At 45.5% G+C, this 122,088-nt stretch overlaps 3 protein-coding genes across 3 annotated transcripts; 2 read left to right on the top strand and 1 right to left on the bottom strand.

Annotated features, from left to right (window-relative positions):
• Window positions 1-4,818: 4,818 nt before the first annotated feature.
• On the bottom strand, window positions 4,819-101,707 carry PI4KA (phosphatidylinositol 4-kinase alpha). Its single transcript, XM_016204326.2, has 55 exons — window positions 101,549-101,707; window positions 86,452-86,568; window positions 83,766-83,859; window positions 81,335-81,423; window positions 80,080-80,152; window positions 79,209-79,468; window positions 78,614-78,680; window positions 75,429-75,577; window positions 73,774-73,839; window positions 71,199-71,295; window positions 68,925-69,116; window positions 68,210-68,310; window positions 67,421-67,550; window positions 66,448-66,580; window positions 65,667-65,762; window positions 65,109-65,292; window positions 64,558-64,661; window positions 62,199-62,367; window positions 61,608-61,658; window positions 42,480-42,588; window positions 41,995-42,131; window positions 41,685-41,818; window positions 39,013-39,095; window positions 36,860-36,930; window positions 36,651-36,775; window positions 35,981-36,062; window positions 35,660-35,743; window positions 34,540-34,629; window positions 32,287-32,406; window positions 29,874-29,966; window positions 28,588-28,744; window positions 28,207-28,334; window positions 26,074-26,232; window positions 25,617-25,768; window positions 23,667-23,774; window positions 22,934-23,061; window positions 21,344-21,463; window positions 21,112-21,191; window positions 20,812-21,005; window positions 19,758-19,848; window positions 19,236-19,403; window positions 18,454-18,507; window positions 13,928-14,048; window positions 13,027-13,156; window positions 12,520-12,590; window positions 10,874-10,946; window positions 10,725-10,795; window positions 9,649-9,758; window positions 9,135-9,239; window positions 8,918-9,043; window positions 8,478-8,598; window positions 7,886-8,045; window positions 7,049-7,138; window positions 6,414-6,497; window positions 4,819-5,287 (listed from the first exon to the last, which is right to left on the bottom strand). The coding sequence occupies exons 1-55, from the start codon at window positions 101,690-101,692 to the stop codon at window positions 5,236-5,238; spliced, it is 6,297 nt and encodes a 2,098-aa protein (XP_016059812.2). The 5' UTR covers window positions 101,693-101,707; the 3' UTR covers window positions 4,819-5,235.
• On the top strand, window positions 48,590-56,422 carry SERPIND1 (serpin family D member 1). The gene is made up of 4 exons (XM_016204218.2): window positions 48,590-49,652; window positions 52,946-53,219; window positions 55,382-55,526; window positions 56,231-56,422. The coding sequence occupies exons 1-4, from the start codon at window positions 48,638-48,640 to the stop codon at window positions 56,420-56,422; spliced, it is 1,626 nt and encodes a 541-aa protein (XP_016059704.2). The 5' UTR covers window positions 48,590-48,637.
• A 274-nt stretch (window positions 101,708-101,981) lies between the features above and the next one.
• SNAP29 (synaptosome associated protein 29) lies at window positions 101,982-121,754 on the top strand. The gene is made up of 5 exons (XM_016204327.2): window positions 101,982-102,406; window positions 111,445-111,641; window positions 113,366-113,451; window positions 115,497-115,595; window positions 118,078-121,754. Exons 1-5 carry the CDS (start codon window positions 102,170-102,172, stop codon window positions 118,233-118,235), a joined length of 777 nt encoding a protein of 258 aa, XP_016059813.1. The 5' UTR covers window positions 101,982-102,169; the 3' UTR covers window positions 118,236-121,754.
• Window positions 121,755-122,088: the final 334 nt, after the last annotated feature.

Genomic DNA, 122,088 nt, shown 5'->3' with positions numbered 1-122,088 from the left:
GCTATGCGGCCTTCGTAAAAAATGAATTTATTTTCTGAGAGTAACATTGGCATTATTTCTTCCCGAGATGTTTATTTTTTATATTTTTTAAAACTAACAACTTTATTTAATTTAATCCTCACCCAAGGACATGTTTTTATTGAGTTTTTTGGAGAGAGAGGAAGGGAGAGAGAGAGAGAGCGAGAGAAACATTGATGTGAGAGCAAAACATCCATTGGTTGCCTCCTGTACACACCCCAGCTAGGGATCAAACCTGCAGCCTGGGTATGTGCCCTGTCCAGGAATCGAACCCGAGACCTTTGGGTATATGGGATGACGCTCCAAGCAACTGAGCCACACCAGCCAGGGCTTCCTTAGATGTTTAGGCCAGTGGTTTTCAACCTTTCATCTCACGATACATGTAAACTAATTACTAAAATTCTGTAGCACACCAAAAACACATTTTTTTGCTGATCTGACAAAAAAAAAATAGGTATAATTTTGATTTATTCACATCAGACGGCAATTGTGTTGGCTGCTGTCATTTTTTTCTCCCCCCAAATTTTAAATTGATTTTTAGATAGGAAGGGAGAGGGAGAGAAACACCAATTGGCTGCCTCCTGCGGGCCCCCTGCTGTGGTTCAGCCTGTGACCTGGGCATGTGCCCTGACCAGGAATTGAAACAACCACCTTTTGGCGCTCAGGGCGATGCCCAACCTACTGAGCTACACCGGGCAGGGCTGGCTGTTGTCAGTTTTTTATTTGACAATCTAAGAAAAAAGAGGTCAGTGCCCCGACTAGTCAGTTATTGTGTTTTAAAAATTCTTGCAGCACACCGGTTGAAAATCGCTGGTTTAGACTCATCTTGGCTTTATGATGAGAATTATAATTATATATCATATAATACATAATGATATATTAGTATAGTAATAATTATACCTTAATAGTTTTTCCTTTAAAGCAGAAAACTGTATGAATTATAATATCTTCCCAGGTCTGTGGCATGCCTTTCTTTTATATAGTCCAAATTAATCCCTCCCCTTTTTTTGGTTCTATTTAAGAAATCTTTGTGTGTTCTGAGGTTAAGACATTCTCTTCTGTACTTTCTTTTAAAAGCCTTTAGAGTTTACCTTTAGCATACAGCTCTCCAGTGTACCTGAAGTGATTATGTCAGATAGGAGGTAGGTGGTCAAGATTTTTTTTTCTGTACCAGTGTCCAGTTGACACAATACTGTTATTGAAAAGCCCACCTTTCCCCTATTGCCCCGCATGTTTCTGTCTGTGGGTAGGTTCCTGGACTTCATCTCTTTATTATTTATTCATCTTTCCTGGCACCAATAAGCATCATTCTCCTGATTACTGTAGCTTTAGGGTAAGTGTTGGTATCAAGGTTTGCTGGTCCTCAAGATCGAAATAGCCATATTTTTACCTCTGCATTCCTATGTAAATTTTAGGCTTGCCCACTCCACTCCACAACTTCCTGGGATTTAAAAAAAAAAAGTTTTTATTTCAGAGAGAGGAAGGGAGAGGGAGAGACAGAAACACAAATGATGAGAGTCATCATTTTGATTGGCATTTGAAGTGAAACTACAGGTCAGTATATCTGTGTAATGTTGAGTCTTCCATCCATGAAAATTTTACTCTTTTTAGATCTTTCAATATTTGTAGCTTTCAATACTTTGTGTGAATATTTCATTATATTTATTTCTTGGTATTTGATGTTTTGATATGCAGTTGTAAATGGTACTATTTTCATTTCAATTTCTTTTTTGTCACCCACACCTACCCACACCCACTTTTATATATTGACCTGTATTCTATAACCTTGAATATACATCACATTTATAGATTACTTTGGATTTTTATGTACATACACAAATGCCATTTCTCAGTTTTATTTTTCCTTTCTAGATTCTTTTTTTTTTTCTTTTAAAATATATCTTTATTGATTTCAGAGAGACGAAGGGAGAGGGGAAAGATAGAAACACAATGATGAGAGAGTCATTGATTGGCTGCCTCCTTCACGCCCCCGACTGGCGATCGAGCCCGCAACCCGGGCATGTGCCCTGACCGGGAATCGAACTGTGATCGCCTGGATCCTAGGTCGATGCTCAACTGCTGAGCCACGCCCAGCTGGGCCTTTCTAGATTCTTAAACTGTTTCTTTTTATCGCCTGACTGGCTAGGGCTTCCAGGACTGAATGTTGAGGAAGAGTGAAGCAGGCGCAGATTTCAACATTTCGCCTGTAAGCCTGATGCATTTTCTTGCAGGTGCTCACATCAAGGAAGTTCTGGGCTTTTGGGCTTGGCTTTATTTCCATTACACCCTATCCTGAGTGCAGTCCAAGCTTCCCTAACAAACTCAAAGGCATTAGGCTCATGGGTTGGTCTTCTGTCTCCCACGTCATCAAAATAGAAAATAGATTAAGATTTTTAATTTTTTTTTGTCTCTAAAGATACCTTTTCTTGTAAGTTCATGGATTTAGATTTTCTGTTCAGTATTGTAAGTAGCATTTCAAAATTTTCAAGATAAATAATTTGTCATATTGCCAGAATCGTGTACATAGCATTTTATTTTCTTTTAAAGCCAATTTGGCAAGCTTCCTTGTTAAGTATTGTGGTTTGAAATAATTTCTACTATGCTTGAATGTATTTCTACTATTTTATAATGTTTATCCTGCTTTTTCTATGCTCTTCCCCCTGCCTTATCTCCTGTTTGATCTTTCTGGAAGTCACACCCTATACAGTATGGTATCCTTTCTACTTGAACTTGGCTCAGCTTTACCATCCTCCCCAAACACTACCTTAAAGCATTTTAACGCTGATATTCCCTCAGATCTTTCTTTTTAAACCCTCACCCGGGGATATTTTTCCATTGCTTTTCAGAGATAGTGCAAGGGGGTGGGGGGGAACAGAGAGAGAAACATCGATGCAAGAGAGGCACATTGATTGGTTGCTCCCACATGCACCCCAGTCAGGGCCGGGATTGAGCCTGCAACTGAGGTACGTGCCCTCGGTCAGAACTGAACGCAGGACCCTTCAGTCTGCGGCCCGACGCCCTAACCACTGAGCCACACCGGCCAGGGCACTGATATTCCCTCATATCTTACATGTATTTTGTCTAGTATTTTAGTTCCACTCTTAACTTCTCAATATTTAGGGTTCTTCCAGATATCTTATCGATTCCTAACTTAACTCCATGTGATCAGAGGATGTACCCTGCACGATTCTGAGACCTGTTTTGTGGCCCCGCGTATAGCCTGTGACGGGAACGCTGTGTTGCCGATGCTGATGGCGTGTTTTATAAATGCCCATCAGGTCAAGGTGGGTGATGCAGCTGTTCAGGTCTCCTGCGGTTCGCTGACTTTCTGCTAGTTCTGTTGTGGAGAGTGGTGTTAAAATCCCCAACTCCGACAGCAGATTTACTTCTCCCCTGAATTCTGTCACATTTTGCTTCATAAACAGCCACACACGATTATGGATGATGCATTTTTTTTCCTGTTTACTTCCGCCTTAGGTCCATGTCTTTATATTTAAAGTGCATTGGTTTCACATTTTGATCCATGTTTCTAATCTCTGCCTTTTAATTGGAGTAGTTAGTCCATTGATATTTAACATAATGATGCAGTTGTGTTTCTCTGTCCCATCTGTTATTCTTTTCTTCCTTTCCTGACTTCTTTTGGATTAATGTAATATTTTTAATTGCATTTACTGGGGTGATACTGGTTAATAAAATAATATAGGTCTCAAGTGCCCAGTTCTATATACATCGTTTGTATGTTGCATTGCGCCTTTACCACCGAAGTCAGATCTCCCATCGCCATTATCTGACCCCTTTACTGCTCCCCCGGCTCTTCCCTCATAACCACCATACTGTTGTCTGTGTCTGAGCTGTTTGCTCATTTGTTGCTTTCAGTTTTGTATCACACACGAGTGAAATCATATGGTTCTTGGCTTTTGTCTGACTTACTTAATGTAATATTTTAAAAAGCTTTTTAACTTACATATTGGCTTATTTCTACTTTAATTTATGCTGCTCAGGGTCCAACTGCGCCTTCTGAAGCTGAGCATTTGTTTTTCACCAACTCTGGAATCCCATCAGAAGCTGACTGGAGCTTCTCATTCAACTTCCTTTCCTTTCTGCTTCACTTTTTAAAATTTCATTGTCTATCATTGATTAGTTTTCTCCTCGCCTATATCTTATCTGCTATTTAACTGACAGTTGGCATTTTTAATTTTAGTGCCTTATTTCTAGATGTTCTGTGTCTTTTTTTTTTTTAAGTTTCAAGTCTTTACTTAGCTGCTTAAAATAGTCAGAGGGTCACAGTGGGTGGGAACAGACGGCTGCTGCTAGGGCCTAGTGGCACAAAGATTTTGGAGTCCCAGAACAGAGCACTTGAACATGAACAACAGGAATAGGAAAAGACTAGAGACTACGGGACGCTGAGTGATATCTGCTCTGAGGAGCGACGTGGACAGGCCAGCCAGGTGGCCTCCACGGGAGCCTAGTGGAGACAGCTTTGGAGTGGGAGAGCCGTTAGGGAAATGCAGTTACTTCCACACAGCTGCACCGTGGTGAGTCATCTGTGGGAAGCTCATAACCAGAGCGCCTGGTGCTGACGCCTGCAGCTCACGCAGTCTGACCTTCCCCTACAGGGCGCAGCCCCAGCGGGGGGGCCCTGGAAGCCTGTGCGTGCAGGCTCCACAGCGGGCTCGCCCTTACTCACCCCCTTGTTTCAGGACTCTGAGGAAACACTGTCCTGCTCTCTTTCCAGCACATCCAGGAATCACCTTTCAGCTGAATGTGCACTTGGGACCAAACAATAAACCTGATATTCAATTCAAACAGCACTTCTGTTGGTTTTTATTTTCTTCACGTTGGTTAAATCTTAAGTTGAATATAATTTTTTAATACACAAGAAAATACTTCATGTACCTATGAAATAAGACAGGTAGGGAATGTGTTCAGTGCAAACAAAGTATTCCACCCATGCAGAGACAGCGCCATCAGATGATTGTCGTTTTGGTCTCATATGCCACACGTGGTCCACACCAAAGGAAGGAGTGGTGGCCAGGCTCTGCAGGGGTGCACGTTTGTCATATAAAAATAACTCCATTGGATGAAATGACAGGGCCACTGGCAGTTCACCCCCTTTGACCTCGCACAGCAGTGGGGCAAGGAAGGGCTCAGAGGGCTCCATGATTGCGAATGTCTTGGGTGAGGGGGCCCACGATAGCTGGTGCTCAGTCACCATCCTCAGTAGGGGATGTCATTTTGATAGTACTGGATCATGTCGTAGGTCCGGCTCCTGGAAGGCCAAGAGTTAAAGGAGGCTGTAAGGAGTCCGTGCCAGTCTGGTGCCTCTCTCCCCTCTGAGCCCTCCATGTCTTCACAGCTACACTTTGGAGTCCCCCTACTTCCCTTCCTGGAGGTGCAAATGCAAATTGCAGACCCTCTGGCCTCCTGCCAGCCCCTCCTGTGCATGGGACATTCCTTCCCTGACCAGTAGCCATGGCTGTGCCAGCCACATTGTGCCCCCATCTCCTGCTTAGCCTCTAAGACCACCTCTTGCTCAATGGGCCCAAAATGTGGGCTCAAGTGGATGGCCCTTCCTCAGCCAAAAGCCTGCCCTTGGTTCCTGGGCCCAGCCACTGGACCCAGGGGATCTGTCTATAGGAGCTTCCCCTGTGCCAGGTGCCACTCTAGACCTTTCCTGGCATGTAGCACCCAAACAAGTGATACTGTGCTTAGCCACCTACCTCATTTCACCACTAAAACAATTATTAGAAGAGACTTTCCTCACAGTGCCTTCCAAAGCTTTCTTGCTGACTCAGATGTCATGTTCCCCACACCCATCCAGAACTACCTCCTGTTTCTCTGCTTCCTTGTCAGCAGAACCACATGGCGCAGCTCCTGTGCTGTCACAACCCAGACTGTACCCACCTGGCCCTTTTCTGGGAAGTTCTTGTTAGGACCCACTCAGCACCAGTTCTCCGTCTTCTCACATTCCAGCAGTCTCTGCACCTCTCTGGGGCTCTGCCCATCTCTTCTCACAACTCCACCATTTATCACAGCATTGGCTGAATGGCCTGTCCCCACCCTCCCCCTCCCCCTCCTGCCATTGCTCCTCACCCTGCCCTGCTGGGCCCTGCACACCTCCCTTGAGGCCCTTTTCATCTGTGGCTCCCACAGCCTCACAGGCTCGGCCCCAGGTGGGCATGGTTTCTGGCCTTCACGCCTCTGCTGGGTGTTCCCCTCAGCACGTCCCAGCCCCTCTCAACCGGCACCCTGTTACCCTGAGAGAGCTCACTTCGGGGTGTTCAGGACAGTCTCCCAGAACATCAGCTTGCTTGTCACCTGGCCCAGACACAGTCCCAAAGAGCACTGAGGTGTGGTGGGTAACACAGGAGGGAGGGCAGGAGGGGATGACTTGCCTGTTACTGAGGAAGCAGTTCTGAATAACCTTCATGATGAAATTCGCAGCCTCTCGCTCAGTCATGTTGGGGCTGAACCTGTGCCTGGCAGAGAGGCTGTGTCAGGGCTGTTGTCGCCAGAGTCGCTCCCTCTAGGCTGCCCTCCCCACAGGATGTGCTCTTGCCCAGAGGCTAAACTTAGCACTTGCAGGGATTTGTTGGGCTGAGGGTCAGGCCCCAGGAATGCTTCCTCCTGGGGATAGTGTTTTAAGGGCCAGGCCTGGCCTAATGTGGGGAGACTTCCCAGCTGGCCTAGAGGGCTCTGTTCTCTTCCCCAGCACCTCCTGGGCTAAGCGGCCCCATGGCTGGGGGAGGACTAGCATGGGGGCCAAGCCTCTGCACCCCCAGGGCTCTGGGATGGCAGAGCCTCCTTGATCAAGGAAGGGGCAGCTGGGTGTGTCCTCAGCTGTGGCTAAAAGAAGCCAGGGCATTTTACACAGTCTGGTAATAATGCCTCACCCTGGAACCCTGTCTGCTCTGGGGTTCCAAGGAGAGCACTCAGCCTTGATAAGAATCACATTTACCCCCACTCAAAAGGCTCCCATCTTGGGGCACAAGTGCTCCCCAAATGGCCTACATGTCTGCCCAGGACCTACTTTAAGAGCTTGATTGTCTGACCACGGAAGCAGGGCAGGCCCGTGTCCAACATAAGGGTGACCAGAGAGACGACTGCATCCATGTAGGGCCTGGGGAAAGGCAGGGAGGGAGGTAGACAGAGGCCGGTGAGTGAAGTGGTCCTGCTCACCGCCTGTGCTCACTTGCTGGCTCCCCCCCATCCCTCTGCCACCTTTCATGTCTCACCAGGGCAGGCTCTGAAGCATCCAGGCTGGGTCTTACACACACCCCTGAACTGAGCAGTCACACTCTGGTCTCCCCATCTGAGACCCCCAGCCATAGTTTCTGTGCCCAGCTGAGGCAGTGTAGGCTGCGGCACAAAGGTGCCCTGACCCTTTTCTTCTGGGGCGGTGCGCAACAAGGGTTGTGATGTAGGCTCTGAGAGACTCCAGGTTGGAGTCCAACTGTCACTACTCACTGCTGTGGGGCCTTGGCCACATGACACTCTGAAACCAGGACAGTGAATCTCTGGCATGCAGGCTAGGGTGGGAGGTGCTCAGGCTTGCTGAGTGAGGTGCTTACAGGGGGACCTCCAGGCACTGACAAGTGAAGCCAAGCCCAGGAGGCTGCAGGACATGGCTGGACTAATGCCCAGAGCAGAAGACACTGGCACAGGTGGACAGATATTGGCAACAAGAAAGCAAGGCCCTGGGCTGCCAGGTGGCCTCCCGCACCTCCCTTGCTCTCTTTGAATCTGAGTCCCTCCATCCATAAAGGAACATAAGAAGGCCCCATGGGAACTTTTCAGGTCTGGCCCTACTGGATGAGTGGTGCCCAGGACTGGTGCCAGGCTGCCCACACTGCTCCCCAGGGCTCACCGCACGGCCAGGTAGCCTCGGACACACATCTCCATGAACCACTTGAAAGGTGTGGCCTCCATCTTGCCTCCCATGATCATCACCATCTCATCTGTTAGCTTGATGTCCGGTTCCCAGCCAAGGTTGCCACCTGGTGAGCTTTCAAACATGAAGCCAAAGTCTGCAAAACACCAAAAAATCATTTGTAATAGGATTCAGATGGCAGGGCAGACATGTGGGAGTGCTTCAGCTAGGGTTGGGAGCCACTAGCTCCCCATTCCCCAGGAGCTGGCCACAGGTCATGTTTTCTTAGGGACAGCAGGGAAGCAGCAGGCAGAAGAGAGTAAGTGGAGGCGGGGAGCCAGGCCAGAGCAGAGAGGCCAGTGCCAAGGCTGGATGAGCTTGGCTCCAGCTTCCAACCCCAGAGCTCTCCATGACCCATGGCCCCAGCTGCTCCTCTCACCCCCCACTGCCTTCCTGGTAGCCAACAGCTCAGCTCTCAAAACTGGTCTTGAACCCTGATCCTGATGCTTCCCAATGGGGGCTCCAGCATGCTGGCACCTCGCAGGCTCCAGGGGTGAAGGGAGAGGAGGGAGGCACTAGGTTGGCTGACCGATATGGATGATATGGCCCTTCTTGTCCAGCATGATGTTGCCATTGTGCCTGTCCTTGATCTGCAGCAGGAACAGCAGGAGGCTGTAGGCGGCCATGCTTCGGATGAAGTTGTAACGCGCCTGTGTGAGGAGAGCCAGGTGCTGATGATGGTCCCCAAGGACTGTGTCTCCCAGGGCCTGCAGGTTCTCTCCTGGCTCCGTGCCTGGGACCTTGTAGCAGGGGCAGTCGGCCCCTCCCCTTATGCCCATGAATTAGCTTTCTCCTGGGGATTCCATCTCAAGGGTTCTTTTAAATTCCAAGGAAGGTTGCCAGGTGCTCTGGTTTTACCCCCAAATGTAGGAGGACTCAGAAAAGCAGAGACGGGGGAAGCAGGGTCACCCTGAGGGGCAGGGTAGAGAGCACAAAGCAGCCCAGTCTGGGAGCTGTCCTGCTGGTCACCTTTTGGAAGGCCAAAGTGGACTCGTCCCCATACTGGCGTGTGAAGTAGTCATACATGCCGAAGTCCGTCTGGCGGCCCAGCTGGTCCCGAGAGGTGCAGTCGGGGATGCACTCGATCACTCCGCACTAGGGGGGGAAGGCCAAGTACCAGGCCTGTGAGCTGGCCACTCTTGGCGGAGGACTGACGGGCAGCTGCCTGGGCTCTGTGGGCACTTACCCCGGGGGCGGTGGCCACCACTCGGTAGGGGAAGACAAAAAGGTCCAGGCCAACCAGCTGGAAAATGTTTTTGAAGAGGTCGATGATCTGCAGGGCCAGCATGTCCTGGGAACCACAGAGACACAGGGTTGGGGACCCGCCTCTTCCTGCTCAGATGGCCCCTGAGGGCCCTGCCCAGGGAGAGAGGGATGAGGGCCACAGGGAGCAGGAAATTGGAGGGCCTGGCCTCACTGACCACCAGGTGCTGAGCTGAGCCATCCTGCCTGGAGTGGGATAAAAGAGGCCCCCAACCTCCAGGGAAGCTCCCTCTGGGCAGCTAGTGGGTACAGAGCAAGAGTGGTCCCTAGACAGGACCCTGGGTTTGGAGAAAGCCCTGATTTACTCTGCAGCCCCTGAACCAAACAGAAGCAAAGATTAGTGTTTCTGCGCATGAGGTTTGACTGTGAGGCGTGCCCAGAGACCTGGAGAGAGATGGGCCCGCCTCCCCAAGCCTGACCTGGGCCTGGCCCCTTACCTGTCGGCAGTCATCTCCTACTTTGAAGATGGCCGCCTGCCAGGAGATCTTTTGGCCATCGGACTCCTGTGTGCCGCTCTGGTCCTCGGAGTCTGAGCGGCACCGCAGACCTACAGGTGGTGGGTGGAGAGGCTGCCTGTTAGCCCAAGGGCAGTGAGAGGCCCTCTGAGGGTATCAGGGCAAACTCTGCTCATGTGCCTGGAAGGAGCCCTGGGAACCTTGGGGATTGTTACTGTGAAGCCCTGGGGAGGTCAGTGAGGGCCCAGCAAATGTCTGGGGTCAGCTGGTGGAGTCACAGGGCCCAGGGGCTTTTCCTAGAAAAAGTTACACTTAAATGGAACTGAAGACAGAGCCCACTTTTCATTAGAAGTGAGGCCATAAGTGTGCCCGGGGTCAGTGGTGGGCACTGTGAGCTGAGGGGGAGGGGCAAGGGACTGTGTCTATACCCTGGGCTGCCTGGGAGGACCTGGTGGCCAGTGTTCAGGTAAGGCCATGGAATCCACATCTCTGCACTGGCTGAGGCCACACCCCCTGTACTGGGTTGACTATCATCCCCCCAAATTCATGACCACCTGAAACCAAAGAATGTGACTTATTTGGCAAAAGGGTCTTTGCACATGTAAACAAGTGCCTGAGGCCACAAGGAATTAGGGTTGGCTTTTTACCAGAAGGGGAGACTTTGGTTATGGCACACAGGGAGAAGGCCAGGTGAGGACAGAGACAGAGGTTGGAGCGATGCAGTTATGAGTCAAAGAACTGAGAGAATTAATTTACACTGTTGAAGCCACCTAGTCTGTGGTCATCTGCATGGCAGCCCGAGCAGATGAGTACACTTCCCAAAGCCCTGGCTACTCGGTCTCAAGAAGAGGTCTCTTGGACTGACTTTGGGGCCAACCTTTAGGGGTCTCTGTCACTGCACACAAGGTCTGTGCTGTCCCCAAATGAGGGACCACACTAAGAGTGGATGGATGACCATCATCTCTCATGGGGAGCTGGTAACAAACGTGCCAAAAGAAAGTGGCATTAGCAAGGGGAGACACTTAGATTCCCAACTACATCAGAAATTCGCCACTGACCTTCTTTTTCAAGTTCACTAACTCCACATCGTTTCACCTTAAATTTAGCCAGATATGGAGCTTTTGCAGCACTGCAAAACAGAAAGAAGTCCACAAGTGATACAGCTAACAGGAAGTCCATGTAGGAGCGGCTAAGGGGCGGCCTTCACCTCTGCATGGGAGTCCCCGACTTGTAGTCAATGTCTAGCACGATGGCCTCAGGGTTGCTGGGCAGGTAGCAGCCTGTGCAGGAAGAGAGGACAAGTCACAGGGAGCCTAAGTGTGACAAGAGCGAGGACACAACCCACCTTCAACACAGAATTCTCCTTGCAGAGTCCACCCTGCAGATGGGGTGGTGCATGGGGGCCTCTAGGCCCTCATCTGTGGCACTGATAACTATTCCGTGGCCATGAAAGGTCCTCCCTGATTCTGTGATCTCTCCCTGGGTCCTTCCTGATATCTAATAAAGGAGCCACCACCTCTGGGAGGTGTTTCTCTGAGGATGCACTGAGCCCTCAGCTTAGACCCAGCATGCTGCTCCTGGGGCCCTGATGGCTGCCCAGTGCTGGCGTGGGGTGGCCCGCTCTCACAGGACCATGCAGGGGCTTCCTGCTCTGTTCTGCTCTGCTCACCTGAACACCTTCAGTTTTTGGACTCAGCCCACTAAATGCAGCTCCCTACTCTCAGCACATGTGTCAAGTAGGAAGACAAGAGAAACCCTTTTCTTGGCCAAGGAACTGACAGTTGCCCTGGGGGAGTGTGCTCCTTAAGCCCCTGGGAGGTGGAACAGCTCTGGGAAGTGGGCTTCAAGGAGGTGCCCTGAAACAGGAAGGACTGGGTCTTCTGGGGAGAAAAGTGCGGCCTTGCTGTGGGGTGCAAATGGGCTGTCGTACCAGGGGAAAGGGGCAAACCAGGACCACATGGTCTCGTCCCCTCCCTCTCACCCTCCTTTACCTGCCAGCTCTAGCCTCTCTCACGGATGCAATCTCTACTCCTCTCCTCTAGAGCCCCAGCTGGCTCCCCAGTGCCTCCAGGACAAGCCCCAGGAGCACAGTGTGCGAAGAGCTGGGGGCTCACTGATGAGGGAAATAGAGGCCCCTTGTGGACGTCAAGCCTTCTCTTGAGAAGCTGAGCTACTGTATGTGCTGAGCAGGGCAGGGATCTCAACAGAACAAGTCAAGGAAAGGTCTAAACTGAGGCCCCATCCTGGCAACCTTGCTGAGGCCAGCTGGTGTGACATTTGCACAGGGTGCTCAGGATTTTGAAAAAACAAGTTTGTACCAATGGTTAAAAATAAGAGAGCTGTGCAGTAAAGCCTGGATTTGCACCTTGACTTGAAAAAGCACAGATCTGACCACAATGGATTCAAATTCCAGCATGGAAACAGCTACAGGCACCAGGGAGCAACTTTCCACCCAGGGGACATGGGTACCCTCATCTTGACAGATCCTAAGCACACCTGTGATGCCCCTAGTCCAACCCTATGTCTACTGTCTGTGTGGCCTACACTGCTCCTGTTATACTAGAATCTAGGAACCTTCTAGAATAATGGCTACTAAGACAGTGTCTTGGCCTTTAGAAAAACTGTAGGCAACAAAGAAGAGAAAGAGTACCCACTAAGAAGCAACTCCCAGGTCCCCAGGGGCAGATTTTGGAGAGAGGCACTCTCTGGGCACCCAGGGCCCAAGCTCGAGTAGGGCTAGCCCTCCACTGGTCTCCATGCCTGCCCCACACTCCTTGGGAAGGGCAGTGCCCAATCCCTGCCTGCCTGTAGAAAGAGACCCATCTCCTTAGCCTCTTGAAGCCACCTACTCACCAGGCTGTACTTTCACTTCAGATAGCGCCGAAAGACAAGCCTTCTTCCTCTCATCTCCTTTAGGGTAGGGCCTGTGAAACAAGACAGAAATGCCATGTCTTCTGGGGGAACTGGCCGGTAGGACTTCTAGGGGACATCCCAGGTCCCCCCGTCTGACTGCCCTCAGTTTGTCTCTTTCTAGCTCTAGCTCCTCCTGGAGGCCCTGCCAGGCTCAATTCCTCTAGGAGCACAGCAGTTCCTTCCCTGTATTCCTCGTGAGAGGTAAGTTTAACAGTGGGAGCTGTAAGGGAGTCTGGTTTTCCAAACTAGGCTCCTTCAGAACTTGGAGACAGCAGAGTGGCCTCAAGTAGGACAATAACTGGAATGAAACTAAGATATGTTTTCTGAAGCTCGCATGGCCGTGCATTTTGCTGTACTTTCAAGAGAGCAGACATTCCTACCCCTGACTGTTCATTAGCACTCCCCAGGCAATTCCTACGAGACAGGACTGGCAGGAATGCCACTTACTTGATGATGGCTGACACGTTGGTGATCTTGTTAAAGAAATCAAATTCTCGCTGGTAGAAGTCCTTCGCTGGGCCTGACAAAGAGCCTGTGATCTCCTCCACTAATTGTTCGAGGAGGTCACCAATGTCGGCTGACAGAGAAATCAAGAGGGTGAGTCTGCAGCTGAGCCACAAAAAGGTGTCCCGGAGGAACCCCACGTTTGCTGGACATAGTCTGGATATTCCTCGGCACCTAGACCAGCTGTCATCAGTGTGTGGTCTGGAGACCTGGGGATTCCTGGGAAGCTCTCAGTGAACCCCAATCAAAAGCACACCAAGAGGTTATTTGCCCACTTCAGTGTGTTGACTCTTGTGAGGCTGTGCACAATCAGTGGGGCCACAGGTGTGCGTGGTCAGTGGAGCCTCATGGCTCTGCTCTGATGGCTCTCCTCTAACATTAGTTAATAGTGTGGGCTAAAGCCCATATAAACCAAAGTTCTGTGAGGGTCCCAGTAGTTTTTAAGGGTACGGGGATGATTAAGAAGTCTCTGTGACAGTGAGAACCACTTCCCTGGGTGGCTGCCTTGTTCCCACATGGGGTCACTGGGTCAAGCACATAGACTACTGCTTGGGAGAAGCAGCTTGGCTCGAGCAGGAGGGTCTCACAAGTGGGGAGCTGCAGAATGGGGCCAGCAGAGGCACAGGGCAGGCAGGGAATCTGGAGGGTGGGCTAGCAAAGGCTTTGTTATGGGTGGGGTCCTGCTTCCACTGTGGGTTAAAGGTGAGGTGTTGCAGCCAGAGGGAACTACAGGCTGGGGCAGAGTGGGCCACAGAGGGCTCTGGAGGTTGAGGAGGGCTCTGGGCAGCTGCGGAAGGTGTTCAAGATGGGGACTGAGACCTGAGGGAAGATGACAAATACTCACGGTCTTTCTGGTGCCCCTCTTCATCTAGATAGATGTTCGTTTTCATGTTCCAGATAAACTGGTGTGCCAGAAGCTGGGATTTGGATGCTGCCCACAGAATATACTCCCGCACATAGCCCATCTGTAGGACAGCAAAGTCACCGTCAGCCCAGGGCTTGGGGCCCCTCTCCAAGACAGACTTTCTAACACAGGGCAGGAGCTGACTCTCAGCACTTGCAGACCCCGCAAGAAGTGAGGCCCAGAGGTTTCTGGCAGTGAGCAAGTTCTCTTCTTGGGTCTGCAGTGAGTACAGCCCAAGTGCCAGGTCAGGTTCTAGCAGGCTGGCCAGTGGGGTGGACGGGGCCCCCAAGTGGTGGGGTCTGCAATACAGGCATGAGTTAGCTTTTGTCTCCTCTGTTCCTTCCTTTGGATTCTAAGAACTGTGACTCTTCCACTAATTTCTGCTGTTGTCAAGTATGAGGAGTGAATAGTCTGGGTACTAAAACTCATCTGTAAGCTGGCTGCTTAGAACCATGGTCCACAGTGACGTAGGGGTTCCCAAAAAACTCTTACCTAATGCACAGATACTACATGAGTTGACTGACCGTGGCGACCATCATAAGGGACCACTCCTCCTCCTCCTCAATCATTTCCCACCACTCAGAATACTAGTTTTAATTACCATGTCCTAGGTTAAAAAAGTGGTTGGCCTTTCTGGAATACTCCTGCAGGAGCAGCCTCTCCCCTCCTGTGGTAGTTTGTGGCCCCCCCACCTGGTAAGGTCTTACTTGGACAGATGTCCTCAACTTGGGTAGCTGGGCTTACCAAACAGGTCAAATTTCAAACAAGTCGACACTATGAGTTTCCCAATTCTAACCCAGCAAATGGATCTAAAGATAAACTATGAATATTCAACCTGTGTTGTGTTTAAGTATAAGTTTGCAGAGTTTCTGGGTTGGTGAATGTGTGGAGGTACCTGAGAAAAGTGTGCTTGGAGAGCAGGGAGTTGTGCATGCTTCCCACACACCCCTCGCCCTACGCATCTCCTCCATCTGGCTGTTCCTAAGTTATATCCTTTTATCATAAACCTGGTAATATAATCAATTTTTCTAAGACCATGAAAGGGGACTCAATGAAGTAACAAACTGAAGATGGTAAAAAAAAGGAAACTGAGGCAGCACAGTATGAATAAGGAGAAGTTGTCATCAGTCACTCTGGACCTTAGAGGCTTTCAGCTTTGGGAAAGGTTACAGCATTTTATTCCTGGGTTTCTTAATCCATATAATATATGCCTTGCTAGTCAATTTGGCTGAAAAACTATATATAAGTTTGCTATAATTATGGGTAGGGTGACACAGTTCCAAAGCCACATTTTACTAAGCATGGTCACTTCCACCATTTGCTCCCTCTCTGGCTAGTATTAGTTTTGGTTTACACTTCTTTTTTAAAAATCAAGCAAACACATCTATACATTTGTATCCTCTTAAGCTTAGGCTTAAACATAATTCCTAAAAAAGGAAAGCAAGAAATTCTTGAAACCAATGAAGCTGAGTCCTGAATGATATAACCACCCAGAGAAAAATAATTTCACATGACTTTAAAGTAGTCTAATCTGACTGTATGTCTCTAATGTAAAATATACCAAGGACAAAAAGGCAAAAAAAATCTGACCCAGTTTTCAGTAATCACATCATGAATAATAATGTTGGTATTGTTAATTTGAAACTATTAAAGTAGAATAAAGCAAAATTTTAGTGTTAAAAGAGTCAAATATAAAATGAAATAAAAGTAAGTAAGCTTTGTAATCCCACATTTCAATTGAATATATCAGTATAAAATTTTTTTAAAAGCTCTGTCTACCCTGGCCAGTGTGGCTCAGCAAGCGGTTGAGCACTGACCTAGGATCCAGGAGATCGCAGTTTGATTCCCAGTCAGGGCACATGCCCAGGTTGCGGGCTGGATCCCTAGTGGGGGGTGTGCAGGAGGCAGCCGGTCAATGACTCTCTCTTATCACTGATGTTTCTCTCTCTCTCTTCCTCTCCCTTTCCTCTCTCTGAAATCAATAAAGATATATTAAAAAAATAATAATAAAAAAAAAATGTCTACCTACCAGAAAGGCCTAAAAACAATGACAACTGAATGGCTGTGAGCATGCTTAGCATTCAGGTAACAGTGTCACAAACCATTTCTCATGAAGTGAACCAGAGCTCCTTGGAAAACGGATGACACCAATTCTGAGGCAGGAAAAGAACAAGAAGAGCCTAGAGTGTCCTGTCATTCAGGAAAGCAAGGAGACTTTCCAAGACGAAATAAAGATCAAAGTCCAGCCACAATCAGGAGTTCCCAGTCATCAGAAAGATGGGCCTCAGATAACTGCAGTAGCCCTGTTTGGGTAGCTCAGTTGGTTAGAACATCGTCCCGATACGCCAAGGTTGGGGGTTCAATCCCAGTCAGGGCACATACAAGAATCAACCAACAAATGCATAAATAAGTGGAACAACAAATTGATGTCTCTCTCTCCCTCCCTTCCTCTTTCCAAAATCAAACAATAAAACAAACAAACAATAACTGTAGTAGACTGGTGCACATCAAACACATAAAAATCCACGAGTTTATGATATTTGGAGGAAAAAAGAGAAAAGCTTATTGGTCATCTTTGGATAACGTTAAGGAATTAATTCATTATTTTGAAAACTAGAAAAAAAATAAAGAAAAAAATTGGGAAATTTTTGAAAAGCAGTTTATGTACATAACCAGATAAACCACAGCCCACCTGCATCTCCACATCTCCACACGCTAGCCGCTATAGGCTACCCATAGCCCACTGTGGCCTGCCCCTGCTAAGCGCTGAGACTGAACACAGAGCCCACCCAGGGGCACAGCGTTCTCTGGTGGACACCACTGTGCTCTCACATGGAAACCCTTGGGGTCCACTCCTACTCCCTCCTCCTCTGGATCAGGCCCTTTTGCTAGGCCCATATAGAAGCAAACACACTGGAGGGGAGAGAGGGGAAAGGAAGACGCTACCTGGAGGAAAGGTGCATCACGACAGTACACAGTGCTGGGACCTGTGTAAGAGCCCTGGCTTGGCGAACGTGGTCCTACATGGTATCAGAAACACCTGCTCAGTCCTAGCCAGTTTGGCTCAGTGGTTGGAGTGTCGGCCTGTGGACTAAAGGGTCCCGGGTTCGATTCTGGCCAAGGGCACATGCCTCGGTTGCAGGCTTGATCCCCGGCCCCGGTTGGGGCGTGTGTGGGAGGCAACCGATTGATGTGTCTCTCATATCCATATTTCTCTCCTCCTTTCTCCCTCCCAGTCTCTCTGAAGAGCAATGGAGAGAATATCCTCAGGTGAGGATAAAAAAACCCCAAAAACACCTGCTCAGAGTTGGGAGGTTTTTAACAGCCACCTAGCTAGGGAAAGACTTCATCTATCAAGAAAGGTTGGCTGTGATTCTAGAAGCACTCTGGTCTTTGAAATGTGATGGTCTACGGCCATACCACCCTGAACGCGCCTGATCTCGTCTGAAATGTGATGAAGCATCCTGCCAATCTACGGAGAAGTCAGCCTCGGACAGCCAGCCACTGTGCTCGTAGCTGCTATGGAGACAGGAGCAGTGGGAGGTGGCCCACGGTGGGCTGGTGCCACAGGGCTCAGCCAGGATGCAGTGGGAATAAGGCTCTGGGTGTGGTCAGCCCCATGGCTGCTTTCTGTGCCAGGCCACTGCTAGACATCTTACGTACGTGTGTGCTGCTAGGGGCTGAACTGTATCCCCCCAATTCATATGTTCAAGTCCTATGCCCCAGTGCTCCAGAATGTGACTGTATTTGAAAATGGGTCTTTAAGGAGGTAATTAAGTTAAAATAAGGTGATTAGGATAGGCCCTAATCCAATCTGACTGGTGTCTTTATAAGAAGAGACACAGGGGGGACAACCATGTGAGGACAAAGGGAGAAGACGGCCTTCTACAAGCCAAGGAGAGAGGCTTCAGGAGAAACAATGCTGGCTGATACCTCGATCTCAGGCTTCCAGCCTCCAGAATTGTGAGGAAATAATACACTTCTGTTGTTATAGACCCCCAGTCTGTGGTACTTGGCTATGGCAGCCCTTGCAAAATAACATCATGTGATCTAATCTTCCTCACCACTTCCCACTGAAGAGACGAGGGTGCTGAATTCAGGGAGTCAGGAAACTTGCTGAGACCCCCATCCAATGAGTGGGGAGCCTGGGCCAGGCTGCCCAACCTGAGCACATGGCTGAGAACACTTCTAGAACTTGCTTACTCTGCAGAGTGAGAGTGGGCCGCAGGGTGAGTGGGGGCCTCCTGGCCATGGACACTGTTGACAACCATGGCGGGGATGGGTGTGAGAGGAGCTCAGGGACAATGGTCACAGGTTGGTGACCCTGCTTCCAAGGCAGCACACCTGATCAGCAGGCTGGGTATGAGGGCTAGACAGCATGTCCTTGTTGCTAAGGGCTCCCTCCCCAGCGCCCAGCATAGCTCTCAGAGTGAAGTGAAGGACGGCATGCATAGGCACAGCCTTACCTTGTCATACCTGAGGGCCTGCACGATCTGCGGGATGTAGAACAGGATGGCGTCCTGCAAATGAAGAGGAGAAGTGACTATGACCCCAGAGAGGGAGGAAAATTCCTTACCTCTAGAAAAGGTGAGAACTCAACATGGATGGATGCCCCAGGTTCCCTCCCACCCAACCTGGGACTGGCCCTGCTGTCACTCAGTCTACAGAAATACTGTCCTCAATGGAGACCACAGAAGGACTGAGAACCTGGGAAAGACCAGAGGACAGCAAGGAAAATGACCAATGGCTCAAAAACATGTGATCAGTGAGAAAAAGCAAAAGGAACAAGGCTCTCATGCCTACAAGGAGAGCGAGAAGGGCCCACCTGTGTTCACTGCTGCAGGACTGCTTGGAAACAAGGGCTGAGGCTACAGCAGACCTGTGGGTGGGCTGGAGCTGCAGTAATTCAGACTCTGGAACATTCTACCAAACCCCTGTCACTGTGCCTGTCATGTGGGGTCACTGGGCCATGAGCCCACATGGCTGTAACTGGAACCAAACTCAAAGTAAATTTCATTTTTAACTCAGACACTTAAAAAGAAATATAGGTAGGAAACACATCTGAATTAGAACTAAATCTATTTTCTATGACTACTTGAAGAGAAATAAGGAATGAAGATGGTGCTAAGATGGACCAGTGTTTAATCAGGCCTACATCAGGGTTTGAGATAAAGCCCGTCTTTCATCTCTCCACCTAAACACTGTTGAGTAGTCCCACTGAGGCCAACTCCAGCAGGACAGGGCTTACCGGTGGGAAGGACCTCAAGACTTTCACCCCATACTGTGCCGTGAGAGGATGCGGTGGGTACATGCTGGAGAAGTAGGAGAGACCCGTGGGCGGGTCTGCAGGAGCCCAGCACAGCACATGGCTGAGCTCAGGTGCATCGGCGTCAATGGTGTGCCAGGTGACCAGGAACTGGGAAGGAAGCAAGGAGATGGTCTGCCTCAGGCAGTCCCAGGGGCCTCTCGGGAAATAGTTGACCTCATCCCACATCACAAGGATGGTCCCGAAAGGTGATAGTTATAAAGTATTTAAAACAAAGTGGAAAAGGCTTCTGACAGTTATGTAAAACAGCATAATTTCAACTACGGTGAAGCACACTCAATAACATAATAAATCTCCATACGAGTGGAAAACACAGGAAATTAGAAAAATCACTGTACCACTGAGGTCACTAGGTTTTTGTTACATTTCTAGTTTCCAGGCATTTCTGGAGGCCATTCTGCTTTTGTGCATTTTGAACCCAGGCCCTGGTGCACACTATATTACCTTGATAGCTTCAGGAATGTCACTAACGGCTCCTGGGTCCAATCGAACCAGACGGGTCACTTCACTGCCAATGGCTTCTGTGTTCTTAAACCTACAGCCACAGAGGGAATGGGTGAAATGGCCTCACCAGCAGAAGGGGAGCCAGAGGGAGCCCTGAACTGGAGGGATGCAGATCAATCTCCAGCAATATCTATTGACACATTGGTAACTACAAACACAAGTGTTTACAATAAAGAACATTATGATCAGCTATGATGAAATGCCAGAATTCTCTCAAACAGGAATTATCCTATCTCACCATTCAAAGGACGCCTCCCTTTATAGTCCCTGCCTTCAGAATACCCCCTTGCCCTGACCCCCAAAGGGGCCCATCCATGGGCCAGAAGGCACCTTAGCAAGTAGGAGGGCAGGTATAAGTTTTCAGGTGTTACTGGCCCAGGCTAATACAGATAGACTTTCTATAAACACTGTCAGGCTGATCCAGAGAACTGAATTAGAAGCAGGAGGAGGAAGCTGTCAGTAAGAAAGTATGGGATGACGGGAAAGAAAGGTCCAACCTTGCAAGCATCCACGTGGGGGGAACACAATCCCTCTGGAGGGGTTGAATGAGAGGGCTTGGAAGTCTGCTACCATTAGTCTAAGAGTTCTGTCCCTGTAAGAGCTTCCTTGGGAGAGTTCACAGTACCCTCAGCTGCTGGCTGTCTCCTCTGAGTAGCCTGCCACTGAAAGATGACATCCAGGAACAAACCCCAACCCTCTCTAGGTCGACTCCCTGAATTGACAGCCTCCATGTACTTTCTTTCCTCCTCAAATAAGACTGGGGCCTGAATGTGCTGATGTGACTTCCTTGGGCTCCAGGGTACTGGGGTACCTAGACAGGAGTCTACGCTGTGTGACCATTGCACAGGAAGACTGGGCGAATGTCCAGGGTGGAGGACCAGCCCACTAATACTGTTTCCCCAATTGTCCTTGATGATGACACGTCACATTCCTCTCCACTAAGGCTCCCTTCCTCTGGCAAAGCCCTTGTCAGGCAGGTGTGAGTTGGGCCCACCTGGCTGGCAGCTGCACGGCCAGGTAAGGAGAGATGCTCCAGGCAAGGTTCACATTATCTTTCCACTGCTTCTCACTCAGGCTGGTGTACTTGGACCTCCAGTTGGCCACACTGTTCTCCCCAGCCTGGTCCAGCTCCAGCTCTGGGGCCGACAGTGGGTTGTACCATGTGTTGAGACGCTCAATCTCAGTGGCCTGGCGAGATGAGAAAGATGCTGATGTCCCTTCTGCACATGCCCACATGCTGCTCTGCTCCCCTCTCCTCCCTGGTGCTGTGGGAACATGGTGGGTGGGGCCTTACCAGCAGGGACAGCAGCAGCGTTCTGCGTTTCATGTAGTATTTGTGCAGCTGGGACCCCCGGTTGGTTTTCTTGGACATGCCTGGGGAGGAAAGAGGAGCCACATGTGTGTTCCTTGGAGGTCACTGGCCCACCCTTTTGTTTCTAGAAACCCAGGGGAAGCTGTCTTTCAGCGCTCTGTCCACCATCTGAGCTGCCAGGATGTGACTCAGACCTGAGGGACCTTCAACTGACCTGACTTCTTAGAGATGGTGGACATGCCGCTAGACAGGGGGTAGGTGTTGATCCAGCCTTGTGTGGCCTGCTGGCGAGAGCCGACAGCTATATCCAGATTGCTCCGGGTGTCTTGGTTATCTGTGGGCAAACACATTGTTGCTTCTAGAATGAGGTGTCTGAATTTTCACCAGAGATAAGGCAATCAGTGGAAGAGCAGGGGGCATGGCTGATGACGGCTTTGTAGAACTAATCCAGACATCTGAGAAGTTCTGTATTTAATCATTCTAGATGAAAATCTTACTAAAATTTGTATCTTCCTCCTAACCTTTAAGATAGAACAAAACAAATATGGTAGTCATCTTGAGAAATGACGGCAGTTTTCTTCAGCATTGTGTTGTCTTTTTTTTAAATATATCTTTATTGATTCCAGAGAGAGGAAAGGAGAGGGAGAGAGAGATAGAAACATCAATGATGAGAGAGTCATTGATCAGCTGCCTAGCCAGCAACCTGGGCATGTTCCCTGACCGGGAATCCAACCCCGATCACCTGGGTCCTAGGTCGACGCTCAACCGCTGAGCCACGCCCGGCCGGGCTCGTGTTGTCTTTTAATATAGCAATAACTCGAGGACCTGTGGGGCAGATGATTTACCCTGTTCTACATGGAGCCAGGAAGCTAACTTAGGAAATCACTGTGCCTGCTTTTTCATTTTTCTTTCCTTTTCCTGGCAGTCAGGTTGTCAGCTGTGGGTCTGGCTGCAGAAACTCCACTCCTCATCTCTAATTTATGGTGTGTAATTGGCTCCATGCTTAGAGAAACAAGAACATGGTTTCCTTTTGGAGGTCTGCTGCTTGTTTATACAGCGGTACCTCAGTTTTCGAACGTTTCTATTGACAAACACTTCCATTTACTAACACCATAAACCCAGAAGTCAATGCTTCGGTATTTGAACATGCCTCGGAAGTCGAACATGTCACACGGCTTCCACTGAGTGCAAGATCCTGAGGCCTAGCTGTAGGCTGTTGATCCCTCGGTTTTCAAATGTTTCAGAACTCGGGCTTCTGGAACAGATTACATTTGAAAACCGAGGTACTAATGTACTTCAGCGCCTTTTCCGTATCCCTCACCCTCACCCACCCTGGCTAGCTCCTATTCATTCTCAGAAACTTGGCTCACATGTTACCTCTTCCAGAAAACTGTCCCTGGCTCCCCAACTCCAGTGGGCCAAGTGCCTCTCCTTGAGGGGTGCTCCCACAATCCTCTCCTGCTGGAATTACCTGTCAATTTGACTGTCTCCTATCAATACAGGCTGTCAGATATGCAGCAGACACTTTTAAATCAAGCTGGTGCTGGGAGGAGCTACCCTGATGACATCTGCTCAGAGCCTCTTGTGCTCATTCATGCTCCTCAGCTGGGACTGGAGAACTGCTGGCCAGGCAGGCTTTGGGCCTTTGGTAACTGTGCAGCATGGCCAAGGCCAGGACTCAGCTGGGACCTACGTGCTCCTCTGACTTGGCTCCTTCAGGGCTGCCCACTGCACACCTCTGTCCTGCACCCCCGCCCCCTCAGCCCCACCACCCAGAAGCAGGTGCACTGCTCAGAACCCTCACCTGGAGGAACAAGTTGGCTGGCAGTCAGGTACTTCTTATCTGAGAACATAGCAGTCCAAAATTTAATCATTGTGCTTATGTCTTCACGCAGCCTCTTTTCTCCTTGAGTAGGGAACTTCGGAGGACAACTTCAAACAACCACAAGAGGACAAGAGTTGAGTGCCTGGAGCCAGGGACTAGACAGCAGCACATTATAAAGCAGTGAGGGGTGACACCTGTGCTATCTGAATGATGAGAAGTTAGCCCACAGCAACTATCTTAATCTGCGTGAGAAAGTGTGACGTTCTCAAGCCCTCTTCTGACCACCTCCACCACTATGCTCAGCAAGTCTCTAGCCCTCAGCAGAATGGTATGCTTGTGGCAGGTCAAGCAACCTGTTGTCTCCATGTAACACCACCACCCATACTTGCAAAGCCCCAGGAGGCAGATATTTGAAATTCTTTGCGCAATAGCCATTCATATTAATTGGAAAGTTAAAAGGATGCACTTAATCTCTAAAGTCAATTGAATTGAATTGTTCATCTCATAGGGAGGCTAGCTAAGTAAAACATGGAAATACAACATAGAGCTGAAGATATTCAAATCCAGGGGTGTCAAGGTTGCTGTATGAGGTTGGTGGCATAAACCAGGCAAACTGTTTCCTCCTGTGAGTGACTTTCAGGGGCCCAGGACAACCAGAGCCACTGTCTGGGGAGGGCTATCACTGGACAGCACAGCACAGTGGGGGGAGTACCTGAAGTAGTCAAAGGCGGTTGAATAGATCTTCTCACGCAACACGTTGCGAATGGTTGCATTTGGAACCACGTCAGCATGCAGGAGGGACAGCCCCAGGGTCAGCAGTCTAAGAGAGAACCAGGGGCCGAGTCAAAGGCATGGAGCCTGGATCAAACCTCTGTGTGGTCTACCAGGTCTACCCTTCAAACTACTGGACCCTTGAGATCAGGGCACATCTCCAAATGACAGAGCTCTGGGCTGCCAGGACTGCAGCATCAGCCAGGTGATTACAGTTCACAGACTTACTGTACCTGAAATATCTCAGGAAAGGTTCTTCATATTAAACCTTCACTTTTGTTGGAGTAAAATGAATAATGTGTGTGTTAATCTGCCTTGGCATAAGCTTCAGTTAAACAAACTATCTGCAAACTACTCCCTGAGCCCTTGCTGGATGTCTCAGTTGGTTGGAGCGTTGTCCTGTATACCAAAAGGTTGTGGGCTCGATTCCCAGTCAGTGCACATACATAGGTTGTGGGTTCAATACCTGGTCAGGGAAGGTACAGAAGGAAACCAATCGATGTTTCTCACACCGATGTTTCTCTCTCTCTAAAATCAATAAACAAATCTTTAGGTGAGGATTAAAAAACAATAAAAACAACCTACTCCCTGAGATGCATTCACCTACAGGTGCTCTGAAGGTAGAACATTTAATTCAAGTTAAAAAAAGGAAATTTACCAAGGACCTTGTTCTGCTAGCTCAGGGCTCCTGACTGAGTATCTATAGACAGTGCTGGTCTATGACGAGATTAAGTACGGGAACAGAGAGGAAGCACCTAATCATTTCTACAGCAATTCCACACTGCTATGTGGATCCTTTTATAGTAATTCATTCTCATTGCATTTTATAAAGGTATAGGTCGGTAACAGATTTAAAGTTATGGAAAAAAGAACTAGCTCTTCCTTGCAGTGGTTTGAGAAGCACAGCCCAAGCGGTGCCCAGTGGGCTGCAGGAATACAGGTCTGGAGTTCATGGGTGGGGCCAACAGAGCTAGCATCACTGGTAGGCAGCAGGAAGGGGTACAGGCAGAAGAAGTGGTATACCCCATTGTGGGGCTCTGCACCTTCCCTCCATCTGACCACCTAGGTACCTGCAGGTCCAGCTAAGAACACTCCTCCCATCAGGCTGGCCCTCCCTGCTAGGTCCAGAGCATCCCTGGTGCTCTGGCTTGAGGCCCCCCCACCAGGCCATATGTCCCAAAGGGAATTATGTGCCCTCTCCTCGTGTGTCCGGTGTTTTGCACAGGATTTGGCCTGCAGTCGGCATGATCAGAAGTTTTCTGTAGACATCTCAGAGGGATAAAGTGACGTGACCAAAGTCACCGCTTGTCTCCCAGCCTAACCTTGTCATACCACCTGCTATTTTTTTAAAAAATAGTTTTTAAATTTGATTTTTAGCGAGAGGAGTGGGGAGGGAGAGAAAACATTGATGTGAAAATGAAACATCGATCAGTTGCCTCCTGCATGCCCCCTAACAGGGATTGAGCCTGCAACCTGGGTATGTGCCCTGACCGGAAATTGAACCAGCAACATTTTGGTGTATGGGACACGTCCAACCAACTGAGCCACAAAGACCAGGGCATCACCTGATATTTTTCACTCACCACTATTTCATTAGAATGGTGACACCATTTTGCTGCCACCCACCCCCAACCAATTTAGAAAGGCTGCCCAACATTTGGCTGCCCCAGGTCTATGTGTAGATCAGTTCCCTGGATACTCCCCTGCTGTGAAGAGAACAATGCCTGACTTCCCCATCCCTGAAGGGTGTGGTGAGCTAGGTCATTTGCACAGATACTGAGGGCTTGGTCAGTTTCTGGTGAATAAATGACCAACCATGGGAAACCCCCTTGGAGAAGGCCCACAGCACCAACAACTCAGCCCCCCTTACAAGAGGAGGAGAGCCCCTCACTTGAAGCGGGGCCCAATGGCCGCCACGTGCCGGTTCATGCTCCCCTTGGCCCCGCCGATGTTCAGGGACATGGAGCGCTGCAGCAGGCTGGAGAAGATTTCTACTTGGTCAGAACTGCAGTACTTGGCGATCTCAAACCGTTGCACCAGGAACTGAGAGGGGAGGACAATATGCTGCCATGCTGGGGCCTGGCTGGCTCATCCCCAGAACCAGCTTGGCCAGCTGGGGAGGGGCTCTGTGCTCAGGAGGGTGGGTGGTGGTCTGAGGGAAGCAAAGAGAGGCCGACAGGGGCCTGGGGAGAAAGATGGAATAGCCATTGCACCCCCCCGGTAAGATAATCGTAACCTGGAGCCCCATGCTCACTAAGCCATGGGCCCCAGGGGGAGTCCCCACCCCTGTAGCTAGAGTGAGTGGAGCACAGCTGAGCCTGGAGAGGCAGTGGGGCACAGGCACATACGTCAATCCAGATGTAGTGAGGGGTCACTTCGGGGGCACAGGGTTTGGGCTGACTGGCTTCTGATGCTGCCAGGGGGTCCGCTTCCTTTATCTCCACAGAAAAAAGGCCAAACTTCTGCTCCACTGTCATCTGCCAGGCCCCTGCCATCTCCCGCAAAAACTGCAAGTACACAACAACTTAAGAAGCTCAGTGAATCCCAACAAGATAATACACAGAAAACCACACCTAGGCACATCATAGTCAAACTACTAAAAATCAAAAATAAAGGGGAACATCCTAAAATTAGCTAAAATGGGTGGGGGGAACCCCAATAGCACATACTGAGAAACAATAAGAATACTGCTGACTTCTTCCCAGAAACAATGCAAGCCAATAGACAATAGAAGATGCAGTTACCACGCTAAAAGCAACCAAACTCCCCTCCCAATAACTGTCAACCTAGGATCCTAGATCCAGGAACAACATTCATTTGCATAAAAAAATGAAGGTGAACTACAGCTAGGAGAATTTATTTCCTGTAGACCTATACTATAGGAAATACTAAAGGAAATTTTTTTTTAAAATATATCTTTATTGATTTCAGAGAGAGGAAAGGAGAGGAGAGGGAGAGAGATAGAAACATCAATGATGAGAGAGTCATTGACCAAGCCCGCAACCTGGGCATGTGCCCTGACTGGGAATTGAACCCCGACTGCCTGGATCCTAGGTCGACGCTCAACCGCTGAGCCACGCCCGGCCGGGCACTAAAGGAAATTCTTTAGTCTAAAGAGAACAACTGTAAATTTGGATATATAGAAGAGCGTGAGAAATCGAAAATATGTGAATAAACACATAAAGCTTTTAAAAAATCCTTTTCTTAATTTCTTTGAAATGTTTTTGACTTTTAAAAGCAACATTATAAGGTGCATAACATATGTAGTAGTAAAATAGAGGAAAACAGAACACACAGGATGACAGGGAGAAAATGGGTACATGTGGCAATGCTATACAGCTGTCACTGAGGAACTGTTTTCCTGACAGTAACAATAGCCACCCGTACAACAGCAGTTAGCGTTTACTGATAGCTTATTACACGCTGGGCACCGTTCCTGGCTGGTGACGTGAGTTAGTCCTGTAATTTTCACAACAACTTCATGCTGAAAGTGCCCTTGTTATTATTCTCATTATACAGGTGACAAGCATTGCTCTGGAGTCAGAACCCTTCAGGGTGCAGCGTGATTCCCTTAAGCCCTTCTGCACACTCTCTGATGAGAGTAGAGCAGGCCAGGCTGAGAACACAGTGCCCACATTAGTTCCTGCTAGGAAGAATCCAGGAGCCACTGGTTAGCCCAAGGCACCAGCTAACTTCTTCTGAGAGGCAGGGACAAGTGCCTCTTCCTGTCTAGGCAACTCCCACAAAAGCCAACTGAACCAAAACATTTCCTCAAACTCTGAATGGTGTGCCTGACACAAACTCCATACAGTTATAAAATAATGTGAAGTATTATGATTACCTCCACTACCACCCTGCCTAGAACATTCTAATTCCATATTTGGAAATACTCCAATTTCCCTCAAGGGACAAGAAAAACAAAACACCCCTTTTGACCACTTTACTGATCTTAAGAAACAAAAAAAAAACCCCACATCAAATTCACTGTTAACATGAAAATTAATAAGATCTTTGAAAAATAAAACTCTTCTTAGGTGTTCATTCAATCCGCTGAAAGGGAATACATGGCCTTCCCTGTGGGCTCCCTCTCATAGCCACTTCAGAAATACAGACACAAGGAAAGCTGCTCCTCCCAAAATTAGCAGGCCAAGAGAAGTATCCTTGTGGACAAACACAAAAATTCCCATTCCCATTCGATACTGATAGGCATTCCAATCTCAGGGAAATGGCTCCCCCTACTGAGTTTTGGAAAAATAACAGCTTCTAGGGGCCACTGGGATATTTTTAACATAATATGCCCCTCTGGTCACCACAAAACCCTGTGGTCAGGCATTAATATCACACTCTTACACATAAGGAGACCGAGGCCCCAGAGGGTGAGGGCCTGGCCTGGGGTCTCCAAGCTCACCAGCTGTGGATAAGCTCTCTCCATCTCTTGCCCTGCCCCACCCTTTAAGAGCAGACTACCACCAGTGTCCTACCGGCACTTCCACTCCATTCTTGCCAGCCAGCAGCCACTCCCAGCAGGCCAGGGCAGTCTCCATGCCATGCTCATTGAACATCCGGAGGGGACCCCAACACAAATGATGGAGAAGCTGTGGGTCACAATCTGGAACCAAACATACACTGTTCAGAGGCCTCAAACATGGGCTGAACACATAGCCTCCCCAGGTGAGCAAGATAGCACCAGTTGGGCCAGTGATGGCCCTTTTATTTCCTTCCACCCACCAGAGAGGCAACAGGGATCTCTACTGGGGGAGCTCCAGTTCTTTCTTCAGCCAGAACTCCAGTTCACTAAGGATGATGAAGGCCAACAATTTGTTTACAAATGAGCCCAGAGGTCCACAGTGCTGGTCCCTTACCTTTGCTGCTGATGAGCATCGCTGTCAGCTTGAACATGGCCTGTGTGTAGTGCTGACGATTACTGAGGTCAAGTGCTGTGTTCAGCTCCTGAACCATCATTTTGTTTAGGTCAGATATCTGGCCTGTGGCATCGGAGAACCGAATCATTCCATACACCTACAAGAAGCACACCATTTCAGCAGAGGTGTACGTAATTAAGGCACATGGGTGAGGCCCTGGCAGCCACATAACGACAAGGTAGCACAGAAGAATGCTTCGCTGTCCCAAACTAGAGCTTATGCACGCAGAGAGTGACAGGCTTATGTCAACAATTCTACCACTGCTCACAGCTTTTTGGGAACTTCTCTTTTAGAAATGTGTGTTAGTGTTCCCACCATTGTAGATGGTCGGTCCTTGGGGGCAGGGACCTGATCTTGTCATCTTTGTATTCCAGCACTGAGCCTGGAGTCTGACTCCCATAGGGACACATGAATGTGGGTTGATAAAGTTCCTTCAGAATCAATCAGTGACTTAACAAAATCAGCCTCACTATTTTAAAAGTGATACATACCCACCCGCACACCAAGTACAGACTTCCCACCACTGGGAATTCAAAACATGTGGAACAGGCCCTCAGAGCAATTCCCAGTGACTAGGAATATCAAGTTGGTGGCAGCTGAGCGGAGCATGGGTCCCACTGCTGGGGCTGATGGGAAGAGCGTCTGCTAGAATAAGCAAGTTGCAGAGCTTTCGGGGCAGGTGAATCCCTTACTTAGACCAGGCCACCTACAGACTTTCAGGGACCTCTGAAATGGGGAAGGCTAGCTTCTATGTTTTATGGGTGAGGGAACTGGGGCAGAGAGATAGGTAAGTGACTTGTCAGACTGAGATAAACTGTGTTGTGGTGGACAAAAGCCCTCATGGTAGTCAGATGTGGTTCCCAATCCTGCTTGCCTGTGTGACTTTGGGAAGTTACTTAATCTTGGGAGCCTCAGTTTATCTGTAAAACTGAAATAATAGTATGTACACCTCACCAAGATAATGCATGGCACTCAATGAATGTTTGTTACCACTTAAAACAAACAAGAAAAATAGAATGCTTCAGTGTAGCCAGTGTGGTGAGTGACTGCCAAAAATTTCTAGGCTATGCTGATAGTCCCAGGGCCCTAAACCTTCAAGTCCACCTAAAATGAGTAAGTTCCATATTCACCAGACTCCTTGTTCATTTTCTACTGGGAAGCAGCTGACTGACATCACAACATGAGGATACTTTGAAGGGCCTTGGACACAGGGGCAGAAGAAGTACCTCGCCTGCATAGCGGTTGCGCAGATTCAGGGATGCCATGAAGTTGGAGTAATCTTTCTTCACACAGGCTGGGCGCTCAGTGAGCTGAGTTGCCTACAGACAAATATCAATAATTACTTCAGACCATTGCAATGTGTCTTCCTCATGTTTACCTATGTTCAATTAAGAAGTCAAGTTCAGATCCAGGGGTTATTAAAAATCTTCAGTAATGACAAGTTGGTAAAATGAAATACTTTAGAACACCCTCTAGTCTGGTATGTCCTATGGAAAAAAAAAAAATTTTAGTATGAAAAGTTTCTCTGGAAGGCAGCCCATACTATAGCTTCACTTTGCCATCCTGATTACTTTCACCCCCAGCGGCAAACAGGCCTTTGCAACAGAAACAATCACCTGATTGCTGTGAAAATCATCATAAACTGCAATGGCAATGTTGCGAAGTTAATGGTCATGGGATGTCCCCTCTGTGATGGTACTGGTGTGTAAATGTGACTTAGAAATGGTAGACGGTGACTGAAGTGTGAGCAGTGACAGAGCTAGCAAAAGCTGCAGGGACTCTGAAACATCCACTCACTGCTGACTGTAAAGGGGCACACTGAGTAGAGAAAACCCACAGAATGGGGAAAACATCCTCTCACTTCCTCTGCTTCAGCCTCAGCCCCTAGCCCACCTCCAGGACTCTGGGTCTCAGTGACTCCTCTCTTTAACCTTGACGCTCACTGCTTCGCCTGAAGAAGGCTTTCTCATAAAACTTGTAAGCTGGTTTATGGGGGGAAAAGGTTACCCAAAACTGCTTTATGTTTTTTGGAGACAGTGTGTAGCCTTTGGCATCAAGCAGGCCTGCATTGGGACCTGGCTCTGCCACTGATGAGCTGTGAGACCCTGGGGAGGTCCCTTAATGCCTGAGATTCAGTGGGCTCCCCTCTGCAAAGTGGAGATAACAGTGCTCACATCAGGCTGTACAGGGACTCAACCATGCTTGCAGAGCCCTGGGGCAGCAAATGGCACTGGTGGGCCACAGGGAAGGCCAGCCCCCTCTCTTGGGTAACCCTCTGCCTGCAGATGCCCAGTGCACTGAGGGACAGTGGATGGCCTGTAGAAGTCTTCTGATTCAGTTCTCTGGGCAGCATGACCTGATGGCCTGAAATTGCATTTCTGAAATGGCTCCCCGAGTGATGGAGAGATGTCACTCTGGGGCCTGCAGACTGCCTTGCTTTCCATGGAGCAGGGGCACCTAGGCCAGGATATCCAGTACAGCAACAATCAGAGCACACAACAGAAAAGGGAAAACCTAACCAAAATCTAATTTTCTGAGGAATAATACCTAAGTCTTTCAGGCAAAATTAATCTCTCACAAGTCAGCTGGCTAGAGTCTATAGAGAAAGACTACAAACTGTAACATGCATTCTTACTCTGTGAGCCCTGCTTCTGGCTTCTGCCTGTGTCCTCAGATTGGTGGAGAGACCCAGGTTGGGGAGCTGAGCCAATGCCACTTGGCCCTGCCAGAGCAGGAAGGCTGCAGGTGGCAGCCTAGACTCTGTTGCTTGTGTCTGGGATGCTGCTTTCTTCAGAGAAAACGCAGTAACCTTCAGGTGAGTGCTCCAAGGATGGCAGGAGGTAAACAGACACTGGCTATCCTCCCCGCCTCCTGAGGTCACAGAGAAGTCCTGCGGCCCACCCTCCCTGGCGCGCAGCTGCTGCACCTCCACCACACTGAATCTTTACAAGATAGGCAGGCAGCCTCCCCCACACCATCCCAAGAGAATTAAGAAGCACCAAGGGAGCACAGAGCCATGCTGGGTTCAGACATGGACAGAGGACCTGCACTGGGCCCCGAGGTTGGGAGACACCAAAGTGCAACACAGCCAGTCAGATCACCAGTTCTCAACCCCCTGCTTTGATCCCAGGCTCTAATTTAACTCAGAAAGCACTACTTAGTAGATGTGCTGCCCTGTGAGTTAATCCTGATCAGAACAAGATGAAGCTGAAGAGATGTATGTGCAATTCAGCATCTGCTGAATACAGGACTATCAGGAAGTTGCCGAAAATAAACATGACTATAAAATGTTGATTGTGCCTAACAGATCAGTTTCCTTCTTCATGGATGTGGACTCCCAGAAATCCAAAACTGACCTTATTAATGAATCAAGCTTAGATCTCCATTAGTCCTTCTTGTCAAAACAGAAGCACAGTAAGGAAATGCCTGCTTTACTGACCAGCTGATCTCTGAAACTGGGGATCTCTCACAAGAGTCTGAACTACTGGAAGACATTTTGAGCACCCCATGCAGGCAGCCTATGGGTGCCCAGGTGGCTTTCGAGAAAAGCCAAAGCCACACATCAGCTTTGGCCCTTCCCCCCACACTGCCTTACACAGTTGAAGAAGCTCTCTGCTCCCCAGGAACTCCTTCACGTACCCCGAGAGTCGTGTTCTGCTTGTTGTAGCCGGCAAAGTGAAGAATGCTCTCAGTGGCCATAGCCAGCCCCGTGTGTTGAGATAGTCCCGATACCCAGTTCTGATGTTTGTTTAGATATTCCTGAAATAGGGAAAAATGTTTTACTTTAAAGGTAAAAATAACACTTTATAAACTGAGGTGTGAGGTAGTAAAGCAAACACTGGTTCTAGTGCTGGGTCTGCCCCCCTCCTGACTGCTGTGGGATGCTCAGTAGGGGTGAGCCCCTCTCTGACTGGCTGCTGCTTCTGTGTGAACAGGGACAAAATTGGTCCCTAGAGTGGCTGGCACACAGTAAATATGAGAGGACCACGGATTCCTTAGCATGTTCTTATAAGGATCTGCTATTTGCCAAGTGCTGGGGAAATAGCTGCAGAGCCCTAGTTCTGCCGTAGACATGAAGCAGTTTGGCAGTTCTATTGCTGGGCAGCCCTGCTGTGAAGGGCAGAGTGCTGGACAGCAGGAAGGCAGAGAAAGTGCCTGAGTCTGGTGGAAGGGGACATAGAGGTTGAGGTATACCTGACAGAGCCTGGAGGTGTGAGTGGGCCTCCTGCCCTAGGGATCTCCAGGGGTGTATACTGCAGAAGCGGCAAGTATAAGGGGCAGAAGGCAAGGAGCAAGCCCAGGCCAGAGACAGGCCAGGTTTGAAAGGCCTTGTGTGCTAGGCAAAAGAGTTTACGGAAAACCATGTAACTCCCCTCAGGAAAATGCAAATTTACACACAAAAGCATGCCAATGGTATTGGCGAGTTTCTGGAACCCCAGAAAACCAACCATGATCCCATGGTGATGGGAAGTAGCTAATGAGCACATGTAGCAGAGAGATATTGAACAGATTTGCTATTGTGGAGGACTGTTCAGGGTGGGCTGAGGCAACAGGCAGGAAACCTAGGTGGGGCAGGGCCGGTGAGGCCAAGCAGTGAGAACTGGGCGGCAGGTGGGGTAGGGATTCAGACAGATGGATGTGCAGGGGAAAGAGACACGGAGGGCCAAGGAGATATCTGGTAGACATATCAAGACCATTTCAAGCCTGTTCACTTTCCACTTCCTTCTTAGGCCAGGCCTAAGAAAATAAACATCTCTTTCTACCGATCCCTTTTTGTCCACTGAATCCTTTTAGGAATGAAAAAAAGCTTCCCCTCTTTAGATTGCAGCCTTAGGAGTTAAGGTCCCTTTCCTCTACATGAACCAAAAGAAATCAGACATTTTCCAAATATGAACAGTCTGAGAAACTGCCATAGTCGATAGAATACTAGTATACACAGTAGATAGCTACAAGTCATGTTACAGGAGTGATTTCATCACAAGGCCCAGCTTTGTCCAGCTTAGCTGGTAAGCCTGCCCGATGTAGGGCTCCAACTTTTTCATTCTCCAAACATCTTCATTCTCACCGTTCCAACATCTTTGTGAAGCAATAACTTTATAGTGACCCCAGGCAACATCCACGTATTTCTAAACAGCCTCCAAGGCTCTTGGAGCTAGCTACTCTACCCTACCCAGAAACACTTCAGAACTAGTTTTATCTTGACAAGTGTTGCCAAGGTCAACTTCAAAAGCTCCTTTTGACACACCTGCTCTTTGTTAAGCCAGATTTCTTCTAGTGACATTTTTATCTTTGATCCCTTTTAAGGTGACTCTTTCCTCCTACAAATTGTGGCACAGTTTCATCTCTGCTTGACCATCTTCAGAGCAATGGCTCACCTTGTAGTCATTTGCATTTATCAGCCAGTGCTTTGGTTTGAAAGGACTCACATACAGCTAGCTACACATGCAGCCCAGATGGAGCTCTAATAAACATGGGTCCTGACTCTGCTTCAACATCCTCACTCCAGCTCCTGCACCCCACCCCTGCACCTTGCTGCTGCTGGCCTGCCAGGCCTCCCAGCCCAGCATGCCTCCCTTGCCCATCTTGCAAGCAGCCCCAAGTCCTGCCACAGACCCAGCACCTCACCTGGAGTGCGCATGGTCTGGTTCCCTCGGCCCACCTGCCCACAGATCCGATCGCACCTGCCTTCCTCACCCCCACACAGCACACTTACCCCGCAACATGCTCCTGATGCAGATCATTTTGAGGATTCTTTTATTCTCAGGCACTAAACTAATGTTTTGGGCCTCTGTTTATTCACACTAGTGCTGTCCGTACTGAGTTTGTATAAAGGTCTTGGGATCGTTTGAAAGAGCTTATCAAGATTTCTTTTTGATAATTTAAAAAATGTACCTGTAGGTGTGATTTGGTTACCGTAGGTGCCCATTTCATCGCCTCCTGTAGGATCATCTCACAGCGTGCAGCAAAGTCCTTCACGATGCTCTGAAAAAGGGTGTGATCAACCCGAGGTCAGTGTATCTGGGCTGTCAGAGAATACCACCAGTATACTGTGGACAATTATGGCCTAACTGTGTTCCTCCAAATCCATGCTGAAGAAATGATTAAGTTAAAATGGAATCAGTAGGTTGGGCCCTAATCCAATAGGACCGGTGTCCTTGTAAGACGAGCAGATGAAGACACAGTCATGTACAGAGGGACAAGCATGTCAGAACATAAAGAGAAGACAGTCATCTACCAGCCAAGGAGAGAACTTCAGAGGACACCAACATTGCTGGCACTTTGATCTCAAACTTCAGTCTCCAGAAATGTGTGAAAATACATCTCTGTTGTTTAAGCCACCCAGTCTGTGATACTTTGTTATGGCAGCCCTAGCAAACTAATGGAGGGACTATGCTCTAACACCAGGCTCCTGGGTCTGGGGAGCCTGCACACATTGTGGTCTCTAATTCTTGCATGAGGCTGTGTGGCAGAGCCCACACTCACAGCACATCACACAGCCACTGTGCAACATAAGTTCTGAGTCAGTGACTGAAGGAGAAGGTAGGTCCAGGAGGTAAAAGCCATCACAGGGGCCTCATTGCTGTGCACGGGGAACTCCCTGTTGGCAGCTGGTTTAGCTGGGAGGCCCTGAGGTTGGAAAGTGACCAGCCCCAGCCTGGTGGAGTACTGGTCTGAGTTGGGCTTCAATCTGCCACAGTGAGGGCTCTGAGTCAGACCATAGAGCAGTAAAGCTGGTCTCAAAGTCATGCTTGCTCATATGGCTTTGAGAGGCTATAAACTCAACTGAAAACTTGTTTGGCAGTTGAACCAATGAAAGAGTGGAGAATCAGCACAGCTGAGTGGCAGACAGACCTAGGAGTTGGCACCATTTATACCGTGTGACCCTGGGCCTATACTGCTCACATCTCAAACTTCTGGGGACTGACTTACATAATGTGCGGAACATGCTGGCCCTAAGACACAGGAGATGGCAGTGAAATGGCCCTTAAGAAGGGGACCGCTCTGGTCCTACCTCTCGAGCTTCATATGTGTCAGGAACGGTGATCCGATAGGGGGCGTCGGGGATGTTGTAGTAAGGCTGGTCCTTGTGAATATCCTGAAAGCACAACAGGACTTCCTCTTCCAACAGCCTTCCCCAAGCTGTCCCTGCCAAGCTGTGCCTCCAGGGACACTGGGCAGCAGAGCATTTGCCTTCCTTCCCCCAAATTGTCCTGTCAGTGACGGGCTTCCAAACTTGCTGTGGCTTACTGGGAAAGGCCAGGGTAGGATTTGGGCTGCCTGCCCCCAATTAAGAAGAAATTAGGCTCAGTATATGGTGGGCAGAAACACTTACTGCACTCAGCGACAGTGACAGGGTCTGGAGGATGTCCAGCATGGTCTTCAGCACCGTCCCGCTCCATAGCAAGTGGGGAAACCTGCACCGAGAGCCACTTCTCAGGTCCCAGGAGCCAAATCCCCAGGGCACCCACATTCCTTAAAGTGTAGCCTCAGGAGGCTAAGAGTCCCACTTCTGGATCCCCAGCTGAGGGTCAGAGGAGGTGAGGAGGCTTTCAAGGCAGAGCACCCAGTCAGAAATGCTCCCAGGCTCCAGTCAGTCCCACTCCTCAGGGCCAGACATAGGCCCAAGTGATCTGCTTCCAATCTGACTGTCTCTGTTACATAGTAGCCAGGCCACCTCACCACCCTCCAAGCGATCCTTCTCTTTTATGACCAGGGCTACCCGATCATGGCACAAATAGAAAACGGCAATATTTGCATGACACCCTGGGGTAAGAAGAAGCTGCTCCTGAAGGAGGGGCCCTTGGGCTGAGGGGAGCAGACTGCACAGCTGTGACTCATAGTGACTGCAGCAAACTCACTGACATTCTGTGTGAGGCTGCATCACCCTTTGAAAGTTTTAATTCTGACTCCACTTTTTTCTGGACTGACAATATAACATTAACAATGATAACACATGTCTACGTGTACACACACACAAAGCATTAAAAGGGAAATAAGCGTACTTATCCACCAGGCCAGACAGGTACTTGTCTGCCACTCTCCGTATCCTCTTGTGAATGTGGTTGAAGTTCACCAGGAGAAATTGCGCGTGCCGCTCCAGCTCCTCTTCGTTCTCCTTGGTCTTTGCCTGGAGAGTCAGAAGAGACAGGTACATCAGGCACCCTCCCAAGTGCCCCCAGCAGACACGTGCTGGCTCTCTGGCAAGCCTTACTTTATCTGCCATCATGTTCAGGAAGGCATCAAATACTTTGTCTGCGACGGCAATCACACACTGCATCATCCCTGAAACAAGAAGGGGTTTCCATGGTCAGGAGCAGCAACAGAAAGGACCAACCCCTGCTACTTCCAAATGTTTTGTTTGGACATGATTTTAGACTTACTGAAGAGTTCCCATACACCCTCCACCCAGCTTCCCCTGATATTAACATTGCATTTGTCAAAACTAAGAATCGAATATTGATACGATATTATTTTCTGAACTTCAGGCTTTATTTGTTGTTGTTGCTATTTTAAAAAATGTATCTTTATTGACTTCAGAAAGAAAGGGAGACAGAAACATCAATGACGAGAGAGTCATTGATTGACTGCCTCCTGCACACCCCTGACTGGGGATCGAGCCTGCAACCCAGGCACGTGCCCTGACCGGGAATCGAACTGCAATTTCCTGGATTTTAGGTCGATGCTCAAACCACTAGGCTGGGCCAGGTTTTATTTGGATTTCTCCCATTTTCCCACTGGTATATATCCCTTTTCTATTCCAGGATCCAATCTAGGATGTCACGTGGCATTTACTCATCATGTCTTCTTGGTCTCCCTCAAAATCTATGTTGATTCCTCAATCTGTTCTTGTCTTGTATGACCATGACATTTCTGAAGAACACAGGTATTTTGTAGGAGGTCCCTCAATTTAGGTTTGTCTGATACTCGCTCATGATTAGACTAAGGTTATAGGACTTCAGGAAAAATAGCACAGAGGTTAAGTGCCCTTCTCCTCGAATCAATCAGGGCATGTGTGAAATCAGTATCTCCTTTCGCCGGTGAGTTGGCCTTGATCACTTGGGTGTAGTGGTATCTGCCAGGTGTCCCACTGTCCAGTTACTATTTCTCCCTTCCCATGCTCTACTCTTCAGAAGTGAGTCACTGAGTCCAGCCCACACTGTGGGAGAGGAATTAAGCACCACCTCCTGAAGAGAATCTGTGGACAAAGTTAAAACCACCGCAGTAACTGAGAAATACTCTGGGGAAAGTACTTTGAGGTTATGTAGATATCCCATTTCTCTTTAAAACTGCGCACACTAATTCAGCACCCCTCAGTGAGTTTCACCCACAGCAGTTCCTGATCTTCTCACTGGGATTTGCTGTGTGCCTCATTCTTTCTACTTTTAGTAACTAGAAGTTTGTCAGGACTGTCTGTCCCTTCTTCCCCATGTTTTCTGTTTTATTCAATCATCTAATCAGTATGGAGCATTTCTAACTCGCTACTTGGTAGGATGCCTTTGCCCATCACCTGCCCTTTCTACCTGGTCCCTCTGAGACCAGGGATGACCTTCCCTGGACTGTGTGGCTTTTTCCTGATTAAAGAGAAACAACTACATGTCTCTATTTCACAAATACTTAATGGAAGAAAATAACATTTTTTATACACCCCACCCTTCCCCCCAGTATATGTGACCTTCTTTTATTTATTTATCCTCACCCGAGAATATTTTTTCTGTTGCTTTTCAGAGAGTGGGAGGTAGGGAGAGAGAAGAGGGGGAAGAGAGAGGGAGAAACATCAGTGTGAGAGACACATCGATTGTTTGCCTCCCATGTACCCCGACTGGGGCCAGGGATGGAGCCTGCAACCAAGGTACGTGCCCTTGGCTGGAATCCAACCTGGGACCCTTCAGTCCACGGGCCGATGCTCTAACCACTGAACCAAACAGGCTAGGGCATGTGACCTTCTTTTAAGTAAAATAATAAAAATATTGTATTCATGTTCAAATTATGACAATTTGTCTACTGGGAGTTCCTTTAAATTGGTTTCCGGTAGCCTCGGCCTGCTCCGGACATTAAAAGGCATGACTGCTCCCTAGCAACAAGATGCTCCAGGTCCATCAATGACCATCCAAGAGGCCCAGGATCTTTAGCAGAGGATAGTAGTAGGGACTGCAATCTGGGGGCTGGAGCACACTTGAGCATTGATGACGGGCTAGAGTAATGCTTTTCCTGCTCTCAGAGTAGTGGTAGTCACAAAAATATGTATTTTTTAAGGTTATATGTTTTATACTGATCTTTACACACAGAAAGAAAATAGGGAATAGTATTCCTTTTTATCCTATCAAAGCTCAGTTGATCAAGAGAGTACCACAATAATAAACTTACCAGACTTGTCTTTCTGAATAGCTTTATCCTCAAAGTAGCAGAACATGACCTGGAAGCGGTCAGGATCTGTTGAGCGCAAAACCCTAACAAAGAGAACAGTTTTGAGTAAATTTTGAAAGATCCAGGCCCTCCGTATCACAGACTTGATATTGCCCAGAAATGGTGAGGCTGTGAGGAACAGATGCTCTACGCCATTTAGAGGGACAAATGCTGACGCGTACTTTCTGAAGAGTGATGTCCATCATGTATCATAACATTCCCATATGGTTACCTCCAGCAACCCACCACTAGTGATAGATCTTAAGGGTTACATGCATGAGGATTCTCCTAACAACACTGGCTGAATGTCCATTGTCAGGAGACTGGTCAGATAAACCAGAGTACATCCAACCAATGGTGCATCATGTAGCCACCAAAAGGAGAGGTAGCTCTGTATGTGCTGCTACAAAAAAAAATCCAAGATGAATGGTTGGGGAAAAGAGCACGGTGAGGGGGAAACAGTTTTCCTAAAGGCCTCTGTGTACCCACTGAGCATGTAGGATATATGGCTTGCATATGCACAGAAGACTTCTAGAAGGGAAAGTAAGCAACTATCAATAGTGGGCATCTCTGGATTCAGGGCTACAAAAGTGATGCTTGTATTTTTCATGTTCAGCATCTTCTCTATTATCCTAATGTTTTTCTTCTCTTTTTTACTTTATGCACTTTGAACATTTTTATTTTTAGAGTAAAAACTGTCTTTAACCTTGGGGGAAAAGGAAGAGAAAGGAGAGAAAGGCATGCGCTTGAACCGTGGCCCCTGTGGCGAGCTATTCAGGGTGCGGGGAGCTCCACAGGAACAGTGCAGGCACATACAGGGCCAGCTCTGCTCAGTGTCTGTGGGCACCCACCTTCAGAGTTAAGCTTCAGTGGGGCAGGCCTGGTGGCTTCAGGCATATGCAGTCTCGCGTGCTCATGTGTACACAGCTTTAACATAATTTCTCTCATTTCCTACTTGTTTTAAAGTTCTCCCAATAACTAGTGGCTGGGAATCTGAGCCAGGTTCTTGAATAAGGGCTTCAGGGTTGCTTCTCCATGCTTAACAGAGTGCTTTTGGGGACTGGCAGGTAGCCCAAGGCAGGAGCTGGGCTCATGGGAGCCGCTATGGGCCGTCCCCTTAGTCTTCCACTGCCAGTCAAGTCAACGCCTGTACAGAGAACCTGAGATCACCAGTCACAGGCACGCTTGTGAGGAAGCAGGAGATGGCCCTGCCTGCAGGCACATGACACTGAGGGCATCTGTTGTAGCCACACATTTGCTATGACTTATTTTGTTTTTCTTTAAAAAATGTATTCTTTATAAAAAAAAAGACTAGAAGGAACTATACTAACATGCTATAGGGGATGGTGGTGAGATCAGGGTTTTTTTCCCCCTCTACTTATTTCCAAATTTTTGTGTAATGTTCTCATACTACTTTTATAACTAAAAAAAACAAAATTACAATGAAAAAGGAAAAGCAAGTCAACACTCCCTTAGCTCTGTGGGACTCTGGGAAGAATTAATAGTTTTCAAATTCTGCTCTGCTATGGGGTCCTCAGACTGCCAGAAGCAGGGAGGAGGAGATGGAGTGGGAGGGAGGGGCGCATTTCCACTTACTCCAAACAGCTTTAATCTATTTTATATGTTGAGCTTCCAAGTATGATTTCTTTTACCAGAAGGTTTTGTGGCACCAAATAAAGGTTAAAACAATGGTGTTTTCCAACTATCCCTCCTTTTAAGAATCAATCCTTTCTTTTCCAAACCATTTGAGAAAGACATTATTCTACAATATTCTATCCTGTCACTTAAACAAAGAGGCTAAGTGTAACCTGACCTTTCTGTGGCTTGTGGATTTGGCTACAGTGCAGCATGCCTCAGCCTCAGCATAGTGGGTCTGCAGCGTCCACACTGGCAGCCATAGGCAGCTGCATTGTGCGCACCCTGGCTGCTTCCTCCAGCTTTCCTTTACAAGAGGCAGCAGGATACAGTGCTCAAAACTACTTATGTTTCAATCACAATTAGGGATTATCTTGGGAAACTTACTTAACTGCTCAGTCTGTTTCCTTATCTGCAAAATGGGTATGTAAGAGTGCCTACCTCATAGGCTTACTGAAGAGAGTGTCAATACACTAAGGTACTCAGTCGATGCTAAACTAATATTGTGATGATGATAATTACAGATCATTACAATTACTATAGCTATTCAGTCCGCTGTGGTTATGATGCATCCCAAGCGTCAGGCCACCTATGGTATTATCTTGGAAGAGGCACTTTCCCACTTCTTGTTTGTACTCTACTGTGGTCCTGGAAGCCAGCTCAGTGAGTGTCTCAGTTAGGGCTGGTTTCTAACAGGGCTCTTGGCCAATCAACTTGACTGAGTTTGCAGCATGTATTGTGACTGATCAGAAGTCTATTCCCTATGAGGAAAGGATAATACCAGAGTTTAGACACCTGGGGAATTATTAGATGTAGTGTTTGGTGCTCAGAATGGCGGAGCACACAAGAAAGGCAAAGGGTGTTTTTTGCTTATTTTCAAGAAAGCTTTCATATCTTGGGAGGGACTGAAAAAAGTTCCAAGCAAGTCCTATGCCTAGAAGGTACAGAAATGTAAATCAGCTCAAATGTGGCTGTATGGCAGGCAAAGGCTTGTCTACCTCATGTATTCCAGCCGGTAAACAGAGAGGAGATAGGTTGACATGGCGAAGTCCAGCTTGTTGATGAGGGCGGACACTTCAGGAGCAGGGTCCAGCAGGTTGATGATGGTGCTGCGGAGCTCGTTCAGTTCAGCCTAGAGGGGAATGAACACTTGAAGTCTCACGTGTTCTGTCCCCCAGGAGACAGAAACCCCAGTGACTAATTCTGGCTAATCCATGTTGAATGAAAGGATCTGCTCTCATTATTCAAGAGAGCTTAGCAAAACTCCTGTGCTGCACAATCTATCCTTGGGAGGGCAAGAATCCTTACGGGGGTGACTGTGTCGTTCTTCATGGCTGAATTATACTGGAGGACAGATCGCAGTGGCTCTTTGCTGGGAAAGGTGAGCAGAGGTGACTTGGTGGCTATTTCACAGACCCCCTCGTACCATTCTTCTGGCCAGAGTCCTGGAAGAGAGTGCACACAAGTGAGATGACAGCCCTGGTCGTGAAGCACTGCAGTGGGGTTGACGCTGGTGATTTCTAGAGTCATGGGTCCCTTGTTTAATTATCCCCCAAATTGGGCACAGAAACAAATCTGTTTCCTAACTTGGGCAGGTTTTCCTAAGATATGTGGCATTCTTGGAACCATAAACCCCATCTGGGAAGTGTAACATTTGCAAATACTTACAGGAAGCAGCAGCTGCATTGGGCTAATTTCAAATGTGTGCACATTCATAATTAGGTTGAGTTCTACCTCACTTTTGTTTTTACTCTGCGTTCTCGTCTTCCCTGGAAAAGCAAAAATGCCCCTACCTGACCCCTCCACGGCGAATCCCATCAGTACGGAATAGAGCCAGAAGTCCCGGAAGAGCTTCTGCAACCGTGGCTTAGCTTCCTTGATGGGCGGCAATCGTCGGGTGAGCTGATGTGCCAAGGAGAGAGGGCGAAAAGGTGGTTATTTGCTCACAAACACCTAAAACCTTTGGATGTGAAATCAACCACAGATTCATTCTCCAAGAGCATTCTCTGGGAACCTGTCAGTTAGATTGCATAGAAAAAGGCAAAATGAGCAGTGACTGACGCTTCTCGGTAAGTTTCCTGGTAAATGTTCATTCATTCAGCAAAGATTTATTAGTATCTAATTTTCATGGGGGAGGTGAAAAGCACGATTCCTACACTTTAAGATCTTTCTACCTAATTTGGAGGCAGGTAAGCAAGCACAGTGTGGTGGTGATCCTGGAAAAAGGTGTCATGAGTCTCAACGTTAGCATGTGAGTAAACCTTAGCCAGGCAAAGAAAAGAGAGCAGCCTGTCCAGCATTCAGGTCCAAAACCTGGCAATGTGGAGGGCATGGAGTGCTTAGAGGAAGGCAACAATAAACTGGGGCTAGGGCTCAGGTGAAGGGATGTGACTGAAGAGACTAAGATTGTGAGAAATCTTGTTGAGGAGAAGTGGCCTTCAAATCTTTTCCAGCAGTCCAACTTTTCAAACAGTAATCTTGGGAAGAATCCCAAGATGTACAACAGGTATAGGCAGAGCTGTACACATGTAGGAGTGAGAAACTAAAGGCCCTGCACACCTGCTCCAGCCAATGACATGTGTTGTGTGCCACGCTCCCCTCCCCTGTGAGAAGCAGGGAATGGCCCTCAGGTATGTAAAATGATTAAATTTGTGCACAATGCCTGCTGAACAAGTCAGTCCTTACAGAACCCCAGCAGACACTGAGCCTCCATACAGTGATAATCAGCCTGCAGTGAAGGGGGACTCTGTGCCTGTACTTATGAGCACCAAGTACAGGCCAAGTCATGGGCCAGGGACACAGAGGTAGGACAGATGATAATCCCCATTGCTTGGGGGGGGGGGGGCACCTTAACACATGGATGGTAGGATTATAAATTGGTACAACACTTCCTAGAAAGTTATTCAGTAATACACATCAAAGTTCTAAATATCCCCATTTTACCTAAAATCTCATCTCTAGAAATCTATTTTAAAAAAATCTAACTTGTAACTACTTGTGGAGATGCATGTTAACTAAACTTATTGTGGTAACCATTTTGCAATTTTTCAAATATCAAATCATTATGTTATACACCTGCAACTAATACGTCAATTATATCTCAATTGTAAAAAAATATGGCCCTGGCTGGTGTAGCTCGGTTGGTTGAGCGTTGTTCTGTGCACCGAAAGCTCAACAGTTTGATTCCGGGTCAGGGCACATTCCCAGGTTCTTGTTTGTTGCTTTTTGTTTTATATCCCACATATGAATGAAATCATATATGGTTCTCGTCCTTTTCTGACATATTTCACTTAGCATAATACTCTCAAGATCCATCCATGTTGTTGGAAACAGTATGGAGGTTCCTCAAAAAAGTAAGAATACAGCTACCATGTGACTCAGCAATCCCTCTTCTGGCTATCTACCTGAAAATTCTGAAAACACTTATTTGTAAAGTTCTATGTACCCCCATGTTCATCGCTGCATTAGTTACAATAGTCAAGACATGGAAACAACCTAAGTGTCCTTTGTTGGCTGAGTAGATAAAGAAGATGTGGTACAGGTACAATGGAATCCTATGCAACCATTAAAAGATGAAGTATTGCCGTTCACCCTCATTTAGAGTGGAGAACACAGAGAATGGGAGGAGGCGGGATTCCCACCTGGGTGGACAACATGGCTTTGGTGAGGTTGAGAACTTATGGTGAGAGAGCAGCAGTCACATGAGGGTCCAGAGGGATGATGTTCCACACAGAAAAAAAAGCAAGTGCCAGGGGCCAGGAGCACATCGGCTCTTAGTAGGCTCCTCTGAGGAGTCTGACAAAGGTCACAGTCTCTCTCTCCAAGCCATTATGAGAGAGCCTGTGCTGAAGACTTAGTATTGAGTAGGAATGATGCAGGCTCTGAGAAAATGACGTCTGACTGAAGCTACTAAGTGTCAAACCAGACCAAGATTCAACCACCTTTTTGAGTCCTAAACATAACAGCCCTTTAATATGCTAGAATTTGTCACCATAAGCAACATACAGATGCCCCCTGCAGCCCCCCTGCACACCTGCAGATTCCCAAGTCTCACTCTCACTTTAGAAGCCTTCTGGGTAACACCACTACCAAACACACTCACGGGTACGGAAATCAGGAAGCAGCGCTCTGTGATAAGTTGGTCTTCCAGACAATCCTGAATGTTCTTATAACAATGTTTTAGATCTCAAAATTAAAAACAAAAACAAATCATAGCCCCACAGATTATGAATGTCTAGATGGAATTGAATTTAGGAAGCACTGCTCAGTAATGTCTTACAATGGGCAGGAGAGCTGGGCTGCAAATTATGGCAGAGAACACAGTGACTTTTGACTAAAAAAAGGTCTCCCTATAAGTCACAATTCAGTCACAATTCTCATTCTCTCTCTTCACTTTTCTTTTTCTTTAAAATATGTTTTTATTGATTTCAGAGAGAGGGAAAGGGAGAGAGAGACAGAAACATCAATGATGAAAATCATTGATTGGGTGCCTCCTGCATGCCCCCCTCTGGGGATCGAGCCCACAACCCGGGCATATGCCCTGGCCTCTAATTGAACCATGATCTCCTGGTTCATAGGTCAATGCTCAAGCACTGAGACACATTGCCTGGGCCTCTCTCTTCATTTTTCACTGAGCTCATGGAAGGATGGGGACACCTTCCTGCCTAGCAGCCACATCAGCCCTGGAGGCCAAGGTGAAGTCAGACTCTGCAATTACCCTAGAGGCAGAATTCATAGCTGGAGGGCAGACAGTGGCCTCTATTTCCATGGAAGCAGTACAGCTACCACCCCTGAAGTAACCCAGCTCCTGAGCTCTGAAGAGCATCCCTACAATGTGGTGGTTTCAGCGAGACTACTCCATCAGCACATCAACACAGGGATAGGGATAGTCATGCATTCAAAATATCAGCTACATTAGACCTGGAACCAAGGAGTCACAAAGACACAGTTGAGGGGTTTGTGCTGACAAAGCTAGTTGAGTGGTGTTTGATTTGGGACATATTTACTTTGGAAGATATACAACAACAGCCCAGCACCAAAGTTCACTTTGAAACTGTCCTGATGACCTTGGCTGATTTCATCTCTGCAACGCCACTTCTCAGAAGCACAGAGGTGAGTTTGGTTTCTAAAATTTCTGATTATAAATTCTCATTTGTGGTTAGAAATGGGCAACTGGTGCATTTCTCTATCAAATTACAAATTCAAAAGCTTTCTATACTACCTTAGAAATGGAAAACTTTTTCTTTTTTAATCTGCCTATTAATAAATTTTTTCAGTTACATTATTGGGACAACTAATGAAATTAAAAACAGGAATTAGACCAGGAAAAGATTATACCTATGTTAAATTATTTGAATTGGATAACTGTACTGTGATGATGTATAAGAATATCCTTCTCAGACATTTTCCCCTAAAATATTAGAATTAAAAGTTAGAGGAACACAATATAAGTGATCTACTCTCAAATGGTTCAGACAAAAAAAGGTATATGAGTGTGCCTGTGTGTGGACACACACACACACACACGTATATATGGAGAGAGAGAAAAAGAGAATAATAAAACCACTATTCTGAAATATAAAATCTGGGGAAAGGGTACACCAAGTTTTTCTCTATGCTGTTCTTTGAACTTTTCTGGAAGTTTAAAGTTATTTTGAAATTAAATGTTTTTAAAACTTCAGGCAGTTACTTCTCTTCCATTATATCTGCCCTGTTTTGGGCCTGGAGATAACAGCCACAAGAACAGGGGTGTCCCAGTGTTATGCTCTGATGTGTAACCAAAAATAATCTTCTCTTCAAAGATAGTAATCTAGAGTTAACACAACCTAGTGGAAGTTTAAAGTGTCTTATATAATTCTTGTTATACTGAATGGCAAAACAACAGGAGGTTTACCTTTTAGACCCTGAGTTTCAGTCCCCAGGAAATCTCAGGTGTATTTTCTCCCTCCTTTGACAACGGAATAATGAAAACGGCTTTCGGCTTTTTGTTATATGACGTAGGAACAGGGTGTAAGGAGTTTCTGAACAGACTATCTGAACACAGGGTACAAACATGAATGTCTTCACTTCTGCCTTCCCCCGTCTCATTTCTTTTCCTGCACTCTTATTCAAGTTGGGTTTGTTTGTTTTTTAACATATTTTTATCTGAGAAGGATACTTTTCAGTGTAGCCTAGTAAGGAGACTTTCATCAAGTCGCTTACTTTCTTCTTTTCTAACTTTTAAAAGTGTATTACCATCAAAACCTATGCCCAACTCTATCTGGAAACTGGGCCCAGCTCTGCTTGCAGCCACACACATTAGAAATTGTTTCAGGGGCAGGCTATGTATGTGGCAATGCAGCCTCAGCTAGATGCTTGGGGGTGGGGGGTACAAGAAAAAAACCCCAGACATTTTCAAAGCCAGAAACTATACAACTTTCCCTCTCCAAAACATGCAATTCAAAAGCCTCTCAGTTGTGAACTGAACAACAGTTGAGCTGGTAATTTTAACAGTACTGTAGGAGAAGACCCAAGGAGGGAGACTAAGGAAGGGTAGGGACACCAGTCCTGGTGCCTTAGGGCAAATATGCAGCGTGATGGACGATGAGGGGGTGGAGGGTTCAATCATCTTGGTTCCAATCTAGCCACAACCAGTCACAGCAATGTAATGCTCAGTATCCTGATCTGCAAAATGCTGCGAGGACAAAGTTAAGTTATATAGACAAAGTTCCTTGTATGGCGCCCAGCATCATCATCAACAGAGCATTTCAAGTGGGGTATCCATACAGTTAGCCCCATCTTCAGGCCTAACAAGTCCAAATAATTACTTAACAGGAGCAGTAACTCTCATCTGGCCTCAACTGGAAGCAGATATTCTGGTCCTCAAATATCTAACAGGAAATGGGGATATACACAACAAATTTAATAAGTCACAATTCCTCTTTCTGGGGTGATCAGAAGTTGGGATAACGTGTGATTGTATAGCATTACAAGTACTGTCACTGTCCTGGCAATATACAGAAGCGTCAAATAACAGCTCATCTACCCAGGATGCAATTAATAACCAGGAAACCAGCAATAGAAAGACAAAGCCAATTGGCAGTCCAAACTGATTTAACAAGCCAAGTCACACCCTTTCTTGGAACAGGCAGAGAATGAGTAGATAAAGACGGGCTTTTCACAGGGTATGTATTAAAATTTATCTTGTTTTACGTAAGTAAAGAGAGTGCCCCTCAGGCCTTTAGTAAGAGCTCTGTGACATCACCCTCACACAGACTTTATATGCCTCGAGAGATTATTTCTAACTCAGTGCTAGAAGCAATTAAATAGAAAAGATATAGCTCCTCCTTAAAGCAGTGGGAGCCAATTTAACATACAAAGGAGAAAAAAAGTACACCTCTGGCAAGCGCAGCCTCATAGCCTCCAACCATATTTTAGCTCACCAATCACATTTCACTGTGGGGGGTGTCTCTGTTATAGACAAGTTCCAGATCTTATGCAAATCAACCCTATGTTGACTACACACATTTCAAATACCTTTAGAATAGCTGTTTTCAGAAAGCCTGGCCCATACACAATTTCAACTTCTCCACTCAAGCCCCACCTCTTGGTGAAAGCTTCCTGACTCTCTATGACCCCCACTCCTACTGCAGGAGGCACCCTAGATCTGCATTACCACCCCCTGCTTTAGTGCACATCTGTCCCCCACCTGGCTGGTGAGCCTCTTGGTGGGGGGACCTTTATGCTTCCAGTGCCTAATATGTTGTGTGAAGATAGGACACGAAGTTTAGCAAATAAATGAAAAAGAAACTCCCAGGGCCTGTGAGCCCCTGGGATTCTAGATGGCTACAGTTCTGCAAACCCTTAATGAAGAGATTCTTATCTAGGGGCCTTCAGGAAGGTTTATGAAGCCCAAACAAATGTTAGTATCTGTTTATCTTCACCAGATTCTCTTAAAGTCCATAATCCTAAAATGGTTCAGGACTGGCACTCACAGGACATCGTCCAGGGTCAAAGTTGCCCGGACTGGCTACCTGAGCTCTGCAGAGGTGGGGTGGGGTCTGCTAGGCTGCCTCTCACATGTTGTGTTTTCCCTGCCAGCTTTAGCTCTGCCAAAATGAAATGTCCGTTTCAACCCCTCATTGTTTCTCTCATATTAACATCCATGTGTGGGAACAATGGCCTGGCGGATCAGCTTGAGAAAGGTCCTAAGTCTGTGGATTCCCAATGGGGGCAGTTAAATAGCAAAAACCTGAGCATGCCCCTTCTCCCTGCTGACTTCCACAAGGAAAACACAGTCACCAATGACTGGATCACAGAGGGGGAGGAGGACGAGGATTATCTGGACCTGGAGAAGCTATTCAAAGAAGATGACAATTACATTGACATCATCGACGTGGTTTCGCCCACAGATTCAGAGCTCAGTGCTGGGAACATCCTCCAGCTCTTCCAAGGCAAGAGTCGGATCCAGCGTCTTAACATCCTCAATGCAAAGTTTGCCTTCAATCTTTACCGAGCACTGAGGGAGCAGACCAGTACTTCCGACAACATCTTCATAGCCCCTGTGGGCATTTCTACTGCCATGGGTATGATTTCCTTGGGCCTGAAGGGGGAAACTCATGAACAAGTGCACTCAGTTTTGCATTTTAAAGACTTTGTCAATGCCAGCAGCAAGTATGAGATCACAACCATTCATAATCTCTTCCGTAAACTGACTCATCGCCTCTTCAGGAGAAATTTTGGGTACACACTGAGATCCGTCAATGACCTTTACATCCAGAAGCAATTTCCAATCCTGAATGACTTCAAAGCTAAAGTAAAAGAATACTATTTTGCTGAGGCCCAAGCAGCTGACTTCTCAGACCCTGCCTTCATATCAAAAACCAACAACCACATTCTGAAACTCACCAAGGGCCTCATCAAAGATGCTCTGGAGAATGTAGACCCAGCCACTGAGATGATGATTTTAAACTGCATCTACTTTAAAGGTAAGAAATAGCTTTATGTTTCTCAAAGTTCACAGAGACAGGCAAGATCATGATAAGGTAACAGTGGAGCTAACACTTACTTAAGCCCTAACTTCATGTTGTACACTCACTGAATCTTCACTGCCTTGTGAGGTTGTTACTATTGCTAGTGTCCCCATTTTATAGATGGAGCCACCAAGGTACAGAGAAGTAAAATGACACTCCAAGTGCACAGCTAGTAAGGGTCAGAGCCAGGGTTGCCCCAAGTAGGCCACCTCTAGCCCTTTGTTAAATTGGAAAAAATAATACAGAAACCTTTTTAGTATTTGGTCAGTCTGGATTTTTTTCATTTCCTTGCCCAATTATCAGTAAGCAGGAATATGGACGAAAGGCTGAAGTGAAAACTGTTCAGCTTGAGTAATTGACATTAACACCAAAACTCTTTTGGGGACACTTCTGCATTAAGGGGTAGGTGTGGGGGTGAAGAAACTATTATTTCTAGAGCAACTGTTCTGGGTCAAGTACCAAAGTACTTTTTTAAAGAGACTATTCCCCCACACACACAGGACCCCTGGAGTCCTAGAAATAAATGGGCATAGATTTGTAAAATCCAGACCTCTCTTTTAATATGCTCTCACCAGGACTTGAACAAGAAACATCTACTTCACTCTACGAGCCTAGAGAGCTGGAGAGCAGACACAGGAATGAGTCAGCATCATAACTGGTCTCTGTGACACAAACCACTTTCCTTTCTACTACCAAGAATTAGTGGGCACCAGCTAGGGTTAGCCCCCAAGGCCTGGGAGGCCATACTTCCTGGGTTGTTAGTTCCAGGGCAATTGACAACAGTCCAGAGGGACAAAGGACTAAGGCCCTCTCCTGGCTGCTGTTGGGGAGCCAGTGTCCCTCAACGGGCCAATACACTGCTCTGTACCTATGCCAAGGCCTCCAAAACAGTTGTGCCAGGCAGGCATTCTGCCAGATGGGCAAAGGAGGGCTGAAGAGCCAAGACCACAGGAATGAGCTGGAGCCCTGGGCATCCCCCTCCGCAAAAGTCAGGCACAGTGCTGTGCTCGTGGTGGGTGGAACTAAAGGCTAAGGCTCTAACAGGCTTATGACAGACACACAGACACATACACTCTAGACAGGTATCTCCAACTTTCTAAAAGTTACCACTTCGCTTTCACAAAAGACCTACATTAGTACAGTAACAACTTTTTTCTGTCAAAGTAAAAATCCTCTCAGATTTCTTTCAGTTAAGGAAAATAGATACTCTTCACTTTACACCGCTTTAGCTTACAAAAGGTTTCACAGGACTGCTCTACTTTCGGATAGTAGGGGAAACCTACAGACATGTTGAACACTCACATATCCTTCCTAATACTGGCTAACAGTACAAGCTTTAGAAGTGAACAAATTACATTCTAAGCTCTGGCTTCACCACCCCTTATTTGTGTGGTTTCAGGTAAGTCATTCACCATCTCTGTGACTTGGTTTCCTCATCTATCACAATGATAACATCTACTCTGACAGGGCCGTGGGCAGCACTGCAAGAAGTAGTGAAGCCACACTTTAGCTCAGTGCATGGCATGTAGCGAGGGCCCAATGAACTGGGATGAGTAAAACTAAAGATTCCAATATTATACATTATGTATGGTGTTGCTAGTGACATTTATTTAACTTCTATAAGCAATTACATTTTGTTTTGGAGTGACTTTATAACAGGGCAGAGGATACATTTGGGCACCAAAGCCTTCAGTCCTACAAGTCTATGGGGCACCCCTGGGCCCCAAGGGCCTCTGCATTAGGTTGGACAGGTTTTGAGGAGCAGGCAGACACACAGCAGCAAGCCATCGCAACTGGAAAGGGGCTGGAGAAACAGCTAAAATGGTCAGTTTATAATCTCCTGAACTTAATAACTAGTGTCCCACGAAAGTGTAAAAGTGGCAAATATATGTGCTTCTTTTTCCCATCATATTGGAACGGTCACTTAATTTAGCCCTGGGAATCAGAGGATGAAATGCTAGTAACATCCAGTCTTTTGTGGATGCTTATCAAAGAAGAGAGTCTAAAGAGTAATTTTAATCTCTAGCTCCCAAATTTGTTACTAATTTGATTTTAATTTCAAATGTTATAACCACTTTGTAAAGCACAATAAAACAGAGGTTGGGCCTCAACAGGATTTCAAAGGAAAGAATCCCAGGAGACACGAGACAGCTTCAGCAGAACTGGAAGAACAGTGATTCTCAACCAGGAGATATTTCTGCTCCCACGGCAAATGTCAGGAGACATTTGCGGTCGTCACAACCTGGGGTGGAGGGGGAAGCACTCCTGGCATCTAGAGAGTTTCAGAAGTTAGGCCAGGGATGCTGCTAAAAATCCTACAATGCATAGGATAGCTGCCCATCACAGAGAATTGCCCATGTCAATAGTGCTGCAAAGCCCTGGGCAGAGGCCACCTCAGGGAGGAGGAAACTTAGCTATAATCAGCAGTTGGTGTTTAAATCTCCTGCAAAGGAACCTCCTGCTTATCTCATCCATCTGTTCTACCTACCAGCTGGAAACCTTTAACAAGTTGCTCAGTTATGTGCCTATTTCTTCATTTGTAATGGGGCTAATAATATTAAACACCTACCTTCATTTGGTTGCTGGAGGAGAAAATGAGGTAATACAGGAAAGATGCTTAGAAGAATGCCTGACACATCATCAGTTCTCAACCGTCAGGTATCCATCATTACTGGTTATTAGCACCTTAGAGTTAAGTTAGTAATGTACTTCTTCCTGGATATACAGCCCTGCACCCAAATCTAAAGAGAAGACCTTGATGGCAGCATTGCATCCCCAATGCGTCTTGCTAGTTCTTACAGAATTGCAGAGTGTGAGGGATAAAAGCTATCAAAACAGATCTGCCATGAACTCAAAGCTACTCATTTTACAGATGAACAAGTAAAGGCTCAGGCAAGTTAAGGTGTAGGATCAACAACTAGTTAGTGTCATAATCTAATTCAGAATCTACTCTGGTCTACTCATCCTCTCCACCATTACCATGCTTCCTATAAGTATGTCAGTGTTCTGATCTTAGAATCCTCTAAAACTGTGGTTCTCAAAGTACGGTCTGCAGGCCAGGAGTATCAGCATCCCAGGTGATGCTGATACTCCCAGTTCTTGGCTCAAACCAGGCTTTTGGGATCAGAAATTCTGGGGCTGGGACCAACAGTCCTAACAAGCCCTCCAGGGGCTTGATGCTTACACGTTAAGGACCACTGCTCTAAAAGAACATTTTCATGAAAGCCCCATTCCTGTTGACTTTACAGGATCCTGGGTGAATAAATTCCCAACAGAAATGACCCACAACCACAATTTCAGGCTGAATGAGCGCGAGGTGGTCAAAGTCTCCATGATGCAGACTAAGGGGAACTTCCTGGCGGCAAATGACCAGGAGCTGGACTGTGATATCCTGCAACTGGAGTACGTGGGGGGCATCAGCATGCTAATTGTGGTCCCACACAAACTGTCTGGAATGAAGACCCTCGAGACACAGCTGACACCCCAGGTGGTGGAGAGATGGCAGAAAAGCATGACAAACAGGTACTTCAAGTTGAGTGTTGGTTCTTTTGATTTCCAGGACCTTGAGGGAGCCCAGGAATACTAGAACTTTGGTCATTTTAAGAAAAAGGGAAAAGTATGCATGAATACCCAATAACTACCACATTGGGCCACTCTATTAATTTGGCCCAAATTTCTTGCTCGGTGAGAGGTAAGCAGAGCATCTGTGAGAAACACATCTGCTCTCCATAATGACAGAAGTTAGGGACAGGTGACTCAGAGCCAGCTTGGAAACAACCCTGGCTCTGCCATGTATTTGCTTTGTGGCTTTGAGCCCTGGCTCTGTCATCGGTAAAAGTGGCATGATCCTATAACTTCCTAGGGTCACTGGGGGAAATAAACAGAAAAACAATGTCAAGCATCCCTCACAGTGGGAGGTGTTTAATGAAGATGAACTCTCCCCTTCCCCTTCCCAAGAAATCCTGAGGTCCTCTTAACTCATTAAGAACATGTCATTCATGATTTTCCTCTATTATTTATTACTCCATAGTAAAAACTACAGGTTTCAAACATTTACTAAGATTATATTGTTGGATCATGGCAGAAAATGGAGAAGTTACATTTCTGTTTCATTGGATACTGGCTAGCTAGGCCCATATTAAGTGAATCTGGTGTGGATCGCCTTTCAGGACAAGAATACAAAGAAATGTAATAAACTAAGAAGCGGGCTCTTAGAAGAAGGCATTTGCCCAGGTAGCCAATTAGTCATCAAGCTCTGACAATTTTTCTTTACAACTGTCCCTTCCGTACTTGCCTCCTTCCTAACTACCTTCTACTCTGAGCCCAGAGGCCTAACCAGCCTGCCTGTTTCCATTCCTCAGTCTGCCCCAGCACTGGCTACCAGAACAGCATTCTCATGAACCATCTCCACCTGTCTCTTCTCATAAACTCTCTGTGGACCCCCACCCACAGGATACAGACCAGTTCTTGGCCTGGCCCAAAGCCACAGCCCCATCTAGCCTGCTCTGTTCCTCCTCCTCCTCTCTCCCTTCCCCTCCTGCTTGGTGTCCCCCTGCCCCAGCTAGACCACAGGAATACCCTTCTCCAGGTCCCCTCTTGGATGGCTCCAGTAGTTAGATCTGTTATAGTCGGTCAGACATTTATATTTTCACTGCTCCACATGAGAGTCTTGGTTTACTAAAAGGAAAGCAAGCTCTTGAGAAGGGGAATGGCATCTGAATCTCTATCTCTGTGAGGGATAGATTTGGCCCCAAAGGCACTATTGTTGCTGTTTATCCAGTTGAGGACTGACTGAATGAGTTGTGGCAAGGACTAAGAATGCTTAGCACTCTGGTATATATATATATATATATTTATTTATTTATTTTTAATATATATATCTTTATTGATTTCAGAGAGAGGAAAGGAGAGGGAGAGAGAGAGATAGAAACATCAATGATGAGAGAGTCATTGATCGAGCCCACAACCCGGGCATGTGCTCTGACCGAGAATCGAACCCCGATCGCCTGGATCCCAGGTCAATGCTCAACCGCTGAGCCACCCCCGGCCGGGCCCTCTGGTATATATTTAAAGGGTTCTTTTTTTAAGTACACTGACCTTGATTAATAAAATAAGAAATGGCTGAGTCCGGCCAGTGTGTCTCAGTGGTTGAGCGTTGACCCATGAACCAGGAGGTCACAGTTAGGGTACAGGCCTGGGTTTCGGACTCGATCCCCAGTAGGGGCGCATAGGAGGCAGCAGATTGGTGATTCTCTCTCATCACTGATGTTTCCATCTCTCTCACCCTCTCCCTTCCTCTCTCTGAAATCAATAAAAACATATTTTTTTTAAAAGAGAAAAAAGAAATGGCTGAAATTAGGGACCCAAACAGAATAATTTTAGACACCTTCTCAAACCATAAACCAGTAGCAATTCTGCTGCTGACCTGGAAGACCAGACATGAACCATACAGTGTCGAGGAAATGACCACTCAGCAGTAAGTGTGCCTCAATTTTCAGTAACTGAGATTATGATAAGATGGTCTTTCCAAAATCCTCAAGTGACAGACAGTACCGGGATATAATTTTAACAGGGCTGTGTCAATTCTGTGGTAAATGCACCACTCCTGGGTGCGTGTAAAGAAAAAACATGATTCTTTTAACTTGTGGTTCATGAAACTTGGTCCCCTTTTATTCTCTGAACAGAACTCGAGAGGTGCTCTTGCCCAAATTCAGGCTGGAGAAGAACTACAACCTGGTGGAGGCCCTGCAGTCAATGGGGGTCACAGCGCTGTTTGATGAGAACAGCAACATGACAGGAATCTCAGACCACAGGATCAACATCGACCTGGTAACCTCTCCCCTCCGCCCTCTGCACTCATCCCCCAGGGTCTGCCCCAGAAAGCCTCCCCCCACCTGGCCCAGACTTCACATGTTGGGGAAGCTAGGTCTGCACTCTGAGTCTGCTAGACACTGAGCAGGCAGGGTGGTCTGTCTCAGGAAGCAGCCTGGGGCTGAGCCCCATCCCAGCTGACACCAGAGAGAGTAGATGTGTATTCCACTCTGAAGTAGCTACTCCCAGCCGAATCATGAAGGACCCGTTAAATACATGCAGAGACACTGTACTACCTGTACACTGACCTAAACATACCAATGATAGGCATTCCACACAAAAAAAGAGAGACCACCAGTCCAAATCATGTGCAGTTCCAGGCCCAATCTGTCTCCTGGCAGTGCACCCGAGTGTAAGGACATGGCACCTGCAGCCTCTGTCTTGACTCAAAGACTGCTCATACTGTGACCACACACAAGAGTGATTACGATGCTAAAGTTTAAAGATAAGTGTTGTTTAAATAACATGGCCTCTAAGCACAACTACCATATCTGACAAGTGATTTGAAAGTGTTTCAAGGGTCAATCTAACCAGCTGTGGTCTGTGCCTTCCATATGGTCTTTCAACCCAATCCCTGAATGAGATGCAGCTCCACCATATCTCATATCCCTCTGCGCTCCAACTGACAGAATCTGACAACTTTCCTTTCCATTTTGAAACAGTTCAAGCACCAAGGTACCATAACAGTGAACGAGGAGGGCACCCAAGCTGCTGCTGTTACCACAGTGGGGTTCATGCCACTGACAACCCAAGTCCGTTTCAATGTCGACCGCCCTTTCCTGTTCCTTGTCTACGAGCAACGCACCAGCTGCCTTCTCTTCATGGGGAGAGTTGCCAACCCCACCAAGTCTTAAAGGTGGAGGTCTGGGTGTCTCAAGTTTTGGGGGCGCTCTGTGATTCTGTTTCCATTCTAACAATGAGAACAGAGATGTCTAGCATCGTGACTTTTGTGGTTTATGCTGCCGTTCTGAAATTGAGGCCCATACGCGAGAAGGAATCTACCAACTGAGGAGCTTGCCGGAGTCAATTCTGCATCATGAACAATGCTGTAGTCCACGGAGGTTAATGTGTCTGTAGCATGTCAACTGTTACCCAGAGCATGACAGCAACACAAGGACCAGCTCACATCCTGCCTCCTCAGAGCCTCCCTGGGCACCTCCTTCCCTTATAGTCCCCATCCTTGCACCTCTGGCTCTATTACTCAAAGCCTTTCTCAACCGGGGCTCCTCATCTAACACAGAACACAGAAATGAGTGGCATGACTAATTTCTCACCTTTCTCAAGGACAGTGCACAGCTGGCACCATTCCCGATGCCCAGGAGAGAAGCCACCTCTTGACTTTCAAGGGGTGCCCTGGGCATTAGGTCTTAATTCTAGCAAAGGCCCAACCTTCCAAACTGATGATGTCATCTGTACTGTTGCTGTTACCTTACTGCTGCCCAGAGGACAGTATATATATGTGGCCTTGCCTTCAATCCTAGAGATAAATAAGTATCACCAGAGATAAATATCACCACTTTCACTGTGTATCTGTGATAATTCTAATTTCTGAAACTCAAATAACAAAGAAAGGCTAAACTAAAAATAGCTGACATCCCCAAGAACGACAGAGGTTGAGAAAAAGTAATTTGAGTTCTCCACAGTGACTCATGTGCAGGGCATGTTCCTGGGTGAGTGTTGCTAAGGCCCAGGGTCAAGGCTGCTGTGGATGAGGCTGCATGGGGAATTCCTGAGATCAGTCTTTACATGGGGCACACATTTCAGCTTTCATCCCTGGATGCAGGGAAACCTTCAGATGTGCTCCTGTCTGGTTTGATAAAGCAGGCAACATCTGAGGAATAAATTTCTGGATTCTTTGCTACCTGGGTAAGACAAGTGGAATCCAAAGAAGTTGTTCAGAATTCAAGAGTGCTGGGGATGATGGGCAGTGGCAGGGGGAGCATAACAAGCATTGTGCATGCAGCTGTCCAACTGTGACCCCCACAGCCCTACAGGAGAGGCTTTCTCTCTACAGAGGAGAAAGATCTGGTTTAGCAGGGTGCAAAACCTGCCAAGATGCTGCTACAATGAGTGGTGTGGCCAGGGTTCAAGTGCAGGTTGGCCTGACTCCAGGGTCACATGGAGAGTCTTGTCACATAGGGGATCTGACTCAATGAGACCACCACCAGTCATGGAGATAGCAAAAGGGGAGAACCTAGTGCTCTCCAAAGTTGGGGGCACTGTGATGGGTATGCCTTGGGTTATCTCACACCAACCCTGACTGGTTTGCACTATTATCACCTTCTTGCAGCTAAAGAAACAACTAAAACTCATAGAGGTAAAGTGATCTGCCCTAGGCTTAAATTCAAACCCAGGCCCTGCTTTCGCTGCTAGCCTCCTCTGCCTGCTCCCTTCCCAACTTCCTGCACCAGGGCCTGCCTCTGCATCCACCGTCTACTGACCAGTACAGGATTGAGACCAAGTCTTTCCTTGTCACACCCTCTTGATTGCTAGGTGAAAAATGAGGTTGCTAATGACCCACTCCTTGAATTCCTTCTCCAATTTGCTTCAACACTGTTCTTCTCTGGTGCTTGTTTTACATTTCTCATCCAGCTGCTGGTTCCTCTCGCTGCTCCCATTCCTAAATTTAGCTTCTTCAAAAAACTCTGCCTTTAGCCCTTTGTCACATCTGTCTTCTACCCAGAAAGGCAACTGCCTCACTTTTAATTTGCTGGAGCCAGCCCAGGCTCCTCTATGACCCTGCATCTGCACAGGTCAAGGCTTCCACTCTGCATGCTTTTTGTTCACTTATATCCGCTCAGAATGCCCTTGAATCCCCTCTTTTAGAAACCAGCTGATCCATGTTTCAAGGCAGTGGAGTATTAATTCAGAGCACAGACCCAGGACCAAGCTGCCTGGGTTTGAATCTTGTCTCTGACATTTAGTAGCTGTGGGACTTTGAGGCAAATTCTGTGCTTCAGTTTCCCCATCTGTAAAGCGGGGATAATAACAGTACCTACCTACCTTGCAGCGCTGTTGTGAGGGTTCAGTGAGTTAATGCCTGGAAAGGGTTTATATCTGTGCTTAGTGTTTAACAAGAGCTAGGGAAGGACTTCTTGTTACTATCTTCATCTGAGACAGTGTCTACCCAAGGGTTCCTAACAGGGAAGCCTTGGCTGGGTTTCTCCCACTTAACTTCCTAAGGTTAAATGCTAAGCCTTGTGAACAGATGCGTTTCTATGGAGGGAGAGGGCACGGCTTTCAAAGGAATCCATGATCTAAAAATTGTTACTCCATAAACCTCAATTTACAGGCACTGAGAAAATAAGTAACCTGCTACTAGTGTTACAGGTCAACTACCTCTAAGTGAAGGGCACAGATGTTTTTTGAGTAGGAGACATGTCATTAAATCACTATTTCATGACAATGGAGCAATCAGGACTCTAGAAGCAATAGGTAACTTTCAAAATGCTTACTTAACTAATGGGCTAGACACCAAGGGAAGCAATTTAGTCAGTGATATTTCTAAAGAAATATTGATAAAGTTGCAGGACAAAGATCACCAAACCTAAGCAGGAAGGAGCCTCAGAGATTACAAGACCCAGCCTCCAGAGACTCCCTCCAGGTTCCTAAGGTCACTGATAAGTGAACAGCTAGCTGCACTAGGACTGACACCCAGGTTTCCAGTCCCAAACCAAAACTGACACTTCCACTGAACAAAGTAATTTGGACACTTTGTCATCAAAAGATCCAAAACAGAGTATCTTTTCTTAAAAAGAAAGAAAGAAAAAAAGAAAGGAAGGCAGGAACCACAAAAAATTAAGAAACAAAAAACTTTGGAAATTAGTTTATCCTAAAAGGTCCAAGGGGTAACCAGAAAGCAAATTCAAGAGCCCATGATCTCTGTGCTCTTTGTTAAGCAACAGAATCAAATATTTGTTTCCTCCCTGATAATATAACCATTAACTTTTGTTAAAACAACAATGCTTTATTCATGTAAAAGGTCACTGCAGCAGAGGAAAACAAGCCTATTTTAAGTATGTTCTAGCCTATCCTTGCTAATACCTATGCCTACACTGACCCCACCAGAACTTCAGAGGGTCATCTCCATCTTTTCTTAGAGAGGCTGAGGTGCTCACTCAGGATTCCACATGCAGGACCAGAGGTTCAACCCTGGCCCCTGTGACTAAAACCAACCTCACCAGTCATCGCTCCCCAAAAGTGCTACGTGCCTCCTCTAGATTTGTTACTCATTTATTAAACTCTAAATGATAACCACTAAACATGTTTAAAACTTCACATGCATATGGGTCATAGAATTCTGGTGTACACTAATTCAAGTGTCACCTCAAGCATGCTCCTTGTCTGCCAAAATCTGCTCTCCTGTGGAGAGGTCTACCCTCCTTTGACCTTGGCAGTGTGGTGTCCGCCCTTCTCCCCTCTAACAGTCTAAGAGAGTACCATGGACTTTATACCTCTCCCTCGAAGTCAAATAAAGAGTCCATGTGCAAAGATACTTCCAAAACACAATTGTAGCCCAGCTGCCGTGGCTCAGCAGTTGAGCATCAACCTATAATCTAGGAGAATGTGGTTTGATTCCAGGTCAGGGTACATGCCAGGGCTGTGGGCTTGACCCCCCTGTGGGGGTGTGCAGGAGGCAGCCAATCAATAACTCACTCATCATTGATGTTTCTATCTCACTCTCACTCTCTGAAATCAATAAAGACATATTTAAATAATAATAAAATAATAAAAAAACACAATTGTACACTAGTCAATATTAACTATAAAGTGAAAAAATTTATGTTTTAAAAAATTAACCAATGAGGGTGTTGATGGAAAATACCATGGCAGAAAGAGTCCCAGCAGTCATTAAATCTCAAAGGCTGTGGGAGAACACGTACGAAGGTAGTAAGGATCCCAAAGGAACATGAAAAGTCATCGCAGTACAGGTCCAAACCCTTGTCTCCTCAAGCATACCTGGGAAGAGGAGACTGTCCTGACATAGATGTGGGCAGGGGAACAAACGACTCTGCTTCCCCTCCTGAATTAACCACTTACTGGAGGGAGGGACAGGGGAGAAAAGGACAGGCAGAAGGAAGGTGAACTGGAAGCAGAATGTTACACAAAATGCAATGTGTCATCTTAAGGGTGTCAGTCAGTTACTAGTTTTCATCCATCTTGGCCAGCTAAAATTAGACCTCCTAAAGGTCCCCAGATTCAAATGATGAACACCCAGACTGCAGAAAATGTGTTGCAGAAATCAGGAGAGTCTCCTGCCTGCTTGGCCTCTATGCCCAAGTCACTACCACAGCTCAGATGTCAACCCCTCTGGTGTTCATGTGAAGGGACACACATGTAAGTGCCCAAGATTCAAACTACTAGGGGTGGGGTGGGGTGGGAAGAAACTAGAAGGCAGAAGCAAGGGCTTAACTAGAAGGTGGGTTAAAATACTAGAAAATATGGGGCCTGGTTTAGGGCTGGTTGTTGGGAAAGACTGATGAAGGGAAAAATGACTTTTATAAAAATCATTTGAGAAGTGGCTGCAGCTTAAGACAGAAAAAGATGGAGAGGGACTCTCTACCAGACAGTTACGGCAGGGGAGAGGGCCTGTACCATGAGCGGCCTGGCTCACTGTGCCAACAATGCCCTCCAGGGGACACTGACAGCTGCCACAACAAGGTCTGAGCACCAACCAGAGGCATCCTTTTGCAGGAAGGGGCTGGGGAGGAGGTGAAAGCAGGTGCCCATCTGTATTAGGGGTACCACAGCAGTATGAGACACAGGAGAAACCCAGAGTCAGACCATGGACCTGGAGCCATGCAAGAGGGAACTCAAGTGGGTTCCCTGGTAAACCTGCTGAGCACGACTGGGCAGGGCTTAGAGAAAGAAAGGTGGTGTGGCCACAGTGGCACATACCTATGGGACAGTCACCGAAGAGCTGGTGGTACTAAAACACAAATCACATCTATAGAATCACTGGCACCTCACAACAGCAACACTCAAAACATGAGCACAGTATCTAGGGTTTGAAACCATTCCATTAAAATGAATACTTACCACAGCTATTACAGGAATGAGTACACCCAAGTTCCCTGCGCTGCTAGAAGCCTAGAAAAGAACAGAATTGAGTCAATGATAAGCATGTGTTTATTAAATTTTAAAAAAGACAGTGTTGTGTAAAGCTGAAATTCCTTAATTTAAAAGAAGTGATGAAGATACAGGGAAATGTATAAAAATGCTCATCCAGCATAATTTTAATAGCAAAGCAACTTAAGTGTCAAACAAAATGATTACATATATCATGGCACCTCTGCATAATTAAATACCACACAGCTATGAAAAAGACAACATTCTGAAAAATATTTAGTTACCTTGGAAAGTGCCCCAAAAATGTCAAATGCAAAAAAATTATCACCCTAGACTGCAGGAGGTGGCTGCCATGAGCTGGATACTGCCTGACAATGAAGCCACCCTCTCCCCGACCCCTGCCAGCACCCCTGAGAAAGAACCTCATCCCCTTTGTTCTTGTACTATATCAGGATGTGTTTAAATCTTTTAACATGGAAAGCACCGTATTTCAACCAAGATGGAGCCTGAGGACTCAGCCCTGGACAGCAAGGTGACACACTGGGCGACCTTCCTCCCTACCTTCAGTGCGGGCCCCTTCTCGCTGGCCCTCTCACTGGCACGCTTTCCCTCCAGCCCCAGCTGCACAAACAGCTCCAGCAGATTCATGAGCAGCTCATCCACGAGGTGCTCGTCCTGGATGTTGGCTGCGATATTAGCCAGGGCGTTGATTACTGCCAGGGAGCAGTGCCTAGGGAGGGGGAGAGAAATGACAGCCACCACCAGGCAGGGACCCCTCGCCCTCCTTCCCCCACTGCAGAGGGAAGGCAGGCTTACTCCACTCAGCCTCGGCCAGCCTCACCATCCCTTCTCAGTGCCTATGAAGAAAGAAGCCCTCCAGAGGAGATGAACACACCAACTTTGTGAACAAAGGCCCGTGATGCAAAGTCAGTTGCTGCAGAAATGACTGTGACCTCTACTGACATGCATTAAGGGTCTCAGGGGACTCTTTAGGTTCCAGAAATCTGCCTGCTGGGGACTTGGGAAGGTCTCAGGAAAATTTCCTCTGAGTGCCAAAGTCCTACTACATAATTAAAAATGAAAGTACTCCCAGACATTTCCTGGACAGACCCTGTTTTCCCCCTCAAATTATAGAGAGCCTTAATTCACCACTATCACCCCTACAACTTTTGTCTGATGATCAGCTTCTTCCCCAAACTGCCTCCACCCTAGGGTTGATGTTAGTATTAACTCACATCAGACACTTTGGAAGTGTTCAGTCGTCCTGCAACAACCTGCCATGGGATCATACATGCCAGCCTCACATAAACTCTAGATACAAAGTTGACATACCCCCTCAACCAGACGCTGTGAACCAGCCAGGCTTGCCAGGCTGTGAGCACTGAGGGCAGCCAGACCCTACCATTTCTATGCTGTGTGACTCTAGGTGAGTAGCTAACATTTTTTAGCCTTTTCCTGAGTTTGAGTTTCTTCCTGAGTAAAACTAGGATCATTCCCTCCTCCCAGAGTACAGGAGGAATTAAACACTCTATGTGAAGCACTAAGCACATCTTCTGGCCCCTAGTAATCTCAGAGCAAACAGCAGCCATGATAAAGGCACCCATTTCACTAATAGGTGAATTCCTGATAGGTGAGGAAAACGAATGGCAGTAAATGCTTCAACCAGTGAGGAAGAGAACAAGTCGCTTTTGGTGGCAATATCAGAAAAGTCTTTATGGAAGAAGAGGAAACTTGAGTCAGAAGTTGAAAAACTGGTAGGCATGGGAAGACAGAAGGGCCAAGAGCAGCAAGACAGATGTGAGGATCAGAGGAAAACAGAGCAAATACAGGGTAGGGAAGGCTCGAGGAGCAAGGAGGTGCAGGAGTCACTTTCAGAGCAAGGAAGCAATGTGGGAAAGAGGTATTTTGGTCTGTGAGTCAGTTTCATTGCATAGATCAAGATGGATGGACTCAGAAGGAAAGGGTGATGAGCTGGCTGCCTCCCCAACCCACTCCACAGGCTGTTCTAGTAGTGTGGGCTTGTGATGATGGCAGTTAGAACGCAAATAATGAGAGTTGGAATTTATCGAGAGCTTTCACCTATACAATCTCAACTACCCACACAACTGGAGACATTTGATGAATGAGGAAACTGAGGCACACAGCCACACTCCCACCCACTGAGTTGGATAGGAGAACAGAAATGCCAACAAAGGGGCAATATCTCTTCCTCCCTGCCCCAACCTTCTGTCTTCCTGACTTCACTTCCTTCTTTCCTTCTCTTCCCTTGATCTGACAAACTTCTGTGAGATCTTCCAAACTTGGAAAACAAATGTCTCCATCCTTAAAACATTCCCAGAAAGGGCAATGGACAAAGAAACATTTCTCAGTCTTCCAGAGAAAACTGGCCAGATTTTACACAAATTTCAAACATTCGAGAATATAAAATACCCATTCCAACTTCAAACCTCCAAATTCTACCTCTCTGAATCTATCCTGAGGAAAGCATCAGAGATGCTCACAGATATATAGCTATTACGGTATTCAATGCAGCACTTACTAGCAGAGAAACTGGAAAGCTATCTAATATCCAAGCTAGGGACTGGTTAGATAAATCATAGTGCTGCTATATGATGCGATACTACGCAGCCATTAAAGACAACATGCAGAGGAATCTTTATGGGGTGGCTGATGTGTTATTACATAAAAAACAAACAAAAAACCAACAATAGGCCTGCCTAGAGTGGGAGGAAGGCAATGAGCACTGTGCTCCAGGCAGTGGGAATATGGGGTTTTCATTTCTCACCTTGTGTGTGCACTGATCTGTAACATATTTTCTTTAGTAAGAAGAAAAATTTAAGACAAATCTTCAAACCTCACATTTTCAAAGGAAGTTAAATACTGTCATGATCTAAAGCAACAATGAAGTCCAAAGAATTACCTATAGCCATGATCCTTGTAATCTTTAGTGGCCGAGTACACAACAGAGCTGGCCTTCACGCTAATCTGCTGGAAGAGATTCCACACCTCCTGATAAATGTATTGCTGGAAGACAGCAAGGAACACCATTAACATGCCATAACTACTCCATGAAAGCCCCTCCCTGGAACACAGAAAAGGCCCCTCTGTTGTTATTTAGAGCGAAAGCTCCTGGAATCATGGAACATAAGGGCCTAAGACCATCCAGGGCATCCATTCCCCAAATTTTAAGCAAACCTCAAATTAAAAGCTAAAAAGAGAACAGCTTCTATTTAAATCCTATTATTAATATCAGCAAGAAATTAGCCTAAACTTCTGTTTTCCCCAGCACTTACAGAACCGTTACATCAGTTTCTTCTTTTTAAAAAACAACTCACTATTCAGTGGTAAAACAGTTGTGAGAATTTACCTGATCTGCAGGGTAAATTTAATCTGTATATTTCACATTCCTGATAGTTAAAGGAGTTTAACGAAGCTTGCTCAGGGTTAGTGGGTGGCTGGAGCTTTCCTTACATTTCCGGTGATAACCAGGCAGCCCAGCTGGTCAATGATAAGCACGTCAAGGGGGGAGGGAGGCTGGCAGAATTTCTGCTGCAGGATCTGTAGAATTGGCTCCATGACCTTTGGGGTGTCCCTCAGAGCCACTGCGATGTGTCCCAAGGCTCGGATAGTATGGTCAGGAATCAAGTGAGCATCCCTACGGGAGGGAAGAACAGAGCGCCCTGGGAACAGTCCTCTGCATGCAGCAGTGAAATAAAACCTGGAAGCTGGATGTGGACCTCAGCATCATCACAGTCTTTTACATGAAGCATTCATCTAAAAGTGACAGCCTGGGATCCTTAACCACCAGCAGAAACACAAAGTCCTGGTTACCAGGTAGGAAGACAGATATGTCTCTCTACTCCCAAATACTGGTCCAGAACAGACATTCCAAGGTGAGTTTCTTCTGAAATCATGGGACAAACCCAATGCACAATCCACTTGCACAAGAAGGACGCAAAGAAGTGCACAATGCCAGCTACTCCTTGACCCCTAGAAAGCACCTGGCCACCCCTCTGAGATGGGACATACTTGTCGCTCTCCTGGGAGATGTAGAGCCTGTTGGAGAGGCTGGCCAGGAAGGCCTCCACAATCACTGCATCCACCGTCAAGCCAGCTTTCAGGCACCTGTGCAGCAAGGAAACCCCCACGGCATTAGGCATCACAGCCACCAGATGAATGTTTTGTTTTAATTTTTCCTTTCCCAGGTTTACAAAGTTTAAAGAACTGCTCTGAACATTTCCCCTCAGAAATCTGAAAGTCATTACATAGAATGAGTTCAAAGAACTGCTGCAGATTTTGCCCACTTGATAAAAATATCTCAGTTGGAACAGTATCTTCATTATTTTGCCCATAACAGTTTCCTTCACAATGTCATATCCACCCTAATTCCTGTACTGTTCCTTAGTCATTGTAACTGATTCAAGAGACACATGGTCCCACCCTAGCCAGCATGGGTAAGTTGGTTGGAGCGTCATCCCATACAAGGTGCACAAGACAGTTGAGGGTTTGATTCCCAGTCAGGGTACATACCCAGGTTGCAGATTTGATCCCCGGTCAGGGTGCATACGGGAGGCAACTGATCGATGTTTCTCTCTCTCTCCCTTCCTCTCTAAAAATCAATAAGAAAGCATATCCTTAGGTGAGGATTTAAAAAAAGACAGATGGTCCCAAGATAGCTGAGGGAATATTAAAATTATATTATTCAGCTTTACAAAATTATAAACATTTCTTATTTTGTAAAGGGTTTATTTAGTCTAAAACAGCCTTTCCTTCCTCCTGGGTCACCTGTCCCTCAGGCCCAGTATCCCACCTGCAGATGTTGTCAATAGCAATGTCCCGGAGCTGCTCGTACATGGAGGGCTGGCTCTTCTTTCCTGACATTACATTCAGGGTTGACTCGGAATGCTCGTTGGTTACACTGATTTTTATATCATTGCCAGCAACTGAATGTAAAAATTCAAGTAAGTACCTGGTTAAACCTGTCACTTTCCACCCCCGTGTCTGTAATTCAAAACCAAATAATATGCTAATCATTTTTAACTTATAATAGCAATCACTCTTAAAAAGATTCAACCAAACATTTCAGAAACAGAAGTGTCTGAGAACAGGAAGGATGAAACAAGCATGTTTCAATCAAAAGGAAGAACACTTAGATTACAAAGTGATAAATAGATAAAACAGTAATTTCTTAAGAAATGGTTCAAAAGGCATGATGAGCATCCACATGCATTTATCCAGAGAGTTATCTAATACTGTGCACAAGCTGGTAAAGGTGGAGGCAAGGGTGAGTGAAGGGACCTTAGAGCCAGAGGAACCCCTCTTTGCTCTAGGCCACGGGGAGTCTTACAGGTTACTTGGAGTTTGGGGCTCTGGGCCTATGGCCTCGTTTGGGCAAGGGGACTAGAGGAAACCGTGTACAGACAGTTACTGGTCCAATGTCTGGGACATGAAGAACTTATACTTCAGACAACCTCAGTGAGAGATGGGGCCAAAAATAAGTGGGACCAGAGAGGGGCCTATAGGAGTGGTGGGTGCACATGACAGGGAAGGCAGAGGAGGGAAAGGCATGGAGCCCCCAGGGGTCCTGTAGAGAAAGCCATAAGAAAAGGGAGGAGGAAAAATGAGCCCACATATAGGAAAGACTGCATAGCCCAGCCACAAGCTCTGTCACAGAACTGTGCTGGGCTCACACACAGTCACATGGTCCTTTTCTTGGATTCTCAAGGGCACGGGGGGGGGGGGGGGGCCTAGGGACACAACTTCAGTTGCAGCCAACCTATTACCTGTATGGTACTGACTGTGATACTTATAGAGTTTCACCAGCACAGGAGATGGAACAACCAGGAAATCCCGCAGAGACGGCGTCACTGAGTGCACCACCACCGGGAACCTCTCACACAGGCGTCCCAGACCCTGCAATACACCATTGACCTGTCACACAGTCCAAGGAAAGGCTGGTTGAGCAGTGAGATGCTCAACAGTTCAAATACCCAAATTTGATCAGAAACTTCCAAAGTTAAAGCTCTCAAAGGGCCATTTGACCATGGGGCACAAAGACAGGAAAGGGAGATGGTCTTGATTCTCCTCCACGTAAAAGGGAGATATATTTTTAAAGTGTGTCCATTTGTTTTTGAAGCAAATTAGGGGAGAAAGGGTCTAAAACATGATTTCTAAACAATGGCAGACATGGAGTCACTGGGGTTTTCAATAGGTTAAGAGTCTCAGCAGAACAGAGCTGGCACCACAGATGTCAGAAGATGTCCTCTCATGAGGCCCTCTGGCAAACATCTGCAGCCCTTCACTTGTGAGCTTGAGAATAGCCTGGATGGCAGATATCGGGCAGCTCCCCACAAAGGAGGACCCAGCTGCTCCTGGACCCCTCACAGAAATCCCAGAACCCTGTCAGCAGCATCCACCACTCAGTGGTGAACTGTGTCCACACAGGCTCTAGTTCAAATTCCTAAAGACAACAGCTCAGACTCTGGTGCTGGTATGCCAACCACAGCCTGAATGGCAGAACAAGGTGGCGCTATTGATGGGATCTAAGCCTCCCCAGTGTCTGTGAGACTGACCTGCAGACAGCAAATAAGCAAGGGCAAATGAGCAATGATGACTTTGCTGGACGTCTTGGACTGTAGCTTCTCAGACAGCTTGATGCAAAGACTTTCTGCACCTAAATTCAAAAATCAGGGAGGGTATAAATGATTAGCAAAAGGCCAAAATTTACAAAATACTCATTCAACAATTACTCATATAATTTCACTAAATCCCAGAGACACACTTTTTTTGCAGGACTTATTAATACTGAGAGGTTACACCAGAAAGTGTTAGAAAGCAGGTGTTTTTAACTGAAAGCTTATCTCTGCTTCTTTTCTGCTATTGTGAAAATACTACCCTGCACAGTGTGTGACTGCTTTTTCTCTGCTGACCCCGAGCCTTCTCATCCCGTCCCCACAGTGTTCTGTGAATGGCAGCCATCTGCAAGTCTGCTGCATGCTTCTAAACAACGGCAGACGTGGAGTCACTGGGGTTTGCAACAGGTTATGAGTCTCAGCAGAACAGAGCTGGCACCACAGATGTCAGGAGACGTCCTCTCATTAGGCCCTCTAGCAAACACCTGCTGCCCTTCACAAGGGCTGAGAAAAGCACCGAGTTCCCAATTCTCACACAAAAGCCTCAAGGACCAGCAATAGCGGAGAGAACACATAGGCCCTGTGGTCTCAGCCAGCACCATCCTGCCAAGTCCAGACACTAGATGTCCAGGGCATGGCAGGAGCTGATGCTCACCCTGCTCATCCTTCACAGCCCACACCATGAGGTCCACACAGGCGGCATTTGCCTGGCAGCGTAGCTTGAGGGGGCTCAGCTCATTGTGGATCCTGTCTGCATCGTGCAGAATCTTCTGAAGCTCTCCCTGGCTTGTGTTGAATTGCTCCAGCACAAAATCATGGATCTCCTTCACAAAGGTGGTCGAGAGGTCTGTAGGAAAGAGAGTAGGCATTGCAGCTGGAAACAAAACTGCAAGAAAATTCAGGTAGCAGCTGTGAATTTCTACAGTCTTTTCCTCTCTAAAACTTAAGAACATGTTTGCTGCTGGCTGTAATGGTTCCAAGAATGTCCTCTGGATAGGCTGTGCACGCCTGCCCTCCACATACATGCCACCTGGCACTCAGAGCAAATGATCATTTCCCAGGGAAGTGAGAGCCATGCTTTGTTTCAAAAGGTCAATATACTAAAACCTGCCCAACCAGCGTGGCTCAGTGGTTGAGTGTCAACCTATGAACCAGGAGGCCGGTTCGATTCCTGGTCAGGGCAAATGCCCAGGTTTTGGACATGATCCCCAGTAGGAAGCATGCAGGAAACAGCCAATCAATGACTCTCTCTCATCATTAATGTTTCTATCTCTCCCTCTCCCTTCTCTCTGAAATCAATTAAAGCATATTTAAAACACACACACACACACACACACACACACACACACACACACACATGTCTATAAACCTGAACATATGAAACACATAAATTGAGATTTATCATACTGGAACTGATACAGTTAACATCAGGAAACACTTTAGTGATATATATTTTATATTTACAATTCTCTTCCAGCTTTATTGAGATATAGTTGGTACAGATCACTGTGTAAGTTCAAGGTGTATGGCACAATGATTGCACAGGTGAACAGTAATTTTTTAAAAGGCTGCCAGTTATTAGATAAGGACAAAAACTGGCTGTAGCCTGAAAAAGAGAAATCTCTGACTACAAGGTTAAATCTTCAGAGTGCCCAGAATTTGCGGCATTTTCAAATTCTCATCCTTAGGGCCTGGAAAACTTAGGAGAACCAATGTGGACACAAGTCAGACCAGTCAAGGCAACACACAGCTCAGGTGGGAAGGGAGGCCACGGGAGCTCCCGGAGTGAGGCTAAGCTGAGCAGGCTCTGCCACCCTCCTTTGTAAACCTAACTAACCCTTGCTGTGGCCCCAACCACACTCAGTCAGCCTCCACCTCCCAAGAGCCCTTGGAATCAAATTAGGAAAATGGGTTAACTAGATTCTGGTACATCTACATGACAGAATATTACATGGTCATCAAAACTTATGATTATGAAGAGTGTTCCATAATGTAAAAAAAAGCATAGGAAAAATGTTTTTAAAATGCACGAGAGAGAGACTGGAATGAAAAGCTAAATCTGTGTGTGTGCTACACTATTAACATATTCTCTCTGCCCTGGCCAGGTGGCTCGGTTGGTTGGAGAGTCGTCCTGTACACCAAAAGGTGTGGGTTTGATTCCCAGTCAGGGTGCATACCGGAGGCAACTGATCAGTGTTTCTCTCTCACATGGATGTTTCTCTCTCTCTCCTTTCCTCTTTCTCAAAAAAATTCATTAAAAACATATCCTCAGCTGAGGATTTAAAACACACACACAGAGTCCTGATAGGTGTGGCTCAGTGGTGAGCATGTCAGCCTGCACACAAGAGGGTCATGGGTTCGATTCCCAGTCAAGGACATGTAACTGGGATGTAGGTTTGATCCCTTCCCCCAGGGCACGTGCAGGAGGCAACCAATCGATGCGTCTCTCACATCAATGTTTCTCTCTCTCTCTCCCTCTCCCTCCCTGCCTTTCCCCCTCCCTTCCACTCCCTCTAAAAATCAATGAAAAAAAATACCCTCTTACTCCTTGGGTGAGGATTTAAAAAAAAAAGATATTATCTCTGATTTATAAGATTATAAGTACCTCATTTTCTTTCTTTTCTTACTTGTTTAAATGTCTAAAGCACACATGTTAAACTGTATGCATGATCAGGACAATACAACATGTCCATGTGAGAAAAACACCTGAGGAAATAAACCCATCAAAGAAGCCATCACTGATGGCACTAGGGGCACAGGATCATGGATAGATTTTTTTTTCTTAGTTGCATTTTCTCCAAAGTTTCAGTGACATGACCACTTGTGTTTTGCCTATGTTTTTAAGTCCCCTAGCAGAAAGGAAGCACAAACCTGAGGCAGTGGCCCTGAACCCAATCTCAATAAATTCACACGTGTGCAAAGTCCTCACCTTTCATGTAGTACAGAGTATCGCGCAGCATCTTGAACATGGCCACATAGAGGGGATCACTGAATGTAGTGTAGTAGAGATCAGCACTGGGGTTGGCCTGCAGGAGAGGCAGAGGCACGTGACCACATCACAGAAACCCTCCTCTGGGCCTCCACCTTCGTGTGGAGACCCAGTTAAGTAATCCCTACACATGCAACTTAGCATTATCAATGGAATAACAGTTTATCATTAATCACCACTTGGAGCACTTTAATTACTCTCTTCACCCTCTTAAGCATCAGGCAGAGGAAAACACACGTGTGTGCAAAGGCTCACACAGTCCAAAGATGCCTGCAGGGGAGCAGCCACCTGCACCCTTCACCTCCTCTCACTGAAAGCTGTCTTTAAAGTCAGGGGGACACAGGAGGTGGAGGAGGAGAGGGACAGCCAAGGGACCACCAGACCACGGGATTCAATCCTGTCTACTACTCAGGCAACAAACACTGCAGCCAGGGAACCTTCAGATTCAACTTATGTTTTGTAATGAAAACTCATTTTAAATTATTTTTTAATAATCTAATCTAAAATGTAGCACCATTTTTCTTCCAGGGGAAAAAATTCACACAAGGTCTACTGCGATCAGTAAGATACTGTTCTGATGAAAAGGCATGGCTTCTTAGAACTCGGCACATGCAAAAGTGCTCTGCAAATATGGGTGAGAGGGATGAGAGGAAGAGAAAGTGAATCAGTGTCAGGCCAGAGGTTGGGTCAGAGGGAATGGGCCTGTGGTGTGAGGCTGGTGGAGGGTGCAAGAGTCATGTGGAAGGCATGAGAACTGCATGGAGGACTTGAGTGTGATGCCAGATTTCAAGTGGGTACTGATAACAGCTGTGGTTAACAGTGTCATCAATGGGCACTAGCTCACTGCTTTACAGACATCACTTCACACAGTCCTCATAGCATCCTTGTGTAACAGAGATGAAGAGATGAAGAGATGAGATTTGCTGATTAAGGTGATCCAGGGGCCTGACTCTGGAGCTGGGAAGAAGTCACTGCAAGCAAGGAGCAGAGGAAGGGGGCCCAGATAATGCAGTCTGGCTTCATTACTCCATTACTCACTAGCTATGTAACTAAAGTTCCTTAACCCTGCAAGCCTCAGTTTCCCCATCTGTAAATGGGGGATTGCTGTGGAACTCAATGAGTGAGTGAGTCAAGTCCTACACTAGTGTCTGGCACATAAGCATGTAATAATTGCTAGTGATTATTGATGATGAGTATATTCAGTAATACAGGTCATGGTTTCGCTCTTTTTTAAGCAACAAAACCATTTCTTAAAATGGACATTTATACTAAAGCCCAAATTATAAAACAAAAATACCAAAAACTGCTCTGGTTCAATGGGGAGGAGGATCCCAGAGTCCCATATTCCCAGCATTCCCTCTACCCATAAAATAAGCCCTAAAAGGGATCCCCACTGAGCTCTAACTTCCCCCTCAGGACCCAGACTGACATTTATTACAGATGGCATGCAGGCCAAACAAGTGACCAGGAGTTCTGACTGCCCAGCCCAGCTGTTGGCCCTGGTCGTCCTGATCTGTACTGGGTCCTACATGACCAAATACTGACAAAGGAAAACAAGAGCCCTCTGAAACTGCAAGCAGTGAGAGAGCTACAGCTCAGGCCAACAGGCAGGACACAAACTGTAAAAAAGTTAAATGTAAAATAGGAAGGGCCAAACTGCAACCTGAGTTATAGGAACCATGCTTTTCAGCCACGAACTGACCCAAAGTAAATCACACCTGGCACATACACCTAACTCCTGCAGACAGCCTGCTGAGTGCATTTGCAGGGCAGGAGAAGACACACTCTGTAACACAGGAAGGTCACTGGGGGCTCCCTGCCCCTTCAGAGCTGAGCCCCAGTGGTACCAGACACTGTGTCTCACAGTCAGGTGAGAGAAAGAACACCAGGCTTAACAAGGAATCTGGGTCCAGCACATGCCCACAGGCTGGCAAATGGCAATTGCTCTGGATCCCAACACTAAAAAGAGAACTGATCCAAATATTTCCTGTAGTTTTGAGACCTCCCAACACCAACACTTAATACTTTTATAAATAATGCTGTAGGCATGAGTTCCAAATACATTAAAGACAAAAGTTCCCTAAGTACACACCCCTCACACATAAAAGCAGGGGCTTGTAACATGCCTAAAAAAAGTGTGAGAGGTGTGTACTGAGCCCAGAGAAGCAGCTTGGAAAGCATCAGAGGAGCAAGGAAGACAAAGAGCTTCAGAGTCAGAGCACCCACTGCATTCCCAGCTCCCAAGGTGACTATGTGACAAGGGCACAGTAGTTAGTCCCTTAAACCTCTCTCTCTCATGTGTGAAATGGAGACATTGACCACTGCTTAGAGGCACTGTGCAATGATATATTTAAAAGAGTCCAGCACAGAGCAAGCTTTTCAAGTGACAGGTGTCATTTTGGGACTGGGAAGTTAAGATGAAAACTCACTGCCCCCACACAAATCCTCCCTGCTCTCTCCACACAGAGACTCACAGCAAGTAGATCTCAGTGTGATGCCCTCAGAAGGGACGTACCTCTATTACACTGGCTGCAACTGCATCTAAGGATTTGAGAACAGGCTCTTCAACGATCTTCTTCACCTATCAATGAAACAAGACCTCATGAGGCACCTGGCAAACACAGTGGGAGACAGGAATGCCAGCTCCTTTTACTAAAGAACAAATGCTGACGGATAAAACCACAAAGCAGGCCCAAGTGGTGGAAAATGTGCTAGCAAAATAGGCTACAATATATAAATATCAAACTATACACACAAAATGCCCTTATAATTCTGCCATCACTTGGAAGTTTTCTTATCTAGATTGGAATGACATAAAAACAGAAAAGGTACCAACTCTCTCAAATCTGCTGACATTAGATTTCCATTTTCAGGATGCAAAAGTGTTCAGGCTCCAGGGATCACTGATATTTCATCCAAATCCCCTCCCAGATGTCAGCCAGTCCTCTGGTGCTGACGGCTCCTTCCTCTTCCCCTGGGCTCTTCTGAAGCTGCCCAGGTACTCAAACTGCAGTAGACATTTTAAATTTCTAATAGAAGTGATTATTTCTACCCATTCCCTATACCAGCATTTAGTAGAGGAATTGACTATTCTGCCAACTGTGGGATCACCAGATGAAACCCCCCCCCCCCGCATAATTGCAGTACTTTAAGAAAGCATTTTGTGCCAGGAGAAGAAATAAAAAATTAGAAGAAAACCTAACCTTGAAAAGTAAAAATGTAGTGGAAAAAATAATTCCCCTTCTTTAAGAAAGGATCTGAAACATTCAATTGGGATTTCTGAGATGATATTAAGAAGAGCCATTTGAGAAAGCCATGGGCCACCCAGGTCATCATTTTTTCTGTAACACTGACAGTGAGGAGCAGTTTAGGGGGAGTTTTCCTTCCCGACAACGTCAAAAACATCCTAGGCTATTCAGTAATTCATTATGGCTCTATCCTCATTAGTTATCGCCAGTGCTTTGATATCTTCTTACATCTTCAGTCTAAAGCCTTTCTCTGAGTGATTTCCATTCACACCCCACAGGAGGAGATGGCTACTCTCTCCAGTGTCTGTTTCAAGTTTTCGGAGGTGCCATTCTCATCTTCTTTCATTGTTTCGGAAACAGAAAGGCCAATCTTTAGAGTCTGTCCCTGATAATGTCTTCACCACTACTCACTTGAATGTCTTGAAGCATCCCAGCTCAATCATAAGAACTTCAGAGTCCCTGGATCAAAGTCCATTTTAGGACTCAGACAATGGCACCAATGCCTTCTCTGATATCACCTCTAAGGCCATCCAAAGGTATCCAATTTGGAAAAAGTTAGGTTTTGTATTAAATTGTATAGAGCACCCCTGAGACAGAACCAGGTACCCAGAGCTGGGCTTTGACCCTGCCCTTGGCCTATGGATCCTTGATGTATTTGACACTGATTTCCTTGCCTCTAAAATGGGGAGCATGGTGCCTCCCCAAAATGACTGCTGTGAGGATTAGATGAGAACATAATGCACAACTGCTCTGTGAATGTTACTTTCCTTCCTTCTTTAATCTGAAAATTATAACTACTAAATCGTTCATTTGAAAGACTGAAAAACTCCTAGTTTTTCTTTTAAAAAATACAGGCTTATACCCCTGGCAATTTTAGTGATTGATATACCCATGGTCTGTTTATCCACAGTGCTCTGCTTACCAAGTTTAAGAGTTCCCGAAGCATTTCTAGTGGAATATTGAACTCCTTATAGGTGATGCCATTGAAAAGAGGAGAAACTGAGAAGCTGGAACTGATGGTGGAGAAGTAGTAATCTGGATCCAGGGCACTCCCATCAGGTAAGTAAGAGACTGATGGAGAAGAAAACCAGATAGTCAGTCACAGTAACACATGACCAGGATGCTTCCTTAAGCTGATTCCCTCAATAACCAACAAAGACATAGGTTTTGCTTTTGTTTTTACTACAATTCCTTGTTTTCAAATTAAGAAGTAAAGGCTGGATTGCAAATCCTCGAGGAGTGATGCCCCTCACTGGGGTGTTTCATGTCAAAGGCTCAGCTATAATCATGTCCTAACATTTTCAACCCAGACAACGTAACACATGGGAAGAAAAAAAGAATTACACCTTTTATTTATTTATTATTTATCCTCACCTGAGGATATTTTTTTCATTGCTTTTCAGAGAGAGTGGAAGGGAGAGAGAGAAACACCAATGTGAGACACATCGATTGGTTGCCTCCTGCATATACCCTGACCAGTGCCAGGGATGAGCCTGCAACCAACTGAGGTATGTGCCCTTGGCTGAAATCGAACCTGGGACCCTTCAGTCCATGGGGCGATGCTCTAACCACTGAGCAAAACTGGCTAGGGCTACACCTTTTTAAAGATGTAGTCCTCAGGGCTCCAAAGACATTTTACCACCAATATTAGAAAAAAAGTGAAAATTACTAGAACTTTCAAAATCAGAACAAAATAGTCCATCATACAACACATAATAATATAAACCCAAAAGTATATAGTCATTTGAAAATCCATTATTTAAAAACTATGATATAAGACTATGACTGGAAAATAAGCTTGTAAATATTTTCATATTAAATATGAAAATTTACACTGTCAATCTGTAAAGAACAAAGAATAAATTTTATGACTTCTTTCAAGCACTAGAGCATAGAAAGAGCAAAGAATTGAGTTTATTCCAATTGTGTAAAAGTTGGTGTGTAGTTCTATGATGCTGGTGACACACTGCTGACATGACTAAAGGTGGATGGATCCCAAGACAGCAAACCAGCAACTTACAACAGAGGGGATGGGTTGGACAATAATACTGAAAGGAGTTGAGATGCTGGAGGCCAGCATAATAAATGACCATTGAAAGAGGGGATGAATGAGGAAAGAAGGGAGGGAAAGAACAAAGCCAATTTAAAGGAAGAAGGTGTGTGTGTGGGTACAAAATGTATGTAAAGACACACACATACAAAAACACACACACGCGTATATATCCTGTATATGTGTGTGTGTGTGTGTGTGTGTATAAAATGGAATATTAATCAGCCTTAAAAAGGAGATCCTACCCTTTGTGACAATATGGACAAACCTGAAGGACATTATGCTAAGTGAAATAAGCCAGACACAGAAAGAAAAAAACTACAGGATCTCACTTATATGTAGAACCTAAAAACATCAGATACATAGGAGCAGAGAGCTGTGCAGTGGTTAACAGAGGCAGGGAGGTGGGGGGAAATGAGGAAATTTTGGTCAAAGGGTATGAAGTCGCAGTTATGTAAGGTAAGTCAGGAGAGATAATATACACCATGATGACCAAAGTTACAATACTGTATTGAACACTAGAAATTTGCTGAGAGTAGATTTCAGGTGCATTTACCTCCCCTCCCCCCAAAAAAAGAAAAAAATGGTAGCTATGTGAGGAGATGGCTACATTAATAGCTTAACCGTAATAATCATTTCACTATGTATATGTGTATTAAATTATCATGTTGTACACCTTAAGTATATGCAAGTGTATTTTTTAAAATAATAATAAAAGGTAAGAAGTTTGTTATCAGAGGGCATCTCCTGGATAGACACTATGACAAAAGGATGAAGTCCTGTGTGGCTGAGCCAGTGTGTGGTGGGCATAGATGGAGGCAAAAGATGGAAACTGCAGGGACCAAGGATCTAAGATTTGGGATTTATATAGGGGGGCGTCACTGAAAATTTTCAGCAGGAAATTAAATGATCAGATATGTGCTTTTAAAAATTGATTCTTAAAAAGAATTCTTACAGCGCTGTGGAAGAGGAGCTAGAAAGAGAGAAGGGGAGATTAACTGTAAGAAACGTCTAAGTAAAATGGGAAGCATGGGAACAAAAAAGGAAGGAGCAGTGGTTTCCTGTCTCTCTGACAATTAGGTACCCTTCAGGCGGTGAAAAAATTGTGTGTCCAGCTCACCCCTGCAGGAGACCAGTGCTCAGCCTGTACCTGATGAATGAAGCTCAAACAGTGAGCCCACACCTGGGCATGCCCCAATCCTAGGCACCCACTGGAAGTGCTTAAAGGCAAGGAGTCCCAATGGGGAGGGGAGTCTAAGCACAGTGGTTTACCAAGGAAAAAGAAGCCTTTGAGGACACATCATGGCTGTCCTCAGATGCTCCAAGGGCATACAGGTGGCAAAGGGGTTGTTTAAAGTCCGGAGGAATATATTCTAGGACAAGTGGTTTTCTCTAGGAGATGGGATTTTGAGTGACCAGACTTGGCCTTTACATTCTAATATACACAGAGACCATAACATATGTTTTCTCACATATCTAAGAAATACTGTATGCAAAGTTGCCCAAATTTATTTATTTGAGTTCAGATACTCCCCTTTAAAAAAAATTCCCTCACATCTTTCAAGATCCTCTTAAGAAATGCTTTTTCAGCAATTAGTAACATCTGAAAATGCAACAGATGGCATTATGAGGCATGGAATTCTCATGTCCCCATCTCGTTTCACTTAATCAGAGTCTTACTTCCCTTGAGGATAAGTTGAAGGCAACTTTAACACTCATCTGACACTGCACATCGCTATCATATGAATCAAATTTAGTAAATTCCATGAAATTCATTTTAACTGTAAACTGAAAGCCAGTCCTTTCACAAGTTAACATACTAAAATTGTGACCACAGGGACATAGGGGTCTGTGTATTATTTTCTGCACTTTTCTCTATGTTTGAAATATTTTAAAATTACATTCTAAAAAGTTTAAAAGAAAGTAAGTGCTTTCTTAAAGTGTGACACTCTAGATGCATGACAGCAGAGCATTAGTATTACCACCCCAGACATCACAAGAAGTAGTCACTATGACTACTTATCCAAGTGCTAGGTCAATACGATGGTGAAGCTCACCTTCAAAGTAGTGAAAGGCGGATCCTCCAGGGGAGCTGGGAGGGGGCATCCCACGTTCAGGGCTGACCTGAAACACACAACCATACTTCCAGATCAGAAAAGGCCAGTCAAGCCTCAGTCAGATTTGTCTTCAACAAGGTTCTCTCTGCCAGCTCAATAGTAGTTGTACTTCAAGTTGTGGTCTAAGCCTCACCTTCTCCCTGAAGCCCACTACACCTAGTGTTCTCTACTATATACCAAATCACTAAATTCTTCCTGTCTAGACATACATTTTATACTTGATTACTAAGCTGAATTAGTCTCATGTTTTGTATCTATTCTCCATGAGTCAATTATATACTTTTAAAGGCACCAACTGCCTCCCACTCAGAATAGATTTTGGCACCCACTTGCTAGGAAACAAATACTTCATGACTAGGAGATGAAATCACTTATAAATTGTAAAAAGAACAAGGAAAGCTTTTATAATAAAGAGAATTCTACTGAGAACACTTTGTTTTCTAAGTTTCCCCAAGCTACACACAAGTAGGATTGTGTCCATGCGAGCACTTAGAAAGGCCTCACCACTCTGCCCTCCCCAGGAGTGCAGCCACACCTGGGAGATGCTGGACACGCTGCTGGTCTTCCTCTTCAGGGTGCCCTCCTGACACACGGTGAGCAAATTGCTGGGGAGAATAGAGCGGAAGTCATTGAAGGAGCGCCTCCGAACGCCTTCCAGTTCCTCCGGGACCCGGAGGGAATGAGGAGGGATTTTGGGAAAGAGTTTTGAGAGGAGAGACTCTTCTGTGTTGCTGTAACGTCCGAACGCTCGTGAGATTCCGATTAGGCATGGGATGGCATATTTGCAGAGGTATTCTAGAAGACAAAGAAAGAACGTTTTGATACCAGAAAGTTGCCTGTGAGAGAACTACACCGCACCAACTTATAACACTGGCTCACATCTCACCAACAACAAATCTGCAGGATAGGAACAAGCAAAGGGTCAACGCCAAAGGCTGATCAATGGTATTTTCAATCCGGCATTAACAATAACTTCAGACTGCATCTGTGTCACACACAGGAGGTGTTGGTCTATTCATGGCTTATCCATATCATTTACACAGGTAAGTCATGTTATCAAGCATCTTTACTATACTTAAACAATATATTTATTGCTCCCAGAATCATATTGTCAGCCTTACCCTAGAGGAAAAATGACCTTTGGAAGTCAGACATGGTAGAGATAAGAAACATAGGCACAGAAGGATGAGGTGACTTGTCCAAAGTCACTCAGTATTTTTAGGTGGAGAGTTGTGCTCCTGACCCACACGTGACCTCTTAGCTAACACACAACACAGGCAACTAATATAAGAAGGTTTTCATCATGACGTACATAGGGTAGTAAAGAAAAGACGACTGAGGAAAAGCAAGGAAAAAAATAATCACAATACCATTTTTTAAAAAAAGCCTTGGATCTATAATCATACCTTTTTCTTGAATCTCCAAGGCCTGGCACATTCCCAAAAGGACATGCAAAACCTGTAAAACTGCCTCTAGGATCTGTAATAGCCAAGGAAACAGAGCAAACTTACAAATAAAATCAGAAAAACATTACAAAATTAATTCAGAATTAGAAGGCACTTCAGGCATTATCTTGTCCAACCTTATATCTGATATGTGACTCCCCACATGAAAGCTCTGCTGAGGGGCCAATCAGCTGACCTTCTAGGGACAGGAATCCTTCCTCTCTGGGCTGGTCCAGAGTTCCTCCTAACACTGGGCCAATGTTTTCCTCCTGGGGCTGGCTTGTACCCACCAGCTGTTGGGGCTACCTATTCCTCTATCATATTCTGCAAGCAGGTGATAGGCTCCCGAATCCTTTTCTCATGGCTAAATACCCCTCCCTAGTTCTTTTCATCCATTCCTTATGATTACAAGTCCTTTATGATGCTAACTGTAGGCTTCTGATTTTACTGCAGTCCACTGTGTCAGAAACCGTGTTGAATTATAGCACTCGGTATAAGATTCATTAATATTCTAGGGATGCTGGGACTCACTGAGTAATCACCAAACTCAACACAGATTCTAGACTTCCATGTATGTGTCATTAGCTTTCTGGCAGCTCCTTTACACTGCTGGCTCAATGAGCTCACAGATAAATAAAATACTTAAATTTTTTCCACACATGCTGCTCCCAAGCTATGCCACCTCTATTTACGTAGCTGGTATTTTTTGCCTATCACTGATCCCTGCAAAGCTCACAGTATTAACTTTAGTTCATCATACGGGTTGTTTGTCAAAGCCTAGAGTTGTATTTTCTGCAAATGAGGTCAACTTGGTTTCCAATCTTCATTCATAGATCTGGCTCATTTTGCTTCAACAGTAGGAGGCAGGCTACTGGAGGCTCCTGCTGGGCTGGCACCTCACCAGTCACCCTTTGGAGTGGTCCTTTAGACAGTCCTTTATGAGTTGTTCTGGTGCTCAGACGATATTACAGGATGTCAGGAGAGGGTTTGCACAATGCCTTGATGAAGACCAGCTAGACTATATCCACTTCATTTCCCTCTACCAGTACCAGTCTTAGAAAACCCAGGCAAGCTTCAAACATTTCTTAGGTCTGCTATTAATAGTATGGAATAAATTGAACAATCCAATCACTTCAAATTTGTTTTTTATTCTTGTCACCATTTTGGGACTCTTTCTGATCTTACAGAAATACACAACAATTAGCCACACATTTACCTCATCCCTAAGTGAAGGGTCCCTGTAAGCCACATCAGACAGCAAGGTTACCAAACAGAAGCTGAAGCTCTCTGCAACTGGGAGGGCACCTGGAATCCATAAAGACACAAATCAGAGCGTCACAAATGAGACACTGGGACACACCCACTGGTCACCCAATTCAGTATGGTGCTTCTCTCACATGGCCTGCCAAGGGACCAATTTGCAGTGGTGAATGCCCTCGATGAGATGAACAGCAGAAAAGTAGATATGGGCCCAACATATTTGCTGAGAATACTCCTACTTTTCTTTCAATAAAATGTTTTCATTCGATAAACATAAATGTTTCCTGAGTCAGTCTGAGATTATACAGCCTCTCCATATGACGAATTCCATTTTTTATTCCTGACCTAAATAAAAGTGAGAAATCAGAATATGGAGACTAATTTTCTAATACCTATACTACTGCTTTAAACTGAATTAAACGCTTTCTTTTCTTTTCTGTTTTGACAAATAAAGACAATCCTAATAAGAACTTCCAAAGAGTTGCTCTTTCCTCATAGGTTTTTAAGCACTTCCACTACTGAGCCTCCTAGCAAGGAGGCTCTCAGGGGCATGGCCTCGAGGTCAAGAAGGGACCAAAAGACCAAAACCTAAGCAGCACTTCTGTCAAGTGTACCTTCAAAATGTTAGCACCTCTGCTATGTAGGTCCAATCACTATTAAATATTTAATCAAGGACAAAGAACTTTCCAGTTTTATGGCCATACGCATAGTACATGGCAGAAAGTTGTTACATTTCTACTTTTGCACTTATTTTAAGATTCAGTTCTAGGTCATTCTCAGACTTGACTGTGCATCAGAATCACCTGGAGGGCTTGTTAAAATGCAGATTTACTGCTTCTTGGCCCTAGTTTCTTTCTTTCTTTTTTCAATTTTTATTAAGAGTTTACTTGAGCCAAACTGACAAATGTGCCAGGGAACAAGGTCTCAAATGCTCCCCGGCCTCGTTTATAATTCAGTGGCTCTGAGGGGAGCTGAGAATATGCATTTCTGACAAGTTCCCAGGTGATGCTGCTGCTGCTCTAAGGACGGCACTGGAAGAACTATTGCTCTAAAGTTTAAAAGCATAAATAATACCGCCTTAATAAAAATTAGAAGAGTGAAATGTTACCCAATAATTGGAAATTTATACATCTCCAAAAATGTTTCAAATAATGCTAAAACTTCCAACTAATAAAGGTCTATGTATATAGAAGTATATTTGTTTTAAAATAAAATAATAGAAAAGTAGAATCAACATCTACTGGCATTCTATTTCTTCCCAAATTAGATAACAAAGGTGGAACAGTTGTTTGACTTTTTAGCAATGTTCTATTTATTTTATGGTCCTCTAAATTCCAGGACACATGCATAATTTGGGGTGCATAAGTTTCAGGCACAGTAGGTAACCAGAAATTATGAAAACCCAAAGGTCAAGAGGAATACAGGAATAAGCAGATGTACATGAAAATAGCAAAACCCATCTTTAGCAGACTGAGCCTACCTAACAAATTAGGACCATCTCACCAACAAAAACGACAAGGGCCTTCTTCACAGCCACCAACCCCCTGCTATATCTGAAGGTGGGCCTCAAGCATGCCTCAGAGAGACACATTACTAGGAAACTTCAGTCTCATGGGTTGTGAACTCTAAAATGTTGAAGGTCTTCCAAGCTGATTTTGGAATCTTGGGAAAGCAGTATGGAAGAACATCAGTATTTTAAGTGTTTAGCACAATGCCTGGCATATAGTGGACCTATGTAAATATTTCAGAAGGGAGAGAGGAAGAAAGCAAGGATGGAGAAAGGAGGAAGGGAGGGGAGGGCAGTGGAAGGAAAGAGGGAAAAAGATGATCTAACTTTTCCTCTGACCTCAGAGAGAGAGCAAAATAAAATACAAAATAAAAAGAAATACATATGAAGTTATTCTATTTCTAAAGGTGCAAAGTTTAACTGAAACTTAGCAACAGCAACAAAGTCATAAAAATACTTATAGTACACAAGAGGTTGAGTCCTGAACATCCATTTCACTCCTCTTGGACAGCAGCAAAGCAATTTGGAGAACTGACCTCATTCCAGGAGTGAACCTATTCAGGACAGGCAGGTGACCCAATTCTGCCCAATAAGACATGAGAAAAGGTTCCTGAAGGTCTCAAAGTTCCTGCTCACTCTCAGAGTGCAATGGAAAGCTGGCTTGCTCTACCCTGCCCTCTCCCTCCCTCACCCATGGGCCCTGGACAACAGTGAATAGGCACAGCCCATGTGGCTGCAGGCAGGCAGTTGTCCCACAGTCAGGAGTGGAACCAGCTAGAAGCATCCTAACAGATGTGTTAGCATAATTAAACACTTGATTCTTACAGGTAATGAACATATATTCTTCCTTGCATTCAGGGAAAACATTATACAAAATTACCTCTGCCTTTCCGAGCTGTACTTTCTTCTACCCAATACACTTTTGGAAGACCTTTAAGAAGTCGAAGAAGGTAAGGAACCACAGAATCTTTGTGCTTTAAAAAAAAAAAAAAATTTTATATTTAATAAAATACGTGACTGATAGCTTTTTAACACAGATTAAGCCCAAAGCCAAGTATATCCACATCCTAATCATCTCAAAGATGAATATTCACATGGTGTCACCCCTTCCTGTTTCCCAGCCTGCACCACAAGTACCTAGGGAAAGGCTAAAACCTGCCCTTCTGGAGATGAGTCCCCAGGCCTGGTTCTGACCTCCTCTAGAGGGTTGGGCTCCCATGAGGGCATCTCCAGAAGAAAGTATGTGTGTGCACACACACTCAAAACTGCCTTCACTAAAGAGGTGTTGACTGTGCCAAACCCTTCAGTGGGCCCCAGGATCAGATCTTCTGGACTGGAGAGAAGCTCACAGTCACATGCTTCTAAACTTGGTGATGCTTCCATTGTTCGTGGCTCTTTGTAGTTTTTTGTTTTGTCTTAATATTCTGCTTCATGTTTCCTGTGGCTCTTCTCAAATTAAACATTAGACTTTATAGCCATCATTAGCCAAAGAAAATTTACTTTCTTCTAGTTTCCAAACTAGTCAATCAGCATATGACTTCATAGCCTTCCATTATTGGCTCTTTTGGTTGTTTCCCTATTTACAGATGCTCCAGTTAAAAATTAGGTAAGTGTGCTCCAGAGAAAGGGAATACTGTTTGATGTTCTGAAATACTGAAAAAACATGTGGTGGTTTTAAATACATGGCTGCAAGTTCTGTTACACTCCTTCCACTGAAAGGTGGAGTTGAATTCACCCCTCCTGGAAAAGGGGCTGCCTTAGAGACTTGCTTCTAGTGGATCTAGAGGGTAGGACACATGAAACTGCTTTCCCCAGGGTAGGTTAGAGAAGGCAGTGCAGCTTCTACCTGGCCCTTTCTCAGGACACTTGCCCTGGGAACTCAAAGTGACACAATGACATAGCTCAGGCCACATGGAGAGGCCATGTACACAGAGGTGACCTTGCCGAGAGCCCCAGCTAAGGTCCCAGCCAAGAGCCAGGATCAACCCCCAGATATGATATGAATGAGCCTGCAGGTCATTCCGGCCCCCAGCCTTCAAGCCACCCCAGGTGATGCCAAATGGAGCAGAAATAGTAACTCTTCTGAGCTCTGTCTAAATTGCAGAGTCATGAAAAAAAGAAATTGTTGCATTAAGTCACCAAGTTTCAAGGCAGTTTGTTATGCTGTAATTGATAACCAAGCAGAGAACTTCCTTTAGTGGAAACAAAACAATTTCTCCTCTAAAGGATAAAAAGGAGCCAGCTACAAAATCTGTCCAGGACCCTAGTATACTAACAGGCACAGAGCTCCAAAGGGCCCTGCAAGGCACAGCCCCCTAACAGGAAGGGCCCCCGCCTCGGGGCTCTTCTCTGTATAAACCGTTATGGCTTCTGTAGTATGTGGTGAGTCAACTACTTCTGCTACTCTGGCCACATCTGCTGCCAGGCAGCCCACTGACTGAACTCAAGGAGGCCAATGCCATAGCCCTTCCTGAATGGAGGCAAGGAGCATAAATACCAGGTACACCAAGAAAAAGCTGGTTCCTAGGGCCCAGGGGGGTTGCAAAGCATGTTGGGCTCCTCTCCTGGTGTCCATGAGGCAGACCAGATTTGGGGAAGCACAAGAAAACAATATGGCTTAAGGGACATCAGCTGCCACCCCAATTCTTACCCAGAGCCCAAATCACACCAATTGTACTTGTCTCTTCCTTGCCACCCTAAAAAGCCTAATATAAGTATTAGGGACCTACAGATAAATTTATCAAGTAATGTGTTTGCCAAAGATATTTTTCAATTAATTCACATTTAAACAACAGTAGTTTCTTATAGAAAGATTTTTAGAAAATTCTTTTACTCCCTTTATATTTATATTTAAATTAGGACTTGGCAAACAGAAAAGTACAAATGATTTTCTTTCTTTTCATGGTTAAAAATAAATAGCAAAAATAATAATTAAAATGGCCCAGCTGGGTGTGGCTCAGTGGTTGAGCACCGACCTAGGATCCAGAAGATCAAAGTGCGATTCCCTGTCAGAGCACATGCCTGGGCCGTGGGCTCGATCCCCAGTCAGGGGTGTGCAGGAAGCAGCCAATCAATGACAACTCTCTCATCATTGATGTTTCTCTCTCTCTTTCCCCCTCTCCCTTCCTCTCTCTGATATTAAAAATAAATAAAAAGAAATAAAATTTTTTAAAAAAAAAGAAGAATTAAGATGCAGCTTACACATCTAATTTTGTTTTTTCATGTGGCCTTGGCCAGAAAACCTATTTAATTTTTAAAATATTGCTCTAGCCCTAGCTGGTTTGGCTCAGTAGTTAAGAGCGTTGGCCAGTGGACTGAAGGGTGCTAGGTTCAATTCCAGCCAAGGGCACGTACCTCGGTTGCAGGCTCAATCCCGTGGAGCATGTGTGGGAGGCAACCAGTTAATGTGTCTCTCTCACATTGATGTTTCTTTCTCTCCTTTCTACTCTCTCTGAAAAGTAATGGAAAAACATCCTCAGGTGAGGATTAAAAAAATTTTTTTTTAAATTCTAATTACATCCCCCCTTTCATATGGTAGAAACACTTTCAATTTAGTTAAGACTTACCTGAAGATCAGATTCAATGAGAAAAATGCCCAATGCAATCACTGCATCTCTCCGTCTTTCATCTAATTGGAAGATCCCATGGAAATCTACTGGGCACATACAAAGCAGCTTTTGGACCTAGAAAATGAGACCAAAAAAAAACACCCACAGTTAAAAAAGTTATCAACTCACATTCAGAATAAACCAATACCATAAAAGGCTAGTGAATCTACATAACCAATAAGTCAGTTTTTTTAATTTAAAAGATCATAAAAAGGACATCTCCAGCTTCTAAAATTATCATACATGTGCCCCCAAAACACACACACATTCTGGGGAACCTGGGTGGTGGGTTACAATGATGTATATACACAGAGGAGGTAAAGCACAATAGCTAATAGCTAACGCCTGCACTTTGGTGTTAGGACAACCCGCAGTCCCCACTCCCCAGTGGTGCCTATAAGGAGGTTACCCAAACCTACCTACAGGCACAGTTACTCCCCTTAAGGCTGTTTAAAAATCAAATGTGTGTAAAGCACTTAAGACCGTGCACAGCACACAGTAAGTGCTCAGTAAACAATACCTATTATTACTGGATATGCCATAATAGTGGCTAGCAGAAGGCAAGCAGGCAATAAATCAGCAACTTACTGACAAAATGGAAAAACTGGAATTATCTTCAAAACAAACAGTAAATATCTGTCATAAAGGATCTATTATAAATAGGAAAAAAGATGATCTCAATCTTGAAAACCTCTGCCACAAGAAGCTCTTGAACAGGGCATTAACACACACCAGGAGGCCCTAACCTTGCTGTTCAGGCTGTAAACCCAATGGGTAGTCACTCACTGACATTCATATGGTCCTAATGAGATGTCTTTTTGTTTGTTTATTTAAAATATATCTTTATTGTTGGAAGTATTGCAGATATCCCCTTTTCCCCTCATTGATTCCACTCCCATCCCCTCCCCAGGCCTTCTCCACACTATCGTCTGTGTCCATGGGTTATGTATATACTAATGGGATGTTTTAATGGCTGAGGAAAGTATAGTGCTTGACATTTACTCTGAAAATTCATCAATCAATTTCCATTTTAATTTTTAAAAAGAAAGCAAACTGTTTTTGTTTGCTTGGATTTTAAAAGTGCAAATACAGCCCGACCAGGCATAGCTCAGAGGTTGAGCGTCGACCTAGGATCCAGGAGATCGGGGTTCAATTCCCAGTCAGGGCACATGCCCAGGTTGTGGGCTAGGCAGCTGATCAATCACTCTCTCATCATTGATGTTTCTATCTCTCTCTCTCCCTCTCCTTTCCTCTCTCTGAAATCAATAAAGAGATATTAAAAAAAAAAAGTATAGAAATGCAAATACAAAGAGACAACACAGGCCTGAAAGAAAAGCACCTTCTAACCTGAAGAGAGCCAACAGTCTTTGTCCTAGCAATGTTCCTTCTAGGAATGATTGATTGTAAAGAAATAATTAGAACCTTGGGCAAAGATTACGTAAAACACTTTCATCACAGTGTTGTAAATAGTAATTGGAAATCTGAAATAATCTATTTAACATAAGGAGACTAAATGGTTCAACCACTGATGAAATATTAGGTTGAATCATATGAAATAGCTGATATTCAAACCATTTTTGAACTACAAAAACAATGCTTTCATAAAGTTTAACCTAGTACTACAGACATTAAAAACAGTGTTTTTCTAAAAATAAGCAATGACAGAGAACAACAAAGTCACAAACGAAATGATCTGAATTACCACACACAGAAAAAAATACTGAAAGAAAATATATCAAAATGTTAATAGTTTTGAGAGGCAGAATGACCAGTGGTTTTACATTTCTTCTTCATGCTGCTTCATATTTGTCAAAATATGTTCTAGGGGAAAATATTACTTATGTAATCAGGATAAACATCCAGTAAAGTTAAAATAAAAAACACATACATATGGGGGGGTAGAAGTTCATGATTTTTTAATTAAATTTTCAGGCAAAAGAACATAAAGTAATAACAAGAGAGGAACAGAAATGCTAAATTCCTACTTTTCTTCATGTTCCTTCACAGGAGAATGCTTACAACCAAAGGGGAAAAAAAATACAAAAAAGAGCTGCAGATCAACTACAATGAAGTGATCATTTCAGAGGTTCCAGCCACTTTCACCAGACAATCATATATCTTGACAGAAAGAGTAAAGTCTTTCAATAAACATCCCTGTAAATAAGAAATGAAAATAAGGTAGATTTCTATCAAAATGAGTCAGTGTGATATAAACAATGTTGATTAATGAATCAACAGGTAGCCTCTCAGAGAGGAGCCTGGGGCCCTGTTAAAGTCCATGTATTTTGCCCTGTCCTGTGCAATATTTAATCAACACACTGCTTTAACACAGAAGGCACACTGTCCCTCAGATCTGGGAGGTAAAACGAATGTACTAGAAGACAGAATGGAGACTCAGAAACCCATCAAAACTGGCACAATCTCACCATTAAATATAGAAAGGATGTAACCATACAAAAAAAGATAACTTGTCAATGTTCCCACATGACACACAAATATGACGCTTAAAATTTTAAATATTTTTGCTCTGGGTCCCTTTCTCTGACCCTAGAGATTGCTTTGGGGGGGCAGGGTAAGGATTGTGTTTTGTTTTTCTGTTGTATATAAATAAGTCTAATCTTGACAATTTTTAGGGGAGTGAATTGGACATGGGCTTTGGAGTTAGACCCAGAGTCCCATCTTGGCTCTGGCAAGGCCCACTTGAGTGACACACTAATTCTCAGCTTTCCTGTCTATACAGCAGTCCTCATGCAGCTAGATGACACCAAAACTCAGGACTCACTTCACGTTACATGATAAACATTGTCCATGCTACTGCTCTTCAATAACGTCTTTCAAATGGCTTATATTAATCAGCCCTGGTGGGTGTGGCTCAGTTGACAGGAGTGTCGTCCAGTACATTGAAAGGTTGTGGGTTTGATTCCTGGTCAGGGCACAGGGCTAGGTTGCAGGTTCAATCCTGGTCAAGGTTTGTGTGGGAGGCAACAGATGTTTCTCTCACATTCGTGTTTGTTTTTTCTCCCTCTCTCTTTTTTCCCCCTTCCGCTCTCTCTAAAAATGAATGAAAATGTCCTCTGGTGAGGATTAAAAAAAAAGTTAATCAAGTCAATATGCCTTAACTCATTCATTCACTATTTACTGGGCACCTATTTCATGGGAGATACTGTCTTGAGTACTGTGGATGCAAAGCAAACCAGGAAGACTGGGCCTCTGCTCTCATTCTAGACCTGAACAGACAAACCAGGTGAATATCAGATGAGATAGGGTAAAAACAAATACAAATTTAAAATAAGAGGCTTAAGCCCTAGCTGCCTCAGTGGTTAGAGCATCGGCCTGCATACTGTAAGGGTCCCAGGTTTGAATCCAGCCAAGGGCACATACCTCGGTTGCAGGTTTGCAGGTTCAATGCCCCGCCTGATCGGGGTGTGTGCAGAAGGCAACCAAACAGTGTGTCTCTCTCACTCTCCTTTTCCCCTCTCTTTGAAAAGCAATGGAAAAAAATATCCTCGGGTGAGGATTAAAAAGAAAAGAGGCTTAATTTTCCCAGTTGAAATAAGGGAAGCCATTTCTGTCTCCCCTTTTTCTTTGCTCATTTACACAGAAAACTCACCATTGCACTTTCTTTCTCTGAAATGTACATAAATCCTTTTGAAAACTAGATTGGCAATTTGTAAGCTTTATGACCTGGGAAAGTCTTTCTCGGGACCTGGAGGCCATCTCTTTGAAATGTAAATATCAAGGGAGATAGCATCCCATCTCCCAGTTTTTTGGGAGGGTAGGAGCCTAACTTTAGTGGACTCCTTGCTCCAAGTTGCAAAATAACCTTCTGTCCTAAAAATAGAAGTTTGGCCCTGGCCGGTGTGGCTCAGTTGGTTAGAGCATCATCCCATACACCAAAAGGTAGCAGGTTCCATTCCAGGTCAGGGCACATACCCAGGTTATAGGGCATGTACAGGGGGCAACCCACTGATCCTTCTTCCCTCCCTCCCTCCCTCCCTCCCTCCCTCCCTCCCTCCTTCCCTCCCTTCCCCCCTCTCTCATCAATAAATAAAAATAAAAACATATCCTCCAATGAACTATGTGTGACAAATGGTGCTGTCAAGTCCTCTTACATGTTTTCAAGGTAAACCTTGAAATGTTTGAGGAAGAGTTTACAGACTTGATGATGGATGGCATGCAGAAGTGAGGGAAAGATTATTTTAGTTGCCTCTGTCACACTAAAAAGTACCCAAAGATGAACATCCAGAACATGTGAGGTCTAGAAACATTCCATATAAGGATCACTCTAAGGAATGTTTAGCCTGGAGACAATCAGGCTGTAAGTAAACACAAATGCAGTCTCCATGTATTTGAAGGGCTCCAATAATATCATCAAAAACAGCAGCTACCCCATTGTCAATATTGCAGTTATTAGTACTTTTGTCTGTCTACACACTAACCTGTAAGCTCCTCAAGGGTAAAAATCATATCTTATCTTTGTATCCATATCTCCTCCACTGTGGACATGAATCATAAGAGAAACCCTCCCTTTGCTCAGGCTGCATACCCTGCTGTCTATTCTTACTTACTGCTCAAACTTCACTCTGACCAGTGTGGCAGGTTCTCTTCTCATTCCAGACCCTCCCCTACTTGGGGGGGCTGGTGCCAGCCTATCCTGGCACTTGTCCCAGAGGGTAGAGGCAAACCCCAAGGTCCCCTCCTTTATGTCAAATGTAAGAAATGAATTTCTCCTCCCAGGTCAGGTGTTCGGGGTGTAGGTAAGGTATTTGGGTCAAAATAAAGCTGCAATAATAGCATTACAAGCTGGCTAATTAAGCAATTATTTAAAAAGCATACAACTTTTGTTATGTGAAACCTCTGGGAATAGTCTTTCTAAAGAAACAAAATTCCTTGAGAATTAAAGATGAAGTTTTCAGTATTAGTGGTAGTTTTTCTCTTTGTTTGTTAAAACCATTTTAAAATCGTTCTTTCTCAAAGGTACTGCTCCTGCCCTGGCCGATGTAGCTCAACTGGTTGGAGCATCATCCTGTACACAAAAAGGTTGAGGGTACGATCACTGTTCGGGGCACATGCAGAAGGTGACCAACTGATGTTCTCTCTCACATCGATGTTTCTCTCTCTCCCCTCCCCCTTCCTCCTCTCTAAAATGTCCATCTATTGATGAAGGGATTAAAAAATTTTGGTTTAGGCTTAGAATGGAATATTACCCATCAATAAAAAATAAATTAAACAGTGATATGTGATACAGCATGGATGAACCTTGAAAACATTATGCTAAGTGAAAGAAGTCAATCACAAAGGATCACATATTATATGATTCCATTTATATAAAATGTAAATGGGGTACAGGGTTTCTTTTGTGGGTACTAAAAATGTTCTAAAATTTGTTGTGGTGATGGGTGTGCAACTTTGCAACATCATTGAGGGGAAGTAAAGAAGACCTAAATAAACAGAAAGACATCTCACATTCTGTGATGAGAAGAATTAATATTGTTAAGATGGCAATACACTTCAAAATGAACTATAGTTTCCGAACAATCCCTTTCAAAAGCCTAGGTAACTTCTTCACATAAATTGACAAGCTGACCCTAAAATTCACATAGAAATTCAAAGGACCCAGAAGAGCCAAAACAATCTTGAAAAAGAAAAACAAAGTTGGAGGACTCACTCTTTCAAATTTCAAAACTTACTCCCAAGTTATAGTAACCAAGACAGTGTACTAGGGCAAGGACAGACATATGGACCAATGGAATAGAGCTGAGGGTCTAACATATTTACAGTCAACTGATTTTTGACAAAGGTGCCAGGACCACTCAATGGGGAAAGAATAGTTTTTCTAAACGGTAAAGAGACAATTAGATATCCAGATGCAAAAAGAATGAAGATGGATCCCCACACCTTACACCATATTACACAAAAATTAGCTCAAAATAGATAAAAGACTTAAATGTAAGAGCTGAACTGTAAAACTTTTGACAGAAAACTATATGTAAATCTTCGGAACTTTGGGATTAGGCAATGGTTTCTTAGCTATGACACAAAAAGTAAAGCAATAAAATTAAATAAAATGGACATCGTCAAAATAAAAAATTTTGCTTCAGCCCTGGACGGTTTTGCTCAGTGGTTAGAGCGTCGGCCTGTGGACCAAAGGGTCACAGGTTCGATTCCTGGTCAAGGGCACGTACCTCAGTTGCAGGTTTGATCCCCATCCCTGGTTGGGCTGCGTGCAGAAGGCAACCAATCGATGTATCTCTCTCATGTTCGATGTTTCTTTCTTTCTCTACCCTCCTCCCCTTCCACTCTCTCTAAAATCAATGAAAAAATATCCTTAGGTGAAAATTAAAAAAAAAAAAAATTTAAAATTTGCTTCAAAGGACGCCATGAAGAACAAAGATACCCCACAGAATCAGAGAAAATATTTACAAATAGGTCTGATAAGAGACTTGTACATAAAATATATAAAGAACTATTATAACTTATTAATAAAAGACAACCCAATTTTTCCCTGGCTGTTGTGCTCAGTAGTTAGAGCATCAGTCCATGCACTGAAGGGTCTTGGGTTTGATTCCCTCCCTCCATCCCCCTTCCTTCCTCCCTTCTACTCTCTCTAAAAAGAAAAATCAATGGAAAAAACATCCTTTTGTAAGGATTAACAAAAACAAACAAACAAAAGACAACCCAATTTTTAAATGGGCCAAGGATCTGAATAGATGTTTTTCCAAAGAAGATATGCAAGTCTACAACAAACACATTAAAAAGAATGGTTGTCCTAGGATAGTATAGGATGGCTCAACATCATTAGCCATAAAGGAAATGCAAATCAAAATCAAAAGAACAATGTTTGAGGAAAACATGAACAGAATGTGAAGAGAAATGAGAGATATAAAAAGAATCAAATGGAATTTCTGAAGATGAAAAGTATATTTCAAATAATAATATCTCAAACAAATTCTTTTAAAATCACTGGTTTGGATTACCAACAAATGAGAGACTGCAGAAGAAAAGGTTGATGAACTTGAAAACATGGCTGTAGAAACTAGATGAAATGAAACAGGGGGGAAAAAGACTGGAAAAAAAATGAGCAGAGATAACATGTGGAACAACATGTAACATACATGTAATCAGAGCCCAGGGGGAAAAACTAGGGAAAGGGACAGATGAAAATGTTTTAAGAAATAATGGCAGAAGTGTTTCCAAATTTGATAAAACTCTAGTTCACAGATCTAAAAGCCTCAATGAACTCCATGTAGGATAAATAAAAAGAAAACCATATCAATGCATATCACAAATAAATGCTTATATTAGAAAACAAAGATCCAAATTCCTATGATCCTATAATTATATAACTGTAATTATAAGTTCCCCCAAAAGATCTAACAGACTCTTTTCCAAAGTGAGAAAAGACAACTAGAAAAATAATACCTAACATTCATACTAAATGTAATTTTCACAAAGCTATTTACAGTGATCTTAAAATAGTTCCATCTCTATGCTAATCACTTATTATTAACATTTTAAATTCTTCACCAATCCCCTAAAGGCTATAAAAAGATTAAGTTGCTTTTAGGATAAAGCTGAAAATCATTTCTACGACCTGCCCTGGGTGATCAAGCCCTGCACTCCGCCTATTTTTGTGCCCCCCTAGCTCCCTAAGCTGCAACCACTGTAGCCTTCTTTAAATGTCATCAAAAGAGTAAAAAATTTTCCTACCTCTGGACCTTTACACAAGCTGTACTCTCTGTTAGGAGTATTCTTTTCTACACACTTCGTTGGCTAACTTCTCATCCTTTAGCTATGTTTAAAATCTTCCGATATCCACATAAATCAGGACCCCATTTTATCTCCCCTCATACCATGTACCTTTTTTAAATTAATTTTTAAAATTGATTTTAGAGAGAGGAAGGGAGAGGGATAGAGAGATAGAAACATCGATTGGCTGCCTCCTGCACGCCCCCTACTGGGGAACGAGCCTGCATCCAGGGCGTGTGCCTTGACCAGGAATCGAACTGGTGAACTCTTGCTTGGTTCATGGGTAAATGCTCAACCACTGAGCAACACCAGCTGAGCCCTTTTTTAAAAATTGAAACAAAATTTACTGACACCATTTACTTTGCTTCCTGGCACTTGTTACCATTTTAAATTCTATTTACTTATAATTTTTTGATTAATGCTTTTTTGTCTGTCTCTCTCTCTCCATGGTAAACTCCATGACAACAAGATCACATGTATTTATTCATCCCTCTAATGGGCCCCTTCAGGGCCAAGCACAGTGCTTGGCACACAGCAAACACTCAAAAATATATTATATGAATGAATGAATGTCACCATCTTTTGCTTTCATATTGGTGTAACTTCTGAATCCAGGCTTTCAGACCAGCTCTAAAAACAAAAACATTGAGGAAAACAGAATGGCTTCAGCAGCAGAGATAGAGCTTCTCAGAACTCAATAAATAAATGCAAGTGAGAACTGGGGATTTTTCCTCAACCCTATATTTATGTGTCAGTTTATCACACAAATAATAATAGTATTTTGGTTGGCTTGGCAATGTTCAAAAAAGGCCAAGCATTTTTTCCAAAATACCAAGCTACATGAGAGAAGCAAATACAAAAACAAATAAATATAGAAATAAGTCATCAGGAGAATGAAATGCATAGATAAATTTCAGCAATTAAAAAAAACACACAGGAATAGACGCTGGTGAAAGGGATTGAAAGCAACCACTGGGTACAAACTGCAAACACAGAGAGCAGAAAAGAAAATCTGCAGTGAAGAGTCAAAAATAGAACATTTCTGCCCTCTGGGGGGAGCAAACAGCTAGTGACGCATCAATTCTGAGACTCTCTAAGGCCAAAGATATAAACAATCCAGCCATAATAATCTTAATGCATATCACTCTCAGGCCCTGAAACATTCAAGGTCTCTTACCTGTCTCATCAGTTAAATCCAAACTCGAATAAGTCTGGGACTACATATGAGGTCACCTGCTTTCTTCTCCAGCCTCGTCTCCACTCTTCCCTTTAAATGCACTGTTTCTCCTGCCCCGTTACCAGTTGTTCTCTGTGCTTTGACTGTCCTTCGCCAACCACAGTTAGCATTTACAAATGCCCATCCTTATCACTGCCAGGTCTGGCAAGTAAGCTCCCAGCAAGGCCCTACAACATTTTCACCTTTAGAGCATGTTTCACTTTTTTACCTTGTATTACATTTTTCACATACCTGTCAAGAGCCACAGAGAAAAGGTTTAGGCCCCCCCAAATTATCTGTACCCCCCACTCATACACCCCAGTGAAGTGCAAAACAGCTAAATAGCCTCCCAGAGGACTTTTATTAAAAAGTCAGTGCACCACCACCTCCTATTTCTGGACAGACAACTAGCCAGCCCTGGACTATCACTGCCACTACTTATCTGTAAATTAAAGGAGGACTGGGACTGTGTGCATGCCTAGTAGACCCAACTGTAGAAAATAAGCTACCTATAGCAAGCACAGCTAGGAGTCAGTATTCAAACAATAGGACGGCAAGTATGAAGAGAACACTGAATTCAAGTTTCTATAGAGCAGAAAACAGTAGGACATAATCACTTCTCCCTTATGGGTTTTTTTGGTTGTTTGTTTAATTCATAATTTAACAAAGACAAGCATGGTCAAATATCACTATCTTGGCATCAAAAGAATAAGGTACCCTTTTATGTATACTGAATTGGCAGGAAAAAAACAAGTAAAATCCAACACTAGTGAAGCTATAGGCAAATATGCACAAGGTGTCTTGCTGATACTGTCATAACTAAGTGCAGTCCTTTGAAAACAATTCGGTAGTAAACATCAAGACCCACCTACACTTTAACAGAAGTATGTAATTCAGAAGACCACAAAATGCTAGGTGTACAAACATGCTGTTTTACAAGGGAAAAACTAGAGAATCTAAACTGAGAAATGCTTAAGCAAATTATGGTCTGCTGCTCTGGCCAGGTGGCTCACTTGCTTGGAGCACCATCCAGTACACCAAAAGGTTGCCAGTTCAATTCCTGGTCAGGGCACATACCTAGGTTGCTGGTTTGATCCCCAGTAGGGGTAAGTACAAGAAGAAACCGATCGATGTTTCTCTCTCTCTCTCTAAAATCAATACAAACATATCTTGGGTGAGGATTAAAAACATATATATGGCCCTGGCTGGTGTGGCTCAGTTGGTTGGGTGTCGTCCCATGCACCAGGAGGTTGCTGGTTCAATTCCTGGGTTGCGGGACCCATCCCAAGTAGGGGGTGTGCAGGAGCAGCTCATCAATGTTTCTATCTCTCTCTCCCTTTCCCTTCCTCTCTCTAAAAACCAATTAACTATTAAAAAAAATTATGGTCTGTCAATATGAAAAATGGCATGCAGCAATGAAATAATAAATGTCAGCTATTTTTGAAAAAAGACCATAAAATGAATACAGTTATATATGGTTAAAGACTAAAAGGTGCTCTAAGAAATGAAAGCTCTGACGGATTAATATTATGAGCTGAATTGTGCCCCCTCTCAAATTCACATGTTAAAGTCCTAACTCCCAGGTACCTCAAAATGTGACTGTACTTGGACAGAGGGTCTTTGGAGAGGTAATTAAGTTAAAATGAAGTAATGAGGGTGGGCCAGTTCTATCAATCTAACTAGTGTTCTTGTAAAAAGAGATCAGGACACAGACAGGCACCGAGGGAAGACTATGAAGACACAGGAGAAGATGGCCATCTATAAGCCAAAGAAAGAGGCCGCAAAAGAAACTAACACTGCTGACATTTTCATCTTGGATTTCTAGCCTCCAGAACTGTGAAAAAATCAATTTCTGTTGTTTAAGCCACTATGATACTCTGCTATGGCAACCCCAGCAAACAAATATAGTTAGTGTGGCATGTTTACAGGTAAAGGTTTTCTTCTTCCAATTTCTTCTTAAAATATTTTAGATTTAATAACAATGATTCTAGCAACATGATACCCTCTGCTGATGCTCGTTTTCTCTCCTCTCACTTTATGGAGGGTTCTTTTTAACATGGCCTCACAAAGGAAAGGGAGCAAGGATGGAAAATTTTCAGCTTCATGATGCTAAAAAATGCTGTTACCATTCTTTTTTACTTCATGGCAGACCACTCTAAAGGACAGACTGGATAACTGTGAACTCCAGAGAGTCCACTGCCCTCAGCATCTGGCCACACATTCCTGCAATTATAGATAAGAGCTAACCAGCTCATATTCTGAAGAACATCTGTCTACCAGGGAGGGTCCAGCCTGTCCCTAATGCCGAAGTGCCATTTAAACATCAGATCAATAGTTAGCTAAGACTACCCCGAGATTCTGGCATTCTAACTGAAGAAAGAAAGGGTATTTTACGACCTGGGAAAGGAAAAAGCCTCCTGAGGGTGAGAAGAGGAATGGAAGGGCAAGAAATGCTGCCTACTATGCAGCTCTGCCCAGAACTCTCCATGTCCCAGCATTTGGGGACCATTAGTATGGCACACGACAGAAGAGAGGCAGAAACAGGTCACCTGATTTCCTGGACACAGAGCAGTATAAGTAGGCAGAGCCAGGAGGAGGATTGGCAGGGGCAGTTCAACAATATTATGAAGACAAACAAGAACCAGGAAAGCAGAGCAAGACAGGTAGACATATAAAATCAGAGAGATGGAGTCTGGAAGCCAACCCTATGTGGAGATTCCAGTATAGACAGGATTCTCTTTCTTCTCTATTTTTTTCCTTCCACCTTTCACCTAGAGGGGAGAGTGTTGAGAACTAAGTGGAAAATGGTCTAGAGGGATTCACTGAGAGTGTCCTGAGAGTTAGATTGTAATCCTGGAGTTGGGACTCAGGGCAGAGGCTCCAGTCTTAGAGACAGCCTAGCAGGAAAAGGTCAAAGCTCAGATACAGATCAGAGAATAGATGCCCAGAGCTCTTGGGTTTTGGCTCTGAACATGGCAGGAATCTGGTCACCAAACCTGGGATACAAGAGTAAGCGGAGGACCTGCAGGAAGTCCGACTTGTTGCTGGTCACCTGAGTGACGAAATTAGGACTGTTTCTTATTTACCTGGCTTAGCATGTACCGATTAACAGTAGATGCTCAATAAATGTTTTCTGAATGAAAGAACAAATTAAATAATTAGAAAATAAAATCCACTGAGTAGTGATAGGCTTGGTTTCACAGCCTGGGATTAGGGTAGAGTAAGTAAACACAACTGTGGCATACAGAGGGACAAAGCTGGGGACAGTTATGTCATTAATGTGCCCCAAGTACCACTAGAAACATGTCAGGGCTGCCTGAACTACCAAGGTTGGAGCTGAGATGTCATGTCTAGTTCAGAAAACTTAGCCTTCCTTGGCCTTGGCCGGATAGCTCAGTTGGTTAGAGCATCGTCCCAATATGCCAAGGTTGTGAGTTTGATATATGATTGGGGCACATACAAGAAGCAACCAATAAATGCATTAATAAGTGGAACCACAAATCAATGTTTCTCTCTCTTTCTCTCTCTCAAATCAATAAATTTTAAAAAAAGAAAACTCAGCCTTCCTCAGATCAATCCTATCTCGACTAAATCCTTCTCAGTCCAATGCCTTCTCTTTGGAAAAAGGAGAAAAGGGAAAATAGAAACAAAGAAATGAGAGAGAGATTTTTCAATACTCGTCTCCCCCCTTAAGCCTCCACCTTTATTTCAGATGGGTACTCAGAAATTCCTTTACTCTTTTTTTTAAAAACATATCTTTATTGATTTCAGAGAGAAGAAAGGAAGGGGAGAGAGAGATGGAAATATCAATGATGAGAGAGTCATTGATCGGCTGCCTAGCCCACAACCAGGGCATGTGCCCCGACTGGGAATCGAACCCCGATCTCTTGGATCCTAGGTTGACGCTCAATCGCTGAGCCACGCCTGGCCAGGCAGAAATTCCTTTACTCCTAAGAACCTCAAGAATCTTTTGCTTAGGAATGCTAAGGACTTCTTTTTTACAATTTTAGAGTAGGGAAATGTAGTAAGCAAACAAATACTATGAGACTAAGTAGTAATAATGATTTCCAGCCTAATAAAATCTCAATATCCTAGATGAGGCTAAGAGGAATTCACATATACATATTTGATGGAATCAGCCACCTACAGAAACCTCCTCCAAGAAAGAAGTTGTTTCAGGGTCCCCAAGACTAACCATAGGTACATAGTGGTACTTGTGGCTAACTGATAGTAGCGAGGGGATAGTAGCAAGGGAAAAAAACCACAGGTAAAATCTGAAGAAACTCATACACAGGCTTCCTCATGTTTTCTCCTCCCTGTGAGGGTATACCCTGAACACACTCCAAAGGTTTTCATTGGGGGCTGGTCATACAGGCACTGCCTGCCTGGCAACCATCAAAATTCCAGATTCCCAGAAGGAAAGCAGGTGTTCAACAGAAATCATATTGTTTGTACAAAGGGTCGAGGCATAGTGAACCACCCTTATCAATTAGGGAATGGAGGGAACAGTTTAAGTGCTAAGTTCCCAGATGCCAGGCAGGAGCCAACCTCACAAGCAAGCCCCTCTATAGATAACAGCCTCAGGCTTGTTCTGTGAACTCTTTTCTGAAGAGATTTGTAAATGTTGCCAATGAGACTGAAGTACCTCCCAAATTAAGAAATATTAGGGAGCTGCCAACCTAAAGTTTATATTAATTAGTTGTACTTTGCAGGAAAAAGCAGAGGATAAGATTGGAGAAATGACCTGCCCAGAATTATACCAACATAAGCAAGTGACACGGTTTAAATTCAAGTGGTCCTCTCTCTATAATTCATATTCTTTCCATTCTACTGTACTCCTTTAACTAGAAGTCAGGTTGGCATCAGTCTCCCAAGACCTGCTTGCCCTGCATTTGAATGGTAAATCAAGTTTGAGAGCTACAAAAGCAAGGAAGAAGTAGGTGACTCTGCCAGAGCACCTAAAATGGCATTTGAGCTTGCCCCTCACCAGAACCACAAAACCACTCCCACCTACAGCAGGCAAGTCTCCAGTCACCACTGTTCTTCTCCTGCTGTCAAACAGTCCCTTTCCATCTGCCAGAAAGCCATGTGTGTGTGGGGGGGGGAATCCCACCCTTCAACACTAACACCCCATAATGAGTCTCATCACACACCGGTAGGGGAACAAAGCTGGCATTTATTGTTCACCTGCTGTGCCCAGCTCTGTGCAAGGTACTTTATGCTTGAGCTCATTTAATCTTCAAGAACCACTTCATTTCACAGATAAGGAAACAGAAGCTCTGAGAGTTGAAGTAACTTGTCCAAGACAATGCACAGTAACAATGCAGGAACCAAACAGGCCTGACCCTAAAATCTGTGTTCTTTCCACCATCCCAGGCACACCCTCGAGTTGCCTTTCACCTTTCTCCCAAGATAAGGATTCCTCTGGCATAAGTTCTTCCTCCTCTGAAGCAATCCTCAGTTCAAGTCTCTGCCCACTGACAGTTCACTCCTGCTTCCCTGCCACCATCCCTTCTTCAAACACAATCTTTTACCCTATCTAACGCCCCCTCTAGTGTCACAGAAAAACAATGCGCAGTAGATTTGGGTTTCAGAAAGCACTCTGATACACTAGTTCATCCGCCCTTCACGACAATCCCGTGAAGCGGACAAAGCAGGTGGAAGCACCCCCATTTTACAAGAAACGTATCTCCTCAAAGTCACGGAATAAAAAGCAGGGAAAGTTGGAAGCAGAGACCCAGATTTTTATCCTGGTCCTCGGCTCTTGCCACTGCTCCTCGCCGCCGCCCCCGCCCCAGCTATGTCACAAGGTATCCCGTCGGCTCGAACCCCGGCCTGTAGTTCACACGTCCCTCTCACGGCCCCCCACCCGCAGCGTCCTCGCCTGTGCTTCCACACGGCCCACTCCCCCACGACCCCCTCCGCCCACAGGCTTCCTCACCCCGCAGGCCACCTCGGCTCAGGAAACCCCTCCCGTCACAGACAGTACGCGACCCTTCTCCACCTCCTGCAGACCCTTGCCCAGCATCCCCGCTTCGGCGCCCCACTCCCCCAGTCCTGTCAGCCCGCGGCCGGGTCGGCCCAGGCTACCTTCTCCAATGATGCAGGTCTCTGCACCGCCAGGGAGCGGGCCAATGACAGGACCGTGTTAAAGTAGAAACCCCGCGAGGCGCCGGAGCCGGAGCCACCGCCACCGCCACCGCCTCCTCGGGCTGCCGCTGCCGCCGCCATCATCGCGCGTACAGCGGCGCTGCCCGCCGGCTTCCCGCACCGGCCCTTGAGCTCCGCAGCTCACCGCGCAGGCGCGGCCGCATCCGGCTTCCCCACCACGTGACCTCTCTGTTGCCGACACTGGGTGCGGCGTTGCCATGGGACGGTCCCACCACTAGAGGGGGGAGAGAAGCCTTGCGATCTGCCGGGTGGCGCGCGCCCGGCGTGGTTTCCCCCCCAAGCCTCTGGGCACTTTGGTCGGCTCCAGACGCGGGGTCACCCACTCACGACGCGCGGAAGAAGCTCGCGCTGCGACCGCGGAGACGACTGGCAGAGCGAGGAGCTGGACGCAGGGTGGCGGCGCAGTGAGGCTGCAGGGTGGTGGGCGCTGCTCGAGGGCTTCGGGAGCGCAGCCGTGACCCCTGCGGACCTGGAAAGGCCGTTCCTCACTTCGGCCGAGCACCTCCTGCGCCTGCCCACCCGGAGCCGAGCGCCGGGACCATGTCGGCCTACCCCAAAAGTTACAACCCTTTCGACGACGACCCGGAGGATGAGGGCGCCCCTCCGACACCGTGGAAGGACGTCCGCGACCTCTCCGACGGGCCCGGCGCGCCGGCGGATCGGCAACAGTACCTGCGGCAGGAGGTGTTGCGCAGGGCCGATGCCGCGGTCGCCAGCACCAGCAGGTCCCTGTCGCTCATGTATGAGTCCGAGAAGATCGGGGTCGCCTCTTCAGAGGTGAGTCTGGAGCAGGGCTGGGCAGGACCGGCCGGTCTGCTTTGTCACAGGGGTCAAGAAGTGTTTTATTCACGATCTTTGGGGACTTCTCTAATTGCCTAAAATAGGTTCTTGTACTTTAGTGACTTGGTGATTTATAATAATTTGTAACTCTGTAAGATGTACATCTTGAGTACTTGAAAGAGGCAGTTTGCCCCCAGGAATCTTACTTAGCCATTAGACTGCTTAGTTGGTTCTTTTCTTCTCCTGGTTCAAAGGTACACTCCATACTCTCCTGTCCAGGTAGGTAAAAATTCTGAACAGCAGAGCCTGGGTTAGGGAAATGGAGGGTCTGTTTCTTTTACATAATTTTTTGGTCAGAAGCCTGGTCCAAGGGCTTCAGCCATTCCTCCCCTGGTGACCCAGAATGAGTGAGGACTGTGTGTGTGCCTGCTGGTGTCTGAACCGTGAGAGCAAATGGGCCTTGAGTTTTTTCCCATCAGTGACGACTTCTCCACCTTGCCAGTAGAGATGGTGAGGTCTTGTCTGCCTGGACACCTGCTGAGTAAGCCAGAGCAAGTGGAGAGCCTTATCTTTACTTTTCAAGTCCAAACAAAGATCTAAATAGACGGTGTGTGGCCCATCGTTCCAACTCACCTTTGTCAGTTCTTTCCATATCTATAGATGATTTCAGAGGAGGACCTTATGTGCAGATTATTCTTTCTTTTCTTTTTATAGAGTAGTTTATTGATTTTTAGGGGGAGAGAGAAGCATTGATGCAAGATCGGAGCACTCACCCCACCCGGGATCAAGCCTGCAACCCGGACATGTGCCCTGACCGGGAATCAAACTGGCAACCTTTTGGTGCACTGGACCACCCCCACCAACTGAGCCACACTGCCAGGGCAGGATTGTTCTATGTCAGCTAAGAATAATTAATCTTAAGCATATGTAGCTTTGAAAGGTAATGCTGGAAGCTAATATCTTTCTCCATGGGTCTCCCTGTAATTCCTTTCCCTGGCAAAGTTCATTCTGACCTGATCACTTACGGTCTTGGGCAGTTTTGAGGTTTATTGATTAACTTCTCAAGTAGTCCTCCTACATTTCCCCATTGGCCCTTTCTTGGGTGATTTACCTTCCCTACTTTTCCTTGTTAACAGAGCCCTCATTGGCTCAGCTTCCTGTCCTTAGCCTTGTTGAGGAAGTTTAGCTTGTGGTTCTTACATGTCATATCTACTGGATCCCTATTTTTGAGTCTAAATGGAAAGTGTTGACTCAGATTTAGGAAAATTGCTGACGTCTTAGGGCACTGGCGGAGGGGTCATTTGATTGAATGCTCCAGGCCCAAGGAAGCTGAGAACTGTTGAAAGAGATGTTTTTGGAAACAGAATAAATGAAGAGATCAGAATGACACAAGGTCGGTATCATAAGAGGGGATAAACTTGAATCTGGCCTTTTAAGGCTAAGGTTTAGAGCAGAGGAGTGAGGAGGAAGAGGGATGTTCCCAGGGGAAAGAGGGGCAGCGCAAAGGCACTGGCCTGGAACCGGGGCTCCTGGGCTCCTGGGCTCCTGGGCTCCTGGGCTCCTGGGCTCCTGGGCTCCTGGGCTCCTGGGCTCCTGGGCTCCTGGGCTCCTGGGCTCCTGGGCTCCTGGGCAGGGAAGTGATGTACAGGATGAGTACAAGTAAGAGCCTAGAGGAGCCAGCTTAGGAGCTTTTTGTGGTCTAGAGGGAAGATCTGTTCTCATAACTCAGGAGAGCCAAAAACATAGAAGATGTGAGTTGTTTCGTAAGTATTATGTTGATACACCCCATGCTGCCCCCAGAGGTCCTTCTCTCTATATAGTGAGGACTGTGAGAACAGACACAGATTGGCACCTCAGGCCTCTGAGGCTTAGCCTGAGCCAAGCAGGTGTTACTCTGAGAGGTACAATATGATCATGAATGGTCAGTGATAGGCTGTCTCATTAGCATGATTGCATGTCGAATTTTTCTAAGTTCTCAATTATCAGAGGCAGGAATGGTCAGCACCCCTGCGCCACTCTACTTCATGCTCTCCAAACTGTCTTTGAATCTCATCACTGTTTCATTCCCCTTGCAGTGGTGGTGTGACAGGTAAGCTCTTCCTGCCATTCAGTGCACTGGGTAGTTTCCAGCAGACCCGAGTAACCTGCTCAGCTCCCAGCTTAGACGGGTGCCTTCTGGATACCCAGCACTATGAAACAAGCCAAAACAAGACAGATTTTTATAGAGGATAGGAGTTTACAGATAATACTGGGTTGGGAAGGTCATCATTTAGTCCCAATGTGGCAGAAGTAGGAAAATTACTTAGTCAAATCACCTTTAGCGAAGGAGAGCTGCCCTTCTGTGAAACCTGGCGAGGTTTGTTTTTCACACAGAGGTCATGACCACCAGCGGACAGAGGAGTAGGCAGAGCAGAGTGGGTCATACTTGGCTGGCCTGATAAACACATAGAAACCATAGAAAGATTTGTAGACCGCTCAGCTCTTCTCCTATTTCGCAAGTGTGATATATTTATTTTCTTTTCCTAAGGTTTAATTTTTGTGAAGCCATAATCCAGTCACATGGTTTAAATTTAAAAACATACAGAGGGGTATGAAGTTTACTCCTATCCCTCTGCTCCTCCCTTTTACTATCAGTTCCTTAGATGTTTTTATAGAGATATTCTGTGTATACAAGCATACTTACAGTCTTTTGTCTTTTTTTGAATTTTAACTTAAGCAGAAACATTCTATACATTTTAGTCTGCTTAATAGGGTTGGAGTTTATTCCATAGCAATATATGATGTGCTGCTCTTTGTTTTGGTATATTTTTATTGATTTCAGAGAGGAAGGGAGAGGAAGAAATAGAAACATCAGTTATGAGAGAGTCATTGATATCTGCTGTCTCCTGCTCACCCTCTGCGGGGGATCGAGCCCACAACCTGGGCATGTGCCCTGACCGGGAATCAAACTGTGACCTCCTGGTTCATAGGTCGATGCTCAACCACTGAGCCACACTGGCTGGGCTGCTCTTTTTTTGTTTTTTTAGACTATGCCATATTCCATTGAATGATATCTTCTGTTTATGTATCCAGTGCCCTAATGATAGGCATTTGAGTCATTTGCACCTCTGGGTGAGCCTCTTTGTGTCCTGCTTGGATGCTGTTTTTGTCCACCCTTTCACCACCCTGGCTGAGGAGCCTGCCCAGGGCACTTCATGTCTTCTCTGGCAGCGAGCTGAGCATGCTCCAGTGACATTTTGTAGGGTCCAGGATCTCGGTTCAGGGGAATCCAGCAACATACTTTAGACCCAGGCCTGAACAGCTGGTGGAAAGGGAGTAGTGTTCAGTGGGATTCAACATGATGCACCCAGCAGCTCTGGCCACAGCTTCCTGCACACTTGTTTTGTGCAGGGGCCACACTTGCCTTCTTGGTGTCTTTCCAACATTCAGTAGTTACTGAAGCCACACTGAACATTTAATTCAGAGAGGTGGACAAGAGGAGAATACTCTCCTAGCCCAGAAACAGAGGCTAACGTGGCCATCTTTTCAGGGTGTCTCCGTAACTTAGGATGGGGTCCCCATTCTCTTGGACACTGTCCTTGGAGCAGAGCCTTCCCCACTCCAAATGAGGGTTTGTACTGACCAGAGCCTCCCCTCCAAGGCAACCTGTGGTGGTTCTGATGTCACCATAGTTCTTAGCACAACCCTGTCCTGACACAAAAGCTGATGGAGGGGTAAGACGTCTGCTAGGTTAAGTAATTCCCCGGTAGGTTTCTAAATATTAGCTATGGGGGAGGAGCAGTCTCTTGCTCAACCATGTACTCCCACACTTCTCAGCACAGGTGCTCCCCAAATAGTTTCCAGGTGAATAAATGACCTGAGGAAGGGAAGGAAAAAGAAAATGGGGGGAGCAGAGGATCAATTGGAAGTTGAAGTGAGATTGATGGGAAGAATGAATTGATCTATATGGCTGTGGATGAAATCTCCCTCCTAATGGCCAGAAAATGCCTCCTTAGGCATTTCAGGCTTTCTACCAGGTGTAAAGGACTCTGACAGAGAAATGTCATTGGACTACATCTTCACTAGTAGGTTTGTTTTGGATTTTTTTTTTTTGACTAATTTTTCATGAACTGTCAATGATTGAATTTGACTGGAAAATTTTGGGATCTCAGGTAAACTTGCTCCTTGTGAGGATGAGTTGTTACCATTCCATTAGGTTAGACATCCCACACCAGAGATGTGGCATCTGGCCATATCTGCTGCTCCTTCCTGAAATGTCCACTGGTGGCTGCCATGTTGTCCTGAGGGACTTTGCTGTGCTGACCAGGTTATGTGTTTTGGGAAACTGAGGGGCTATATGCTCTCCAGCCTTCCACCTCCAAGTTGGTGGTTCTAAGAGCAGGAGATGCTTTTGGAGATGTTATTTGAGGGTCCCCAAAACCACCCTCAGGTTCAATCATTCCTTAGGACTAACAGCAAAACTATTAAACTTGTAGTTAGGCTTGTTACAGTAAAAGCATACAGATTAAATTGTCAAAGGGAAAAGGCTCATAGGGCAGAGTCCAGGAGAGACCAGGTGTGAACTTCCAGCTGTTCTTTGCCATTGGAGTTATACTGACAACACATACTTCTTTCTCCCAACAATGATGTACAACACACACAGTTATTGCCAGTCAAAGAAGCTCACCCAAACCTGGGGATCGAGAGATTTTATTGGGGGTTAGCCATGTTTACATGGATGCCTACATGGCTTCCTGGCTGCCCGCCTGGCTGGCCTAAGTGTCCTAACACCTCCAAAAGTCAAGCCAAGGCCCTAACCATAAATCACATCGTTTGCATAAACTATCTGGCCTAAGGACTCAGAGAAACAAAGACACTTATCAGGGTAATTCGAGGAAGGGTAAGACGGCACACAAGGCCTTTCTTTGGAATGTGCAGGATGTGGACATTCCAGTTCTGCTGAGATAGTCCTTTACTTGGGCCCTGGGTCTGCCTGCACACACGCTGTGAGGGGCACCAACATCACCACCTTGCCCTTGGTGGGTTTTTTATGCAATTAAGATTCAGTTTATGATTTTGAGTCACTTCATGCTATCACTATGAGACATGCTACAAGACTCAAGTGCTACTGCACTGAGCCCAGATTTGCGCATGTTCCACACATGTTCATGTGCCCCTGCCAATGCCTGTGCATGTGTGTGCTCTTTGGGAGAGGAGCTACATGATGAAGATAAATGTCAAGTTTCTAGATTCATCTTTTTTACTCCCAATTGACATCTGCCTACTTATCATTTGATACCTAAGTTCAGTTACAAGCTCAATATGAGAAACAATATTGACACCTTTCCCTCAGGAACTCGGAGCATGACTTAGGGAAGATGCTGAGATCCATCTGACGTTATGAGATGCTTTGGCTGTGAATTGGGGTTGGAGTCTGGTGGTCACTGCTGCCCTTTGAAGGCAATTGCTCTGCCCCATCACTGAGCCCTGCTGGGTCCTGCCCTGCATCCCCACCTGCTCCGTCATGCTCACCACATACAGTTTCTCTTCCCCTCTCAGTTCCCCCAGCGGGCCCTGCCGCTCTGGGCCTCTGCACTAGCCACTCCCTCTGCCCAAATGCTCTTGCCCCACCCTGACCCTCTGACTGCCTAACTTCTCAGCTTTCAGTTTCTCACCCCATTGGGGAGCCTTCCTCACCTCCGCCCTTAAACCAGTCCCTAGCAGAGCCATCTATCGCGGTGTGTGATGGCTTTCTTTTCTGTCTTCCTCATGAGGCTGTAAGCTCAGTAAAGCAGGGACCCAGCTGCCTTCCTTGGATTCTCAGCACCACAGCGTTATCAACAAATGAAAAATCAGATTTAACTTCCCTCTTACTGTCTTCTGCTAAACTGTCAGCTCCATCAGGGCAGAGATTTGGGGTATTCACCCCTGAATCCCACGCACCTGGATCAGTGCTTGGCAGAGAGGGGATGCTCGATAATAGGTGTTGGTGGGTATCTTGCAGCACCTCTGTCATTTTGTGTGTTTTTCAAAGATCACGCTGCCAGCCATGATTCCCTGATGTCTTCACATCCTCACATGGCGCTTGGAATACTCCATCGGGCAGGTGCCACCTTGCATCGGGCAGTGTACACCCTACAGGTCTTCACCTTTCTGCTTCCTCTTATTCTGTCAGGAATCTCTGTGCTTGACAGAAAGCCACAAACCAAAGAGGAATTGAGACTCTTTCTCTCTGTTGTCCCTCAGCATTGTACTGCCAGCCAACCAGATTTTTTCTTCAGCCATCTTTTCTAGTTTAACTTTAGAAAACTTTTTGGGGCTCAAGGGAGAGGGGGAATCACCTGTAATGCTAACACCTGAGCTAAGAGCTTTGTATCTGTGCCCTTTACACTGAGGGCACTTTGCAGAGCTCACAGCCTCCCCCCGCCCAGTCTCTTAGGTGACCTCCCATTCTCATAAGAACTAATAGAGAAGACATGACGTGACCCCCTTCTGAGGGATGAGAGCATGCCATGGGACAGGAGCGTTTGAGGCCTGCCTCCTAATGGCTGGAGTGCAGGGCCTATCCTTTCTGTCCTGACATTCTTGGTATTTGTTCTGCCAAGCCCTCCTCCTCATTGGTTAGAACTAGGTCACAGGTACAAGGAGTCCTGTCCTTTCCTCTGCCTTGGAGGAGGATTTTAGTAGAAGGTCCTCCTCTGCTGGCCTCCTGACCAGCAGATCACCTCTGGTAAACACCAGCTTCCAGTTCACAGAAACGTCCAGAGCTGCATTCATTTCCTGGCCTTCCAGCCTCACAGCAGGATAAGCCACCCCCACATATTTCTCTGCACTTCTGTCGTAACACCTAAATAAGATGTTTGATTTCCTTACTGAGTCAGCACAGTGACGCAGACTCAAAGTTTGAAAGACTGTGTCACTTGTAAACAGAAAAAAATAAAATATCACTGTAAATTGAGGAAGGTTTTGTCAGGTGCTTGTTAGTGCTGTGGCTCTCCAAATTGAGGTGGACAGGCCAAGGTGGGAGGGCAAGTAGTTTGTAAAACGAGCTGAACTGTGATGGGAGAGTTCACTATTAGGGAAGCCAAGAACCTGCCTCCTGCTGGGCAGCAGAGCCCTGGCCACCACTCCCACCCCTAGCTGCACTAAGTACCTCTTCAGCTTCAGATTCTTCTGTTTTCTGCAACATATGAAATAAGGTGGGTGGGATTGGACCGTTATAAATATATTGACTCAGCCCTGGCCAGGTAGCTCAGTTGGTTAGAGAATCGTCCCAAGGTGGCAAGTTCAATCCCTGGTTGGGGAACATACAAGAATCAACCAGTGAATGCATAAATAAATGGAACAACAAATCAATATTTCTCTCTCTCCTCTCCTTTCCTCTCTCTCTAAAATCAATAAATAAAATTTAAAAAACTACATCACCCCCTAGCTGGTGTGGCTCAGTTGGTTAAACATTGTCCCGTGCACCAAGAGGTTGTCTGTTCAATTCCCATCCAGGGCACATGCCCCTGTTTGGGGCCCAATCCCCAGTAGGGTGCATGCAGGATGCAGCCAGTTGATGTTTCTCTCTCCCTCTTCCTTCCGCTCTCTAAAATCAATAACATTTTTTTAAAAAAGGAGAGAGAGAACATCTCTAAAGATTATTTGCACAGTTACTTTGCTGAGCCTCAGGGAGACACAGGGTTAAAAAAGCGAGAGGGAGGCAGCTGAAGGCAGGGGCTGCATCATGAAGTAAAAGAAAAAAAAACTTGGGAGGTTTGGAAGGGAGGTTTCCGGCTAGAAAGGCATATCACTGGGAAGGGACATGGTTAGAATGGCCTGAGATAGGCGCTGGAACAAGTTTGGCACAAATAAAGGAAAGTGTTAGTGTTTCTTTGGTGATGAATTTACATCCCCAGCCAGAAGCATCAGATCTTGAGGAATAAGATCCAGGTGGTTCTCATGGGCACAGAGCATGATTCAGTAGGCAGATTTGCAGTGAGCAAAGCAGGTCCCTGCCTCATAGAATTTGCATGCTATAAAGGAAACTAAAGCAGGTCAAGGGCTGAGGGTGCAAGGAGGAGTTCTGCTTTAAAGAAAGTGTTCAGGGAAGGCTCTTTGAGGAAGTGGCCTCTGAATGGACACTCAAATTAAATGAGGAATGGAATCATACAAGTACCTAGATGGGGAGCATTATAGGCAGCAGAAGTAGCATGTGCAAAGGCCCTGTGACAGTCATTCTTGTTACAGGTTTTATTTTATTTTTTTATCTTCCCCCGGAGGGTATTTTTTCCATTGCTTTTCAGAAAGATGGGGGGGGGGGGAGAGAGAAAGAAAGAGAGAGAGAGAGAACATTGATGTGAGAGAGACACATCCATTGGTTGCCTCCTGCACATGCCCCGACCAGGCCCAACCAAGGCTAGGGATGGAGCCTGCAGCCAAGTTACATGTTGTGCCCTTGGCAGGAGTCAAACCTGGGACCCTTCAGTCTGCAGGCCAGCACTCTAACCACTGAGCAAAACCAGCTAGGGCTTGTTACAGGTTTTAAAACTGAAGCTATGGATAAGCTGGAATTAGGCACTAACAGGGCCCAGAAAGGACCCCAAAATTTAGTCCATGAAAGTTTAAAGACAGGACCCAAGCCAGATGACTCCATGGGAACTTCCATATCTAAAAAGAAAGTATAAAACCATAGCCCATGGGGCAGTGCCAGGTCAAAGCCAATAAGGGTTACTGGGGCCAAGGGGAGGGCTAGAGAGGATTTGCAGCCAGTCCAGGCCCTGCATACTGACCCCCACAAGCACATTTCATCCATCTTAACAATGTCCTAAGAACCAGCGTCATGGGCAGGAGGGGAAAGAGACTGAAGAGCAAATAAGAAAGCAAGCAAGTAGAGGTAGAGCAGGGAGGGGAAGACAAAGGAATGTGTTGTCAGAGAGGATAGCACGCCCCTCACAAATTATGGTTTCTGTCCCCATATGTGCTCACTGAGGGTTTTTGAAGAGCCTGCTGTGTTTGGTCCTATAAAGGAGGGATAATTACAAAAATAATGTCCTCACCTCTGGTTTTCCCAGGAGCTCGTCCGTCAGCGAGGAGTCTTAGAACGCACAGAGAAGATGGTGGACAAAATGGACCAAGATTTGAAGATCAGCCAGAAGCACATTAACAGCATTAAGAGTGTGTTTGGGGGGTTTGTCAATTACTTCAAATCTAAACCAGCAGAGACTCCACCTGAACAGAATGACACCCTCATCCCCCAGCCCAACAGCAGGTGAGTGGGTCTTTAGCCATCTTGATGTGAAGTAGCAGAAAGTGGGGTTTAGTGCAAATGGCCAAAACTCTCAGGCCACTTCTAGTAGTGCCTTAAAGGAATCCAGGAACCTTGTCAGTTTCTCACTGGGAGGGATTCCTCTTCATACAGTGTGGAACAAGAAACATTTCTCCAGCACTCCCGATTACCTTCACTTAATTGACATCTAGTCTGCAAATTCGGCATCAGTTGGGTCTCCAATAAATTACTGCTCCAGTAACTGTCACCCCAGTAATTTGAAAAAGAGAATGTTCACTTCAGAAAGCTTAATCAGTACAAGTGTGACTCACTTCACTGAATTTTTGCTTTGAAAAGTCTTTATAGTGAACTTGTCCATATTTAATCCAAGTTGCCAATTGATTTTCATTTTAAAATACACATAATTTTGCCCTGACTGGTGTGGCTCAGTTGAGCATCATACCATGCACTGAGAGATGGTCAGTTCAATTCCTATTCCAAGTTACTGGCTCAGTCCCCAGTAGGGGGTGTGCAGGAGGCAACCGATTGATGGATCTCTCACCAATGTTTCTCTCTTTCTCCCTCTCCTTTCCTCTCTCTTTCTCAAATCACTAAAAACATATTTTTAAAAAAATACACGTGATTTTGACAGGCATTTTAATGCTACGTGTTTAAAAGATAAAAGAATTAAGTTTCTGCTAAAATAGTACTACTCGTATCTCAGATCAATGTCTGTTTATTATAAAAGCAACATGGCCATGTTACAGAAAATTTGCACCTTAACCTACCATAACACAAAAACTTCAAATTAAGTTTTTCGTCTTCTTCAGTGATTTCATAGTTGTATTGTATCTGTATTCTTTTGGTTTTGTAGCCTGCTTCCCATTTAACCCATAAAAAATGTTTGATGTAATATTATTACACAGGTTCCATAACCATCTCTCTGTGTGTGTCTCTTTTAATTCAGAGGGATTTTGTTGTTTGCTTGTTTTTTGTTTTGTTAATCCTCACCCGAGGATATTTTTTTCCCATTGATTTTTAGAGAGACTGGAAGAGAGGGAGGGAGAGGGAGGGAGAGAGAGAGAAAGAGAAACATCAACGTAAGAGAGACACATTGATCAGTTGCCTCCTGTACATGCCCCGACTGGGTATCGAACCTGCAACCTAGGTATGTGTCCTGACTGGGAATCAGACCCAAAGCCTTTGGTGTACAGGATGACGCTCCAACCAACTGAGCAGCCCAGCCAGGCCCATCTCTAAAGTTTTGTAATACAGGTCTACTAATGAGAAGACTGAAATTCTTAATTGAGCTTCATAGTTAGTGTTCCCTATCATTTAATTAAGTGATTGCCAGTGGACATCTGTAAAGACCATTCTCTGCGTGTGGCCCTACAAAAACAGGTGGTGGGCAGGATTTGGCCTGCAGATCAAAGTTTGCTAAGTCCCAGCCTAAAGTACCCAGTTGGTGGTTTCATATGCTTCTCTTCTACCTGGGGCTAGGATTCTTGTTTTCCTAAGGGAGGGCCACCAAACCAGATGCTTCGCTTCTGAAGTAGATGTCTCGGAAGCTTGTGCATGGCTGGTGGGGCTCCCAAGTGGTGCTGGTGGAATCCCTGCTTTAGTCAGAGGAGGCATTTGATTTCCTCACACAGGCATTACTCGACAAGACTGTACTGTCATAAGTGTTTATCCTTTCTAAAAGTTTCCCTTTTTTCTTTTATCAAAAGGTTGAAAGAAGCTATAAGTACAAGTAAAGAACAGGAGGCACAGTACCAGGCCAGCCACCCAAACCTCAGGAAGCTGAATGACTCAGGTTAGTGGGGACCTGCATGCCCTCCCACATTTGAATTCTATGGGCAGACCTTTGGATTTGGTGTTGGCCCTGAGTGGGTGGTGGGTGGGGGCGCACAGGGGCTTCAGCTACTGTCATCCCACATGCTGGATGAGGCGGGTTAGGGACCCAGTGCTGCTCTCAGGGAGCTGGGGGTGTGTATTACTTTGGAGGGTGGAATAACAAAGTGATAGCCTATGACCTATTAAAAATGAGCCTGAGTTCTGGCAGTGAAAAGCCAGCTGCAGGAAAACCCCTGTGGTAAGTAGAATAATGGTCCCCTGAAGATGTCCAATCCTAATCCCAGATCCTCTGTGAATATTTATATGGCAAAAGGAAATATGCTTGCAGGGGATATTATAGCTGCTAATCAGCTGACCTTAAAGTGGGAAGATTATCCTGGATTGTCCAGTTCGGCCCAGTGTAATCACAAAGGTCCTTTCTAAGTAGAAAGGGGGGCAGAAGAGGGAGTATCATAATGAGAGACTGAAGATGCTGTGCTACTGGCTTTGAAAATGGAGGAAGTGGCCATTACTAAGGAATGCAGATGACCTCTGGAAGCTGGAAAGGCTAGGAACTGGATTTTCCCCAAGAGCCTCCAGAAAGAACAGAACCCTGTTGACACCTTGATGTTAGCCCAGTGAGACCCATGTTGGACTTCTGACCCCCAGAACTGAAGGATAAGTCTGTTTGTTATAGCAGCAGTAGGAGACTAATACAGCCCCCAAGCTTGAGTGGAGGGAGAAGCAGCAGCATAGAAAAGGTGTGGAAGATAGAATGTTTTGTGTGAAATCATCCTGTTAATATCAAATGGCAGGCCCTTTGAGACATCCCTTACCTGAAAAGGAATTTCGGCCTCCTTGGGGCTCCTGTAGACCCCTAGAAAGTCAGGCACATTGGGAGGGCTCCAGAAACCAAATGTTTCCTGTGCACTGGAATCTACCACTGTCATGGTTGACACAGCTAAGGAGATGCCTGAATGGAGAAAGAGCCTGGGGTCAGGAAAGACTAAGATTGACACAGTTCAGTTTGGAAAGGAAAAAACCACAGGACAAAATGAAAGAAAAATAACCCTGGGAAAAAATTGAGCTTTTTATACCCTGGAGAAGTGGAGCAGGAGCCGTACACCTGAAATACATGATTGTAATGAATTAAAGAGAGTTTTTATTTGTGTGGTGTGTATTGAGAAACTCAGAAACAGAAAAGGACACTATGTATAGAATGGCTTTGGTAGGTTGTGCTAGAAGAAATACACTAAGTCTGAAGGGGATATTTCCCCTAAAGATGTAAACTGGAAAACAAACATTGTTTTCTCTGCATTTAGAAACTGGAGTTCAAGGAAGATTTATTTCTAGGCAAATGTGCATAATTTAACATTTCTTTTTTCCTTATTTTGTTTGAAGTGAGAAGACGATATAGAAATAAATTTCAAAAAGAAAAAAGTCGCCCATCATCCCATTTATAAAACAACAATTTTGTTGTTGTTGTTAAACCTCACTGGAGGATATTTTTTCCATTGGTTATTAGCAAGAGTGGGAGAGAGGTGCGGAGAGAGATAGACAGACAGACTGATTGGTTGCCTCCCTCATGAGCCCCTACTGATGGGACCGGAGGTCGAGCCAACGCTCTGACCACTGAGATGCACCAGTCAGGGCAGAATTTTGATTTCTAAACCTTGTCTTTTAGACCTTGTCCATGAGTCTGTGTGGTTGTGCATTCTTGCTGTTCCAGTGCCATATTATTACTTATATGAATCTTTGTCTTCTGAGCTTGTGTGCCAGTATCTGACCAGTCACTCATAGGTTGAAGGTCTTTGATCTCCAAAGGGCTGCCCTGAGGAAGCATCTCTCCCTCCCTCACAAGCCTGCCTAGTGCTCCTGCCCCTGCGTGTTATCCACTCATCTCTTCGAATGACCTCTGGTCCAACCACCTTATTCCTTACACCCATTTTCCAGATTGAGATTAATTTGGTGAAGTAGAATTTCTAGAGACATCAGTTGATGATTGGTGTTTCTTTCTAAACTCAGACTCCATCCCTCAAGGGGCCGTTTCTGCTGTGAATACCGAGGCTTACCCGAAGAACCCACACCTTCGAGCCTATCATCAGAAGATCGACAGCAACCTAGGTAAGACTGGAAGCTTCACCAGCCTCCACAGTCCCTTATTTGAGATACTTGTCTTCTAAGTAGCTCGTGCTGAGCCAGTGCAATAGAAGGTATCCAGATTCTCAGGACTAAAACCTGGTGTCTGCCTCTCCCTTATCACATGTCAGATCCAATAGATGTGTGTCCATCTTACCCCTCACTCTTTAGAGTCTGTTTTCTTCCTTTCATTTTCACCTCCCATCTGGGTTGTGACATCAGAATGAACCCAGAGTCCCTGAGGAGCCACACAATGGAGCCTGGGCCCTGCTTTACCTCATTCTTACTACCTGGCATGTGGAGCCCCATTTCCTCCCCTGCAAACCATGCTAAGGAACAGAACCTGCCTTGGAGGACTGGGGTAGGGGTACATCAGTGACACCATCAAGCACATAGGAAACTGCCTGTCCTGGTAAGAGCAGCACTCATCTGGCCCTTTGAGCACATTGGCAGCCAAGTTCCTTACAGTGCAGGTCTCTTGCCTTGGCCTCTAGCCCCTGCTTGCCTCTCCACCTCTCCTGCCCTCACCACTTTGTAGCTCTGAGTTCTTCTCTTGCCAACTGCCCCATCTACCTGGAGTGTCCTTCCTCCCACACTGCAGGCTTGTTCCTTCTCATGCTGTTAGCATTTCTTTAATGTGGCCGCCTCTTGTCTCTCAGAGCACCCTATTGTTCCCACTATAGTGGTATATCTGATGTCTTCCTGATCAGACTATAGCTTCCCAGGAACACAGGAATATTTCAGTTTGTCTTTACTTTACACCCAGAGCCTAGCAGACAGGCACTCAATGATTATTTTTTTAATGGAGTGGAAGTCAGCTGTTTGAAGTTCAAATGGATTTGTGTGGTGCCAACAGTAGGGGTTGACCAGCGAGCAGCTTTCATGAGTTTATTCTAGGTGGTGTCTCATCAGTGTTGCCTCCTCTGACCTTTGCTCCATGAACAGGAACTGCCTAGGGGAAGTGTAGTTTGTGGGGAAATCCGGGCTAATTCCACTGGGCCTGATTGCAAATTCTGACCCTGCTCCTTAGGTGAGCTCTGGCCTGCCCAGGACCCCTGGGGTGGAAGTGGGGCTCTCATTTAATTTAAACTTGAACTTCAACAATAATGATGTAACCTAGCACAAGGGTCGAACCTTTGTCAAAAGCAGTATACTCCACAGTTACCTGGGGCTCAGCCAGCTGGCCTCTCTGAAGGAACTCAGCATCTTCAGCACTTCATTGCTTTTGACATGGAGACACCGGGCTGCAGGGATCTGTGCACCCAGCTTGTTCAGAGGCCACTGCCTTCTTCCTGACCACAAAGTAAGCAAAGGAAATGGTATCAGGCCAGTTCTGGGAATTGCTAGCTAACTGTTGTACCCCAGAACATTCGCAGCATCCATATGTTCATGGTTCTGGGAAACTGAGTGAATGAATGTAGGGAAATGTGAATTTTCATAACATAGGTAAAGGGACCTCACAGCATTTAGGTCCAGTGGGAACATCTGTAGTTCATGTGTTTTCTGGCAGAGCATCCCAGGTGGCAGGGCAGGGACTTCCCCCGTCTTTCTCCTGCCACTTTGCAGAGTGGACCAGCAGGGTACAGCCTGGTGGATACAGGGGCTCCTGTTGGACAGGGCTTCCAAGGTCTGTCTCTCAGACATGTTTCCAAACAGGGATCCTCATATTTTTCACTCTGGATCTGTGCTTGCTCTAGCTTCAGGAAGCTAGAGATGGAGGGAAGGAAAGCAGTCACTACCCACTGACATGGGGTTTTTGCTCCTGAAGAGCAAGTCTGGCTGTTAACCAATATACCTCTCCCAGATACTCACCATGGGGTCTAGGAAGGGAATTTGTTTCCAGGCCCCTCTGTACTCTTTTCCATGGTTACTAACTGATCTTGCAATTTGCAGCAATTTACTAGTAGGTTCAAAGGCTGCTGAAAATTTGTGTAGACCTATATGCACTTTATAAAACACTGGAAGGACAAACACTACTATATTAACAGTGGTTATCTTAGATAGGTGGTGTGGGGAGGACTGGCTTTTACATTAAGAGCATACTACTTTTGCCCGGCTGGTGTTGCTCAGTGGTTGAGTGTCAACCCATGAACCTGGAGGTCACTGGTTTGATTCCCAATCAGGGCACATGCCCGGGTTGCGGGCTCTATCCTCAGTAGGGGGTGTGCAGGAGGCAGCAGCTGATCAATGTTTCTCTCTCATCAGTGTTTCTATCTCTCTATCCGTCACCCTTCCTCTCTCTCTAAAAATCAATAAAAACATTTTTTTTTAAAAAGAACATATTTTTATTGAGTAAACCTATTTTCTTTTCACTTGCACATATTTTGGAAAATGCACCCAAAGCTCTGATATGTGAGGAAGAGGACTTCCTAATCTAAATGTCACTGAACACCTGGGAAGAACAAGCAGCAGTTCCCAATGCCATTACTGTTTGCTTAGGCCTGCATGTTGTTTCCCTCTCCCACAGATGAGCTGTCCACAGGACTGGGCCGGCTGAAGGACATAGCCCTGGGGATGCAGACAGAAATTGAGGAGCAAGATGACATCATTGACCGCCTCACAAACAAAGTGGACAAGTTAGATGTCAATATAAAAAGCACAGAAAGAAAAGTTCGACAGCTTTAAAGACAGTGAAGAATTTCCCCTCCATTATGATGAAAAGATCTGAAGGATCTTCTTTTAAACTCCCAAGAAATTTCATTTATAATTTTAGTATGTAATTTAACATGTTTGCAAATGTTATAATAGAGTGGGCCTTAAGAGATTTTGTTACGAGGAAGTGTGTATCCCACTTTTTCTAAGAGCCAACACCTCGCTCACTTCTTTGAACTGAATGCTTAGAGTTTTAGTCTGAGCACAATCTCCTCGAATATCTTGGGCCTTTGATTATTACCATGCTGGAATGAGAAGAAAAAGTTGCATTTCTCACTTCAGTGAGCATATGGAAAGATGTGGGCAGAATTTCAGTCCCTGTTTGTTGTATATCTCATTCCTAGGCCTTACTGTGAGTCAGAGTGCTAAGGGACCCTGTGAACCATTGTTTGTGTGGGAGGGTCCTTCCTTCCCACACCTTTATTTAGCAGTCATCATCTCTCCCCCATACCAGACACACACGAATGCACGCTGAGCACATAATTCTCTTAACCTCCTGGAAAAGCATCAGTGTGAGGTTCAGAAATGGATTGTGTCAGCCTTTTTTGTTGGGTTTTTGTGTGTGTGTGTGGCTTTATTTTTGTTAATCCTCACCCGAGGATGTTTTTTCCATTGATTGTTAGAGAGAGTGGAAGGGAGGAGTGGGGAGAGAGAGAAAAACATGGATGTGAGAGAAACACAGTGATTGGTTATCTCTAGGACACTCCCCAACCAGGGCAGGGATCTAACCTGCAACCCAGGTATGTGCCCTTGACCAGGAAGCAAACCCAGGACCCTTCACTGTGCAGCAATGCTCTAACCACTGAACCACACCAGCCAGGGTGGGATTCTCTGCTGTTTTGTTGACAAATGTCATCTCTTCCCCTCCTGGCCTCCATCCTTGGCGTGCATTTTAGCAGGGATTCAGACCAGCCCTGCCTACTGTGACACCTGGAAGTACGTAGGGAATTGGGTAATCCCTTCTCCATGCACCCTCATCTCTGACTCTGTGTTCCTAATTAAGAGTAGATTCTCCACTAGCTCAAGGCTGTGCTGGCTGACCAACTGGGGGCCCTGTGAAGTTGGTGGGAATGGTGCATTACACAGACGTGGCCAAGCAGTGGTCAATCTACACTGAGCCCTCTACTCCTCTGGGGCTCTCCTGACCCATCCAGGGTTCCCACTCACTCTCGTTGCATGTCTTACAAGGTGACGACTCAGTGCCTGGTTCTCTACCACCCAATTTCAGGACTGGAACTCCACAAATAATGCTAACTTGGTATAGAAGGATTTGGCTAAAAGAGAAAGCCCAGACATCATCATATTTAACTGGCCTGGCTTGTTCTTTCATTTTACAAAAAGAATCACTTAAAAGCATTAATTACAATTGATTTCTACAATTAAATGAGTTTTTTTGTGTTGGTACTTCCAACAAAATAATTGAAGCCACAAAGCCCTTGTCGTCTTTTTTTTTTTTTAATGTTTTTGTTGATTTGAGAGAGAGAGGAAGGAAGAAGGAGAGAGAGAGAGAAACATCGATGAGAGAGACATTGATTGGCTGCCTTCTGCACACCTGCCACTGGGGATCGAGCCTGCAACCTGGGCATATGCCCCAACTGGGAATCAAACCGAGATCTCCTGGGTCATAGGTAGATGCTCAGCCCCTGAGCCATGCCTGCTGAGCAGGCCCTTGTCCTTTTAAAAAGCAAAGTAATTAAAATACTTTGAAGATGGTGAAAATGGTCAAAGGGACCGATTTTAATAAGGACAGTTTAGATCAGAAACTTTCAAATAACAGTGCCTTTCACCTTGAAACATGGTACTGGCTAAGTGACCTTCACCAAATCCATTCTATAGCCTATAAACAAAGTCCCTTAAAGCAAAGGAAACTTCTTTAAAGTGCTGCAGCACTTCATCAGTATTTATGTAACAATTTGTTTGGTAAAGGTACATCCCATAATGCATGTCCTTCCTAAGAATACTGACAGCCTCCATCAGTAGATACTTTCTGTCAAGTTGCAGCCACCTCCAGGAATCTGATGCATGTCATTATGGATATCCCAGGACGTGAGGATGCAGTTAAAGGTAATTTAGACATTTATCAGATGAGCTCATGATTATTCTCTTCATGACTGGTAAAAGAGAAATTTTAAACATACCCAGCCCAAACTAAACAAGTTCACAGGGCTTTTAGCAAAAAGGCTGCTAAAACATGAGTCCAGAGTACAGAGCAGCCAGTATGTACATTTTCACTCATTCTCATTGTTTTTTCCCCTCTCTTAACATCTTCCTCCATGTAATAATTGTTTCTACTTATTATCATCAGGCATGGACTCATGGGGATCAGTCATCATACCTCAGACCTAAGGGTTCTGCCCCCAAAGGCCACCCACTGCCAAACATTCTCTTCAGCAGCCTTCCATCTGCCTAATGGGATTAGGGATTTAACTGACTTGAAGCAAAGTAGCACCTTATTTTATGTACCCTCCCTGTCTTTCTCGGATTGAAGAAGCCAATCACCCCATTTTTTTAACCCAAGCATATGGAAGGAGAGTTGCCCTCACTTTTATAGAAGTTTGTCTTCCTCAGACATATTAGAAGGCCTCATATCTTTCATTTTGTTTTGTTCAGATCCCCTAATTCTAAGGCCTCTGCCGAGGGACTGCCTTTAAGCCATGTGCTGGCCAGCAGCAGCTCTCTGCTGGGTCTTCACCCCTGCTCCCATGCCCACAAAGGACCTGTTGCTGCCTCTACTTTGTAAAGCAAAGTTGTTTGCACTTTCAGAGAACAAAGGGAGGCCTGAGGAGTCTCTAGGATCTTTGCACATGATGGTGGTGATTAAAAAAAAATTCTAACCCTCTAGAGACATTCAGAGGTACCCAGGCTGGGGTTGCGTGTGGGGTGGGCTTTGGTACTACAGACAAGACCAGTGAACTCATCCTTCTTGCCAGATGGGGCCCATGAAACAGGTTTTTATTTCCACAGTCAAGCTGAAAACAAACTGTGCCTTCAAAAAAGTGGCTTTTCTAACTTTAGGTTGGTTGTGTTAAGTGTGCTACTAAGTTAAAAATAAGTGCATTCTCCTCCAGAGGAAACGATTTCTAACATCTAGTGATTTGTAACTTAGCAGTGGGGTTGTCTTTTTTGCATTCTGTAGGAAAAGAGACCTGAATTTAACTCAGGTGGCAAGAAAAGAACTGCAGAAGTGCATTTTAATCTCTAACTTTTTATGAATGTAATTTTAAGTGTACACTACACCAATTTAGTAAAAACCTTATACTTTGCCTATAGAGACCTTTCTGCAGAATTGTTAAAGTTAGCAATGTTGTTGAGCATCTTCCGCTCTGGTGGATGAAATGTCTTATGTATAGAATCATGATCTAGTTATTAAAAGTGCTCATGTGAAGGTGGGCTTTTTGTTTAGAGTCTAAATCAGAACAGCTCTTATGCTCCATGCTTTCAATTTAACAATGACCATATTCCATAAAATAAAATGTGAAGTTTTTTAATCAACTTCTGTCTCCTACAAAGTCATTTTCAAAGACTTGGTGGAGGGGAATCCTCCTTGTTGAGTAGTCCTACATATGGACTACTGCCAGATTTAGCTCCCTGCCACGTTCAGCCTATGAAGAAGCTTCCTTCTTGAACCCTCATCTGTCTCCTGCCTCCCTGCCCCCTCTGCAGAACTGTCTAGATCAGGGCTCAGCAAACTGTAAAGGGCCAGAAAGTAAATGTTTAGGCTCACAGGCCAAAGAGTCTGCCACAACTATTCAATTCCATGATCGTGGCACAAAAGCAGCCAAAGACAACATAGTAAATGTCCATGTTCCAATAAAACTTTATCTAT

This window comes from Miniopterus natalensis, chromosome 20 (assembly GCF_054644295.1).
Source record: "Miniopterus natalensis isolate mMinNat1 chromosome 20, mMinNat1.hap1, whole genome shotgun sequence".
Classification (NCBI taxonomy): domain Eukaryota; kingdom Metazoa; phylum Chordata; class Mammalia; order Chiroptera; family Miniopteridae; genus Miniopterus; species Miniopterus natalensis.
This window is presented reverse-complemented; position numbering and strand designations above follow the sequence as displayed.

What these genes read in the sequence shown, in the direction of transcription:
- PI4KA (XM_016204326.2), bottom strand. Translation starts at nt 101,692, where the DNA reads ATGATGGCGGCGGCAGCGGCAGCCCGAGGAGGCGGTGGCGGTGGCGGT. An exon ending in AGAATGGAGTGGAAGTGCCG is followed by an intron (nt 26,233 to 28,206) that starts GTAGGACACTGG and finishes GTGTACTTGCAG; the next exon opens with TTTTTGCGGGAGATGGCAGG. An exon ending in ACATTCCTGAAGCTATCAAG is followed by an intron (nt 19,404 to 19,757) that starts GTAATATAGTGT and finishes CTTCCTTCCCAG; the next exon opens with TTCCTGGTCACCTGGCACAC.
- SNAP29 (XM_016204327.2), top strand. Translation starts at nt 102,170, where the DNA reads ATGTCGGCCTACCCCAAAAGTTACAACCCTTTCGACGACGACCCGGAG. An exon ending in TCGGGGTCGCCTCTTCAGAG is followed by an intron (nt 102,407 to 111,444) that starts GTGAGTCTGGAG and finishes TGGTTTTCCCAG; the next exon opens with GAGCTCGTCCGTCAGCGAGG. An exon ending in ATCCCCCAGCCCAACAGCAG is followed by an intron (nt 111,642 to 113,365) that starts GTGAGTGGGTCT and finishes TTTTATCAAAAG; the next exon opens with GTTGAAAGAAGCTATAAGTA.
- SERPIND1 (XM_016204218.2), top strand. Translation starts at nt 48,638, where the DNA reads ATGGTTCAGGACTGGCACTCACAGGACATCGTCCAGGGTCAAAGTTGC. An exon ending in AAACTGCATCTACTTTAAAG is followed by an intron (nt 49,653 to 52,945) that starts GTAAGAAATAGC and finishes TTGACTTTACAG; the next exon opens with GATCCTGGGTGAATAAATTC. An exon ending in ACAGGATCAACATCGACCTG is followed by an intron (nt 55,527 to 56,230) that starts GTAACCTCTCCC and finishes ATTTTGAAACAG; the next exon opens with TTCAAGCACCAAGGTACCAT.